This window comes from Ursus americanus, chromosome X (genome assembly GCF_024610735.1).
Source record: "Ursus americanus isolate L20-20 chromosome X, mUrsAme1.1.p, whole genome shotgun sequence".
NCBI classification, from domain to species: domain Eukaryota; kingdom Metazoa; phylum Chordata; class Mammalia; order Carnivora; family Ursidae; genus Ursus; species Ursus americanus.
In genome coordinates this window covers 43,107,913-43,251,073 of record NC_142164.1, presented here as the reverse complement: position 1 = coordinate 43,251,073, position 143,161 = coordinate 43,107,913, and the positions used below count along the sequence as shown (strand labels likewise).

General features: G+C 38.9%; 1 long non-coding RNA gene and 2 pseudogenes across 1 annotated transcript; all 3 read left to right on the top strand.

Moving 5' to 3' along the window:
• The first annotated feature begins 64,122 nt into the window (after positions 1–64,122).
• On the top strand, positions 64,123–114,129 carry LOC148106899 (uncharacterized). Its single transcript, XR_015723263.1, has 4 exons — positions 64,123–65,443; positions 105,777–105,940; positions 111,526–111,636; positions 112,490–114,129. It is a non-coding gene; the product is annotated as an uncharacterized LOC148106899 (long non-coding RNA).
• Positions 88,533–102,130, top strand: LOC123796747 (ER membrane protein complex subunit 3 pseudogene; annotated as a pseudogene).
• Positions 114,130–140,859: 26,730 nt separating the features above from the next.
• On the top strand, positions 140,860–141,292 carry LOC123796759 (ubiquitin-conjugating enzyme E2 D2 pseudogene; annotated as a pseudogene).
• Positions 141,293–143,161: the final 1,869 nt, after the last annotated feature.

Genomic DNA, 143,161 nt, shown 5'->3' with positions numbered 1-143,161 from the left:
CATATTTTAGGAAGCCATTAAAAGTAATATTCATATATTCATATATTTATACAAATAATGACTTGGTGACAAAATGTGACTTGTGACCTTGGTGAGAGCACATTCTGTTCTGGGGACAGAAGCTCTAGTGCAGTGAGATAAGAAGTCAGTGGAAAGTGAAGAATGATAACAGGGAATGCAGAAAATGCTTTCTGGAACTTTGATTTTGAGGGCCGGTGGGTGGGGAGGGAGGCAAAGAAGGGAGAGAAGGAGAGAAAGAAGGTGGGAGGCAGGGGAGAGAGATAGAGAGAGAGAAGGTCTATGACTGAATGGAGATGAGGCTAGTGGGACATCTCCAGTGGAACAGTATGGGTTTTGAGATCAATATATATTTAGCCATAGGTGAATGGAAGAGTGGATAATTGCATGTCAATGAAATGCTAGTAACTTGTGCATTGTTGCCTCTCTGAGAGGCAGGATGGCAGAAATCCCAATGTGTTGTGGCTGGATAATTCATGCTCCGAGGACTCGGAGGACCCCTGCACTGGTGACTGTGTGATGGGTCCAGAATTTTCCTATAAATGTATCAGGATATGGAGCGGTCCAGGAGCAGCAGTTAGGCAAACACTGCAGCGTGCTGCGCTGGTGCCATTGCCCACTGAGCTCACCAGGTGAGTCAGACAAGCCTGTCTTCCCAGCGTGGGGAACTGCTGCAGTAGGGTCTGTTCAGTGGCATGATGTTAAACAGCTCTTATGAGATTCTGAATCACTCAAGAAAATAGAGAACCTCTGTCTCCAAAAATTTGACTCAAGTCATGTCAGAGAGATATTTGTTTCCCTCCTCTACATGTCTGTAATCTCATTAAGAGAAACAACTTTTCACAGTGCCTGCCTTAGCCTTGAGCCTCAGACAGCACCTACTGTTCTAGCTCAACATTTAAAGGGCCCCTGAAGTCCCACTACATGCCATATAATCTAGACAACTTTTCTCATTTATACTTTGAAACAGTTCTGTACGAAGGTATGGTGAGTCCAGATGAGCTTCACAGATGACCAGGCTCAGACTGACAGAGCCTAAGTAATTGTTCCAGCTAAGTGGCAAGATGGGAATGAGGTTCTATCCCTTGTCCACCCTAGGGGACACAGAGCAGCCTCCCTTTTTGAAGATGGGCTTCCAGGGCTGCTGGAATGTTTGGATCACAACCCCCCTGCTATGTGGCCCCTCGGGCACTCAGCAACTCCTCTGGGTGATGACAGAGGAGATGAAATTCTACCCCTTGTGCAGAGAGACCTGGGTGTTGCACCACATCCATTGACTGATCCCTGAAGTGGGGAGCGGGGTTTGGGCAGAAGCTCGGGTGTTGACCCTGGGACAGGTGATCTTGAGGGAAGGGAAGTGATATGTATAGAACTCCTTTAGGAAATTGTACTTTATATTTCATCTCATCTAATCCTAATAGCTATTCAAGTTATTCAGCATTATTACTATTATATATACCAAGATACTGACTTTAGAGGAGTTTACATAAGTTGGGAAATGCTTTTTGTCATCTCCCTATCAACAGCTAATTTTGGAATAACTGAAATTTTTCTGTAATTTTTAAATACAAGGCTCTGAACATTCTAATCTCTCCATAAGATGTCATTACATGCTCCCAGTGTGTTGTTCAACTTAAAAAGATTATGCTCCATAAAGTTTTAAAGTCACGATATTATTGAAATTGAAAAGCAAATCTGAAAGTAAAAAATATAAAGAATTGTGTGAAGACACTGGGGAAGGTGTTTGCAAATATCTCAGATATGCGGTTAGGAAGCACCATTCTATTGACAACAGACCATTTGGGTCAGGGGGTAGGAGTAGGTCTAGTGAGAGATGCAGGACAATTTCACTTTATAAATATACTTTAATATATTATTTGGAATGTTATATTCAGGAGAAATGGTACTTTCATAGAATTTTGGAAACAAAAAAGACTTGTGAACAGATTGAGAAATGGGTACATATATTAGTTACTTTGTAAAGGTCTCCATTATATTCAATTTCATGGAGAAATGAAGATAGATAATGAAGTAGATTAAAGAATTGACTCTGTGTGTGTGTGTGTGTGTGTGTGTGTGTGTGTAATTCAGACTGGAGCAGGACTTTTAATCTCAGGTTTAGATATCCCAGAACATGTGCTTTTTTATATCCTAGAAAAATGATGAATGCAGAGGGATTGTCCCAGTTAAATAAAACTCCAAGAAACACTGGCCGATACCATGAAGTCAAGCTCCCAAACCTCCACCCTTCTCTCCCCCTTGCTCAGCCCCTTATCTGAAACTTCACAGCTACAGTCTTAGATCTGCTCAGCAGGTGGCATCACATCCATTTCCAGAAGTGTTTTTTAATGAAAAAGAGTACGTTTGGCAAAGAGTAAAAAATATAATGAAACAGTCTGTGGACTATATGAAACCAATTCTGTTTGGAAAATTCATAAGTATGTTAAAGCAGCTCCATCTGCTGTTGACACCAAATCTATATCACGTTCATTGATTTATCTCTTCCCTCATCACTGTCAGCTGATGTGCCCTGTAGGTTGTATACAGGGCTCTATCAGAGAGCACGATGTTCACATTACATTACCCCATCCCTGTACAGACAAATCTGACCTTCTTTTCCACCCCAGCCCATCTGTCATCACCTGTCCTTGACACGGGACACACCTGCTCAGACCCCGCTCTGACGCTCCATTCTCTCTGTCACCTCCCACCTGCCCTGAGCGGCCGGTGGCCCACCACCCACTGCCGAGGCGCGCCACTGCCGCCTGGTGTTGCATCGTCTGCAGACCCGGAGTGTGTGTTTTTACAGTCTTCTTTTGTATTATCAGGGTTTTTTTCCCCCAGGCAGAATTAGAATCATTCTGTACATAGCTTCATAGGCTGGATTTTAAGGAAGGGTATTGCTTTTTTTTTTTTTGCTCTTTAAATAAACGTCTTTTTAAAGAAATGAGAAAATGGAGGTACGTTGGTGCCACCTCGTGAAAGAAGCCTGTACTGCAGCTTGAACATAGCGGAGGGGGAAACTGGGAGGGAAGTGCCCAAACCTACCTGGCAGAACTTTCTGGAACTCTGGAAAGAAAAGGAGCATTCCTAGGATAAACTCTAGCTTTTACTGATCGTACTGCAATACAATCTTCTTCTATACCCAAGCAATTGAATTTTGTCATGGGGAAAAGGAAATCCTTTCCTCTTAGAAAATTACGTTTGCCTCCATTTGAACAATCATTTCAACATTCCTGATCTGTAAGTGTGACAAAGAGATGGTTGCTGGGGCGCCTGGGTGGCGCAGTCGTTAAGTGTCTGCCTTCGGCTCAGGGCGTGATCCCGGCCTTACGGGATTGAGCCCCACATCAGGCTCCTCCTTTTATGAGCCTGCTTCTTCCTCTCCCACTCCCCCCGCTTGTGTTCCCTCTCTCACTGGCTGTCTCTATCTCTGTCAAATAAATAAATAAATAAATAAATCTTAAAAAAAAAAAGAGAGATATGGTTGCTGAGTTGGCAAGTGTAATTTCTGTGGAATCATGGGGAAACACAGCCCAGTTAGATTAGAGATGAAGACTAAGTTTGAAGGCAGGTGCAGCAGGATGTGAATGAGTATTGAGAATTCATCTTAGAATTTTGCTAAGGGGAGAATATATGTAAAAAGGACAGTAACTAGAGATGTGGAGAGAAGCCCAGGGCATTAATGCATATTTTAAAATTATTAATGGTAAGAGAATTAAAATTATTAATGGTAAGAGAATTTAATTTTAAAAATTAATGGTAAGAATTGCACAGGTTGCAATCTTCATGGGAAGGAGCCATCTCTTCTTAGATTTAACATCTGAATTTACTACCCCACCCTTTCGACACTTTACTTCCTTTTCTTTTTCATTTTGGAGAAGCCTAATGCTTCACCAAAGGGATGGTATAGAGTTTGGTCCTAATGCCTGTTAACTGAATAGATGGATGAATGGATGGATGGATGCAGGAGGTGTTAAACATGTGCTGGGGAATGACGCATGAGAGACTATGGACTCTGAGAAACAAACTGAGGGCTTCAGAGGGGAGGGGGTGGGGGAATGGGATAGACTGGTGATGGGTAGTAAGGAGGGCACGTATTGCATGGTGCACTGGGTGTTATACGCAACTAATGAATCATCGAACTTTACATCAAAAACCAGGGATGTACTGTATGGTGACTAACATAATATAATAAAAAAATATTTTTATAAGAAAAAAAAGCATGTGCTGGGAAATCACTGATTTTTACTCTCAGGACAGAGTTCTTCATGCAGCTGATGAAACCATGGTGTTGGGTGGCTGTGAGGATGCTGCGTCTCAGGACTCAGCAATGGATGGCTACAAGATGGAAGGCATTTCCTATGTGAAGGACCAGCCTGAGTATCTTGGTTATCACAGATATGTGAAGTCATTGTGGCAACCGTGGTGACATTTTAATACAGACAGACCTGGCCTGGCAAGAAGAGCATATCCTGCCTTTTAGGTGTTTGGGACTCAGCTGAGCGATGGGTCCCCACAGTAGGGGCTGAACTGCCCTAGGGTGTGGGGAGACAAAGGGATCCCAGATCCAAGTCACTTTTTTCCCCGTTTGGGGACTGGGTGGCCCTGACTGTCTTGTAGGTAACGCCATTGGGTTATGGCCCAGCTCCAGTGAGTGTTGGTCCCCAGGGTGTCGTGGAACTGCTTTCCTCTAAAGGCAGGAGTGCAGGAGGGAAGACAGATAATGACTCTGAGCCCCATCTTCCCCCAGTTTGAAATGGGGATAAGAATGCTTAACTCAGGATCGCTGAGAACATTTAGTGATACGCATGAGGAAGCCCTTGGTCCTGTGGTTATTGTGGGATCATGAATGTCTGTATGAATTCAGGCCACTTCTTATTCCTTTCCAACTTTGTTGTTAGGGGCTAGATAAGGAAAGGAGAAGAAGAAGGCCAGGTGAGAAGTCCATTATAATATGTGGTTGTTATGACCATGACCCACTGTATCAGTATCAATGTCACTAACCTGCTACCCTAGCATGGTGCTGGGCACTTAGTTACATCACTAAAGCATATTGGTAGCTTGCTCTCTCTCTACCTGTGCAGCTTCTCATGCTTGTGGCCCAGCTCATATCAGGTGCCTGAAGGAGGCAGTTTCTGAGGATCTGTGTCCTGATGGCTGCTGATGCTTCTACTCTAGATTCAAGGCCAAAGTCCGCAGGACAGCTCAACACCTCACATACTTGGTGGTATATGATGCCTGGCTCAAGTGACTTCACAGATCTGAATAAAAGCATATTGCGGAATACTCCTGTGAGGTTCACAAACCAGCCTAAAAGTAGAGAAACTGCTTTGATCTCATCATGGAAGAAAAAGTTTAGCAGGTGGAAATTTATTCCATCGGTAGCTACATGTGTGTAGTAGCACTCATGGACAATCTTAGAGATGTCTTTTATTGCTGAAAAGCAATAAATTGTCCATTTGGAGAAGGAAGTGGGTTTTAATATGCATTTTTAGTAAATATACTTAAATTGTTCTTGCCACGTATATAATAACTTGCAATTTTCACATATCTCATAGATGGATGTGGAAATGTACAGTTGTTAGATCTTCCTAGCAAATTCACATCGTAACTTAGATTCTCCCGATACCCATGTTCTTTTTCCATTATATAATGAAATTTTAGAGCCAGAATTTTCGAAGAGTTTGTTAAAATGTCAGTTACTAGAATTTAGTATTTTTAAAAAATATTTATTACCCTAGACTTTGCCTTATTACAATGATAGCCACTTAACATAAAATTACCAGTTACTCTTAAGTATTAAAATTTTTACCTAGGGTATTATATTTTTGTATCTGTACTTCAGAAGGAAGTAGACATCAACTCTCCCTAAATATTTGGTTAAGTTTCATTGCAAATGATTACTTCTTTTTTGGTTATATGTAGTTTGGACCAATTTGATTAGATATAGTGTGGGTCTCTTAATACTGTAAGAACATAATTGTGGGAATCTTCCACCTGATTTCTTTAATTGCATCAGAGAAGTGTGAATATATAAATATATGTTAAATAGTTCATTGAAGTGTGGTTGATACTAATACATATTTAAAGTATATGCTCTAGTAAGTTTTGATATATGCATACATCTATGAATTCAACACTACAGTCAAGATAATGAACATATCCATCACTTCAAAAACCTTTGTGCTCCTTTGTAATGCCTCCATGTACCTCTCTCCAGGCTTGCTCTCCACATGACCAGATCCTATTTCCAGGCAAGCACTGATTATCTGTCAGTATGGATTAGTTTTCTTTTTCTATAATTTTATGTAAGTGGAATCATACAATGTGTTTTCTTTTTTGTCAGTTTGCTGTCCTTTAACCTAATTACTTCTAGATTTATTTGTTGCATATATGAATATTTCCTTTTTAATTATTGACTAATATTGCATTATGTGAATATGTGCAAGTTATTCTATCCATTCAACTGGTAATAGACATTTGTTTTTTTTCCAATCTGAGGCTCTTGTAAATGAAGATGCTATGAATATTTGTGTATAATCTTTGCTTGGACATACACTTCTTCGGTAACTACACTTAGAGTGCGAAAGCTGGATCATATGGTATATAGAATAGAATCATATGGAAACAGATGAACTGTTTTCCAAAAAGATGAACTGTTTTCATTGCCACCAGCAGTGTATGAGAGTTCTATCCTCCACAGCCCTGCCCCTGACATAGTATGATCAATGTTTTTATTTTATCCATTCTCAGAGGGGTGTAGTGGGATTACATTTCCCTAATGACTAATGATGTTCAGCATCTTTTCATGTGCTTATTTGACATTTGTGTATCTCTTTTGGTGACTTTCAAATATGTTGCCCAATTACTTGTTGTGGTGTCTGTTTCTTCTCTTTTTTAAAATTTTAATTCCAGTGGTTGACATACAATGTTATACTAGTTTCAGTTGTACGGTATAGTGATTCTACAATTCCCTATATTTCTTCGTGCTCATCAAGATAAGTATACTCTTAATCCCCTTCACCTATTTTACCCATGCTCCCACCCACCTCACCTCTGGTAACCATCAGTTTGTTCTCTATACCTAAGAGTCTCTTTCTTGGTTTGTCTCTTTTTTCTCCTTATTAATTTCGCTTCCTAAATTCCACATGAGTATAATCACATGGTATTTTTCTTTCTCTGACTAGCCTATTTTACTTAGCATTATACTTTCTAGATCAATCTATGTTGTTGCAAATAGCAAGACTTCGTTCTTTTTTATGGCTGAATTATAACCAGTTCCATTCTTTTGATTGTAGCTGTCAGCTGTCCAGTTTTTCCAACACCATTTGTTGAAGAGACTTTTTCCCATTGCATATTTTTGCCTCCTTTGTCAAAGATTAATTGACCATATAATTGGGGGTTTATTTCTGGGTTTTCTATTCTGTTTCATTTATCTATGTGTCTGTATTTGGCCAGTACCATACTGTTTTCATTACTACATATTTGAAGTCTGGAATTGTGATACTTCCAGTTTTTTTCTTTTTCAAGATTGCTTTGGCTATTTGGGGGTCTTTTTTGGTTCCATACAAATTTTAGGATTGTGAAAAATACTGTTGGTATTTTGATAGGGATTCCATTAAATGTGTAGATCATTTTGGGTAGTATAGACAACTCTGAGGGTTTTGTTTTTAGTGCATACGTTTGCCACATGGTGTGGATTCCATTTAATGTAACTTCTTTTTTGCTTAAGCATTTGCTTGTATGACTATCAGTGCTTTAAGGTCAATTTAAAAAATGCACAAGTTATAAATACAGAAGAAAGAGCAACCTACCATCCTCTGGTGTGAATAACGCCTCATTTTAGTCTCTCCATGGCTCTCTTGGTCCCTGCATAGGAGGATCTAATTTCCTTCCCCAACTGCTCAATGATGGCTAGCAACTCAACATATTTGCTTTGGGGTACCTGGCTGTTCCCAGTTCCCTGGGTGTAGCCTAGAGATGTTAGCCCATAGTCACTTAGCAGCTGGTGGTACTGTGAGGATGTTGCCATACTGGTGGATGGCAGGTGGACATTCCAGGCGGTGTTGATGGTGGCCACGGGCATGTCTCTATATAGATCATCTTATACATGCATCAATCTGTTTTAAGTTGATGGTCACTTCAGTTTGAACACATTCTTTACTCCTCTCCCCCAACGTTTTAGGTATATGGTATCATATTTAACATCTTTTTATGTTATGAATCCCTTGGCTGACTTTTACAGAATTACTAGTTTTTACTGCTTTTGTGCATCCTACTTTTCTTACTCTTACTTACAATCTTTCCTTTCCAACTCATGAAATTTGACACCTCTCACCTCCAAAGCCAAATGTTATAGGGATTTATCTAACCCATGTGGGCTTCCTGGTGTGATAATCTGTTTCTTTCCCCTTTACATGCCAGGGTCTCTCCCTCTGCAGAAGGTCCCAAGGCTCCCTTTAGCTCCTCACTGCTTTCTGTGCCTTTCCTACCCTCTCTGATGTGGCCTCTTTTCTGCCTTTAGTTGTGGAGTTTGCTCCACCCAAAGACTGGGTCATTTTCTGGGTTATTTCCATTGATGTGAGTGTTATCTAGTTGGATCCATAGGATGAGGTGAGCTTAGGGTTCCCCTAGTCCACCATCTTTTTTGTAATTCTCCTCTTCTAATTGACATTTATAAGGATTTTTCTTCTAGATACAAGTCTTTTATCAGACACATGATTTGCAAAATTTTCTCCCAGTCAGCAGGTTGTCTTCAAATTCTCTCAATAATGTCTTTGGAAGAACAAAGTTTTTAATTTTAAGGAAGTACTTTTTTTCAATTTATTTATTGTCTTGATTTTGCTTTTGGTGTCATATCTAGGGGATCTTTACCTAACTTAGGGTTAGAAGGATTTTCTACTGCATTTTCTTCCAGAAGTTTTTATATTTTAGCTTTTTTATTAAGTCTCTTGTTCATTTTGAGTTGACTTTTGCATATGGTGTGCTATATGTATCGCAGTTGATGTTTGTGCATATGGAGACCCACTTGTCCCAGTACCATATGTTGAAAAGTCTATACTTTCTGCACTGAATTGCCTTTTTTTATTATGTTATATTAGTCACCATACAGTACATCATTAGTTTTTGATGTAGTGTTCCATGATTCATTGTTTGCGTATAACACTCAGTGCTCCATACACTATGTGCCCTCCTTAATACCCATCATGGGGCTAACCCATCCCCAACCCGCTTCCTCTCTAAAACCCTCAGTTTGTTTCCCCAGAGTCCATATTCTGTCATAGTTCGTCTCCCCCCTCTGATTTTCCCCCTTCATTTTTCCCTTCCTTCTCCTAATGTCCTCCCTGCTATTCCTTATGTTCCACAAATAAGTGAAACCATATGGTAATTGTCTTTCTCTGCTTGACTCGTTTCATTTAGCATAATCTCCTCCAGTCCTGTCCATGTTGCTGCAAATGTTGGGTAATCATTCTTTCTGATGGCTGAGTAATATTCCATTGTATATATGAACCACATCTTCTTTATCCATTCGTCTGTTGAAGGGCATCTTGGCTCCTTCCACAATTTGGCTATTGTGGACATCGCTGCTATGAACACTGGGGTGCATATGGCCCTTCTTTTCACTGCATCTGTATCTTTGGGGTAAATACCCAGTAGTGCAATTGCTGGGTCATAGGGTAGCTCTATTTTTAACTTTTTGAGGAACCTCCACACTGTTTTCCAAAGTGACTGTACCAACTTGCATTCCCACCAATGGTGTAAGAGGGTTCCCCTTTCTCCACATCCTCTCCAACATTTTTTGTTTCTTGCCTTGTCAATTTTTGCCATTCTAACTGGTGTAAGGTGGTATCTCAATGTGGTTTTGATTTGAATTTCCCTGATGGTTAAGGATATTGAACGTTTTTTTCATGTGTCTGTTAGCCAGCTGTAAGGAAAGTGTCTGTTCATATCTTCTGCCTATTTTTTGACTTGATTATTTGTTTTTTGGGTGTTGTGTTTGAGAAATTCTTTATAGATCTTGGATACCAGCCCTTTATTTGTAGGGTCATTTGCAAATATCTTCTACCATTCCATGGGTTGTCCCTGTGTTTTGTTGACTGTCTTTGTAGCTTTGTCAAAAGTCAGTTATTCATTTATGAGTGGTTCTCTTTGTAGACTCTTCATGTTGTTCCTTTGGTATACAATTCTGTCTTTATCCCAATACCACTGTGTCTTGATTACTGTGGATTTATGAGTCTTGAAATAAGGCAGTGCTTATCTTCCCAATTTATTCCTTTTTTTCAAAGTTATTTTCATAGTCTTGTCTCTTTTTATTTCCACATGACTTTTAGTATAAGAAGTCAACTTATGCTTTAAAATGTATGCTAGGATTTTTATTGGGATTGTATTGATTCTGTAGGCCAGTGTGGGGAGGATAGATAATAAGACTAAGTCTCCTCCCTCAAGAAGATGATATATCCTTCCATTTATTTAGGCCTTTTTAAATTTCTCTCAGCTGATGTTGTGCAGGGGTCACAGTACAGGCCTTGCCCATGTGGGCATGCATATGCTACATACTTTTCTCTATGTAGTTCGTACTTTTCTCATGTAGTTCATACTTTTTGATACTATTGTTAATGGCAGTATTTTGTATTACACTTTTTAGTTACTGTGTTTGCACTGAACTCTCAGTAGGAAAATGTTGCTAGGTAATGTTTTTGGTTGAAAGCACAAGTTACTTAAGGATGGAAAAAATACTTGAAGTTTAACACCTATATTCATCAGGCTTTCCAGAGGAATAGAACCAATAGAGTGTTTATAGATAGATAGAGATATATTTTCAGGAATTGACTCATGAGATTTTGGAGACTTGGCAGAATCTAATGGGGGAAACTGTCAGGCTCAATGAAGACTGAGGAAAGAGTTACAGTTGGAATCTAAAGGCAGTCTGTTAGAGAACCACAAGGTACTGATGTTGTAGATGATGTCAAAGGCATTCTACTGGCAAAATTCCCGCTAGATCAGGGGAGATCAGCCTTCTGTTTTGTTCTTGCCCTTCACCTGATTAGATTAAGCCCACCCACATTATGGAGAGCTAATTGCTTTACTCAAAGACTATCCATTTCGGTGTAAGTCACGTTCAGAAACACTCTCACAGAAATATCCAGTATAATGTTTGATGAACTATCTGGGTACTGTGGCTCTGCCAAGTGGACACACAAAATTCATCATCACAATATTCATTTGCCTAGATTGCCTTATTGGCTTTTAAATGTGATGGCAATTTACTGATCCTAGGGAATCAAATGTCCCATGGGAAATTCTACAGGTCATCTTTAGAAAATTAGTTACTAACATGAAATAGTTTAGTGGCTTTTAACTTTATTTGTTTGGTTTGAATTGAATTGTGGAGTTTTCCTTCTTTATCCCCAAACAGATCCACCTCAATGAATTCCTTGGATCTTGGGTGGTAAGAAAGAGAGGGAGTGAGCACATGTGTGTGTGTGTGTGTGTGTGTGTGTGTGTGTGTGTAAGTGTGAATGGAGCTGTGAGGAATATATCTTGAGAGGAATATGTGAGGTGAGTTACCATGAGTTATGTTAGTCCTCCTTTGTAGCACATGTTAGGAGACAAGTCAGGATAGTTGCTGTTTGTTTTTTCCCAGCTTTCTTTGGACAGCATGGTTACTATGGTGACTCAGTGATTACTGGGATTTTTCATACAGAGTGAAAATGCTTTTGTGATTCTTGCCTGGATCACTTATTACCATGATAGCTTTTACATGTTGATCTTATAATTGTCATTCCTTCTAGATTTATAAATTGTCATTAAAATGTTGGGAAGAGTTTTTCCATTTTTATTATTTATTTATTTATTTATTTATTTATTTAGTATGACTCATGGTTTTTTATTTTGCTCAAAGGCTTACCATCTGACAGTATAATTTTGTAGTTTGATGTGCACATTGTTATCGAATTGGCCAGTGTTTACCCCAGTGTTTAGGTTCTGTGTCTATTTGTCACCTCCCCAAATACTTTCAGTATGTACTTTGTTCTGCAAAATGGAGTATTTCCCAAAATATTGAAGGCATGTAATGTTGCCTCTGACATTAATTTGATAACATGAGTACCAGAGAGAATACTTGGACATGGAACAGCAAGCAGGGATGAGCCCACATTTCCATGATGTGAGAGCTTCGGTGTCACTGCTGTGCACAGGAGGGGGCTGTGGGATGGAGCTGGGGAGGAGCACAGTGTCACTGCACAGGTTCCAGTGACCTGAGTGGGGACAGGCAAGCACATCCTCACCCTTTTCCCCTGCCTTTCGTGTGCTCTCCCTTCCTCTCCCTTCCTTCTCTATTCCACGTGCTCTCTGATCCCCTGCCTCTCCCTTCTAGTGGAACAGCAGAGAAGTGTGTGGACTCTGAGCCCCAGAAACAGGAAGCAATAGAGAAGAACCAGGTGTGATGCCCAGTGTGCTAGATAAGTTGCTGGAGCAAGAGTGACGAGATCAGGGTCCCATCACTGGGATACTTTAGGTAAGTCACTACTCTTCCTCCAGTGTCTTTTATATAACAGAATAACAATACCCAATTATCCCAACCACCCAGGAGTATTGTGGACTTTAAGTGAGATCCCATGTGAGAAAGGAATCTGTGGTTATAGATGCGATGGAAGGACCAGTGCCCTTTTGAGTAATTTATTAACAGAGACACCCCACATATCACAGAACTCTGCAAGGTAGGCATTAAATTAATGGTACAGAAATGTTAGATGTTTAGATCAGGAGTTTTCCAAGTATGGTCTATATACCCCCTCATCGTGTTGGCATGGAGTGCTTGTTAAAATAGCAGGTACGGGGGCCTACCCTAAGTCTGCTGTATCCAAAACAGGGAGGTGGAGTGAGAATGATTTCTCCTGTGTGTTATGGTATTTACCCAAGATTGAATAGCACTGCTGTGAATTTGCAGCAATGGTTTTTTAAAATTTTGAATTATTTAATGTCTTATTTTGATGTCAGTTTCTCTTGAAGCTCAGCTTTAAATATTTGTGTGTGCTCCCAATGGATCAGAAAGGAAACAATTCTTTCTTTTCAGTTGTACTATTCAGTGTTTATTTGGGAGGGACTGCCATAGCTTCTTAAAGCTCATGTAACCACAAACTGTGTGGCTTAAACCATAGAAATTTATTTATTTATTTATTTATTTATTTATTTATTTATTTATTTATTGTCTCACAGTTCTGGAAGCTAGCCCTGATCGAAGTATTCCTAAGGCCATACTTCCCCAAAATCCTTTTGGGGACTATCCATGCTCCTTCCTAGGTTCTGGTGGTTTGCTGGCAATCTCTGCACGTACTGGCTTGCAGATGTTTGGCTCCAGCCGCTGTCTTCATCATCACAGTATGTTGTCCCTATTTTGTCTTCACATGGCTGCCTTCTCATAAGGACACCGGTCACATTTGTTTGAGGACAGACCCTACTCCAGTATGATGGCATCTTAACTAATTACATCTGCATCAACCCTAACTTCAAATCAGGTTATGTTCTGAGGTACTGGTGGCTCAGACTTAGCATATCTTTTTGCGGGTGACGCAGTTCAAACTATAACAGCCGTTGAAGTAGCCAGTTGCCATGGATGCATCACACTGAACAAGACGAGGCAGCATCCCTGGCGCTTGGTTTCTGGCTCAGGAAAACGGCAGTAAGCAGGTAAGCAGAGTAATAGGCAGGAGAATTTCATATGGGAATGAGTTCTTTAAAGAAAATAAGTGTATCCATTGAGTAGGAAATGATGGGGACCCGGAGTATTATAGATGGTGTTGTCGTTGAAGCCCTTTCTCAGGCAGTGACATTTGACCTGAGTCCTGAGCAAGAGGAAGCGAGGTCTGGGCTGGTATTTTGGTCCGTGATGTGTGTGGCACTAGTTGTTCCAGGAGCAGATGATGGACTCAAGTGGCTAGCGCCTGGCAGATAAAGTGCAGATCGCAAGAGATGAGATTGAAGGGCAGACAGGAGCCACATATTTTGGGCTGTGTAAGGAGATTGGAGTCATTCTGAGTTTGGAGAGTTGCAGTATGGGAGCAACAAGATCAAATTCATATGTTCACAGGGTGACTCTGGCTGCTCTAAGTGTATTGTCTAATAGAGTTCAAATTCAGATATCTAAAAAAATTTTTAAAATATCAGGGAAAATGGTTTCTTTACTATGATACCCATCCTGCTAGGAAAATTCATAAGTGTATTAAAGCAGATTCATTTTCCACTAACCCCAGACTACATGGTGTTCATTGATTTATCTCTTCCCTCATTACTGCCAGCTAATGTACATTGTGGACTGTACAGAGTGTCCCTACCAGAGAACAGAGTGTTCACCTTCCATTATCCCATCTTTCTGGGCTGCCCAGACCAACTCACACTTCCTGTTTGTCATCCCCTGTCCATGACACAGACCACAGCTTCCCAGACCCCACCCCAAGCCCCCATCCTCTCTTAATTGTGTGTCTCCTTGGCTGCCCTGCACTGCCCTTTGCATACCTCCTACAGACTGCCAAAGCATGCCACTGCCACCAGGTGTTTTTTTTAAGTTTTTTTTTTTAAAGTAATTTCTATACCCAACATGGGGCTCAAACTCATGACCCTGAGGTCCAAGAGTCACATGCTTTTCTGACTGAGCCAGCCAGGCAGCCTTGCTACCAGGTGTTTTAATGTCTCCAGACCCCGTAGTATATCACAATCTTTTACACCTATCATTTTTTCAGGCGTAGAGTCATTCTGTATAGATTCACAGCCTTGGTTTTTAGGGTGGTGGTTATTATTATTATTATTATTATTATTATTATTATTATTATTTTACTTGCAAACATTCTATAGGCCTGAAGTTTGATGATGGTGGTACGTTGATGCCACATTGTGACAAAATCATGAACTGCAGTTTGAACATCGCTGAGCAGGATAATGAAAACAAGGGGCTCGTGACACACAGAACTTTCTGGAAGTCAGGATGGAAAGGAGAGGACTCCTTGGGTACAGTTATATGGATGGCCTATCTCTGGACATTTTATATAAATGGAATATTTCAATATGTGGTCTTTTGCATTTTGGCTTCCTTTACTGTCATAGTGTTTTCAAGGTTCATCCACGTTATCACTAGATGTTGGCATATATCACTATTTGATTCCTTTTTATTGCCAAATAATATACCACATTTTATTTACACATTCATTAATTGGTGGACAATTGGGTTATTTCCACTTTTGGCTTTTATAAATAATGATTCTATGTATGTGCATGTCCAAGTTTTTATATAGACATATGTTGTCATCTCTCCTGGCTGTGTACCTACAGTGGAATTGCTGGGTCATATGGTAACTCTCTGCTGAAGCATTTCAGGAATTGCCAGAGTGTTTTCATGACCTTGACAGTATTGAGGAGTATAGGCATAGCCTGTTATTTTTTCTCTCATTAGATTGCGGTTATGGGCTTTGGGAAAGAACACCAAAGAGTTGAAGTGCCCTCACATCATGTTACATTAGGGGGACCTGATACCAATATGATATCACTGAGATGTTGACCCTCAGTACAAGGTTAAGGTGATGTTTGTTTAGTTTCACTAGTGTGCAGTAACTATTTTCCATTCACCTACTATATTCTTTAGATGTGAATCACTAAGTCAGTCCTTACCTCAGGTTTGGGAAGTGGAATTAAGGTTCACCTCATGGAGACAGGGTATCTAGATATTTATTTCGAATTATTTGATGAAGATAGTTTGTCTCTTGTCACCCATTTTTGATTATTTCAAATGTTTATTTATATGAATCTTTATTCATTTTCTTATTTTGTAGATTGCTTTTTAATGGGTACATCCCAAAAAGAAGTCTACCATCATGATTTAAATAGTGTAGAAGAAAAATTTGACTGAACACTAAGGAAACTGCAAGAGTTTCCTATCTCCGCCATTATATATTGCCACCATTGTGGTGTCTAAATATGCTATATTAGACAATGATTTTATACTATATTTAATCATGACAGATTTTAGAAGCACATTATTATTTTATATGGCTTTATTGCATACTTGGGCTTTTTGAGGAAGAAATAAAGAATAGGTAAGACAGCTTACTGAAGTGACCATAAAAAGGTTTTGCTAACATGTACAAAATATATTTGCAAATTTTTTTTCAATGAAACTAAAGTACAAGATATGTGGGAAAAAATGTATGCTTCATTTGAAAGCCCATTATCTAAAGTAGTCTTTTAATTATCTACCTCTGACTCTATGGAAGGTATCTTACAACTGTAGCTTTCACATGACTGTATTGCAATACAATCCTTTTCTATACCCAAGCAATTGAATCTTTCCTGGGGAAGGAAATCCTTTTCTCTTGGAGAAATACTTGTTTGTTTCTATTTGAACAATCATTTCAGCATTCCTGATCTGTACATATGACAATGTGGTAGTCCTTGAGCTGGCAAGCGTAATTTCCATGGAAGGATGGGGGAATGCTGCCTCATAGATGAGGAATGAAGACTGAGTTGCAGGACAAGTTCAGGGACATGTGAATTGAGTATCAGGGATTCTTAGAATGCTGATGTAAAGAGGAGAGTGGCTAGAGATGTGGAGAGGGGCCCAGGGCATTAAAGCTTATTTTGAAATCTCAATCATAAGAGAACTGTGCAGGTTGCAATCTTAATGGGAAGGTGCCATCTCATACTAGATTTAATTTCTGAATTAACAACCCCATCCTTTGACACTTTACTTCTTTTTTTCCATTCTGGAGAAGCCTAAAACTTAACTAAAGTGATGGTGTAGCGTTTTTCTTAATTCCTGTTAACTGGATGCATGGATGGATAGACGCATGCACGCATGCATGCAGGAGGTGTCACACGTGTGCAGGGAATTCATGGATATTTACATTCCGGGCAGAGCTCTTCATGCAGCTGAGTGAAGCTGTGGTGTTGGTCACTGAGAGAATGTACCTTCTCAGAACTGTGCAGCTTATAGTTTTGGTAGTTTATATATGTTTCTAGGAATTCATCTGTTTCTTCCAGATTGCCTAATTTGTTGGCATATAATTGCTTATAATATTCTCTTATAATTATTTGTATTTCTTTGGTGTTGGTTGTGATCTCTTTTCTTTCATTCATGATTTTATTTATTTGGGTCTTTTTTCTTTTTGAAAAATCTGGCTAGGGTTTTATCAAACTTGTTAATTCTTTCAAAGTACCAGCTCCTAGTTTCAATGGTCTGTTCTCCTGTTTTGTTTTGTTTTGTTTTTAAATTTCTATATCATTGATTTCTGCTCTAATCTTTATTATTTCCCCTTTCCTGCTGGATTTAGGCTTTATTTGCATTCTTTTTCCAGCTCCTTTAGGTGTAAGGTTATTTATATATTTGAGATTTTTCTTCCTTCTTGAGGAAGGTCTTTTTTTTTTAAGATTTAATTTATTCTTATGACAGAGAGAAAGCGAGAGAGGGAACATAAGCAGGGGGAGCGGAAGATGGAGAAGTAGGCTCCCGGCTGAGCAGGGAGCCTGATGCGGGGCTCGATCCTAGGACCTTGGGACCATGACCCGAGCCAAAGGGAGACACCCAATGACTGAGCCACCCAGGCACTCCTTGAGGTCTATATTGCTATGTACTCCCCTGATAGGACCACATTTACTGCATCCCAAAGGTTTTAGACTGTCATGTTTTCATTTTCATTTGCTTCTGGGTATTTTTTAAAATTTCTTCTTTAATTTCCTGGTTAACCCATTCATTCGTTAGCTGGATGTTCTCTAACCTCTGTGTATTTGTGGTCTTCCAATTTTTTTCTTGTGGTTGACTTCAAGTTTCATAGCATTGTGGCTAAAAATATGCATGGTATGATCTCAATCTTTTTGTACTGGTTGAGGCCTGACTTGTGATCCAGTATGTGATCTCTTCTGGAGAATGTTGCATGTGCACTCGAAAAGAATGTGTATTCTGTTGCTTTAGGATGAAATGCTCTGAATATATCTGTGAAGTCCATCTGGTCCAGTGTGTCATTCAAAGCCATTGTTTCCTTGTTGATCTTCTGCTTAGATGATCTGTCCATTGCTGGGAGTAGGGTGTTAAAGTCCCCTACTATTATTGTATTATTATCAATGTGCTTTTTAAATTTTGTTATTAATTGGTTTATAATTGGCTGTTCCCAAGGTAGGGGCATAAATATTTACAATTGTTATAACTTCTTCGTGGATAGACCCTTTTATTATGATATAGTGTCCCTCTTCATTTCTTATTACAGTCTTTGGTTTAAAATCTAATTTGTCTGATATAAGGATGGCTACCCCAGCTTTCTTTTGATGTCCATTAGCATGATAAATTGTTCTCCACCCCCTTACTTTCAATCTGGGGTGTCTTTGGGTCTAAAATGAGTCTCAAAAAAATAAAGAAATAAAAATAAAAAATAAAAATAAAGACAGAAAATGAGTCTCATATAAGTAGCATATCAATCATTGGGTCTTGTATTTTTTTTATCCATTCTGATACCATATGTCTTTTGATTGGAGCATTTAGTCCATTTACATTCAGAGTAATTATTGAAATATATGAATTTAGTGCTATTGTATTACCTGTAAAGTCGTTGTTCCTGTAGATTGTCTCTGTTCCTTTCTATTCTTTGTTGCTTTTGGTCTCTCTTTCCCTTTAATATGTCTTCAGAGCTGGTTTAGTGGTCACAAGCTCCTTTAGTTTTTGTTTGTCTTGGAAACTCTATCTCCTTCTATTCTGAAGACAGTCTTGCTAGATAAAGTATTCTTGGCTGCATATTTTTCCCATTAGGACGTCAAATATATCATGCCAGTCCTTTCTGGCTTGCTAGGTCTCTGTGGACAGGTCTCCTGCCAGCTTTAAGTATCTACCTTTGTAGGTTAAGGACCTTTTCTCCTGAGCTACTTTCAAAATTCTTTGTCTTTGCATCTTGCAAGTTTCACTATATGTCGTTGTGTTGACCTGTTGATGTTGATTTTGAGGGAGTTCTCTGTGCCTCTTAGACTTGAATGTCTCTTTCCTTCCCCAGGTGGGAAGTTCTCAGCTATAATTTGTTCAAATAAACCTTCTGCCCCTTTTTCCCACTCTTCTTCTATGATACAGATATTATTTTGTTTTATGGAATTGCTGAATTCCCTAAGTCTACCTTCATGATCTACTCGTTTTCTTTCCCTCTTCTTTTCAGCTTCATTATTTTCCATAATTTTATCTTCTACTTAACTGATAAGCTCCTCTGCTTTGTCCACCCTCATGTTTATGGCTCCACTTGGGACTGCATCTGAGTTATAGCATTTTTAATTTTGGCCTGACTAGATTTTAGTATTTTTATCTCTGTAGTAAGGGATTCTGTAGTGTCTTCTGTGCCTTTTTCAAGTCTAGCCAGTATCCTTTTAATCATTGTTTTAAATTGTATCTCAGACATCTTACATATAACTGTATTGATTAAATCCCTGGCTGTGAGTACTATCTCCTGTTCTTTATTTTGGGGTGAATTTCTCCATCTTGTCATTTTGTTCAGAAAAGAAGAAACAAAAAGAAAAAATATAAAAAAGAAAAACAAGAACAACAACAACAAAATACAAAAAATCTAGATTCTGGGTGTGTTTTCGTCTGCTTGTTAAAAGAAACAAGATCCTAAAATAAGAAAGAAAGAAAAAATATGTCTAAAAATAAAATAAAATACAATGAAAGCAAACAAAAAATAAAAACATATAAATATATATAAAAATAAAAAAAATAAAAAATAATTGAAAAACTAAGAAAATAAATGAAAAAATAATAAAAAAATAAAGAATAAAAGTACAAAGAAGGGTAGATCCTATTTTCCTCTAGAGCTGAAGCTTTGCAGCCCTCTGTGATCAGTAAACTTGGTGCAAGCCAGTTGTTTGTGCTGGTCTTCTGGGAGATGGGCCTGTTGGCGCTGATTCTCAGGTGGACTTGCCCTAGTGGAAATGTCCCTCCAGGATGCAGGGAGGCAGGGCTTGGTGTAAGCGGCTCCAGACTCCACTAGGTGGCACTGTTTGGTCCCTGAAGCCTTTCAGCACTGATGGGCAGGATGAATATGGCAGCACCCCACTCTTTAGCCCAGAAGCTGAAAATTCGCACCCCCCCACTCTTCAGTGAGCCCTCACAGAAGAGCAATCAATCTCTCTTGTGTCCCTGGTTTCTGTCAGAACCCTGTGTTCATCCTGACTGTGTCGGAGCTTTTTTATCTCAAGGGCGCATGACTGAGTTTCAAAACTCCAAATTTTAGTGACTCCCATGGCACAGATCCACGCTGTTCCACCTGGGGAAGGTCTCACCCCACTTCTGCCATTTGCCAGACCTGAACCAGAAAGCAGTCATACTACCACTCAGCGGCTCACAGTTTATGGCAATACAAAGCAGAAAGCCGACACCCAGAGTCACTGTTCTCAGCCGGCTTCCACACTCCTGTGCCTGGGAACAATGCAGCACCTTAACACCACCCCTTCTTCTTGCAACTCAGGGGATCCTCAACCATGGTGTCACACCTGGGATTCTGCCCTGCTTTCCACCTGAGCAAGGGATGAGATAAATTTGGGGGCCCCCTACTCCTCCACCATCTTAACTGCTCCTCCTTGCAGAACTGATTTATCTTGTATCTGAAAATTTCTACATTTTGACTTCATCTACCCATTTTTTCTTCTTTATTGAGATATAAATGACATACAATATTATGTTGGTTTCAGCTGTAGACCATAATGATTCTACATTTATTTTGACCACTACAATATGTCTAGTTAACATCTGTCAACATATATAGGTACAAAATTTGTTTTGTGATGATAAATTTAAGATCTACTCTGGTAGTACCTTTCAATATGCAATACAAGATTATTAAATATAGTCACCATTCTCAACATTACATCCTCATCACTTATTTTATGAATGGAAATTTGTACTTTTTGCCCTCTTCAGTCATTTTGCCCACTGCCCACCCCTTGTATAGATATTAATGCCTCAAAATATTCTTTGACTGTTGTTTTAATTTTTATTTTTTTAAGATTTTATTTATTTGTCAGAGAGAGAGCACAAGCAGAGGGAGCAGCACTCAGAGGGAGAAGCAGGCTCCCCGCTGAGCAAGGAGCCAGATGTAGGACTCAATCCCAGGACCCTGGGATCATGACCTGAGCCGAAGGCAGACGCTTAACTGACTGAGCCACCCAGGCATCCCACTCTGATTGTTGTTTTAACTAGATTCTGATATATTGTGTTTTCATTATCATTATCTTCATTAAATTTGGCAATTTAATCTCTATTTCCATTTGGGCTCAAGATTTCTTTAACAGCCTCAGGTAGAATCAATTGTTGTGACTGTTCCATGTTCTTCTGAAAAATAAGTATCTTGTCTATTAACAATCACAGTTCAGAATGTCTTCTGGGGCGCCTGGGTGGCACAGCGGTTAGGCGTCTGCCTTCGGCTCAGGGCGTGATTCCGGCGTTGTGGGATCGAGCCCCGCATCGGGCTCCTCCCCTATGAGCCTGCTTCTTCCTCTCCCACTCCCCCTGCTTGTGTTCCCTCTCTCACTGGCTGTCTCTATCTCTGTCAAATAAATAAATAAAATCTTAAAAAAAAAGAATGTCTTCTTACAACATCACTTTTGGGATTATGTTGTTTTTTGTCTTCTCTGCAATGACTTCATATTTCTCTACTTGACCATTTTTGGATTAAGGGAAATATATTAGAATCATCTATTATTAGTGAGTTTCTTCTTTTATTCCCTTGAGCTGCTGTAGTTTTTGTTCTATGAGTACTTTTACTGTGTAATTGCGTGTATAAGTATTGATATCACACATCTTCCTTGTGAATTTTAGCCTTTATCATTAGACATGGTGCTTTTTTTTTTTTTTTAAAGATTTTATTTATTTATTCGACAGAGATAGAGACAGCCAGCGAGAGGGAACACAAGCAGGGGGAGTGGGAGAGGAAGAAGCAGGCTCATAGCAGAGGAGCCTGATGTGGGGCTCGATCCCATAACGCCGGGATCACGCCCTGAGCCGAAGGCAGACGCTTAACCGCTGTGCCACCCAGGCGCCCCAACATGGTGCTTTTTTTTGTCTTCGTAAATCAATTTTGATCTCAGTTCTACTCTCTCTAATAGTAGGGTCATAACCCCTTGTTTCTTGTTGTTGGCAATTTCCTGGTATATTTTTCCTTATTGTATAATTTTTAACCTATCTGAATACCCTTATGTTAGGTATATCTCTGGAAAAAGTATAGTTTTGGATTTTCCTACAATAGGCAATTTGGAAACACTTTTCTTTTACTAGGGAAGTTAAGCACATTTATACTTACTGATATGGTCAATATATTTTTTAAAGATTTTATTTTTTTATTAGAGAGAGAGAGAATGAGCAGGGCGAGGGGCAGAGGGAAAAGCAGACTCCCAGCTGAGCAGGGAGCCAGATGCGGGGCTCAATCGCAGGACCCTGGGATGGTGACCTGAGCCAAAGGCAGACGCTCCACTGACTGAGCCACCCAGGTGCCCCTGATCAATATTTTTGATCATTTGTGTTCAGTTCTCTCACATTGTTTACAAATTCATGAAATAATACTCTTACAATAGACAGTGTATTTCATTTCCTGTCTTTTTTAATGTAGCATTTAGAATTGTAGTGGTTGTGTTCCAGTAGTACTTTCATATGTCCTTTTTTTAAAAATAGTTTTTATTTTGTTATATTAGTCCAGTAGTACTTTTATACTAAATCCTTAAATACGCTACTTAATATTCTTGATATGTAATGAAGTCTTACTAATGAATAGAGAGACCATCAATGATATGAACAGATAATTCACATAACAAACAGTATACATACTAATTAAACTTTTAAAAATATGCCATGTACAATACATAAAGGAATGCCAATTAATATCCTGGGCTATCATATGAGTGAAAAAAGATGTTTCTTTTTGAAATTTCTTTAAATTTTCAAAAATTTCATATTATTTTCTTTTTTTTCCATCATGATAAGTATACTCTTTAATCCCCATCACCTATTTCATCCACCCCCCCCCACTTCTCTTCTGGTAACCATTAGCTTGTTTTCTATAGTTAAGAGTCTGTTTCTTGGATTGTCTCTCTCTCTCTCTTTTTTTGTTGCTTGTTTGTTCTGTTTCTTAAATTGCACATATGAATGAGATCATTTGGTATTTATCTTTCTCTGGCTGACTTATTTTGCTTAGCATTATATTCTCTAGCTCTATCTATATCATTGCAAATGGCAAGATTTCATTCTTTTTCATAGCTGAATAATATTCCTATATCTCATGGAATATTAAATATATATTAAATATATGTCACTCACATCTTCTTTATCCATTCATATATTGATGGACACATGGACTATTTCCATAGTTTAGGTATTGTAAATAATGCTGCTATAAACATAGGGGTGTAAGTATCCTTTTGAATTAGCACTTTTGTGTTTTTTTGGTAAATACCCAGTAGTGCAATTACTGCCTCATAGGGTAGTTCTATTTTTAATTTTTTGAGGAACCTCCATACTGTTTGCCAGAGTGGCTGCCCAGTTTGCATTCCCACCAACAGTTCACAAAAGTTTTTTCATCACATCCTCACCAGCACTTGTCATTTCTTGTGTTTATTATTTTAGCCATTCTGGCAGCTGTGAGGTGATATCTCATTGTATTTTTTTAAGATTTGTTTATTTATTTTTGGAGAGAAAGAGAGAGAGAGAGTGGGGGGAGGGGCAGAGGGAGAGGGGGGAGAGAATCTGGAGCAGACTCCCTGCTGGGTATGGAGCCTGATGCGGGGCTCAATCTCACAACCCTGAGATCATGACCTGAGCCGAAACCAAGAGTCAGATGCTCAACCAACTGAGCCACTCAGGCATCCCTCATTATAGTTTTGACTTGCATTTCCCTGATGATGAGTGATGTTGAGCATCTTTTTATATGTCTTTTGGCCATCTGGATGTCTTCTTTGGAGAAATGTCTGTTCATGTCTTCTGCCCATTTTTTAATTGGATTATTTGTTTTTGGGGTGTTGTGTTGTATCAGTTCTTTATATATTTTGGATACTAACCCTTTATCAGATATGTCATTTGCAAATATCTTCTCCCATTCCGTAGGCTGCCTTTTAATGTTGTTGATTATTTCCTTCACTGTGCAGAAACTTTATTTTGATATATCCAAATAGTTTATTTTTACTTTTATTTCCCTTGCCTCAGGAGATATAACTAGAAAAAAGTGGCATCAACCCATGTCAGAGAAATTACTGTCTGTGTTCTCTTCAAGGATTTTTATTGTTTCAGATCTCACATTTAGGTGTTTAATCCATTTTGAGTTTATATTTGTGTACAGTGTAAGAAAGTAGTTCAGTTTCATTCTTTTGCATGTGGCTGTCCAGTTTTCCCAGCACCATTTGTTGAAGAGATCATCTTTTTCCCATTGGATATTCATTTTTCCTTTGTTGAAGATTGACCATATTTGTGGGTTTATTTCTTGGTTTTCTATTTTTTTCTATTGATCTATGTGTCTATTTTTATTCTAGTACCATACAGTTTTAATTACTATGGCTTTGTAATATAATTGAAGTCTGGAATTGTGATACCTCCAGTTTTGTTTTTCTTCTTTCAAAATTGCTCTGGCTATTCAGGGTCTTGTGTGGTCTCATATAAATTTTAGGATTGTTTGTTGGTGTTCTGTGAAAAATGATATTGGTATTTTGATAGGGATTACACTAAGTGTGTAGATTGCTTTGGATAGTATAGACGTTTTAACAATATTTGTTCTTGCAATCCATGAGCATGGAATGCCTTTCCATTTGTTTTTGTTGTCTTCAATTTCTTTCATCAGTGTTTTATAGTTTATAGAGTACAGATCTTTCACCTCTTTGGTTAAGTTTATTCCAAGATATTTTGTTATTTTTGGTGCAGTTGTAAATGGGATTGTTTTCTTAATTTCAGTGCTGCTACATTATTAGTGTATAGGAATGCAATAAATTTCTGTACATTGATTTTGTATCCTGTGACTTCACTGAATTTGTTTATGAATTCTAGTAGTTTTTTGGTGGAATCTTTAGTGTTTTCGTTATAGAGTATCATGTCATCTGCAAATAGTGAGAGTTCTACTTCTTCCTTACCCATTTAGATACTTTTTATTTTTTTATGTTTTCTAATTGCTGTGGCCAGGACTTCTAGTACTATGTTAAATAAAAATGGTGAGACTGGACATCCTTGTCTTGTTTCTGATCTTAGGGGAAAAGTTCTCAGTTTTTTACCATTGAGTATGATGATCGCTGTGGGTTTTTCATATAAGGCCTTTATTATGTTGAGGTATGGTCCCCCTAGACCCACTTTGCAGAGGGTTTTTTTTTATATTATGTTAGTCACCATACAGTACATCATTAGTTTTTGATGTAGTGTTCCACGATTCATTGTTTGCATATAAGACCCACTGCTCCATGCAATATGTGCCCTCCTTAATACCCATCACTCTGCCTATACCAATCCCCCACCCCACTCCCTCTGAAGCCCTCAGTTTGTTTCCCAGAGTCCATAGTCTCTCATGGTTCATTCCCCCTTCTGTTTACCCCCCTTCATTCTTCCCTTCCTTCTGCTACCAATCTCCCTGCTATTTCTTATGTTCCATAAATGAGTGAAACCATATGATAATTGTCGTTCTTTGCTTGACTTATTTCACTTAGCATCATCTCCTCCAGTCCCGTCCATGTTGCTGCAAATGCTGGGTAATCGTTCTTTCTGATGGCTGAGTAATATTCCATTGTATATATGGACTACATCTTCTTTATCCATTAGTCTGTTGAAGGGCATCTCAGCTCCTTCCACAATTTAGCTATGATGGACAATGCTGCTATGAACATTGGGGTGCATATGGCCCTTCTCTTCACTACGTCTGTATCTTTGGGGTAAATACCCAGTAGTGCAATTGCTTGGTCATAGGGTAGCTCTTTTTTTAACTTTTTGAGGAACTTCCACACTGTTTTCCAAAGTGGCTGTACCAACTTGCATTCCCACCAACAGTGTAAGAGGGATCCCCTTTCTCTACAACCTGTCCAACGTTTGTTGTTTCTTGCCTTGTCAATTTTTGCCATCCTAACGTGTAAAGTGGTATCTCAATGTGGTTTTGATTTGAATTTCCCTGATGGCTAATGATTTTGAACCTTTTTTCATGTGTCTGTTAGCCATTTGTATGTCTTCGTTCAAAAAGTGTCTGTTCATATCTTCTGCCCATTTTTTGATTTGATTATTTGTTTCTTGGGTATTGAGCTTGAGAAGTTCTTTATAGATCTTGGATTCCAGCCTTTTATCTGTAGTGTCATTTGCAAATATCTTCTCCCATTCTGTGGGTTGCCTCTTTGTTTTGATGACTGTTTCCTTTGCTGTGCAGAAACCTTTTATCTTGATGAAGTCCCACAAGTTCATTTTTTCTTTTGTTTCTCTTGCCTTTGGAGATGTGTCATGAAAAAGGTTGCTTTGGCCAATGTTGTAGAGGTTGCTGCCTATGTTCTCCTCTAGGATTTTGATGGATTCCTGTCTCACATCGAGGTCTTTCATCCATTTGGAGTTTATCTTTGTGTATAGTGTGAGAGAGTGGTCAAGTTTCATTCCTTTGCATATAGCTGTCCAATTTTCCCAGCACCATTTATTGAAGAGACTGTCTTTTTTCCACTGGATGTTTTTTCCTGCTTTGTCAAAGATTAGTTGACCGTAGAGCTGAGGGTCCATTTCTGGAGTCTCTATTCTGTTCCATTGGTCTATGTGTCTGTTTTTGTGCCAGTATCATGCTGTCTTGGTGATCACAGCTTTGTAGTATAGCTTGAAATCCGGCAACGTGATGCCCCCAGCTTTGTTTTTCCTTTTCAACAATTCCTTGGCGATTCGGAGCCTTTTCTGGTTCCACACAAATTTAAGGGCTGTTTGTTCCAGCTCTTTGAAAAATGTCATTGCTATTTTGATCAGGATGGCGTTGGAAGTGTAGATTGCTCTGGGTAGCATAGACATTTTAACTATGTTAATTCTTCCAATCCATGAGCATGGAATATTTTTCCATCTTTTTGTGTCTTCTTCAATGTCTTTCAAGAGTGATCTGTCGTTTCTAGAATATAGATCCTTTACCTCTCTGGTTAAGTTAATTCCAAGATATTGTATGATTTTTGGTGCTATTGTAAATGAAATCGATTCCCTACTTTCTCGTTCTTCAGACTCATTGTTCGTGTATAGAAATGCAACTGATTGCTGAGCATTGATTTTGTATCCTGCCACGTTACTGAATTGTTGTATGAGTTCTAGTAATTTGGGGGTGGAGTCTTTTGGATTTTCCATATAGAGTATCATGTCATCTGCGAAGAAAGACAGTTTGACTTCTTCTTTGCTGATTTGCATACCTTTTATTCCTTTTTGTTGTCTGATTGCTGTTGCAAGGACTTCTAGTACTATGTTGAACAATACTGGCAAGAGTGGGCATCCTCGTCGTGTTCCTGATCTTAAGGGAAAGGCTTTCAGTTTTTCCCCGTTGAGAATGATGTTCGCTGTAGGCTTTTCATAGATGGTTTTTATGAAATTGAGGAATGTACCCTCTATCTCTACACTCTGAAGTGTTTTAATCAGGAAAGGATGCTGTATTTTGTCAAATGCTTTTTTTGCATCAATTGAAAGGATCGTATGGTTCTTGACTCTTTTCTTGTTGATGTGATCTATCACACTGATCGATCGAGAATCTTGAACCACCTTGCATACCAGGGATGAATCCCACTTGGTCGTGATGGGTAATCCTTTTAACGTGCTGTTGGATCCTAATAGGTAGGATCTTGTTGAGAAACTTGGTGTCCATATTCATCAGGGATACCAGTCTGCAATTCTCCTTTTTGATGGGGTCTTTGCCTGGTTTGGGGATCAAGGTAATACTGGCTTCATAGAATGAGTTTGGTAGTTTTCCTTCTGTTTCTATTTTTTGAAACAGCTTTAGGAGAATAGGTATTATTTCTTCTTTGAATGTTTGGTAGAATTCCCCGGGAAATCCTTCAGGCCCTGGACTCTTGTTTTTGGGGAGATTTTTGATTACTGCTTCAATCTCTTCATAATTAATCAGTCTGTTTAATCAATTTCTTCCGGTTTCAGTCTTGGTAGTTTATAGGTTTCCAGGAAGGCCTCCATTTCTTGCAGGTTGTTTAATTTATTGGCATATAGTTGTTGATAATAGTTTCTAATGGTTCTTCCTATTTCTTTGGTGTTGGTCGTGATCTCTCCCCTTTCATTCATAATTTTATTAATTTGGGTCCTTTCTCTATTCTTTTGAATAAGTCTGGCCAGTGGCTTATCAATCTTATTTATTCTATCAAAGAACCAGCTTTTAGTTTTGTTGATCTGCTCTACTGTGCTCCTGGTTTCTAATTCATTGATCTCTGCTCTAATCTTGATCAGCTGCCTTCTCGTGCGTGGGTTAGGCCTGTTCTTTCTGTTCCAGCTCTAGCTTCTTGAGGTGAGAATAAAAATCTGCATTTTTGATTTTTCTGTTCTTTTGAGTGAGACTTGGATGGCTATGTATTTTCCCCTTAGGACTGCCTTTGCAGTGTCCCATAGGTTTTGGACCGATGTGTTTTCGTTCTCATTGGTTTCTGTAAATTGCTTAAGCTCTTCATTAATTCCCTGGTTTACCCAGTCATTCTTAAGCAGGATGGTTCTTAGTTTCCAAGTGTTTGAGTTTCTTCCACATTTTTCCTTGTGATTGAGTTCCAGTTTCAAAACATTGTGGTCTGAGAATATGCAGGGAATAATCTCAGTCTTTTGGTATCAGTTGAGACCTGTTTTGTGACCCAGTATATGGTCTATTCTGGAGAAAGTTCCATGTGCATTCGAAAAGAATGAGTATTCTATTGTTCTGGGGCATAGTGTTCTGTATATATCCATGAGGTCCATCTGGTCCAATATGTCATTCAAAGCTGTTGTTTCTTTGTTGATTTTCTGCTTAGGTGATCTATTGCTGAGAGTGGAGTGTTGAGGTCCCCTACTATTAACGTATAATTATCTGTATGTCTCTTTATTCTGGTTAAGAGTTGGCTTGTGTATCTAGCTGCTCCCCTGTTGGGGGCATAGATATTTATAATTTTCATATCCACTTGTTGGATACATCCTTTGAGAATAATATAGTGTCCTTCTGTATCTTTAACTACAGTCTTTAGTTTAAAATCTAATCTGTCTGATATGAGAATTGCTACCCTAGCTTTCTTTTGAGGTCCGTTAGCATTAAGAAATGGTTCTCCATCCCTTCGCTTTCAGTCTGGATGTATCTTTAGGTTCAAAATGAGTCTCTTATAGGCGTGCCTGGCTGGCACAGTCATTAAGCATCTGCCTTTGGCTCAGGGCGTGATCCCAGTGCTCTGGGATTGAGCCCCACATCAGGCTCCTCCACTGGGAGCCTGCTTCTTCCTCTCCCACTCCCCCTGCTTGTGTTCCCTCTCTCGCTGGCTGTCTCTCTCTGTCAAATAAATAAATAAAATCTTTTTAAAAAATGAGTCTCTTATAGACAGCATATGGATGGGTCATGTCTTTTTATCCAGTCTGCAACCCTGTGGCATTTATGGGAGCATTTGGCCATTCACATTGAGAGTAGTTATTGAGAGATATGATTTTAATGATGTCATGTTACCTGTGAAGTCTTTGTTTCTATAGATTGTAAATTTCTGTTCTGTATCACTCTTGAGGTCTTTTTACTTTTATAGACCCCCCCCCTTAATGTTTCTTGTAGGGCTGGCTTGGTGGTCACATATTCTTTCAGTTTCTGCTGGTCTTGGAAGGTCCTTGTCTCTCCATCCATTCTGAATGACAGCCTTGCTGGATAAAGGGTCCTTGGCTGCATGTTCTTCTCACTTAGTGCTCTGAATATGTCTTGCCAGCTTTTTCTGGCTTCCCAGGTCTCTGTAGACAGGTCTGACATTATTCTTATGTTCCTCCCTCTGTAGTTGAGGATTCTTTTCCCCCTGGCTGCTTTCAAGATTGTATCCTTGGATCTAATAATTGCAAATTATACTATTATGTGACGTGGTGTTGGTCTGTTCTCATTGATCTTGGGAGGGGTCCTCTCTGTCTCTTGGACACGAATGCTTGTTTCCTTTGCCAGATTAGGGAACTTCTCAGCTACAATTTGTTCAAATATCTCTTCTAGACCTCTCTCTTTCTCCAACCCCTCAGGGATGCCGATGATTCTAACATTGGAAAGTTTCATTGAGTCAGTAATCTCCCATAATCTACATTCTTGAGATTGGATTTTTTTCAGCAAATTTCCCATTTTTTCCTTCTTTTCTATCATCCCATCTTCCAATTCACTAATTAATTCTTCTGCCTCATTTACCCTGGCCATCAGAGCATCCAGTTTAGACTGCATTTGATTCATAGCATCTTTAATTTCTGTCAGATTCGCTCTCATTTCAGCCCTTAGAGATTCTATATTCTTGTTAATATTTTCATTAATATTTTTTTCAAGCCTACACATCATCTTGACCATTGTTACTCTGAACTCCATTTCTGACAATTTGGTTATTTCCATATCCATCAGTTCTGTGGCAGAGGCCACAGTCTCTGTTTTTTTTATTTGTTGGGGATTCCTCCTCCTTGTCATTCTGATGAGGAGAGGTTGTGGGGATGTACAGAGCCCAAATTATTGACCAGGACCCAGGCAATGTGCACTTGTTTTATAGGGACCTTAGGGATGTGGGCTTCTTACATTTTCAGCCTGCCTTCTGGGGGAGGGGCCTGCGACGCTGATACTCAGGGAACCCTGTTTGGGTAGGGTTGCCCCATCCCCTGTGAGAGGAAGTGGGGATGGGCACAATGCAAATGGGTATTTCTGGGCTTTTGTTCTCTGGCGGCTTTCCCTGGCAGTTTCTTGTGACTCTTCTGAGAGTCAGAGCAGCAGTGGCCATACTCAAGCCTCTGTCTCAGAATAGAGAGATTGCAGTCCTCTCTCCACTGAGCTCTCCTGGCCACTTTAACTCTGTTTCCATCGGTGCTGCTAAAAACCCCACAGTGTCCCGGGTTGTGCGCCCCACAGCTGCTCTCCCAGCCCTCATTTCCAGGGCCAGCACGTCTCTGTCCTTTGTGCTTCTAACACCACCAGCCTCCCCCAGTTCCCACGCCCGCTCCCGAGCTCCCTGTTTCAGTGTGGTTTGAGTGCGTGCTCCGGAGCTCCGGTTTTCAGTCTGGTCACACGCGCGTTCCCGGGCGCATGGTCTTAGTCTGCTTTCTCAGCGGCTACCGGTCCGCGAGTCCGGCCCGCTCCCCAGTGCAGGTGGCTACTGCTTCCCAGCGTGGGAGCGTGGTGGCTCCCTCCCCCTTCCGTTTATCTTCTGATATCTGTGCGTGCATTCCCAGATCCCCACTTTGTACCTCAATAGTCAGCACCAGAGATGTTCATTTGTAGAGATTCAGATGTATCTTCCTACGTTTCGGGCTGATTTCGTGGGTGTTTAGGATGATCTGGTAGATATCCAGCTCAATTCAGGGGACCAGCTGAAGAAAGGTCCCCTACTCCTCCGCCATCTTTTTTTCTTCCCCTGCAGAGCGTTTTTAAAATCATGAATGGATGTTGCACTTTGTCAAATACTTTTTCTACATCTATTGAAATGACCATATGATTTTTATCTTTTCTCTTATTGATGAGATGTGTCATGTTGATTGATTTATGAATATTGAAGTGCTCTTGCAACCCAGGAATAAATCCTACTTGACCATGGTGGAGGATTTTTTTTAATGTATTGTTGGATTCAGTTGGTAATATTTTGTTGAGGATTTTTGCATCTATATACATGAGAGATATTATTCTATAATTCTTCTGTGTGTGTGTGTGTGTGTGTGTGTGTGTGTGTGTGTGTGTGTATCTTTTCTGGTTTTGGTACTGGGGTGATACTGCCCTCATAGAATGAATTTGGAAGTTTTCCTCCCTCTTCTGTTTTCTGGAATAGTTTGAGAAAAATAGGTATTAAGTTTTTTAAAAAATATTTGGTAGAATTCCCCAGTGAAACCATCTGGTCTTGGACTTTCATTTTTTGGGAATTTTTTTATTACTTATTCCATTTCATTGCTGGTCATTAGTCTGTTCAAATTTTCTATTTCCTGCTGCTTTAGTTTTGGTAGATTATAAGTTTCTAGGATTTTATCCATATCTTCTAAGTTGTACAATTTGTTGTTTTTTATAATATTCTGTTCCAATTGTTTTTATTTTTGTGGTGTTTGTTTTCAGTTTTCATGTTTTATTAGTGATGTTGTTAATTTCAGTTCTCTCTCTTTTGTTTTTTGATGAGTCTGGCTAGATGTTTATTGTTTTTGTTGATGTTTTCAAAGAACAGGCTCCTGGTTTTAGTGATCTGTTCTATTGTTTTTTAGTTTCTGTAACATTTGTTTCTGCTCCAATCTTTATTATTTCCTTTCTTCTACTGGCTTGGGGTTTTGTTTGTTCTTCTTTTTCTAGCTCCTTTAGGTGTAAAGTTAGGCTATTTGGGATTTTTCTTGCTTGTTGACGTAGGTCAGTATTGTTATAAACTACTTCCCTCTTAGAACCACTTTTGCTGCATCCCAAAGATTTTAGAAACTTGTGTTTTCATTTTCATTTATCTCCATATATTTTTTGATTCTCTCTTAGATTTCTTGGTTCACCCATTGATTGTTCAGTAACATGTCATGTAACTTCTGTGTATTTGTGCTCTTTTCAGATTTTTCTCTTGTGGTTGATTTCTAGTTTCATAGCATTGTGCTCAGAAAGGATGCATGTCATGTATGACTTCAATCTTCTTAAATTTGTTGAGGCTTGTTTTATGGCCTTATATGTTATCTGGAGAATGTTCTTTGTACACTTGAAAAGAATGTGTATTCTGCTGTTTTAGGATGGAATGTTCTGAATATATCTGTTAAGTCCATCTAGTACAGTGTGTCATTCAAGGCCACTGTTTCCTTGTTTTCTGTTTGGATGATCTGTCCATCAATGTTTATGGGGTGTTAAAGTCCCCTACTATTATTATATTACTATTAGTTTTTTCCCTTATGTTTATTATTAACTGTTTTATGTATTTGGGTGCTCCCATGTTGGGTGCATAAACATTTACAATTGTTATATTCTCTTGTTGGGTTGTCCCCTTTATTATTATGTAGTGTCATTCTTTGTCTTGTTACAGTCTCTGTTTTAAAGTCTATTTTGTCCAGTATAAGTATTGCTACTTTGGCTTTCTTTTGACATACATTTGCATGATAAATGCTTCTCCAACTCCTCACTTTCAATGTGCAAGTGTCTGTTGGTCTGAAATTAGTCTTTTGTAGGCAGCATATTGATTGGTGAAAAAGAGAAGTTTCTTAAAATATGTGTAATGTAATAATTTGGGGAAAGAATATATACAAATGAACATATTTTGTACAGTAACATTCCTTCCTCTGAAGATGTGTGTGACACTGGAGTAGTTAGTTATGCTTTGTGAACTTGAACTTCCTCATCTGTACAATGGGTATATTGATATTTACCTCAGAGAGCTGTTACAAGTAATGAGCAAACATTTAGAGAGCACCTGATACATAATATATCAGCAAACATATGTATGGTCTTCACTGTGTTATTTCCAAATGAATTTTCTAAAAAATGAACATCTTATAGTGGTCCTTCAGATTGGGCAGAAGGAAAAGAAATGAATGCATATTTATTTGATGGATAAACTTTGGTATTTCAGTATAGGATAAATTACCTGAAGATGGTGGAAATGAAGAAGCAAATCATCACCTCTTTTTATGTTTTCTGTTCTTTTCACCTTTAATTTTGACACTAGAATAGCCATCTTTTTTTGAACCACAGAAAGGAGACAGTAGTGAATAATAAGAGTATCAAAGTGGATCTGCTGTACTACAGACTGATATTAGGAGACCAGGGTCCCAAATACCAGATTGGTCCTTGACCATAGTACCGTTTAGTCCTTTCGCCTGTGTTGGCCTCAGCCCTAACACAGAACAATAAGTATAAACCCAATGGTTAAGTACAGGGACTTTGGACTCAAAGTTGCTTATCAACCTGGGAAAATTAGTAACTAATTTTATGATCTTTAACACATATTGATTCATATGTGAAACCACATGTAATGAATGTACATTGTAGGTGCATGCATAGAGTTTGTAATGGGAGGAAATGCACAAACATGGTACTCTTTTTTTGAACTAATAAATGGTAGGATTGCTGATTAATTTTATATTTCATTCTAGATTTCACTATTTTTCCCACAATTTCTAAATTAGCATGAATAGTTTTAAAAATCAATATTGATGATGATAAATAAACATTGCTTATAGAATATTTTAGAAATTCCTAAAATAATGTAACACTTCTATATCCTCTTAATAAATAACATCACATATTGTTATAAATCATTTGAAGTACTTTTCTAGCTCCAGTAGTCTTCTTCTTATCCAGAGGTAACCACTCACAGGAATTTGGATTTTTCATTCTCAACACATTTATTTATAGTTTTTTAACATATGTATATATCCTTATGTGAAATATGCTATTATTCTCTTGTATGTTTTATCTATAGTTGCCTGACTATAGTCTGTGTGTGGGTTTTGTGTGGATTTTGAACATTCTTTTAATTGTTGTTTGAAGGTATTTCAGGAGACATTTTCACAATGTATGATTTTCATGCTACTCCTGGAATTTTGAAATTTATTCTAATCCCCTTCCAAAGATGAAACTCCACTGCACTCATGCTTTTTAAGGCAATGAGAGGGTATTCATTGAAACTGCTCCCTGAGACACATGGAAACCCATTTCCTCAGAGAGTGGCTTGGTGATTGTGCAATTGGAACAAGGAATATTATTCATTTTGAGAAGTTTTCTCAAAAAAGGTGTCCTAAAGTACTTTCTTCTGTTACAAGGATAGCCTTGCAAGGAAGCCACTTTTCCTGAATACATGTATACAGGACTCTTTCATCAGACAACAGATAAATATTCATTGTAGTCCTTGACCTTTCTGACTGTCTCTGTGCAGCATTGCTGGGTGGAAAAGTCTGTCCAGTTCTTGGGTTTGTTAATAGGAAGACCACCTGCCTTGTAATGAATCTAAGCCACATTCTCCAACATCTCCTTTATGAGGAATAAAGCCGATGCATTTTCCTTCTTATTTTTTGTACTATATTTTAGTTGGCTTAGGGCCCAGATATGGAGAAGGGTATACTTTGGGGTATCTTAAAAGGCAAAGCTTTATGAAACAAGAACATAGGAATAGTTTAAGAGCCAGAAAGACATATAAAAAGAGAAGAGCTATGGACCCACCCCTGACAGCAGAGGAAAACATGTGTTCCATAAAGGCAGTTTGCTACAAGAAGTTTGAAGTAAGAGGCCTGGGATGTGCAACCCATTTGTCCTTCCAACCTCTCTAATCAGATAAATGATTCTCTAGGTAGAGGAAGGAGTGTATAGAGAGGTTAGATGTGTTTGGTCATGGATGTGCCTACCTGGAAGACCATATTGGGAATGGAGGACAAGAATTCCCCAGGATAAAACCAATGTATGATTCAACTGACTAAGTTTCTGCCTACTAATTGACTAGTCATTTACGCCTGTTTTCCTGAAATACTCTGAGACTTCTTACATGATATTTTCTGTGTATCTATCTAGATGTTTCAGTCACATGATTATGGACAGTCTTTGTTTTCTGTCACACATGGCTAACTGCTTATCATGGCCTTGATTTCACATGTTCATCCTCGAAGGTCTAACTCACCTCCCTGAACCCTATGATACCTCCCTGGGCCTCGGTGTACTTGTTTCCAAAACCCAAGTTCTGCTACCCATTGATGGAAAAGCCAATATTCAAGAGATGAGTTTTGATTGGAAAAGATATGAGCTTTATTCAGGAAGCCAGCTGCCTGGGGAGAAGGCGGACTCTTGTCCAAAGGCCACCTCTGAGATTTCTGCCTGGCCCAAGAATTTTTTAAAGTGGCTTAGGGCAGTTAATCAGTAAGGGAAGTACAGTGGTCCATAACATTTCTTGATTATGTGCAGACTCAGTGGTGCCAGCTACAGACGTTATCTCAGTGCTAGGAGGTTATGCTAGGGGGCCTGGTCCCTTAGTGCCTGGCGGTTGTGCAAGGGGGGTTGGTTCCTGTTTCCTAATGTGCAGGTGTGCTTTTTTCTTCCTAGGAAAGAATGCATGATCTATAGTTACATGAAGGAAGGTTAATCAATTCACATGTGCTGAAGGCAGTTGCTAAAGTTTAAAGACTACTAGGTTAGTTGGAAGCACCAAGGAAGCTTCATGTCGTTAATACTCCCCTTAATACTGTCTCTTTAAGGCAAAGAAAATTTCTGACCACAGGGACATTCTTTGTTCCATCAACAAGGGCAGAATTCTGCCAATTACCAGGTTTCAGTCTAGAGCCTCTAATTACTATGCTTTCTCATGTGGTGGCCTGAAGAGCGAAGGTGTTTTGCTTTTAGGGGAAAAGAAGGGGTAGGATGAGTATGCACAGGCATTTCAGGTGTTGGAGGAACACCCTAAGCATCCAGGTTGCCATAGAAACCATGGCAATTGGGGATTTTAACAACTTTTTGTAGAGACATAGGTGCATTGGTGAGGATTGCAGGGTCCTGCTTTCAGGTGTTGGGAATTCATTTGAGGGTGTGGTTCCCTGCAGTGGGGGCTGAAACGTTCTGGGGCATGAGAAGACACAGAGTCCAGAGCCAGGTCACCTCTTTTCTGCTTTGGGGTTCAGTGCCCCACCTGTTTTATAGGTAAAGCAATTGGGGTCCTGCCCAGCCCCGGTGAGTATGGGTCCCGCCCGAAGGGTGTCCTGTAGCTGCTTTTTTCTAGAGGCAACTGCTTAGGTGGTAAGACAGGCAATGACTCTGAGCCCCAGCTTCCCCCTCTGTACAATGAGGATGAGAATGTTTCACCCACAGGATCTCTGAGAACATTCAGTAATACACATGAGCAAGCCCATGAACCTGTGGTTACTGTGAGATCATGAACGTCTGTATGAATTCAGGCTACTTACTCCTTTTCCATGTTGCTGTTAGGGGATAAACAAGGAAAGGAGGAGAAAAAGCCCTGTGAGAAGTCCATTATAATATGTAGTTATAACCAGACCACAATTGTGTCAGTGTCATTGTTACTAACCTAGTGCTTAGCATGGTTCTGGGCACATATACACAAGGAAAGCATAGTGATTGGTGAATCTGTCTCTTGTAGATGAGCTCATATCACGTGTCTGAAGGAGGCAGTTTCTGAGGGTCTGTGTCCTGATGGCTGCTGAAGCTTCTACTCCAGATTCAAGGGCAGCAGTCGTCAATAGACCCCATCACTTCACATTCCTGGTGGGATATGAATCCTGGATCAAGTGGGTTCATTGATATGAAGAATATCATGTAGTATAATAGGTCCTGTAAGGGTCACAAACTAACTTAAAGAAGCTGCTTTGATCTCATCATGGGAGAAGGGGTTTAGCAGGTGGAATTCATTCCATCAGCAACTTCATTCTGTGTAGTATGCCTTGTGCCCCATCTTAGAGATACCTATTTTTTGTTGAAAACAATAAATTGTCTACATGGTGAGGGAAGTTGGTCTTAACATGCATTTGCAATAAATATACCTAAATTGTTCTCTCAGTGTAAATAATAATCAACAATTCCCTTGTATCTCATAGATGAGTGTGGATGTGTAATTGTTAGATCATCCTATCAATTTAACATTGTAACATAGATTCTTCCCCAATGCAAACAGTTTTTGCCATTACATAATACATTTTTTAAAGAGCCAGATAATTTCCCAAATGTTAGTTTGAAATGTCAGTGACTAGAATTTACTATATTTTTTAATCGAACTGTAGTTGACAAACAATGCTACCTTAGTTTCAAGTGTACGAATTAGAGTTTCCACAAATCTATAAGTTATGCTATGCTTACCAGAAGTATAGCTACCATCTGTCACCATACAACCCTATTATAATACCATCGACTATATTCCGTATGCGCTACCTTTCATCTTCATGACTTTACTTATTCCATCAGTAGAAGCCTGTACCTCCCACACCTTTTTAAAATTTAATAGTATTAAAAATATTTATTACCCTAGAGTTTGCCCTGTTATAATGATACTCATCCTCTTTCCAAAAATTAACCAGTTCTCTTAAATTTAATTATTATTTTCCTAACATGTATTATTTCAATAGTTCAGAAGGAAGTGGACATCAACTTTCTCTAAATATTGGGATAAATTTCATTGCTAATGATGTTTCTTTTTTGGTTATATGTAGTGTAGACCAGTTTGATTGAATATAGTGTGGCTCTGTTAATGCTATAAGAACATAATTGTGGGAAGTTTTCACACAATTCATTTAAATGCATCAGAGAATTATGAATATATAAATATATGTCAAATAATGAGGTATGCATGACATGCAATGCACTACACATATTTAATAAGTATATGCTTTAATCAGTTTATATAAATGTGTGTATATATACATATATATATATATTTATGAATTTAGTACTGCTGTCAAGATAATGAACATATCAATCACCTCAAAAAACTTCTTCAACCCCTTTCTAATGCCCGCATCTGCCTCTCCAGTGTCCCTGTCTATGTCACCCTACCTCCTTTCTAGGCAACCACTGATCTTTTGTCACTATGGATAAGTTTTCCTTTCTTATAATTTTATGTGAGTGGAATCGTACAATGTGTTCTTTTTTGTCAGTCTTCTTTTGTTCAACCTAATTATTTCTAGATTTATTTATTTGTTACATGTAAGAATATTTCCTTTTTAAAAAGATTTTATTTATTTATTTATTTATTTATTTATTTATTTATTTATTTAGAGAAAGCAAGCAGGGGGAGGGGAAGAGGGAGGAGAGAATCTCAAGCAGACTCCCCACTGAGTGCAGTGATCATGACCTGAGCCGAAATCAAGAGTCAGATGCTTAACTGATTCATCTACCCAGGTGACTCAATTTCCTTCTCTCTTTTTTTTTATCATTGATTAATATTCCATTATGTGGATATACCACAATTTGGTGTTTCCATTCACCTAGTCATGCATATTTAGGTTATTTCCAATTTGGGGCTCTTGTAAATAAAGTTGCTATGAACATTTAGGTATAAGTTTTTGCTTGGACATATGGCTTCTTTCTCTAATACTTAGGTGAATTTACTCAGAGGAGTTATAAAATTAACATTGTAAGAAAGTGCTCAACCTTTTTCTAGTGTGGTTGCACCATTTTTTGTTGCCAACAGTGAGTGTATGAGACTTCCATTCTCCATAACCCTGCCAGGTATGGTCAGTGTTTTATTTTAGCCATTCTCAGAGGAGTAGTGGGATTACACTTCTTAAATGACTAATGATATTCAGCATCTTCTTGTGTGATTATTTGACATATGTATATCTATTTTGGTGTATCTTTTCAAATATGTTGCCTACTTTTTTATTAGAATGTCTGTTTTCTTCTTATTTTGCTTTGTGAGATTTTTCATTCTGGGTACAATTCCTTTATCAGATATGTGATTTTCAAATATTTTCTCCTGGTCAGTGACTTGTCTTAATTCTCTCAACATTGTCTTTAAAGAACAAAAGTGTTTAGTTTGAGGAAGTTTAGTTTTTTAACTTGTTCATTCATGGTTTTGATTTTGCCTACGATGTCATATCTAGGAAATTTTTAGCCAACCTGGGATCACAGGATCGTTTCCTTTGTTGTCCTCCTCAAGATTTATACTTTTAGCTTTTAAAATTAGGTCTTTGATATATTTTGATTTGATTTTTGCATATGGTGCAATATAGCATTACAGTTGATGTTTGAGTATATATAGACCTACTTGTCCCAGCACCATTTGTTGAAAAGATTATTTTTTCTCCATTGAATTGCCTTTATAGCTTTGTCAAAATCTCTTGTCCGTATATGTGTGGGTCTATTTGTGGACTCTTCATGTTGTTCCTTTTATATACAGTTCCACCTTCATCCCAATGCCATACTGTCTAGATTACTGTGGATTTGTAATGAGTCTTGAAATAAGGTAATGCTTATCCTCCAACTTTCTTCTTTTTTAAACTTATTTTCATAGACTAGGTCTTTTGAATTTTCACATGACTTTTAAAATAAGACTGTCAGTTACTTTTAAAGAATTTATGCTAGGATTTTTACAGTGATTGCATTGAATCCACAGATCAATTTGGGGAGAATAGATGTCTTAACAATACTGAGTCTTCTGACCCCTGAATAGAGTATGTCTCTCTATTTAGGCCTTGTTTAATTTCTCACAGCAACGTTTTGCAGTGTTCAGAGCATAGGCCTTGCACACCTGTGGACTTACATGTGCAGCATGGATTATCTTTATATAGTTCATACTTTTTGATGCTGTTGTCAATGGCTGTATTTTTATTACAATTTTTACTGAACTGTCAGTAGCCAAATGTTATTGGGGATTCTTTCTTAGTGAAAGCACAAGTTACTTTAGGACAGAACAGATACCTAAAACTTAACACCTGTATTAGTCAGTGTTCTCCAGAGGAACAGAACCAATAGGATATTGATATGTGGATAGAGAATTATTTTAAGGAATGGACTCATGAGAGTGTAGAGCCTTGGCAAAATCTGATGGGGGAGGCCACTTGGTTGGAGACTCAGGAAACAGTTACAAGTGGAGTCTGAAGGTAGTCTGCTTGAGTACCACGAGATACTGATGTTGTAGTGAAATCAAAGGGAGTCTCCTGGAAGAATTCCTTCTCACTAAGGGGAAATGGCCCCTGTGGGCTTTTCATGCCTTCACCTGATTAGATGTGGCCCAACAAACCTAATAGGAGAGGGCTAATTGCTTTACTCAAAATCTACCTATTTTAACGTACATCTCATTCAAAAACACTCTCACAGAAGCATTCAGGATAATGTTTGATCAAATATCTGGGCACTGTGTCCTTGCCAAGTAGAAACATCACCACAATATTCATTTGCCTAGATTTCCATATTAGCTTTCCTATGTGATTGACAATATATTGATCCTAGGAAGTAAAATATCTCACAGAAAATTTTACAGGTTGTCTTCAGAAAACCAGTCACCAAAATTAAATAGTTTAGTAGCTTTCAAATTTTTTGTGTGTGGCTAGAATTTAATTGTGAAATTTTCTTTTATTCCCAAACAAATCCACCCACCCCATTGAATTCCTGGGTTCAGAGTAGTGCTTAACTTTGTAAGTTTCATGTGAGTTGGAGCCTCCCAGAATAAATAGGGGGATGTATGACCTGGCACGTGTGCAGCAAGGATCATTCTTGTTTGAATTGGGATCCCGTTTATGTTTGAATCTAGAGAAAATATGAGGACTGTGTGTAGGGTGACTTACCTGCAATAGCTATTATAAAAACTAATTTAAATTTTCCTTCTAGTGACTCTAGTAAGGGGGAGAGAAAGAGGAAAAACTGAAGCCAGTGGTAATGTACAAAACTTAGCAAAATTTCAGTTTGTGGAAAAATCATTGTCAATTATTGATAATTATATGCAGTCAACCTTACTTCTAACTACAGTAAACTCTTGTTTTCTTGAGATCCAAATTCCCTGTGTTTCACCTTTAATTTTTTGTTAGTGTTTTTATAACTTTTTTACCCAAATAATGCGTTTTCATTATTGAAAGTATAGCAACTATGGATGAGCAAAGTGAAGCTCCCTGTGTTTTTCATTTTGAACCTACAGAATGACATACAGAGCTAATATGTCAAAACCTTATTCAAATAAACTGTCTTCAGAGTGACTACCCAGAGTCAGCACAGACTTAGCAAAACTTCTATGTTGCTTAATACTGTCATGTGACAATCAGTGACCCTGAGACACTCCCAGGTTCTCAAGTGCCTTTGGGATCATGAAAGATAGGTTAAATAATGTGAAGTCTTGATCTGGTGTCCAGAATATATCAAAGTTATTGACAAATCAACAGTGCTGTACTGTATATAGATACTCAATTGAAGAAAAGACCTCTTTCCTGAAAAAGAGACAGTTTACATATCTATGTGACAAGGAAGAGAGGAAAACTGCTGGCAGACACATAGTTAAGGGTTGCCCAGGAATAATTCTGTCTGGATTTTGTGTCTCAAGGAACAAGCAGAGTGCCATTTGTGTGCCAAGATGTGAATGTAAATTTTCATGTTAAGTGCCGTAATCAAGAACAAAACACTCTGGATTCTACAAATTAAATCATCCTGCTTTCTTGTAAAAAGAAAAAAGATTGAGGTTTGTGTGCATGTGTGTGTGCATGTGTGCATGTGTGTATGTGTGTGTGTGTGTGTGTGTGTGTGTTTCTGTGTCCCCTCAAGCTTTAGCACCTGCAATACACGCTCGCAGTTGTAGCTTACTCTCAGTTCAGACCACAGCCGGATCCCCAGTCTCAAATTTAGATAGCCAGAACATGTTACTTTTTTATATCCTAGAAAATTGGTTGCAGAAGGATTGTTTCAGTTAAGGGAAAATCCAGAAAGCTGGCTGATCCCATGAAGTCAGGCTCCCACCCTACATTCTCTGTCCACCTTTCAGAACCCTTTGGTCTGAGACTCTCAGAGATGCCATCCTGGATCTAACCACCAGGTAACATCATATTTATCTCCATTTTTGTTGTTCTTTTTCAAGTAAAAAGGAGTACACTTTGCAAGAACTAGAAAAATATCGTGAAATGCTTTGTTTACTACAATAACAATTCTGCTTGGAAAAATCCTATGTATTAAAGAAGATCCATTATTTTTTTTAAAGATTTTATTTATTTATTTGACAGAGAGAGAGAGACAGCCAGCGAAGGAGAGAACACAAGCAGGGGGAGTGGGAGAGGAAGAAGCAGGCTCCCCGCAGAAGAGCCTGATGTGGGGCTCGATCCCAGAACGCTGGGATCACACCCTGAGCCAAAGGCAGATGCTTAATGACTGAGCCACCCAGGTGCCCCAGATCCATTATTTTTTTACTCCAAACTACACCGTGCTTGTTGATTTATCTCTCCCTAATAATCACTGTCAGCTGATGTACAATATGGACTATACAGAAGGTCCCTATCAGAGAACAAGGCATTCACCCTCCATTACCCCCACCCTTCTGTAGGCTGCATGGACCTTCTCTGACCCCGTCTGTCATCCTGTCAATGATACAGGACACAGCTGTCCAGATCTCGCTCAGACACCCCATCCTCTCTCAGTCATCTACCTCATGTCTGACCTGCATCACCCTTGGAGTACCTACCATTGACTGCCAAGGCTCATCACTGCCACCAGGTGTTTCATCTTCTGCAGGCCCTGGAGTATGTTTTCATCATCTTTTATACCTATAAGTTTTTTTCAGAGAGAATTAGAATCATTGTGTATAGGTTCAAAACCTGGGTTTTAAAGGAAGAGGTTGTTAATTTTTTCACTCTTTGCAGACACTTTTTAAGAGAGAAGTTTGATGATAGTAGTACATTGCTTCTATCTAGTGACGAAAGCCTGAACTGCAGCTTGAACATTGAGAATCAAGAAAGGGAGGGAGGGGCTATGACCCAGACACAGGGACAGAGCTCTGTGGAAGTCAGGACGGAAAGGGCAGAATTCCTTTGTACAGCATATTTATGACCTCACTTTGGACATTCCATATAAATGGAATCATACAGTATGTTGTATTTTACATATTCAGTTCTTTCTCTTGGCATCATATTTTCAAGGTCCATCCATATTGTAGCATGTATCAGTACTTCATATTTTTTTTACTGTCAAAGAATATACCAGATCTTAATTATGCATTCATTAATTGGTGGACATTTGGGTTTTTCCACATTTGGCCATTATGAATAATGATGCTACATGCATTCTTGTCCAAGTTTTTCTGTAGACATATGTTGTCATTTCTCTTGGCTGTGTATCTGAGTAGAATTACTGGGTCATATGGTTAACTGTCTGTTGAAGCATTTAAAGAACTGCCAGACTGTGTTCATGACCTTGACAGTCTTGAGGAATATATATATATATATATATATATATATATATATATATATATATATATTATGTCATTTTTCTCCTGATTAGAGTTTGCAGTTATGGCTTTTGAGAAAGCATACCACAGAGTTGATGTGCCCTGCTTGTCATGTATTATCTGTGAAGACACGATACCCATGTTGATCACTGGGTCACTACGGATATTGAGCATCTTCACAGAATTAAGGTCGTATTTGTGTAGTTACTCCAGTGTACAGTTTTTCCATCAATTACTCTACACTTTATAAGCGAATAACTCAGTTTATGTTACCCTCAGGGGTGGGAGGTAGAATTAAGATTCACTTCATGGAGGCAGGTTATCTATGTATATTATTTGGTAAAATTTGATAAAGATAGTGTGTCTCTTCTCACCCATTACATTTATACCAGTATTTATGCATTTATGGTTATTTTGTAGATTATTTTATAATGGACACATTTCAAAAGAAAGTCTAGATCATGATTTCTGTGGTGCAGAAAAAGAATTTTCACTAATACTCAAGATAGTCAAAAGAGTCCCCTATGTCCACCATTATAGACCACCAGCATTGTGTTATCTAAATATGGTATATTAAACAATGCTTGTAGACAATGTGGCAGAGTTTGGGAATATAGTATAATTTCATATGATTTTATTCCATACTTGCTTTCCTTGAGAAAGAAAGAAAATACAGGTCAGACAGGTTATTGAAATGACCACAGAAATTATTGCTAACATGCACAAAACATTTTAGCAAAATTCCTTTTTAGTGAAGCAGAAGTATGAGGTGTATTGGAGAAAATTTGTACTTCATTTGAAAGCCCATAGTATAAAGCACAATTTTCCAGTTATCTGACCCTGACTTAATGGAAGGTATTTTACAACCGTGGCTTTTATTTAACTGATCCACTGCAATACAATCCTTGTCTATACCCAAATGATTGATTTCTATCCTGGGAAAATAAAATACTTCCCTTTTGGGGAAATACTTATTTGTCTCCATTTGAACAATCATTTCAACATTTCTGATATGTACATGTGACAAAGAGGTGGTTGTTGAGTAGGCAAGTGTAATTTCAGTGGAAACATGGGGGGAAATGGCCTCCTTTAGATGAGGGATGAAGACTGAGTTGGAGGGAAGTTGCAGGGTGTTGTGAATTGAGTATCAAGAATTCTTAGAATTTTGATGCAAAGGCAAGAATATATGTAAAGAGGAGTCACTAAATATGTGGAGATGGGCCCGGGGTGTTAAAACATATTTCAAAATCATCACTTATAAGAGACTTGAGCAGGCTGAAATCTTAAGGAAAGGAGTCATCTCTTCTTTGATTTAACACCTGAATTTACCACACTACACTTTCTGCACTTTACTTCCTGTTTACATTCCAGAGAAGCCTAAAACTTAACTGAAGGGATGGTGTGGTAGTTTGATCTTACTGCCTGTTAACTGGATGAATGGATGGATGGATGGATGAATGGATGGATGGATGGATGCTGGAGGTGTCAAACATGTGCTGGGAAGTCACGGATTTTTATGTTTTCGGACAGAGCTCTTAATGCAGCTTACTGAACTCCTGGTGTCAGGTGGATGAGAGGATACAGCTTCTTAGGACTCTACAATTGATGGCTTCAAGATGGGAGGCATTTCCTGTGTGGAGGACCAGCCTGAGAATCCCAGTTGCTATAGAAACCTGAAGTCATTGACAGGACCATGACAACATTTTAATAGAGCACCTGAGTCCTGTGCCTGAGCACCGAGTCCTGTCTTTGGATGTTTGGGACTCAGCTGTGGTTGTGGGTCCATGCAATGGGATGTGATTAGCCCTGGGGTGTGGGAAGACAAAGGGATCCTAAATTCAAGTCACCTCTCTTCCCGTTTGGGGCTTGGTGCCTGGGGTGTCTCCTAGGAAAACCCATCAGGGAACCTCTTGGCCTCAGTGAGTGTGGGGTCCTGCTCCAGGGGAGTCCTGGAGCTGCTTTCCTCTAAAGGCAGGGGCACAGGACATAAGACAGGTAACGACTTTGAGCCCCAGCTTTCCCCTGTATAAAATGGAGATAAGCATGCTTTATCCACAGAATAGCTGACAACAGTCAGTGATGCACATGAGCAAGCCCATGGCCCTGTGATTGGTTACTGCAGGATCATGAATGCCTGTATTGAATTCATGCCAATTAATCCTTTTGAACTTTGTTGTTAGTGGATAGATCAGGAAAGGAGAAAAAAAGCCATGGTGAGAAATCCATTGTCACATGTGATTATCATGATTACAATCTAATTGTATTGCTCTCATTTTCACTAACCTAGTATCTGGCATGGTGGGAGAACATAGTTATACCAGTAAAGCATGGTGATTGCTGGATCTGCCTCTCCCTGTGTAGTTCTTCTTCCCTGGGTTGAGCTCGTATCAGGTGCCTGAAGGAGGCAGGTTCTGAGGATCTGAGTCCTGATGGCTGCTGAAGCATCTATTCCAGATTCAAGGGCAGCAGTCCTCAGGAGGCCCCAACACCTCACATTTTATATGGTTCCATTTTCTCTTCTTTCTTTGGATATCAATTATATTTCTTTTTTTTTTAGTGGCCAACCTAGAGTTGACAATATACATTTACTAATCTAAATCCACTTTCAAATAATACTATACGGCTTCACAGGGAGAGCAAATACCTTGTAATAACAAAATAATCCTATTTTCCCCTCCATCCCTTGTATCATTGCTGTTATTTCTCTCATTTCATCTTTTATAAGAATATATCAGCATACACATTTACATAAAAGCATATGGAATTGGATATATTGTTGCTGTTATAATTTTGAACAAACTGTTTCCTGTTAGATCAATTAAGAGTAGGAAAAATTTACTTTCACTTATTCCTTTTTTAAGGCTTTTCCTTTCTTTATGTGGATCACGTTTCTGATCTATATCACTTTCTATCTAAAGAACTTCTAATACTTGTAAGACAAGTTCACTGGCAACACATTTCCTAAATTTTTATTTTCCTGAGAATGTTTTTATTTCTCTTGTCTCTTATGAAGGAGAATTTGGCAGGTTCAGAATTCGAAGTTGGTGGGTTTTTTTCTCTCAACACTTTATTTCATTCTATTCTCTTCTTCCTTGCATGGTTTCTGAGAGGTCAGATATAATTCTCATCTTTGATTCTCTATAGGTAAGGGATTTTTTCCCCCTCTGTCTTCTTTCAGCACTTTATCTTTGATTTTCTGTAGTTTGAAAATGAGGTGCCAATGTAAAATTTTTGGCCATATATCCAGGTTGGTGTTCTCTGCTTTTCCTGTCTGTGGTTTGTTGTCTAACATTAAGTTGGGGAAATTCTTAGTTGTTGTGTCAAATATGTCTTCTGTTTCTTTCTTCCCTTTCTAGAATTGCCACGACATGGAAGTTATACCTTTTGTAGTTGTCCCATAGTGCTTAAAGATTTTGTTCTGGTTTTGTCAGTCTTTATTGTCCAATATAGTAGCCACTAGCTCTGTGGCTGTGAACACCTGATATGTGGTAAGGGTGACTGAAGAATGAATTTTTAATTTCATCTAAACTTAATTAACGTAAATAATAATTATCCATGTGTGGCTGGTGCCTACTGTATTGGACAGTAGCAGCTCTACACATTTTTCTACACCTTACTTTTTTCACTCAACAATATATCCTGGAGATCACTCCATAGCAATATAGGGAGGGAGTCCTCATTGCTTCCTGCAAGTGTGTAGTAATCTAGTACATAGATGTCCTTAGAATATTCAACATGTTCCTTATTGCTGGGCATCTGTCTTTTTTTATAATAATATTTTTTTATTATATTATGTTAGTCACCATACAGTACATCCCTGGTTTTTGATGTAAAGTTCCATGATTCATTAGTTGCGTGGGGGAATGGGATAGGCTGGTGATGGGTAGTAAGGAGGGCACGTATTGCATGGTGCACTGGGTGTTATACACAACTAATGAATCATCGAGCCTTACATCGGAAACCGGGGATGTACTGTATGGTGACTAACATAATATAATAAAAAATCATTAAAAAAAAAAAAAGAAAAAGAAAAAAGAAACACAACCAGGGGCGCCTGGGTGTCACAGCGGTTAAGCGTCTGCCTTCGGCTCAGGGCGTGATCCCGGCATTATGGGATCGAGCCCCACATCAGGCTCCTCCGCTATGAGCCTGCTTCTTCCTCTCCCACTCCCCCTGCTTGTGTTCCCTCTCTTGCTGGCTGTCTCTATCTCTGTCAAATAAATAAATAAAATCTTAAAAAAAAAAGAAACACAACCAGTTTCTGTGTATTAATTTTGTATCCTGCAACTTTACTGAATTCATTTATTTCTTCTACTAATTTTTGGTGGTGTCTTTAGGGATTTCTATTTATAGTATTGTGACATCTGCAAATAGTGACTTTTAAATTTCTGCCTTACCAATTTGGATGCCCTTTATTTCTTTTCCTTCTCTGATTGGTGTGGCTAGGACTTCCAGTACTACATTGAATAAAAGTGGTGGGAATGCACACCATTGTCTTGTTCCTCATGTCAGAAAAGAAGCTGTCATTTTTGCACCATCGAGCATGGTGTTAGCTGTCTGTTTTTCATATATGACCTTTATTATGTTGAAGTATGTTCCTTCTAAACCCACTGGGTGTTGATATTTTTGCCTCTGCACTTGGCTCAATGTTAAACATTTGTTAATATGAATATGGATTATATTTATGATTAAAAACTCTATCCCCTAAAAACTCTGCTACTTATGAAATGTTTCAGTTAAAAAATATTGTGAGCCATGAAATTAATTCAGGTAGGAAAATTTTTACACTTGTTTCCTTTTCTCCTTAGGATAATCAGTATCCAGAATGACATGATTTTCATTTCCATGCATTCCTTTCTTACTTTATTCCAAATGAGAGCATCCCTAAACAAAACATAGGGAATGAAACAAATCATGTTTTATATGATTTCATTACCTACAGATGCGCACACACATTTACACATAAACATAGTAGATGTTCTCAGCCTCCAACTTGCTAATTTAACAAAATGCATGCATACATATGTTCATATATATGTATTATAAATAATATGTGTGTATATTTTATTTATATATGTATATATATAGTGTACATATATATTATGTGTATATGTGTAGAGGGTATATATACACATACACAGAAAAACCAATCCATAAACTCAAGGGAGTGTTGGGAAGAGTTCAAGGGGAAACCTCCCTCCAGTTCCAGAGCACGATTGGGTGCATCACACACAATGCCAATTTTCACTTCCTTTCCATCCTAACTGCTCTGAGCTTTAATGGGGATTTTGTTTCTAAACTCTTTCATTTCTTCTTTACCTTTAACTATTCTTTCTTTCTCATTCTTATAGTTTAGGTTGTGATCCTTTATCATGCTTTTTACTATTAAGTTTTTAATTTTAATTCCAGTGTAGTTAGCATGCAGTGCATATTAGTTTCAGGTGTGCAACATAGCGATTCAACAATTCTGTATATTACTCAATGCTCATGATAAGTGTACTCTTAATCCCCTTCACCTATTTCATCCATTCCTCCACTCACCTCACCTCTGGTAACCATCAGTTTGTTCTCTGTAGTAGAGTCTGTTTTTTGGTTTGCCTCTTTTTTCCTTTGTTCATTTGTTTTGTTTCTTAAATTCCACATATGAGTGTAATCAGATGGTATTTGTCTTTCTCTACTGACTTATGTCACTTGGCATTATACCCTCTAGGTCCATCCATATTGTTGCAAATGGGAAGATCTCATTCCTTCTTATGGCAGAGTAGTATTCCATTGTGTGTGTAGGGGGTATATATGCAATATCTTCTATCCATTCATCTATCAGTGGACATTTGGATTACTTCCATATCTTGGCTGTTGCAAATAATGCTGCAATAAGGGTAGGGGTGCATATATCCCTTTGAATTAGTGCTCTTGTATTTTTAGGTAAATACCCAGTAGTGCGATTACTGGATCATAAGATAGTTCTATTTTTAACTTTTTGAAGAATCTCCATGTTGTTTTCCACAGTGGTTGCACCGGTTTGCATTCTCACCAACAGTTGACTAGGGTTCCTTTTTCTCCACATCCTTGCCAACACTTGTTTCTTGTGTTTTTTATTTTATTTTTATTTTATTCTTGTGTCTTCTTATAAAACACTTATCTCTTGTGTTAAATATCTTGTGTATTTTTATTTTATTTTTTATTTACACACCATTCTGACAGGTGTGAGGTGATATCTCTTGTAGTTTTGATTTGCATTTCCCTGATAATGGGAGATATTGAGCATCTAGTGTCTGTTCATCATCTGTATGTCTTCTTGTGAGAAATGTCTATTCATATCTTCTGCCTATTTGTTAATTGGATTATTTGTATTTTTTTATGTTAAGTTGTGTAAGTTTTTTAAATATGTTTTGAATACTAATGCTTATGTCATTTGGAAATATCTTCTCCCATTCTATCTGTTGTCTTTTAGTTTTGTTGATTGTTTCCTTTGCAGCGCAGAAGCTTTTCATTTTGGTGTAGCCCAAATAGTTTAATTTTACTTTTGTTTCCCTTCGCTCAGGAGACAGATCTAGAGAAATGTTGCTATGGCCAATGTCATAGAAATTATTGCCTGTGGTCTCTTCTAGGATTTTTATGGTTTCAAGTCTCACATTTATGTCTTTAACCCATTTTGAGTTTATTTTTGTGTATGGTGTAAGAAAGTGGTCCAGCTTTATTATTTTGCATGTTGCTGTACAGTTTTCCCAACACCATTTGTTGAATAGACTGTTTCCCATTGCGTATTCTTGCCTCCTTCATTGGAGAGTAATTGACCATATAATCATGGCTTTATTTCTGGGCTCTGTTCTCTCCAGTTAATCTGTGTTTTTGAGCTGGTACCATACTGTTTTGATTACTTCAGCTTTGTAGTGTATCTTGAAATCTAGTTTTGTTCTTCTTTTTCAAGATTGCTTTGTCTGTTCAGGGTCTTTTTTGATTCCATACAAATTTTAGGATTATTTGTTTTAGTTCTGTGAGAAATGCTGTTGGTAATTTGATAGGGATTGCATTAAATGTGTACATTGCTTTTGGTAGTATGGACATTTTCAGAATATTTGTTTTTCCAGTCGATGAGCATGGAATATCTTTCCATTTGTTTGTGTTGTCTTCAATTTCTTTCATCAGTGTTTTAGAGTTTTCAGAGTACAGGACTCTCCTTAGTTAAGTTTATTTTAGGTATTTTATTATTTTTGGTGCATTTGTAAATGGTATTATTTTCTTAATTTCTTTTTCTTCTACTTCATTATTAGTAGATATGAATGGCACAGATTTCTGTATATTGATTTTGTATCCTGTGACCTTACTGAATTAATTTATCAGTTCTCGTAGTTTTTGGTGAGTCTGTAGGGTTTTCTATATATAATATCATGTAATCTGCAAATAGTGAAAGTTTTACTTCTTTCTTACCAATTTGGATGTCTTTTATTTCCTTTTATTGTTTGATTGCTGTGGCTAAGACTTCCAGTACTATGCTGAGTGCAAGTGGTGAGAATGGATATTCTTGTGTTCTTCCTGATCTTAGAGGAAAAGCTCTCAGTATTCCCCCATTGAGTATGATGTTGGCTGTGGGTTTTTCACATATGATCTTTATTGTTTTGAGGTATGTTCCTTATAAACCTGCTTTGTTGAGGGTTTTTATCATGAATAAGTGTTGTCCTTTGTCAAATGCTTTTTCTGCAGCTCTTGAAATGATCATATGGTTTTTATCCTTTCTCTTACTGGTGTTATGTATCACATTGATTAATTTGTAAATATTGAACTACCTTGAATCCCAGGAATAAATCCGACCTGATCATGGTGAATGATCTTTTAAAATGTGTTATTGGATTCGTTTTTCTGATATTTTGTTGAGGAGTTTTGCATATACATTCATCGGAGATATTGGCCTGTAGTTCTCCTTTTTTTGTAGTATCTTCATCTGATTCTAGTATCAGGGCAATGATGGTCTCATGAATGAATTTGGAAGCTTTCTTTCCTCTTCTATTCTTTAGAATAGTTTGAGAAGAATATGTATTAACTCTTCTTTAAATATTTGGTAGAGTTCACCTGCGAAGCCATCTGGTACTGCTTTTGTTTGTTGTCTTTGAATTATTGATTAAATTTTACTGCTGGTACTTGGTCTTTCTTTTGGTATGGATCCATTTTTAAAAACCCTACAAAGTAAGTATATATGAATCTGTACTGATATAACAGTGAATTGATAATAGATGGGTTCCATGAGATGAATTATTTTAAACAATTTGAAATAATATACATAGATACCCTGCTTTCATGAGGTGAACCTTAGTTCTGCCTCCCACCCCTGAGTGCAGGGCAAATTTAATGATTCACATCTAAAGAATAAAGTAGGTGAATGGAAAGTAGTTACTGTACAATAAGGAAACTAGACATATATCCCCTTAACCCTGTGATAAGGGTCAATATCTCTAGTCACTCAGTAATGTCACATGGGTATCAACTCCCTCTAAATATGAGGTGAAGAAAGGACACTTCAGTTCTGGTTTTATTTCCTAAAACCCATAACCACAATCTAATCAGAAAACAAATAGCAAATCATGGCTGTATTCCTCATCATTGTTAGGGTTATGCAAATAGTCAGGCGGTTCCTGAAAAGGTTCAACACAGTTATATGACTCAGCAATACCACTAGTAGGTACAGAGCCAGGAGAAATGACAACATGTGTCTACACAAAACATAGTATACAAACGTACATCATTATTCATAATAGCCAAAAGTGGAAACAACCTAAATGCTCACCATTTAATGAGTGCATAATGAGTGTGGTGTATTATTTGGCAACAAAAAGGAGTGAAGTACTGATACATGCTACTATATGGATGACCTTTGAAAATGTTAAGCTAAGTGAGAGAAGTGTAATATGCAAAAGACCACATATTATGATTCCATTTATATGAAGTGTCCAGAGAGAGCTCATCAATGTGCTTTACCCAAGGAATTTCCCCTTTGTCCTCATGACTTCCAGAAACTCTTGTCGGTTTGGGTCACAGTCCCTCCCTCCCACTTTCCTGCCAAGGAATGTTCAAGCTGCAGTTTAGGTTTTTGTCACCTAGGTGACACTAACTTACCACTATCATCAAATTTCTGTACTAAGAAGTGTCTCCAAGGAGTAAAAAAAATAACAATGATCTCTGGAAAACCTGGGCTTTGACTCTATACAGATGATTCTAATTCCTTCTGAAAAACTGTTAGGTGTAAAAGAAGATTGGGAAAACATATACTACATGGCTTGCAGACAATAAAACACCAGGTGGCAGTGGCACACGTTGGCAGTCCATGGCCTGTGTGGAAAGGACAGTGCAGGTCATAACAGGAAGAATGTGCCTGAGAGAATAGGGCATCAGAGAGGGGTTTGGGTAGCTGTGTCCTGTGTCATGGACGGGGGATGGCTGACAGGGAGTGGGAGAAGGTCTCGACAGCTTGTACAATGTTGGTGTAATGGAAAATGAACTCCCTGTTGTCCAGTAGGGACCCTCTGTACAGTCCACACGCACTCACCTGACAGTGGCGAGGGACGAGACAAATCAATGAACTCGATGTAGTTTGGGGTCAATGGTAAATGGATCTGGTTTAATATATATGTGAATTGGGGCGCCTGGGTGGCACAGCGGTTAAAGCGTCTGCCTTCGGCTCAGGGCGTGATCCCGGTGTTCTGGGATCGAGCCCCACATCAGGCTCCTCCACTATGGGCCTGCTTCTTCCTCTCCCACTCCTCCTGCTTGTGTTCCCTCTCTCGCTGGCTGTCTCTATCTCTGTCAAATAAATAAATAAACTCTTTAAAAATATATATATATATATATGTGAATTTTCCAGGTAAAATTGATATCATAGTAAATCATTTCATGATATTTTTTACTCTCTGTAAAATGTACTGCTTTTGATGAGAAAAGAACAACAAAAATGGAGATAAGTGTGATGTCACCTGGTAGTGAGATCCAGGATCCAGTTCTGAGAGTCTCAGACAAGGGGTTCTGCAAGGGGGAGGAATGATAGAGGTTGGGAGCTTGACTTCATGGGATCAGCCAGATTTCTGGATTTTTCACTTAACTGGAACAATCCCTCTGTATCTATCACTTGCTTAGAATATAAAAAAAAAACAGGGTCACATACATTTATGCAGAAATATCTTTTTCATTTTCTACAGGTTTTTTCTTAATGAAAAGATGTAACTTTTGGATAAAGTAACATAAAGTTTTCTTCAAACCAGATTACAAAAGAATAACTGTTGTAATCGAATGCTCTTTGAAAAATTCACATGTGCATAAAAAGACTGGAAGAACATATATATAATTTTATATCCTACTGATGCCTATATCTACATCTCGTGTTTATTAAATGTGAATTAGATGTCTACTGTGTGCCAGAAATTGTCATTCCAATTCCATATCTGCATCCACATCTTCCCTGTCTTGATATCTAGACTGGGTAACTGGAAATGTTCACAGGTGGGAAGATGGATGTTACTGGCCACCCCATGGGGTGGTTAGGTTGTCCTAAAACAGACTCCATTCTAAGCACCTTTTGACTAAGCTTAACACTGAGTCCTGGAAACCCAGCATTTCAACAGGAAATAATTCAGTTGAGGGGGAAGGTTGTACCTTGAGAAATTGAAGCCACTTGTAACCCAGACCTCCATTGTCCTCAATAGCACTCAGAGGCTTCTACCTCCTCTTGAGGAGACCTCAATCCCAGAGAGAGAGTGAAGGACAAGCTAACACTTGTGTGGTTTCAGTCTTGATTCTTCCATGGGTGCAAACTAGAGGTTTTACTTTCTCTTTAGTCCATGGCCAGGTTGTGTGGTAGATTTCTTTCTTTTTTTTAAAGGTTTTATTTATTTATTTGAGAGAGAGAGATTGAGAGAATGAGTGGGAGCAGGGGCAGAGGGAGAACCAGACTCCCTGCAGAGAAGGCAGTCTGATCCCAGGACCCTTGATCATGACCTGAGCCAAAGGCAGATGCTTAAACAACTGAGCCACCCAGGTGCCCTGTGTGGTAGATTTCAAAAATGATTTTGTGGCTCTTATCCTAGGAAGTTCATCCCTACCATTTAGTCCTCTGAGGAGGTCTATGTGAGGTGACAGACCTTGTTTCCTGGTTGTGGGGGCCTAGACTCAGATCCACAGGAGAAAGAGGAGAGACAGTTCTCAAAGACAAGCCTGAGACCAGGACCCTGATCTCAACATCTAATTCTCCTGAGTTAAGTGACATGGTTTCTGTACATTTCTCATAAGATGGTCACCCCCAACTGTTCCTCTTATGCTTGACACCCCACTATGACCCAACTTTCTCTCTTGTGCACAGAAGTACAGCCAGTGAAATTCCTCTATAACCTGGTGGTAGAGAAAACTTTTCCAGCTATGACTAACAATCCGTAAGCAATTGGGGAGTGACATAACAAAAATTAAACTGAATAAATTGCCAAGATCTAATTGGCTTTATTAAATGATTCATGAATCTGGCAGCATCCCATCAAACAAATAGAGGGGTGCTCCTAGGAGATGTTAAAAAATGGAAGGTTTTTGTAGAAGGAAGGTGGGGCAGGAAAGTTATTAGCAAAAGAAAAGGATTGTTTCAGGCAAGTTAGATTTTCTATAGGGTGGAAAGCAAGGGGTCTTATACTGATTGCCTCAACTATTAGGGAAGAATGGAGAGGGCCCGAATGTTGGATTAATTAGCACTGATTGAAAATTCCTGATTGACTGGTTAAGACTACATTTCTGGGGGAGGTTGAAACTGCAATTAGATTATGTATTAAGTCCTGGTTTGGGAACACAAAGTAACACCATTTTGGTTCTGTGTTGTTGTTGTTGTTTAAGCAAGGGAAAGAGTGATGTATTAAATTTTATTTAAAAAGTTCCATGGCAAAAGCCAAAAAGATAAGGAAAATACAAAGGAAATGTACAGTTTGTAATATTTTAGACCTGCCTCCTTGAAATAACTCTGAGACTTCTTAAATTGTGTGTGTGTGTGTGTATGTGTGTGTGTGTAGATCGTTTAGTCACATGATTACAGACAATCCCTTAGTTTCCTGCCACAGATAGCTGGCTAACTGCTTACCAAAGCCTTGGTTTTACATATTCACCCAGCAAGGGCCAGCTCATCTTCAAGAACCCTAGAATACCTCCCTGGGGTGTGTGTACTGATAATATTCCCCTACTGTCTCTTCAAAGCAAACAAAACTCCGGATGAGAGGGACATTCTTTGTTCCATTAACCTGGGCAGAGTTCCGCCAATAGCACGGGTCCCAGTCTAGTGTATCTAATTACAATGCCTTCTCACTTGGTAGCCCGAAGAGTGAAGGTGTTTTGCTTTTGGCAAAAGGCCAGGGCGTGGATTGCTGAGGGGATGCATTTCTGGTATGGGGAGCCTGCCTGTGCTTCACGGTTGCCATAGAAACCTGACGTCATTGAGGCAACCATAATGACTTTTCAGTGGAGACAAAACATACCTTGGCATGAAGATCAGGTCCCACCTTACGTGTTTGGGACTCAGCTGAGGGCGTGGGTCACCACAGTGGGGCAGAACTGCCCTGGGGTGTGGGGAAACAAAGCGATCCAGATCCAAGTCTCCTATTTCCCACTTGGGGGCTCAGTGTCCCAGCCATAATACTTGGGTGTTATAAGCTGTGTCATAGATAAAGCAATTGGGGTCCTGCCCTGTCCAAGTGACTTCGGGTCCTGCTCCAGGATTGTTCTGGAGCTGCTTTCCTCTAAAGGCATGGGTGTCCTCCTTAAGGCACTGGGTGTTATATGCAACTAATGAATCATTGAACACTACAACAGAAACTTATGATGTACTATATGTTGGCTAACTGAACATAATGAAAAAAAGTTAAAAAAATAAAGGTGTGGGCATGGTAGGTAAAAGAGGTAAGGACTCTGAGCCCCAGCTTCCCCCTCCGTCAAATGGGGATGACAAATCTTCACCCACAGGATCACTGAGAACAGTCAGTGACACACATGAGCAAGCCCATAGCCCTATGGTTACTGGAGGATCATGAATGCCTATATGAATTCAGGCCACTTCTTACTCCTTTAAAACTTTGTAGGGGATAGAGGAGGAAAGGAGAAGAAAAGGCCCTGGTAAGAAGCCCATTATAATAACATGTAGTTGTTATGATCAGGACCCAATTGTATTAGTGTTATTGTCCTTACCGAGTGCCTAGCCTGGTTCTGGGCACGTAGTTATACCAGTAAAGCATAGTAATTGCTGGATTGGTCTCTGTGCCACTCTTCTGATCAGTGGCCCACCTAATATCAGGTGCCTGAAGGAGGCAAGCTCTGAAGATCTGTGTCCTGAAGGCTGCTAAAGCTTCCACTTCAGATTCAAGGGTCGCAGTCTTCAGAAGACCCCATCACTTCAAATGGGAAATGACATCTGGCACAAGAGTATTCAAAGATCTGAATAAAATCATATTGTGGAATAGCTCTTGTGAGGTTCACAAACTAGCCTAAAAGTAGAGAAGCTATTTTGATCTCATCATGGGAGAAGAGATTTAACAGGTGGAATTTTAGTCCATCAGCAGCTACATTGCTGTGTAGTAGCCCTTGGCCCCTATTAGGGATTCCTTTTTGCTGAAAAGCAATTAATTGTTCAGTTGTAGAAGGAAATTGGTCTTGAATATGCATTTGCAATGTATAACCTAAATTGTTCTTGCTGTATAAATAATAACTGGCAAATCATATGTATCTCCTAGATGGGTGTTGAAATACACAGTTTTTAGATCTTCCTAGCAGTTTGACATGGTAATGTAGATTCTTCCCCGGTGCTCATGGTTTTCCCCCAATTTATAAAGAGATTCTTTAAAGAGTCAGAACATTTCCATGTGTTAGTTTAAGATTCGTGACTAGATTTTAATATTTTATTTAATTTTTTAAAGATTTTATTTGTTTATTAGAGAGAGAGAAGGGGGGGAGAAAGAGAGAGAGCGCAAGTGGGCAGAGGGGCAGAGGGAGAGAGAGAAACAGACTCACTGCTGAGCAGGGAGCCCGACGCCAGGATCATGACCTGAGCTGAAGGCAGACACTTAGCTGACTGAGCCACCCAGGCGCCCCAATGTTTTGTTTTGTTTTGTTTTGTTGGTTAAAGATTTATTTATTTATTTTAGAGAGAGAGAGAGAGCGCTCGTGGAGGGACAGAGGGAGAGAATCTTCAAGCAGACTCCTCGCTGAGCACAAAGCCCAACTCAGGGCTCAATCTTACGACCCATGAGATCATGACCTGAGCTGAAACCAAAAGTTGGACTCTCAACTGACTGAGCCACCCAGGCGTCCCTAGATTTTAGTATTTTAAAAAATATGTATTACACTAGAGTTTGACCTATTCCTCTCTCAATTAATCTAAGCAGTTACTTATAAATATCACAATTAATCCTAATACATACTATTTTATTTCTGTACTTCAGAAGGAAATAGACATCAACTTTCTCTAAATACTTGGATAAATTTCATTGCTAATGATTGTTTCTATTTTGGTTATATGTAGTATGGACCAATTTGATAAGACATAGTATGAATCTGTTATTACTATAAGAATATGGGTCCCTGGGTGGCTCAGTCATTTAAGCGTTTGCCTTTGGCTCAGGTCATGATCCTAGGGTCCTGGGATAAAGCCCTGCATCGGGCTCCCTCTCCCTCTGCCACTCGCCCCGCCCCACTCATGCTCTTTCTTGCTGTCAAATAAGTACATTAAATCTTTTAAAAAAATACTATAAGAATATAATCATGGGAATTTTTCATCTAATTGAATTGTATCCAAAAATTATGAATCTGTAAGTGTATGTCAAATATTTCCTTGAGGTTTGATTGACATACAATACACTGTACATATTTGAAGTATAATCTCTAATAAGTTTTTATATCTATATGCACTTGTGAATCCAATACTACAGTCAAGATAAGGAACATATCCATCATGTCAAAAAGCTTCTTTGTACCCCTTTGTAATGCCCCATCTACCTCTCTAGCCTCCCTCTCTACGTCACCCTACCCCATTTTTAGGCAACCACCAATCTTCTGTTCCTACAGTTTTTCCCAATAATTTTATGTGAATGGACTCATACAACGTGTATTCTTTTTTTGTCATTCCTTTCACCATCACACTATTCCCACATTTGTCCGTGTGTTGCATATATGAATATTTCCTTCTTTTTTATTGTTGGCCAACATTCCATTATGTGGGTATACCACAATTTGATCTATCCACTCACCTGGTAATGGATATTATTTTCTTTTCTAATTTGCAGCTCTTGTAAAAGAAACAGGTGCAATAAACATTTGTGTATAATCTTTGCTTGAACGTATGCTTTCTTTCTCCTGGGTAGATACATTTGGAGTGCAGCAGCTGGATCATATATGGCAGGTGTAGGATCAACGCTGAAATAAACTGACAAAATGTTTTTCAAAGTTTTGGCACAATTTTTCATTGCCACCAGCAATGTATGCAAGATCCATCCTCCACAACCCTGTCAGAACTTGGTATGCTCAGTTTGTTTTAGCCATTCACAGAGGGGTGTAGTGAGATTACATTTTCCTAATGACTAACAATGTTCAGCATCATTTCATGTCCTTATCTGATATTTTTATATTTCTTTTGATGAAGTATTTTTTCAAATATGTTTTCTTCCATTTATTTACTGGAGTGTCTCTTTGATTCTTATTGACCTTTGTGAGATTTTTAAATTCTGGATTCAAGTCCCTTATCAGATATGTGATCTGCAAATATTTTCTCTGAGTCAGTGGCTTGTGTTTTAAGTCTCTCAACAATATCATTGGAAGAACAAGGGCGCCTGGGTGTCTCAGTTGGTTAAGTGTCTGCCTTCAGCTCAGGTCATGATTCTGGAGTCCTGGGATCGAGCCTTGCCTCAGGCTCCCTGCTTAGTGGGGAGCCTGCTTCTCCCTCTGCCCCCTGCTCTTGCTCTCTATCTCAAATACATAAATACAATCTTTAAAAAAATACCTTTGGAAGAACAAAAGTTTTCATTTTGAGGAAGTCTAGTTTTTCAATTTGTTCATTTCTGGTTTTGATTTTTCCTCTGATGTTGTATCTAGGAAATATTCAGCTAGCCTATGGCAACAATCATTTTCTCCTGTATTTTCCTCTTGAGGTTTCATACCTTTAGCTTTTATAATTAGGCCTATGATTCATTTTGAGTTGACTTGTATATGGTATAATAAGTGGATCACAGTTGATGTTTGTGCATATGGATACCCACATGTCCCAGCACCATTTGTTGAAAATACTATCCTTTCTCCACTGAATTTCCTTTGTAACTTTATCAAAGATCAATTGTCCGTACATATGTAGGTCTGTTTTTGGACTTGTCATGTTACTTTGATATGCAGTTCTACCTTTATCCCAAACCACACTATCTTTAATACTGTGGATTTATAATGAGTCTTCAAATAAAGTAGTGCTTATCCTCCAACTTTATTCCTCTTTTTAAAAGTTGTTTTCATAGTCTTGGACCTATGCATTTCCACATGACTTTTAGGATAAGCTTGTCAATGTCTTATACAAAACTGTCTGCTAGTATTTATTGGGATTACATTGAATCTACAGATCGATCTGGGGAGAATAGATGCCTTAACAATACTGAGTCTTCTGACCCAAGATGATATATCCCTCTGTTTATTTAAGCTTCATTAATTTCTCTCAGCTATGTGTTGCAGTGTTCAGAGTGCAGGCCTTGCACATATGGACATACATGTGCTGCATAGTTTTCTCTATATAGTTCATACTTTTAATGTATTGTCAATGGCAGTATTTTGTATTGCAGTTTCCAGTTATTATATTTTCACTGAACTGTCAGTAGGAAAATGTTCCTGGGAAATCTTTTTGGTTGAAATGACCAATTATTTTAGGAAGGAAAAGATACCTGATGTTTAACACGTATATTAGTCAGGGTTCTCCAGAGGAACAGAACCAATAGGATGATTATCTATAGATTTATTTTAAGGAATTTACTCAGGAGATTGTGGAGAATCTGATGGGGGAAGCCAGCAGACTGGAGACTCAGAAAAGAGTTACAATAGAGTCTGAATGCAGTCTGCTAATGAACCACAAGGTGTTGATGTCGAAGATGAAGTCAAAGGGAGTTTACTGGCAAAACTTTCTCTGGCTCAGGGCTGATCAGGCCTTTGTTCTATTCAGTCCTCCACCTGATTGGATGAGGCTCACCTACCCTATGGAAGGCTATTTCCTTTACTCAAAGACTACCCATTTATTTTATTTTTTAATTCATATTCAATTAGCCAACATATTGTACATTAGTTTCAGTTGTTTTGTTCAATAATTCTTCAGTTGTGTACATCACCTGCCCTCCTTAATGCCCATCACCCAATTATTCCATTCCCCCCACCCACCTCAGCAACCCTTTGTTTCCTACAGTTCAGAATCACTCAGGGTTTCTCTCCCTCTCTGATTACTTGCCATTCAGTTTTCCCTCCCTTCCCCTATAATACCCCATGCTGTTTCTTATATTCCTCATATGAGTGAAACCATATGATACTTGTCTTTCTCTGATTGACTTATTGCACTCAACATAATACCCTCCAGTTCCATCCACGTCAATTCTAGGTATTCATCCTTTCTGATGGCTGACTAATATTCCATTGTATATATATATGTACCAACTCTTCTTTATCCATTCATCTGTTGATGGACATCTCGGCTTTTTCCACAGTTTGGCTATTGTGGACATTGTTGCTATAAATATTGGGGTGCAGGTGCCCATTAGGATCACTACATGTGTCTTTGGGGTAAATACCTAGTAGTGCAATTTCTGGGTCATAGGGTAGCTCTATTTTTAACTTTTTGAGGAAACTCCATACTGTTTTCCAGACTGGCTATACCAACTTGCTTTCCCACCAACAGTGTAAGAGGGTTCCCCTTTCTCCACATCCTCACCCATATTTGTTGTTTCCTGTCTTCTTAATTTTAGCCATTGTGACTGGTGTGAGGTAGTATCTCATTGTGGTTTTGATTTGTATTTTCCTGATGCCAGGTGATGTGGAGCATTTTTTCATGTGTCTGTTGGCCATTTGTATGTCTTCTTCTTCTTTTTTTTTTCTTTTTTAAGATTTTATTTATTCAGGGGCACCTGGGTGGCTCAGTTGGTTAAGCGTTTGCCTGTGGCTCAGGTCATGATCCCAGGGTCCTGGGATTGAGCCCTGTATTGTGCTCCCTGCTCAGTGGGGAGCCTGCTTCTCCTCGCTCTCCCGCTAGCTCTCTCTGTGTCCAATAACTAAATAAGTAAAATCTTTTTTAAGGAAATATAAAAAGCAATTAGCCCTCCATGGGGTAGGTGAGCCTCATCCAATCAGGTGGAAGATTGAATGGAACAAGAAGAAAGCTCTCAAAATGTTTTATAATAAAGCAGGATGGTTGCTATTTGTGTTTTTCCAGCTTTCTTTGGCCAGCATGGTTACCATGGTGACTGAGTGACTGCTGTGGAACTTGATAGAGTCTGAAATCTTTTCAAAAAATATTTTATTTATTTATTTGACAGAGAGAGCGAGTGAGAGAGCTAGCACAAGCAGGGGGAGCTGGGGAGGGAGAAGCAGGCTCCCCACTGAGCAGGGAGCCCAATGCGGGGCTCAATGGGGTGCTCCATGCAGGGCTTGAGCTGTGCAGCTTTTTATTTTGATGAAGTCCCAATAGTTCATTTTCGCTTTTGTTTCCCTTGAAAGTCTACTCGATTAAATGTACATCCGATTCAAAAGAACTCTCACAGAAATATCCACAATAATATTTGATCAAATACCCGGACACTGTGGTCCTGCCAAATAGACGGATACAATTTACAATCACAACATCCATTCGCCTAGATGTCCTTATTAGTTTTATATATGATTGGCAATGTACTGAACCTGGAGAGTAAAATGTCGCCCAGAAAAATCTACAGGTTGTCTTCAGAAAATCATTCACTAAAATGAAATACTCTAATAGCTTTCAACTTTATTTGTGGTTCAAATTAAATTGTGGCCTTTTCTCTTTACCCCCAAACAAATCCATCTCGATGAATTCCTGGGTTTGTGGACAGCAAGAAAAAGAGGGGGAGAGCATGACTAACTGTGCATGTGTGTGTATGTGTAAGCATGTGTGTGTGTTGGTGAACCTGAGAGCAATATTTATTGTGAGGAATATGTGAGGTGAATTACTGTGAGTTACGTTGGTCCTCAGTTTCTGGCACATGTGAGGAGACAAGTCAGGATGGTTGCTGCTTGTGTTTTCCTAGGTTTCCTTGGCCAGCATGGTTACCCTGGTGACTCAGTGACCCCTGTGGAACTTGGTACAGTCTGAAAATGCATTTATAATTTTTGCCTGAATCACTTATTTTTTCTGAGAGCTGTTAAGTGTTGCTTTTATAATGCTATCATTCTTTCTAGATTAATAATTTAGCATTCAAATGTCAGGTAGAGCTTTTCCATTCTCCTTTGTCATTTACTTATTTATTCATGTATTTATTTTCTTAGTATGACCCGTGGATTTCTATTTTGCTCAAAGATTTACCCTCTGGCATTGTAATTATATATTTGGATGCTCACATTGTCACAGAATTGGGCAGTGTTAGCCCCTTAAAATTGGCTGCTGTGTCCATTTGTGGCCTCCCTTAAGTTCCCTGATCATGTACTTTGTTCTGTGAGCCTGAGTATTTCCCAATCTGTGGAAAGAGGATAGTGTTGCCAACCTCGGAGCAATGCTTTGAGCGTTTAAAGACTAAAAATTTAAAAATAACAACCTATACTATGTGGCAAGAAGAAAGCTCTCAAAATGTCAGTTGCCCAGTCCAGCTGTGTCTCCCTCATGTTGTCGACCTGCTGCCTCTGACATGACCATGATGGCATGACTACCAGAGAGAATACTTGGACATGGAGCACACAGCAGGGATGAAGCCACATTTCCTTGATGTGAGAGCTTTGGTGTCACTGCTGTGTGTGGGAGGGGGCTATGGGACGGAGCTGGGGAAGAGCACAACATCGCTTTGCAGCTTCCAGTGACCTGAGTGGGGACAGGCAAGCACATGCTCACCCTCCCCCCCACCCCGCGTTTCATGTGCTTTCCCTTCCTCTCACTTTCCCCTCTGGCGGGTGTGCAGCAAGAATCATTCCTGTCCGACCTGGGATCCCATTTATGTTTGAAACTAGAGGAAATATGGAACATGAGGAAGTGAGTTACCTGGAAATAGCTATTTTTGACGGCTAAATTTGTGTGTGTGTGTGTGTGTGTGTGACTGTAGTAGTGAAAATCAGAGAAAGAGGGGAAACTGAAGCTAGTGATAATATGCAGTTCTTAGCAAAATTTCAGTCTGTGTAAAAAGCATTGTCGATTATACCAAATTATGTGTACTTAGCCTGACTACTGACCACGCAGTAAGCTCTCGTTTTCTTGGAATCCAAACACCCTGAATTTTACCTTTAACTTTGTGTCACTGTTTCTATAGCTTTCTTTACACAAATAATGCATCTTTACTGTGGAAAATGTAGGAATTATGGATAAGCAAAGTGAGGCTCCCTGTTTGGTTCATTTGGATCCTATAGAATGACATACAGAGCAAACGTGTCAAGACCTTATTCAAATAAACTCTTTTCAGAGTGAATACCCAGAGCCAGCACAGACTTAGCAAACCTTCTATATTCCTTAATACTACCCAGCAAAAATCAGTGACCCTGAACATGCCAGATTTTCAAATGCCTTTGGGATCATCAAAGGCAGGTTAAATAATGCCGGGTCTTCCTCTGGAGTTCAGAATATATCAAAACCCTTGACAAATCAGTGGTGCTCAACTGTATATGGATACTCAATAGAAGAGATGACTTTATTTCCCAGTTATTCTGGATAAGAGACAGCTTACATATATAAGAAATGAGAGGGCACAATTGCTGGCAGATACAAGTTAAGGGTTGCTCAGGAATAATTTCATCTGGATCAACCTTCCCAAGGAAGAGGCAGGCTGCCATTTCTATACCGAGCGGTGAATGGAATTTGCCTGTTGAATGCTGTAATCAAGAGCAAACAATACTTCACTTTACAGATTAAACCATCCTGTTTTCTCTTTGAAACTTGAATTGACTGTGTGTTTCTTGTGTTTCTATGTCCCTTCTGGCTCTACTATCTCCTATACATACTCATGGTTATAGTTTAAGCTCAGTATAGACCAGCATCAATCTCCAATTCAGGATTAGATATCCCAGAAAATGTGTTTGTTGTTGTTGTTGTTGTTGTTGTTGTTTTCTAATTCTAGGCAAGTGATGGATACAGAGGGATTGTTCCAGTTTAGTGAAAATTCAGAAAGCTGGCTGATCCCATGAAGTCAAGCTCCCAGCCTCCATCCTCCCTCCCCTGTGTGGAGCTCCCTGGTCTGAGACTCAGAGCTGCCATCCTGGATCTCACCACCAGGTGACATCACATTTGTCTCCATTTTTGTTGTTCTTTTTTCATGAAAAGGAGTGCATTACAAAGAGTAAAAAATATCACAAAATACCTATGATACCAATTGTGCTTGGAAAATTCATACGTATATGAAAGCAGATCCATTTGCTTTTGACCCCAAGCTACATCGTGTGTATTGATTTATTCTTGCCTCATCACTGTCAGCTGATACACAGTGTGGACTGTGCAAAAGTTCCTTACCAGGGAATAGGGCATTCTCCCTCCATTCCCCCAAAATTGTATAGGCTGCCCGACCTTCTCCCGCCCCCTGTCATCCCTGGTTCATGACAAAGGACACAGCTTCCCAAATCCCGCTCAGCTTCCTTGTCCTCTCTCAGTCACCTACCCCTTGTTCTACCCTGACGCACCCTTGAAATACCCGCCACCATCTTCCAAGGGGCACCACTGCTACCAGGTATTTCATCTGCAGGCACCAAAGTGTATGTTTTCATGATATTCTTTTACACCTACCAGTTTTTTTTCAGATAGAATTAGAGTCGTTTTTCATAAGTTGAATGTCCAGGATTTTGGAAGATTATTATTTTTTTTACTCAGCAGAAGCTTCCCAGAAGTTTGGTATTAGAGGTACTTTGTTGCCCCCTTGTGACAAAAACTCTGAACTGCAGCTTGAACGTGTCTTGGAGGGAAAGTGGGAGGGAGGTGCTCTGACCCAAACTCAAAAGACACTGAACTGTCTGGAAGTCAAGATGAAGACGATAGAATTCTTTGGGTACAGCGTATTGATGGCTTTCTGTGGACATTTTATACAAATGGAATCATACAATATGTTGTCTTTTGCATACTGATCTTCCTTCCCTTGGCTTAATATTTTCAAGCTTCAAATATCGTATAGTGTATTAGTATTTCATTCCTTTCTTTGGCCAAATACACCACATTTTATTTACCCATTCATTGATAGGCGGACATTTGAGTTGTTTTCACTTTTGGCTATTATGAATAATGATGCTATGTACATTCCTTTACTAGTTTTTATGTAGACATATGTTTTCATTTGTCCTGGGTGTGTGCCTAGGAGTGAAATTGTTGAGTCACTTAGTAACTCTCCGTTGAGCTGTTTGAGGAACTGTCAGACTGTTTTCATGACCTTGACAGTGTTGAGGAGTGCAGGCACAGTCTGTCGTTTTTCTTCTGATTGGACTCTTGTTATGAGTTTTGAGAAAGAATACCGTAGAGTTGAAGTGCCCTTCTTGTCACTTCCTATTTAGGAGGAGGTGATATCCACTTGACATCAATTCGTCACTGGAGATGCTGACCTTCATCGCAGGGTTTAGGGTGGGGTTTGGCTAGTTTCTCCAGTGTACAGTAACTATTTTCCATTCACCTTTTCTATTCTCTGAAGTGAGTCACTAAGTCTGTCCTGCCCTCAGGGGTGGGAGTGAGATATGGTTCTCCTCATGGAGGCAGGGTATCCACATATATTATTTTGAGTTACTTAAAGATAGTTTATCTCATGGAATCCATTTTTTGTTAATTCAGACGTTTATATATATGTCCGTATGGATTCATGTATATGTATTTTCTCAGGTTTTTTTTTTTCAAATGGCTACATCCCAAAAGAAGGTCTAGCATCATGATTTCTCTGGTGTAGAAAATGGATTTTGACTGAACACTCAGGAAACTGCAAAAGAGTTCCTTAACTTCGCCATTATATATCACCACCTGTTATCTAGATATGGTATGTTAGACAATGTTTTTAGGTAATATATTTACCCGTGGCAGAGTTTGGAATGACATTACACTTTCATATGCTTTTATTCCATGATTGATTTCCTTGAAAAAGAAATAAAAACATATGACAGAGGTATTGAAATGATGATAGCAAATTATTGCTAACATGCAGAAAACATATTTGCAAAATCCATTCAATGCAGCAAAATGATAAGATATGTCAGAGAAAATGTGTGCTTCGTTTGAAAGCCCCTTGTGAAAAGCACAGCACTTCAGTTACCTGAGTCCGATTCTATGGAAGGTTATTTTACAACTCTAGCTTTTAATGTAGCTGATCCTATTGTACTATAATCCTTGTCTTACCCAAGCAATTTAATTCTGATCTGGGGATAGGAGATCCTTTCCTTTGGGGGAAATAGTTGTTTGCATCCATTGAACAGTCATTTCAACATTACAGCTATGGACGTGTGATAAGGAAGTGGCTGTTGAGTTGGTAAGTACAGTTTCCATGGAAGCATGAGGGAACATGGCCTCGTTATATAATGAATGAAGACTGAGTTGGAGAGGAGATGCAGGGAGATGTGAATTGAGTATGGAGAATTTTTCTTAGAATTTTGGTGCAAAGGTGAAAATATATGTAAAGAGGAGAGTCACAAGAGTAGTGGCGAGGGGCCCAGGGCATTAAAGCATGTTTGTAAATTACCAATTATAAGAGACTTGAGCAGGCTGAAATCTTAAAGGGAAGGAGCCATCTCTTCTTTGATTGAACATCTGAATTTGCCACTCCACCCTGTCCGCACTTTACTTACTTGTTTCCACTCTGGAGTGGTCTGATCCTTAACTAAAAGGAATGGTATAGAGTTTGATATTAATGCCTGTTAAGTAGATGAATGGATGAATGGATGCAGGAGATGTCTAATATGTCCTGCAAAATCACCGATTTTTGCATCTTAGGGCAGAGCTCTTCAGGCAGCTAATGAACCTGTGGTGTTGGGTGGCTGAGAGGATGCAGCTTCTCAGGATGCAGCAACTGATGGCTGCAAGATGGGAGGCATTTCAAGTGTGGAGGACCAGCCTGAGCACTGCAGTTGCTGTAGAAACCTGACATCATTGTGGGATAAAAGCGATTTCTCAATAGAGACAGATATGTCCCGGGAAGAGCATGTCTGCCTGCCTTCGGGTAGTTGGGACTCACCTGGGAGAGTGGGTGTCTGTGATGGCGGCTGAAATGCCTTGAGGTGTGGGGAGACAACAGGATTCAGATCCAAATCACCTCTTTCTGACTTTGGGACGTGGTGTCCTGGCTGTTACTTATTGGGGTCCCATCTGACCCCAGCGAGTGTGGGTCCTGCTCCAAGTGTGTCCTGGAGCTACTCTTCTTGCAAAGCAGTGGTATGGGAGGTAAGACGGGTAATGACTCTGAGCCCCTGATTCCCCCTTTGTACAATGGGGATGAGAATGCTTCACCCACAGGGCCACTGAGAACAGTCAGGGGTGCACAGGAGCAAGCCCGTGGCCCTGTGGCTACTGTGGGCTCAGGAATGCTTGTATGAATTCAGGACACTTCTTAGTCCTTTTTGACTTTATTATTAGGGGTAGACAAGGACAGGAGAGAAAAAGGGCCCTGGTGAAAAATCCATTAAAATGTGGTTGTTATGACCATGACCCATTGTATCAGTGTCATTGTCACTAAGCTAGTGTCTAGCATGGTGCTGGGTGCATCGTTACTCCAGGAAAACAGCATGAGTGCTGGATCTGTCTCTCCCTGTGCAGCTCTTCATGCTGGTGGTCAAGCTCACGTCGGGACCTGAAGGAGGTAGTTTCTGAGGATCTGTGTCCTGATGGTTTCTGAAGCTACTATTTCAGATTCAAGGACAGCGGTCATCAAGAAACCCCAGCACTTTACATCCCTTGTGGCATCTGTGGGATCTGGCATGCGTGACTTTATAGCTGAAACAGAGCATGTTGTATGTGAGCTCCTCTGACACTAGATGAGTTTTGATCTCCTATAGTATTACATGAAAGGAATTACACAGGTTGCATTTGATTTTCACGTGGCTTGTTACATTCAGCCATTGATTGATTGTTCTGAATTATCTTTTATTTTACATGCATATGTGGAACATTATTTATGAATACTTGGGAAATACTTTCTTGAATATTTGGTATATAATATCCACTAGAAGAAAGCTTGTATCTGGGAATCACGTAGATTTTCAGTTCTTTTTTAAATCATGAATTATCTATTTGATATGAACTGAAGTAGAAAAACACAGAATTATCTTCAGATTCAGGATTATAGTAAATATATGATAAGTGAATATAACAAGTTGGAGTTATTAAACTCTCCCAGGAAGTGACAATTGAAATAGTATTTTTTTCCTTTTGTAAAGCAAAATTTTGCACTTTGATGATATGAACCAAAACATAGAAATGAGTTGTGTTTGTTTCCCACATACGTATTTAAAGTAAGAATAGGAAAGTTTCCAGGAAAATAGCAATCACGTGAATATTTTTATTTTGGAAGTCTATGCTATAAGCATTTCATGGAACACATATCTTTAGGTATAATTTATTGCATGTATATGGGCTTATAAATATGCAAATTTTACCCGACATTATGAAGAATGTAGAAATTGGTTCTTTCATACCAGGGTAATGTTAATGGCCTATAGCAGAGAATTTTATTAGTTATGGTAGACTAGATTTTTTAGGATTTTTTCTAAGAGTTTGTTTTTGTGTACATTTGTTTTGTTTTTTAGATTCCATATATTAGTGAAATCTGTGATATTTTTCTTTCTCTGTCGGATTTACTTCACTTAGCATGATACCTTCTAGGTCCATCCATCTTGTTGCAAATGGCAAGATTTCATTCTTTTTTCTGGCTGAGAAATATTCATATATATATATATATATACCACATCATTATCCATCCATCTATCAATGAACAGTTAGGATGTTTCCATACCTTGACTATCATAAATAATGCTGTAATAAAATAGTGGTGCATATATCTTTTTGAATTAGTGTTTTCATAGTATTTGGGTAAATACCCAGTAGAGGAGTTACTGGATCATAACTATTTCCATTTTAAATTTTTTGAGGATCCTTCATACTTTTTTGCATACTGGTTGCGTCAATTTACATTCCCACCAACAGTGCACGAGGGTTCCTTTTTCTCTACATCCTCACCAACACTCATTATTTCTTGTGTGTGTGTGTGTTTTAAATTTGAACCATTCTGACAGGCGTAAGGTGTTATCTCATTTTAGATTTGATTTCCATTTCTCTGGAGATTGGTGACGTTGAGCAGCTTTTCATGTGTCGGTTCCAATCCATATGTCTTCTTTGGAAAAATGTCTATCAGGTCTGCTGCCCATTTTTTCATTGAATTGTTTGCTTTTTGGTGTTGAGTTGTCCAATAATACATTAAATACACCACAACTAAGTGGGATTTATTCCGGGAATGCAAAGGGTGGTTCAGTTTGCAAATCAATCAACCTAATATATCACATTAACAAGAAAAAAGATTAAAAACATACGATCACCTCAACAGATGCAGAAAGTGCATTTGACAAAGCATATTTCCATTCGTGATACAAATTCTCAACAAAGTAGGTTTAGAGGAGACATGCCTCGATGTATTAGAAGCCGCACAGGAAAAACCTACTTCTATTATCATATACAGGATTGAAAAACAGAGCTTTCCTTCTAAGACCAGGAACTAGATAGGATGTCCTCTCTCACCACTTTCGTTCAACATAATAATAGAGGTCCTAGCCACAGCAAACAGATAAGAAAAAGAAAAGCCACCCGAACTGGTAAAGAAGTAAAACTTTCACTATTTGCAGATGACGTGATACTATATATAAAAACCCCTACAGACTCCACCAAAAAATTACTGGAACTGATAAATGAATTCAGTAAAGTTTCAGAATACAAAATAAGTATATAGCTATCTGTTATGTTTCTATACCATTACTTTTTAATATATTTATGTATAAATATGTAATATATTTATAAACTAAAGGAGGGTTTAAGGATGAATGGAACAGAATATATATACTGGGTGGGAAGTAGTATTTATTGGTTTCAGCTATAACCATATCTATGTTTGCACCAGGCCAAGATGTAAAAGACATTTTTGTAAATTCTGGTCTAAAAAAAGCCTGAAAAGGGGCGCCTGGGTGGCACAGCGGTTAAGCGTCTGCCTTCGGCTCAGGGCGTGATCCCGGCGTTCCGGGATCAAGCCCCACATCAGGCTCCTCTGCTATGAGCCTGCTTCTTTCTCTCCCACTCCCCCTGCTTGTGTTCCCTCTCTCGCTGGCTGTCTCTGTCTCTGTCAAATAAATAAATAAAATCTTAAAAAAAAAATCTTAGATTAAAAAAAAAAACCTGAAAAAAATAATCTGAAATTCAGCTAGTACAAGTCTCTGCTACCATTATTATTAACATTATATAGGTATAAAACAAACTATTTTTAAAATTATTCATTGTGTGGGATAAAGATATATCTATTTATTACTCCATATACATACAAGAAATTATATCTAAAGTTCTGCTACATAAAATACCTATAATATAAATTTCTGAAATTCAAAATATTCTTGTGATCATTACTTTCCTACCAGCCTTCAGATAAATATATATGTAAGAAAGAAAGACATTTCTTTTTTTTTATTATAATATTTTTTATTATATTATGTTAGTCAAGAAAGAGAGACATTTCTGTGCTTTGGTTTTCATCGTCATCAAAGGACAAAATTTTGTTTAACAAAAAAAAATACTACTATTTTTATTGTTCCCTTTTGGGATAGTTTTTTGACTCCCAACTTAATATATTTGTTTATTAAATATTTACTATACTCCTAATCTGAAGATAATTCTGTATATTTCTGTACTTTAGTGTATATGAAATGGAGAATGTGATTCACAAGGAATCAGTAATCTACATGATTTCCAAACATAAGTCTTCATCAAGCAGATATTAAGTATTAAATACACAAGAAAGTGTTTCCCAAGTGTTCATAAATAATGTTTCATATATTCATGTCAAATAAAAGAATTTATTTTTTTCAGTATCAACCTCTATTTATTTATTTATTTATTTATTTATTTTTTAATAATATTTATTTTGTTATATTAGTCACCATACAGTACATCCCCAGTTCTTGATGCAATGTTCCATGATTCATTACTTGCATATAAATAAAAGACAATTTAGATCAGCCAATCACTGGCTGAGTATAAGAAGCCAGATAAAAATAAAATGCAACCTGTGTGATTCCACTGATGTAAAAATATAGGAAATCAAAACTCATCAGTTGACAAAGATCAGTGACTGCTTGGAGACAGGGCATGGTGATGGAATGGGCAGCTGGAGACCTAAAATATGATGTGCTGGGAATATAATCATAATGGTAATTAATGATCAAGTAATAGACATGTTTAACACTTGGAAATTTCAGGCTCTTACACAATTTTCATTATAGCATGGATAAAATCATGGTTACCAGGAAAGAATCCATGTTATGATTTCAAATTGCTAGAGACCTGTCTAACTATAATTTCACATCCTCCTGAGAGAACTTGAGATTCATTAATTATTATTTGTATAGTCAGAAAAATATATATATATTTATTTCCAGTGCATGTTAAAGATCAAGTCCTTGTTAGGCTGAATCATTCCTTGCTTTCAGACAAGACAGGACTTCTCTAAGATGGCCTCAAGGGATGGTACAAAACACGTAACTGCTGAAGCAATGACATTCCAAGTGCTAAACCTCTTCTCCCATGATAAGATCAAAGCAACTTCCCTACTCTTAGGCTAGTTTCTGTACCTTGTAGGAGCTATTCCACAGCAAGAAGCTTTTGTTCAGATCTACAAAGTCTCTTGAGCCAGGCATCATATCCCAGTAAGGATGTGCGAAGTGTGGGGTGCACTTGAGAACTGCTGCCCTTGAATCTGGAGAAGAAGCTTCAGCAGCCATCAGGTCACAGACATTCAGAACCTGCCTCCTTCAGGCACCTGATTTGAGCTCGACCACTGGCATGAAAAGCTGCACAGGGAGAGCCAGATCCAGCATTCACCCTGTTTTCCTGGAGTAACTATGTGCCCAGCACCATGCTAGACACTAGCTTAGTGACAATGACACTGATATAATTGCGTCATGGTCATAAAAGCCACATGTTATAATGAGCTTCTCACCAAGGCCTTTTTCTTCTCATTTCATTATCTATACCCTAACAACAAAGTTGAAAAAAAGTAGGAAATGGCCTGAATCCTCTAGGCATTCATGATCCTGCAGTAACTTCAAGGCCATGGGCTTGTTCCTGTGCATCACTGGCTGTTCTCAGTGATCTTGTGAGTGAAGCATTCTTATCTCCGTTGTACACAGGGGGAAGCTGGGGCTCCGAGTCATTACCTGTCTTTTCTCCCTTGCCCCTGCCTTTAGAGGAAAGCTCCAGGACACCCCTGCAGAGCCCGTACTCACAGGCGTCTGGCGGAACCACAATGGCTTTACCTACAAGACAACCAGAGTACTGATCACCAAGTGGGAAAGAGGAGACTTAGTTCATGTTCCATTTGTCTCCACACACCCCGGGGAGGTTTAGCTCCTACCGTAGGCACCCACACCCTCAGCTGAGTCCCAAACATCTGAAGGCGGGACCCTGGTCTCCTCGCCCTAAAAAAATCAGTTTACAAAGCTCTAAGTAGGATATTTTCTCCTTTCTGTCTTCCAATATAATTACATTTGCGTAGTAAAATTTCAGAAAAAAATATTGCAATGGAAACCATGTTTATTTATGAGTAATAGACTTTTAAGTGTTCTAATGATTTTTTTCTCCCCCTGACTTTCCCATTTTTATTGATAGCAAAAGCACTCAGGTTTCCTGGCAAAATACGTGGAAAAAATCCTCAATTGTGGCCATAAGAAAATGAATCAGAGTCAGATATAGAATCTTCCTAAATCAAGGGAATTAGGTGACAAGGTGGTTACAGCATGATGTTCTGAATCTAACGCATGACTTTCCCAATTGGCAGCATCGGGACATCACAGATGTCTAAGGAAGGGCAAGCATGTCTCTAAAATAAACCTTACCTGAGTTGTCTCTACTCCCCAATATTTAGTGAAGATAAGAAAAGTACTTTCAGAACATGCTTCTTTCTCTTCTCTCCAAATTAAAGCCCCATGAACTGAAAAAGGACTGTGGGTTTAACCTCCCAGTTAGCCCAACAGAGAGCCACAGGGGAGGAAAAGGGGAAGGGTGCATAAGATCCTGCAGCACTCAGCCCACAGCTTCCAGAGGGGAGATGCTTCAACAGCAGGATTCAGGGGGAAGTTTAGTCGCAGGCTCCTTTAGCTCAGGGCCCAGCCCAACCAACAGGTGTGGATTAAAACACCTCTGACGTATGTTTTCTGTGCAACTAAAAGAGCAATAGTCATAGGCCTTGGGCTGAAGAAAGCATTTTAGAAACCGGCAAGTCTCAGGGTCACTAGTTATTCCCAGACAGTACTAAGAGATATAGAAGGTTTGGTAAGTCTGTCCTGGCTCGGAGTATTCACTCTGAGAAGACTTTGTTTGAATAATGTCTTGATATACTTGCTCTGTATGTCATTCTGCAGGCACAGAATGGGATCATCAAAGACAGGTTAAATAATGCAAGATCTTGATCTGGACTTTAGAATATACCAAATCCATTGGCAAAACATTGTGCTGTACTGTCTATGGATACTCAGTTGAATTATATGACCAATTTCCCAGTTATTCTGGATAAGTGACAGTTTACATATGTCTGTAAGAAGGGATAGAAGGCAATACCTGGCAGACACACAGTTCAGGGTTTTCCAGGAATAATTGTATCTGGATCACATGTCCCAAGAAAGTGGCAGGGTGCCATTTATGTCCCAAGACGTGACTACAATTTGTCTGTCAAATGCTGTGGACAAGAACAAGTAACAGTTGACTGTAATGTAAACCATCCTATGTTCTCTAAAACATTTGAATTGATAAGTAAAAATCCAGAAAGCTGGCTGATCCCATGAAGTCAAGCTCTCAACCTCCATCCTCCCTCCCCCTTATGACGCCCTGGTCTGAGACTCTCAGAGCTGGCATCCTGTATCCAACCACCAAGTGACATCATATTTATCTCCATTTGTGTTGGCTTTTTTATGAGTAAAAGAGTACATTTTGCAGAGTGAAAAAAATCATGAAATGATTTATTTACTTTTACCAAGTCTGCTTGGAAAATTCATATGTATATTAAAGCAGATCCATTTCCGTTTGACCCAAAACTACATTGTGTTCACTGATTTATCTCTTCCCTCATCACTGTCAGTGCTGTACACTGTGGCCTGAACAGAGGGTCCCTACCAGAGAACAGGGTGTTCACTGTTCATTACCCCAACCTTGTATAGGCTGCCTAGACTTTCTCACACCCTGTCTGCCATCCCCTGTCTATGACACATGTACAGTGGCCTCGACCCTGCTCTGTGTCCCATCTTCTTTCAGTTCCCTACCCCTTGTTCTGCCCCGCACTGCCCTTGGCACACCAGCCATTGACTGCCAAGGAGCCCCACTGCCACCAGGTGTTTTTCATCTGCAGACCCTGGACTATGTGAATTCACAATCTTCTTTTACACCTATCAGTTTTTTTCAGAGAGAATTCGAATCATTCTGTAGAGGCTGAGATCATTGGTTTCGGAAGATTATTGTGATTTTATTTTTTACTCTTTGCAGACACGTCTTAGAAGTTTGATGATGGTAGTACATTGGTGCCACCTTTTAACAAAAGCCTGAACAGCCCCTTGAATACTCACTCACAGGAAGGAAAGAGAGGGGGAGGGGCTGTGACCCAAACCCACCACTCAGTTTTCTGGAAGTCAGGATGGAAAGGGGGAATTCCATGGGTACAGCATATTGACGGGCTTTCTCTGACACTTCATATACATGGATTTATACGTGGTCTTTTGCATATTTGATTTTTTTCACTTGACTTAATGTTTTCGAGTTTCATTCACTTTGTAACATGTATCAATACTTCATTCCTTTTTATTGCTAAATAATGTACCACATTTTTATTCCATTCATTAGTTGGTGATCATTTGAGTTGTTTCCACTTTTGGCTATTACAAATAATGATGCTACATGCATCGTGTCCAAGGTGTTATGTAAACATATGTTTTCATTTGTCCTGGCTGTGTACCTAGGAGCGCAGTTGCTGGGTCCTATGATAACTCTCTGTTGAAGCAGTTGAGGAATTTCCAAACTATTTTCATGACATGACAATGTTGAGAAGTGCAGGTGTACTCTGTTATTTTTCTCCCGATTCAGCTGTGATTATGGGTTTTGAGAAAGAATACCACAGGGTTGAAGTCCCCTTCTCATCACCTCCTAACTGGCAGGACATCAGGACATGATGCCGACATGACATCCCTGCATCCCTAGAGATGTCGACCCTCGTCACAGGGCCGAGATGGTGTTCATTTACGTTCTCCAGTGTACAGTAAGTATTTTGCATTCACCTGCTCTGTGCTTTACAGTTGAGTCACTAGGTGTGCACAATGTGAATGTCAGTGATGATGGCATGGCTGGGTGTCGATATTAAACATCTGCACCTGGCTCAATGTTCAACATTGGCTAAAATGAGTATGTATTGTATTTATGGTAAAAATGGTGTCCCCTTAAATCTCTGCTACTTATGAAATATTTCAGTTAAAAAGCATTGTGAGCTACAATATTAATTTGAGTTGAGAGAAATGTTTACCCTTCCTTCTTCTCTCCTAGAGATAATCACTATCCAGAATGATTATTGTTCTCATGCATTCCTTTATCATTTTGCTCCAAATCAAAGTTTCCCTGAACAAAATATGGTATTGTTTTGTATGTTTGGCTACATAGAGATGCACACACACAGATATACGCCCATGAACACAGTGGTGTGCTCATCCTCCAACTTGATAATTGAACACTTTGCTTACCTACATATATTATATACATCTATATTATGTGTGTATGTAGCATGTGTATATGTATATGGCATACATATATAAAACGTGTATATGTGTAGTATGTATTTGCGCACACACACACACACACACACAGAGGAAAATCTGATCCTTACCCTCAAGGGAGTGTTTTGAGAAGTTCGAAGGGCAACCTCCTTCTGGATCCCAGCACAGCATTTGCTGCATCACCCACAATACCAAGTTTTGCTGCCTTTCCATCCAGAATGCTCTGTGCTTTGTCAGACATGCTTTTTTTAAAGCCGTTCAATTCTTCTATTACCTTTGACTATTCTTTTCCATTTCATTCTTATAGTTTAGCTTTTGAGTCTTTATCATACTTTTTTAATGGAATGTTTAATTCATTTATTTTAATTTATATTGGTACTGGTTTTTGTTTTAATTTTTCTCTGGTTTTATTGAGATATGATTGATATATAACATTGTCTAAGTTTAAGGAGTACAACATAATGATTTGAGATATGTATACATTGGCAAAAACGATTACCACGATAAGTTAATATCCACCACCACACACACTTACCATTTCTATTAATTGTGGAAATAACTTTTAAGATCTACTCTTTTAGCAACTTTCAAATATACATTACATTATTGTTAACTTTAGTCACCATGCCGTACATTACATCTCCAGAACTGATGAATCTGTTAACTGGAAGTTTGTACATTTTGACCACTTCTACCCATTTCTTTTTTCTTTATTGAGGTAATAATTGACATGTAACTTTGTATTAGGTTCAGGTGTATACCATGATGATTCTATGCTTGTATATTTTGCAAAATGATCACCACAATAAGTCTAGTTAATATCTGTCACCATACAGGGGTACAAAATTTATTTTGTGATGAGAATTTTAAGATCCACCATATAGTAACTTTCAAATATGCAGTACGGGATTATTAATTATAGTCATCATGCTGAAAATTACATCCCTGTGACTAATTTATGTTATAACTGGAATTTTTTTATTACTATGTTCAATTAGCCAGCATCTAGTACATCATTAGTATAACTGGAATTTTTTACCTTTTGACCCTCTTCAGCCATTTTGCCCACTCCCCACCCTCATGTAGGTATTTAATGCTTCAAAATACACTCTGACAGTAGCTTTAGCTAGATTCGGATATGCTATGTTTTCATGATCATTATCCTCATCAAATTCGGCAGTTTTAATCTGCATTTCCATATGGGCTCAAGATTTCTTTAACAGCCTCAGATAGAATCACTTTTCATTACTGTTTCAAGTTCTTCTAAAATGTTAGTGTCTTGTCTAAAAGGGATCACAATTCAGTATTTGTAAGACCTGCCCTTGAGATTCTGTTGTTTAGGTCTTTTCTGCAATGACTGAATGTTTTTCCACTTGACCATTTTTTGATTAAAGGAAGTATGTTAGAATCATCCATTATTAGTGTGCTTCTTCATTTTTCCACGCGTACTTACTATAGTTTTTTTTCTATGAATACTTCTGCTGTGTAATTGCATATATAAGTATTAATATCACACAGCTTCCTTGTGATTTTAGTCTTTATCATTAAAACCTGGTTTTTTGTCATTGGAAACCATTGTGGTCACAATTTTACTTTCTCTAATAGCAATATTATAACCTCTCATATCGTGTTATTGGCAATTGCCTGATGTATATTTCCTTGTTTAAAAAATTTAACCTCTGTGCTGTTTCCTGTATTCCACATATGAATGAAACCATATGATAATTGTCTTTCCCTGATTGACTTATTTCACTCAGCATGATACCCTCCAGTTCCCTCCATGTCAATGCAAATGCTAGGTATTCATCCTTTCTGGTGGCTGAGTAATATTCTGTTGTATATATGGACCATATCTTTTTTATCCATTTATCTATTGGTGGATATCTCGGTTCTTTCCACAGTTTGGCTATTGTGGACTTTGTTGCTAAAAACATTGGTGTTCAGGTGCCCCTTAGGAACACACCATTTTTGTCTTTGGGGTAAATACCTAGTTGTGCGGTTGCTGGGTCATAGGGTAACTCTATTTTTAACTTTTTGAGGAACCTCCATACTATTTCCAGAGTGTCTGTACCAGCTTCTGGAGATTATAGGAGAAGGGAGGGAAAACTGGTTAGGAAATCATCACACAGGGAGAAAAGCCATGAGAAGCTCTTAACTATAGGAATCAAACTGAGGAAACAAATTTTTTGTGGGAGGTGGGTTGGGGAATGGGGGAACTGGGTGATGGATATTAAGTAGGGCACATGATGTGATGAGCACTGGGTGTTATGTGCAAGTGATAAATTTTTGAAGAGTACATCTGAGACTAATGATGTACTATATATTGGCTAATTGAATTTAAATTAAGTAATTGAAAAAATTAACCTATGTGAATTCCTTTAAGTTTACCAGTGAAAAAAATACACTTTTGGATTTTTCTACAATAGACAATTTGAAAATGCTTTTATTATATGAGGGGAGTTTTGTGCATTTACATTCACCAATATGATCATTGTCTTTGATCATTTGTGCTCAGTTCTGTCACATTGTTTATAAACTCATGAAATGATACTCTTACATGAGACAATGTTTTTCACTTCCTATCTCTTTTTATTTAGGATTTAGAATGGCTGTTTTGTTCTAGTGGTACTTTTATACTAAGCCCTTACGTACCCTACTTAATATCCTTGATGTGGAATGAAGTCTTACAAATGAACAGGATAATGTCAATGATATGAATAGATAATTCACGTAACTAGCACTATACTCATTAAACTTTAAAAAATATGCCAAAGTATAATATAAAAAGCAATGCAAATTAATGTCCAGGGCTGTCCTGCTGAGTGAGAAAGACAAGTTACTTAAAAATATGTACATACTAATTTGTGGAAAGAATATATGTAAATGAATATATTTTGTAGAACTGCATTCCTGCAGTCCTGGAGTTGTGAATTACCCTTTTTTTAGTTTCTTTTTTTTTAATGTTTTTTATTATATTATGTTAGTCACCATACAGTACATCCCTGGTTTCTGATGTAAAGTTTGATGATTCATTAGTTGCGTATAACACCCACTGCACCATGCAATACGTGCCTTCCTTACTACCCATCACCGGTCTATCCCATTCCCCCACCCCCCTCCCCTCTGAAGTCCTCAGTTTGTTTCTAAGAGTCCATAGTCTCTCATGTTTCATTCCCCCTTCTGATTACCCCCCCCCTTTCTTTATCCCTTTCTTCCCCTACTGATCATCCTAGTTCTTATGTTCCATAGATGAGAGAAATCATATGATAATTGTCTTTCTCTGCTTGACTTATTAGCATTATCTCCTCCAGTGCCGTCCATGTTGCAGCAAATGTTGAGAACTCGTTCTTTCTGATAGCTGAGTAATATTCCATTGTATATATGGACCACAACTTCTTAATCAAGTCATCTGTTGAAGGACATCTCGGTTCCTTCCACGATTTGGCTATTGTGGACAATGCTGCTATGAACATTGGGGTGCATATGGCCCTTCTCTTCACTACATCTGTATCTTTGGGGTAAATACCCAGTTGTACAATGGCTGGGTCATAGGGTAGCTCAATTTTTAACTTTTTAAGGGACTTCCACACTGTTTTCCAGAGTGGCTATACCAACTTGCCTTCCCACCAACAATGTAGGAGGGATCCCCTTTCTCCACATCCTCTCCAGCAATTGTTGTTTCTTGCCTTGTCAATTTTGGCCATTCTAACTGGCGTAAGGTGGTATCTCAGTGTGGTTTTGATTTGAATTTCCCTGATGGCTAATGATCTTGAACATTTTTTCATGTGTCTGTTAGCCATTTGTATGTCATCATTAGAAAAGTGTCTATTCATATCTTCTGCCCATTTTATGATTTGTTTATTTGTTTCTCACGTATTGAGTTTGAGAAGTTCTTTGTAGATCTTGGATACCAGTCTTTTATCTGTAGCATCATTTGCAAATATATTCTCCCATTCCATGGACTGCCTCTTAGTTTTTTTGGCTGTTTCCTTGGCTGTGCAGAGGCTTTTTATCTTGATGAAGTCCCACAAGTTCATTTTATCTTTTGTTTCTCTTGCCTTTGGAGATGTGTCATGAAAAAGGTTGCTTTGGCCAATGTTGTAGAGGTTGCTGCCTATGTTCTCCTCTAGGATTTTGATGGATTCCTGTCTCACATCGAGGTCTTTCATCCATTTGGAGTTTATTTTTGTGTATAGTGTGAGAGAGTGGTCAAGTTTCATTCTTTTGCATGTAGCTGTCCAATTTTCCCAGCACCATTTATTGAAGAGGCTGTCTTTTTCCCACCGGATGTTTTTTCCTGCTTTATCAACGATTAGTTGCCAAAAGAGCCGAGGGTCCATTTCTGGAGTCTCTATTCTGTTCCATTGGTCTATGTGTCTGTTTTTGTGCCAGTACCATGCTGTCTTTGTGATCACAGCTTTGTAGTACAGCTCGAAATCCGGCATTGTGATGCCCCCAGCTTTGTTTTTCCTTTTCAACAGTTCCTTGGCGATTCGGGGCCTTTTCTGGTTCCATACAAATTTAAGGACTATTTGTTCCAGTTCTTTAAAAAATGTCCTCGGTATTTTGATCGGGATAGCATTGAAAGTGTAGATTGCTCTGGGTAGCATGGACATTTTAACTATGTTAATTCTTCCGATCCATGAGCATGGAATATTTTTCCATCTTTTTGTGTCTTCCTCAATGTCTTTCAAGAGTGATTTATAGTTTCTAGAACATAGATCCTTTACGTCTCTTGTTAAGTTAATTCCAAGGTAACGTATGGTTTTTGGTGCTATTGTAAATGGGATGGGTTCCCTAATTTCTCTTTCTTCAGTGTCATTATTCGTGTATAGAAATGCAACTGATTTCTGAGCATTGATTTTGTATCCTGCCACATTACTGAATTGCTCTATAACTTCTAATAGTTTGGGCATGGATTCTTTTCGGTTTTCCATATAGAGTATCACGTCATCTGCGAAGAGAGACATTTTGATTTCTTCTTTGCCGATTTAGATACCTTTTAGCCCTTTTTGTTGTCTGATTGCTGTTGCAAGGACTTCTAGTACTATGTTGAATAATAGTGGCGAGAGTGGGCATCCTTGTCATGTTCCTGATCTTAAGGGAAAGGCTTCCAGCTTTTCCCCATTGAGAATGATATTTGCTGCAGGTTTCTCATAGATGGTTTTTATGAGATTGAGGAATGTACCCTCTATCCCTACACTCTGAAGGGTTTTAATCAGGAAAGGATGCTGTATTTTGTCAAATACTTTTTCTGCATCTATTGAGAGAATCATATGATTTTTGAATTTTTCTTTCTGGATAAAATCTAAGACACTGATAGATTTGCGAATGTTGAACCACACTTGCATCCCAGGGATGAATCCCACTGGGTCATGATGGATAATCCTTTTTATGTACTGTTGGATTCTATTAGTCAAGATCTTGTTGAGGATTTTGGCCTCCATATTCATTAGGGAAATCAGTCTGTAATTCTCCTTTTTGATGGGGTCTTTGCCTGGTTTGGGGATCAAGGTAATATTGGCCTCATAGAATGAGTTTGGTAGCTTTCCTTCTGTTTCCGTTTGTTGAAGTAGCTTTAGAAGAATAGGTATTATTTCTTCTTTGAATGTTTGGTAGAATTCCCTGGGAAAACCATCCGGGCCTGGAGTTTTGTTTTTTGGAGGGTTGTTTATCACTGACTCAATCTCTTCATAATTAATTGGCCTGTTTAAAGAATCAATTTCTTCCTGTTTCAGTCTTGGTAGTTTATAGGTTTCCAGGAAGGCCTCCATCTCTTCCAGATTGCTTAATTTATTGGCATAAAGCTGTTGATAAAAGTTTCTAATAATCCTTCCAATTTCATTGGTGTTGGTCGTGACCTCTCCTTTTTCATTCATAATTTTATTAATTTGGGTCCTTTCTCTATTCTCTTGGATAAGTCTTGCCAGTGGTCTGTCAATTTTATTAATTCTCTCAAAGAACCAGCTTCTAGTTCTGTTGATCTGCTCTACTGTACTCCTGGTTTCTAAGTCATTGATTTCTACTCTAATCTTGGTCAACTGCTTCCTCGTGCGTGGATTAGGCCTGTCCCTCTGTTGCTGTTCCAGCTTCTTGAGGTGAGAATATAAAAACTGCATTTTAGATTTTTCTATTCTTTTGAGTGAGGCTTGGATGGCTATGTATTTCCCCCTTAGGACTCCCTTTGCAGTATCCCATAGGTTTTGGACTGTTGTGTTTTCATTCTTGTTGATCTCCATAAATTGTTTAATTTGATTTTTGATTTCCTGGTTTATCGAGTCATTCCTGAGCAGGATGGTTCTTAGTCTCCAAGTGTGTGAGTTTCTTCCAAATTTTTCCTTGTGGTTGAGTTCCAATTTCAGAGCATCGTGGTCTGAGAATATGCAGGGAATAATTTCAGTCTTTGTATCAGTTGAGACCTGTTTTGTGACCCAGAACATGGTCTATTCTTGAGAATGTTCCATGGGCATTAGAATAGAATGAGTAATCTTCGGTTCTGGGGTGTAGTGTTCTATATATATCTATGAAGTCAAACTCGTCGAGTATGGCATTCAAAGCTCTTGTTTCTTTGCTGATTTCTTGCTTAGGTGATCTGTCTATTGCTGATAGTGGAGTGTTGAAGTCCCCTAGTATTAGTGTATTTTTATCTATATGTCTCTTTATTGTGTTTAAGAGTTGGCTTGAGTATCTTGCTGCTCCCCTGTTGGGGGCATATATATTTATAATTGTCATATCCACTTGTTGGATACATTCTTTAAGAATAATATAGTGCCCTTCTGTGTCTCTAACTATAGTCTTTAGTTTAAAATCCAATCTGTCTAGGGGCGTCTGGGTGGCACAGTGGTTAAGCATCTGCCTTTGGCTCAGGGCGTGATCCTGGCGTTATGGGATCGAGCCCCACATCAGGCTCCTCTGCTATGAGCCTGCTTCTTCCTCTCCCACTCCCCCTGCTTGTGTTCCCTCTCTCGCTGGCTGTCTCTATCTCTGTCGAATAAATAAATAAAATCTTTAAAAAAAAATCCAATCTGTCTGATATGAGAATTGCTACCCCAGCTTTCTTTTGAGGTTCATTGACATGAAAGATGGTATTCCATCCCTTTACTTTCAGTCTGAATGTATCTTAAGGTTCAACATGAGTCTCTTGTAGATGGCAAATGGATGGGTCATGTCTTTTTATCCTATCTGCAACCCTGTGGCACTTTATGGGAGCATTTAGGCCATTTACATTGAGACTGAATTTTGAGAGATATGATTTTAATGATGCCATGTTGCCAGTACAGTCTTTGTTTCTATCGATTGTGACTTTCTGTTCTGTATCACTCTTGGGGCCTTTTTACCTTTATAGAACCCCCCTTAGTATCTCCTGTAGGGCTTGTTTTGTGGTTACGAAATTGCTCAATGAGTGGCGATTCTGGAAGGTCTTTATTTCTCCATCAATTCTGAATGACAGCCTTGCTGGATAAAGGATCCTTGGCTGCATGTTTTTCTCTGAAAGAGCTTTAAAAATGCCCCCCCAACCCTCTCTCTCATTCCAGGTCTGTGTAGACAGGTCTGATGTAATTCTGATACCTTTGCCTTGGTACGTGAGAGATTTCTTTGCCCTGGCCGCTTTCAATACTGTATCCCTGGATCTAATATTTGCGAATTGCACTATGACGTGACGTGGTGTAGGTTTGTCGTGGTTGAGCTTGGGAGGGGTCCTCTCTGCCTCTTTAACATGAATGTTTATTTCCCTTGCTAGATTAGGGAAGTTTTCAGGTACAATTTGTTCAAATATCTCTTCTAGACCTCTGTTTTTCTCCACCCCCTCGGGGATGCTGATGATTCTGACATTGGAACGTTTCATTGCGTCAGTAATCTCCCGTAACCTACATTCCTGAGCGTGGATTTTTTTGAGTCCAGATTCTATTTTAGTTTTCTCTTCTACTAACCCATCCTCCAATTTGCTGATACGTTCTTCTGCCTCATTCACCCTGGCCATCAGAACCTCTAGTTTTGACTGAATTTGGCTCATAGAATTTTTAATTTCTGCCAGATTCGCTCTCATCTGCCCTTAGAGATTCTATATTCTCATTAACATTTTCGTTAATACTTTTTTCAAGTCTACACATCATCTTGAGCATTGTTACTCTGAATTCCATTTCTAATAATTTGGTTATATCCATATCCATTAGTTCTGTGGCAGAGGCCACAGACTCATTGTCTTTTCTTTGCTGGGGGGGATTTCTCCTTCTCGTCATTCTGATGAGGAGAGGTTGCAGTGTTGTCCAGAGCCCAAATTCTTGACCAGGACCCAGGCCATGCACCCCTGTTTTATAGGGATCTTAGAGATGTGGGCTTCTTGATTTTTCAGCCTGCCTTCTGGGGGAGGGGCCTTCTGCGCCAATACTCAGGCAACTCTGTTTGGGTAGAGTCTCCGTGTCCCCTGTGAGGGGGGATGGTGATGGGCACGCTGTGAGCCAGTATTTCCAGGCTTTCGTTCTCTGGTGGCTTTCCCTGGCGGTTTGCTGTGCCTCTTCTGAGAGTCAGAGCAGCAGTGGCCGAATCTCAGCCTCAGTCTCAGAACAGAGGGATCGTGGACCGCTCTCCACTGATGTTCTGGCCACTTTAACTCTTTCTGTTGGTGCTGCTCAACCGTGCAGCGTCCCAGGATGTGCGCCCCACACCCCGTGTCCCAGCCCTCACTTCTAGGGCCGGCGGGTCTCTGTCCTTTGTGTTTCCAACACCGCCAGCCGCCAGCCACCAGCCACCCCTGCACGCTCCCAGAGCTCCCGGTCTCAGTCTGGTTCCAGTGAGCACACTGGAGCTCCGTTTCAGTCTGGTGGCATGCGTTCCCCGGCTCACGTTCTCAGTCTGCTCTCTCGCGGTGCGGTCCACGAGTCCGCCCGCTCCCCCGTGCAGGTGGCTACCGCTTCCCAGTGCCCGAACGCAGCGGCTCCCTCCCCCTTCCGTTTATCTTCCGATATCTGTGCGTGGTTTCACGGTTCCCTGCTTCATACCTCAATACTCAGCGCTGGAGATGTTCATTTGTAGAGATCCAGGTGTATCTTCCTGCATCTCAGGCTGATTCCGTGGATGTTCAGTCTGGTGTGGTACCTATCCAACTCGACTCAGGGGACCGGCTGAAAAAGGGGTCCCCTACTCCTCTGCCATCTTAACTCCCTCCCCTATTTTTCCTGAATTACCCTTTGTGAGCTTGAACTTGCTCATCTTTAAAATGGGCATAATGATATTAAGCTCAGAGAGCTGTTATGAGAAATGAGCAAACATTTAGAAGGCATCTGATACATAATATTTCAGCAAATGTATGTGTGGTCTTTGCCATATTCTTCAAACTCACAAAAGAGATGTCTTGAAAATGAACATCTCACAGAGATCCTTCAGATTGAGCAAAGGGAAAGGAAATGTATGCATATTTATATGGCAGATAAGCTTTGGTGATATTTCTTTATAGGATAAATTGCCTGAAGATAGTGGAAATGAAGAAGCAAGTTGCCATCACTTTGTTTCTTTCTGATCTTTTTAACCTCCCATTTTGACAGTGGAATAGCAACTTTCCTTTCAGTGGCAGAAAGGAGGCAGTATAGAAACATAGAGTTTCAAGATGGGTGTGCTATACAACAGAGTAAAATCAGGAGACTTGGGTCCCAAATACCAGATCATTCCTTACCCATTGTACTATGGGTAGTCACTTCCCATGTGTCGGCCTCAGCCCTAACACAAAAAAAGGTTGTTTTTCTCAATGATTAGATATGGGGACTTTGAAATCTTGATGGAGTTGCTTGTCAACTTGGAAAAATTTACTAACTGGTTTCATGATCTTTAGCAAATGTTTAATCATATGTGAAACCTACCTTACTCAGACTGTTTTCAGAATCAATACCCAAAGCCAGCACAAACTTAGCAAACCTTCTATATCGCTTAATACTATATGGCAAAAATCAATTATTCTGAATCACTTCTGGATTCTCAAATGCCTTTGGGATCAGGAGAGACAGGTTTAAATAATGTGAGTTTTTTATTGGGATTTCAAAATATGTCAAATCCATATAGAAAACTATAGTGCTGTATTGTATATGGCTGTTCTGTTAAAAGAAAAGACCTCATTTCCTGGTTATTCAGGATGACAGGGAATTTATGGTTCTATGTGTAAAGGAAGAGAGGGCAATTGCTGGTAGATATATAGTTAAACATTGCCCAGGAATATTTCCATCTGCTTTAACTTTCCTACAAAAATGTCAAGGTGCCATTTCTGTACCAAATGATGAATGTAATTTGCATTTTGAATGCTGTAATCAAGAACAAACAACTCTGCACTCTACAAATTAAACCATCTTGTTTTCTCTTAAAGGAATAGAATTGACTCCATAAGGGTAGTTGGTTACAGTTTTGAAGGGAACGGACTGGGCTATGCAACCCGTTTGTCCTTCCAATCTCACTAATCAGATAAGTGATTCTCTAGGTAGAGGAAGGATTGTATAGAGAGGTTAGATGTGTTTGGTCATGGATGTGCCTACCTGGAAGAACATATTGGGAATGGAGGACAAGAATTCCCCAGGATAAAACCAATGTATGGTTCAACTGACTAAGTTTCTGCCTACTAACTAATTGACTGTAGTAGTTTAGGCCTGCTTCCCTGAAATAACTCTGAGACTTCTTAAATGACATTTTCTGTGTATGTGTGTATCTAGATGTTTCAGGCACATGATTATATACAGTCTCTTAGTTTTCCTCCACAGATGGCTAACTGCTTAGCATCACCTTGATTTTACATGTTTACCTTCTGAGGGCAGCTCATCTCCAGGAACCCTAAGATATTTCCCTGGGGCTCTTTGTACTGATAATCTCCCCTACTGTGTCTTTAAAGGAAACAAAATTTCTGACTACAGGGACATTCTTTGTTCCATTAACATGGGCAGAGTTTTGTCAATTGCCAGGGTCCTAGTCTAGAGCCTCTATTACTATGTTTTCTCATCTAGTGACCTGTAGAGTTTAGCTGTTTTGCTTTCAGTAAGAGGACAGGGATGGATGAGTGTGGGGAGGCATTTCCCGTGTGAAGTACCAGCCTAAGCATCTCATTGCCATTGATACCTGACATAGAAATTATCAATTTGTTAATTGTGACGACTTTTTATAGAGACACTCATGCCTTATCTGGGATGGCAAGGTCCTGCGTTCAGATGTTTGGGTTGCAGCTGAGGGTGTGGGTCCTTATGGTGGAGGCTGAGCCATCCAGGCATGTGAGGAGACAAAGGGATCCAGATCCAAGTGGCTTCTTTCTTGATTTGGGGCTTGGTGTGCCAGTTATCTCCTAGGTAAATCCACTGGGGTCCTGCACAGCCCCAGTGAGCATGGTTCCTACTCCAGGGGTGTCCTGGAGCTTCTCCTCTAAAGGAAGGGATGTGGGATGGAAGACAGGTAAGGACTCTGAGTCCCAGATTTCCCCTCTGTAAAATGGGGATGATAGTGCTTCACCCATGGGATCACTGAGGAGAGTCAGTGATACGCATGAGTAAGCCATGGCCCTGTGGTTACTGTGGAATCATGAATGTCTGTATGAATTCAGGCCACTTCTTTCTTTTCTACTTTGTTGTTAGGGGATAGACAAGGAAAGGAAAAAAAGGCTCTGTAAGAAGTCCATTATAACATGTGGTTGTTATGATCATAACCCAACTGTATCAGTATCATTGTCACTAACTTAGTGCTTAGCATGGTGCTGGGCACATAGTTACACCAGTAAAACACAGCGATAGCTGATCTGTCTCTCCCTGTGCAGCTCTTCATGCCAGTGGTCAAGCTCAAATCAGGTGCCTGAAGGGGGCAGGTTCTGAGTGTCTGTGTCCTGATGGCTGCTGAAGCTTCTACTCCAGATTCAAGGGCATCCGTCCTCAGGAGACCCCAAAACTTCACATACTGGATGGGATATGAATCCTGACTCAAGTGAGTTCATTGGTGTGAACAAAAGCATGTTGCGGAGTAGCTCCTTTGAGGTTAACGAACTAACCTAATATTCAACGGTATGCTTTGATCTCATCATGAGAGAAGAGGTATAGCAGGTGGAATGCCATTTCATCAGTTATCTGCTTTCTGTGTAGTAGTCCTTGAGGTCCATCTTAGGGATTTTTTTTAAAGCAAGAAATTATCCAGTAGGAGATGGAAGTTGGTCTTTAATATGCATGTGTAATAAAGTAACCTAAATCGTTCTTACCATATAAATAGTAATTGAATTTCCCATGTATCTCATAGTTGGGTGTGGATGTGCAGTTGTTAGATCATTCTAGCAATTGAACATTGTAATGTAGATGCCCAGATGCTCACAGTTTTTTCCATTACATAATAAATTTTTTAAAGAGCCAGAGATTTTCCAAACGTTATTTTGAAATGTCAGGTACTAGAATGTAACATTTTTTAATTGAAGTATAGTTGACAAACAATGTTTCATTAGTTTCAGATTTATAGCATAGTGATTCAACATGTCTATAAGATATGTTATGCTCATTACAAGTATAGCAACCATCTGTCACCATACAATGCAATTACAATACCATTGATTATATTCTCTGTATTTTCTGGAGATTTTCTCTGTTCCTTTCTTTTGTCACTTTTGTTCTTTCTCTTCCAATCAAAGAGTCCCCATTAATATTTCTTGCAAGGCTGGTTTAGTGGTCATGAACTCTTTTAGTTTTTGTTTGCCTGGGAAACTCATTATTTCTCCTATTCTGAATGACAGCCTCACTGGATAGAATGTTCTTGGTGGCATATTTTTCCCATTCAGCATGTTGAATATATCATGCCACTCTCTTCTGGCCTGCCAAGTTTATGTGGACAGATCTACCGTGAACCTGATCTGTCTTCTCTTGTAGGTTAAGGACTTTATTTCCCCCTTGCTGCTTTCAGGATTCTTTCTTTCTCTGTGTATTTTGTGAATTTGACTATGATATGGCTGGCGTTTGTTGAATTTAATGGGAGTTCTCTGTGCTTCTTGGATTTCAATGTCTGTTTCTTTCCCCAGTTTAGAAAAGTTTTCAGTTATAATTTGCTAAATTAAACCTTCTCCCTTTTCTCTCTTTTCTTCTTCTGGGACTCCTATGATACAAATGTTATTATGCTCTAAGGAGTAGTTGAGTTCCCTAAGTCTATATTCGTGACTCAATACCTCTGTTTCCCTTTTCTTTTCAGCTTCATTATTTTCCATAATTTTATCATCTGTATCACTGATTCAATCATCTGCTTTGTCCATCCTCATGGCATCTAGTCGGGTTTGTATATCAGTTATAGCATTTTAAATTTCTGCCTGACTAGTTTTTTTTTTTTTTTATCTCTGCAGTAAGGGATTATCTAGTGTCTTCTATGCTTTTTTCAAGTCCAGCTAGTATCCTTATAATTGTTTTAAATTCTAGTTCAGACATCATACTTATATCTGTGCTGATTAAATCCTTGGCTGTGGGGTGCCTGGGTGGCACAGCAGTTAAGCATCTGCCTTCGGCTCAGGGTGTGATCCCGGCATTATGGGATCGAGCCCCACATCAGGCTCTTCCGCTATGAGCCTGCTTCTTCCTCTCCTACTCCCCCTGCTTGTGTCCCCTCTCTCGCTGGCTGTCTCTATCTCTGTCAAATAAATAAATAAAATCTTAAAAGAAAATCCTTGGCTGTTACTTCCTGTTCTTTCTTTTGGGGTGAATTTCTCTGTCTTGTCATTTTGTCCAGGTCACTGTTTTTGTGTGTGTGTGATTGTTAGGAAAGCCTGTTATATTCCTGCTCCTGAGAGTAATGGCTAAATTAAGAAGAGGTCCAAAAAAACAGAGGGGGTCCTATATGCACTCTGCTGATGTGTTTTGTCTGCTCCTACCCTCCGGTCAGTCTTCTGCAGCGTTTCTCCTTGCCTGCAGTGGGGAGGGGTGTTTAGACCTTGTCCACTATGTGGCAAGTTTTAATTAGGTGTGTTTTGATCTGCTTATTAAAAAGACCTAGATCAAAAGAAGAAGAAGAAGAAGGAGGAGGAGGAGGAGGAGGAGAACCAGAAGCAGCTAGATCCCATTTCTCCTAGAGCTAAAGCTTTTCAGCACTCTATGATAAGTAGAATTGGTGTGGGCAAGGGGTTTGTGCTGGTCTTCTGGAGGAGGGGCCTACTGCACCAATTCTCAGATGGACTTGCCCTAGTGAAAGTGCACCTGCAGAGCATAAGTGGGTGGGGCTTGGTGTAGCAGCTCGGGTATCCATGGTGGGGAGGGGAGTGCTGTGTTGGTCACTGAAGTTGGTCAGTGTTGATGGTCAGGGGGGTGGGGTGGTGGTGGTGGTAGAAATGGCATCACCCCATTCTCTCATCCCCAGAACAGGGAGTTTGTGCCCACCGCTCTTCAGGAAGCCCTTACAGAAGAGCAAACAATCACTCCTCTTGTGTCCCTGGCTTCTGTCAGATCCTCAGCTCCCCGCTTTCACAGTGTTTGTGTCCAAGCTCTCTGCCTGCCAGGCTGCACAGTACTCCTGTGTTTTATCTCAGGCATGCAGCTGAGTTTCAAACTTCAAATTTCAGGGACCCATGTATCTGGTCCTGTGCTGATCCTCTGGGTGGGGGTCTCACTGCGTTTTTGCTGTTTGCTGGCTTGTCCCAGAAAAGTGGTCCTACGGCACACAGTAGTTCAGAATTTATGGTAAAGTGCAGCAAAAAGCTGGCATCAAGGTTTGCTGCCCTCAGCTGGTGTCTTTGTTCCTATGCTAGGGAACAGGGCAGCATGTTGGTGCCGCCAGTTCTTTTGTCCCAGGAGAGGCCATGCCACCAACCCCAGATGCACTCCAAAAAGGGGAACTGTTTCTCCCTGTGGGACCCAGAGGATTTTCAGACTATGCTGCCCAATCCTGGGTCTCTGCCCTCCTTCCCCACAGGAGCACCGCTAAGCCCATCAGGCATGACCCCATGATGGTGTGGACACCTAAAACGTCAGCCTTTGCAATCCATTGCTTATAATAACGTCTCTCCTTTCCCCAGTCAGTGGTTTTGGGGAAGTTTTTCTTGTCCAATCCCCTGCCTTCTCTCTCTCTGTCTGTCTCTCTCTCTCTTTCTCCTCTCTCTGTGATCAAGGCTACCTTCCCTTTGCAGCACCTGCAGTTCTTTTCTCCTCTTAATCAACCCTGCATAGCTCCTACCTTCCACAAGGTGGTCATTTTTCTACCTACAGATGTGAATTTTTGTCCTCTCAGTCCTCAGCTCCATTTCTTGGGTGTTCAGAATGATTTGATATTCATCTAGCTGTGTTCAAGGTGTGAGACAAGCTTAAGGTCCTCCTACTACTCTGCCATCTTAACTCCTTCCCCCAGAACAACTTTTTTAATTTTGAGGAAACCTAGTTTTTCAATTTGTTCATTTATGATTTTGATTTTCCCTCTGATATCATATCTAGGAAATTTTCAGCTAACCTAGGATCACAAGATTTTTTTTTCTGTTTTTCATCTAGATGTTTTATACATTTAGCATTTATAATTAAGTCTGTGATTCATTTTGAGTTGACTTTTGTATATGGTGTAAAACATGGATCACAGTTGATGTTTGTATGGAGGCCCATTTGTCCCGGCACCATTTGCTGAAAAGACTTTTTTCTCCATTGAATTGCCTTCATGGTTTTGTCAAAAGTCAGTTGTCCATATATGTGTGAGTCTATTTTTGGACTCTTCATGTTGTTCCTTTGATAGACATTTCTACCTTCATCCCAATACTACACTGTCTTGTTTACTGTGGATTTATAACGAGTCTTGAAATAGGGTACTGCTTAGCTTCCAACTTTATTCTTCTTTTTCAAGTTATTTTAATAGTGTAGGCTCTTTGCATTTTCACATGACTTACAATAAGACTTAGAAGTAGCCATGTAAGGGCGCCTGGGTGGCTCAGTCATTAAGCGTCTGCCTTTGGCTCAGGGCATGATCCCGGCGTTCTGGGATTGAGCCCCACATCAGACTCCTCCACTGGGAGCCTGCTTCTTCCTCTCCCACTCCCCCTGCTTGTGTTCCCTGTCTCGCTGGCTGTCTCTCTCTCTCTCTGTCAAGTAAATAAATAAAATCTTAAAAAAAAAAAAAGAAGTAGCCATGTAGAAGCAACACAACTTGGTAAACTGGCAATAAGCAGGTAAGCAAATCAATAGGACAATTTCATATGGGAATAGGTGCTTTACAGAAAATAAATGAAACCGTTGAGTAGGAAACGATGGGAACAGGGATTATTATAGATGGGGTTGTCAGTCAAGCTCTTTCTCAGAAAGTGACATTTGAGCTGAGTTTTGAACAAGAGGAAACCAGGCCTGGGCTAACCCTTTGGTTTGCAATGTGCATGCCACAAGTTGTTCCCGGAACAGATGACAAGCTCAAGTGACTGGAGCCTGGCACATAGCATGCAGATCATAAAAGATAAGGTAGAAGGGCAGACAGGAGCCACATCATTTGCACTGTCTAAGGGATTGGAGTCATTCTAGGGGTGGAGAGTTACAGTATGGGAGTGACATGACCTGATTCATTTACTCTTAAGGTGACTCTCCTACTGTGAGGAGAATGGACTGGACAGGGACAAGATGGCTGTGGGAATAACTTGTAGGTGAGTCTTGCAGACGTCCAGAGGAGGGACGACAGTGGATTGTTCCAGTGCTGCAGCAGTGTGCAGTGGGAGGAGCTGGCTCTGGATAGGGTGTGTTGTAGGTAGGAGAGGCAGGACCTAAAGTGGCTGTGGTGGGGGTATGTGAGGATAAGGCAGGATCCTAGATGAGCTCTTGGCTTTTTCTTTGACTACATGCAGAAATGGTGGTGCTGTTTCCTGAGATTTGTTGTTCCACGTACTTTGAGTCATCTTCATAATTAGTTAGGTATCCAACAATGATTATAGTGCAGGTTACTGATTTAAAACATGCATCAGTTGAAGAACAGGATTCAGTTGTAAGAATATTAACTTTATTTATTTATTTTAAGATTTTATTTATTAATTTATTTGAGAGAGTGAGCGAGCAGGGGGAGGGGCAGAGGGAGAGAGAGAATCCTGAAGCAGACTCCCCGATGAGTGTGGAGGCCAAAATGGGGCTCATCCCCGCACCCTGAGCTCATGACCTGAGCCGAAATCAAGAGTTGACCACTTAACTGACTGAGCCACTCAGGTGCACTAAGAATATTAACTTTTATTAAAGACACATGAAAACCTTTTGTAAAACTATCAACAGTGTAAGAATCTGAACTTGCATATATTTTTAAAAACTTCTAACATTTATTGAGCTGTTACTGTGTTCCTTGCACTATTCTAAGCATGTTCACATGTTAACTCAGTCAGTTCTCAAAACAACAACCCATGAGGGAGGGTTGATTTTTTCCCCCATTTTATAGAAGAGAAAACTGACGCACAGAGAAGTGCTTTCACTCTTCCAGCGTTCAGAGACAGCCAGCTGTTCCAGTGCCTCTGCAGTAGAATTTTAAAATGATGTGATTCCTGATCATTTATCCTTGTAAAAACCAAAACATAGAAAAGTGAAGTCACTGACGCTAAGCCAAGTCAGCAAACAGGTCCTTAACACGAACTTAATTACATTTTCAGCCTCCCCAAGAAATGTAGTCTTAACTAGACAGTCAGAAATTTTCTGATCACTGCCAGTAAGGTAATTTGTCCCTGGGGAACTAGACACATTTATTGCTACTGGTTTGGTCATTGTTTCTTATCCTTTTCTGTGCATGGAGCCTGTAAGTATATATCACATTTTTATGAGCATATACATCATCTTTTTCCATCCTGGGCTTATCCTCTGTCATCTTTTTTTTAATAGATTTTATTTATTTTTTTGAGAGAGAGAGAGAATGAGCAAGGGCCTGGGTGGGAGGGGCAGAGGGGGAGGGAGAAGCAGACTCCCCATTGAGCGCAAAGCCCAGATGTAGGGCTTGATCCCAGGATCCTGAGATCATGACCTGAGTAGAAGTCAGATGCTTAACTGACTGAGCCACCCAAGTGCCCCTTATCCTCTGTCATCTGATAGATGATCACTGGCAGGGTTTTTTTTAACTTCCCAGCTTTAAAAAATATAACCAGTTGTAATATGTGTATTAGTTTTCTTCCCTGTTCATAGGTAAAAGGTAACATACATTACACCAGTGTTGTGCAAGACATTGCAGCAGAAATGAAATTGTCCTGTTTCTGTGATGTCCAACATTGTAGCCACTAACTACCTGTGGGTGTTGAGGACCTAAAATATGGCTATGGCCACTGAGGAACTAATTTTTTAATTCATTTAAATTTAAGTAGCCCTGTGTGGCTATGGCTACCATATTAGCAACAACTCTACACATTTTTTTAATTTATTTATTGGACAGAGATAGAGACAGCGAGTGAGAGAGGGAACACAAGCAGGGGGAGTGGGAGAGAAAGAAGCAGGCTCATAGCAGAAGAGCCTGATATGGGGCTCGATCCTATAACGCCGGGATCACGCCCTGAGCCGAAGGCAGACGCTTAACCGCTGTGCCACCCAGGTGCCCCATCTCTACACATTTTTATGCACCTTTCATTTTTCACTTAAAGTATCCTGGAGATACTCCATAGCAGTACAGAGAAGGAGTCCTCATTGCATTTCTAGCTGCATAGTACATTGGGGTGTACATGTGCCATAGCTTCTTTATCCAGCCCCCTATTGGTGGACATCTGAGTTGTTTACAGTCTTCTGCTGTTACAATTTTTTCTGTAAGGGATGACCTTGTACTTATGCATTTTTATCTTTTGCATTGTTTCGTTAAGACAGATTATTAGAAAAAGACTACTGGTTCCAAGAGGAAATACATATATAATTTTACTAGATAGCGTTAAAGCCCATCCCGAGGGTTTGTACCATTTTATATTTCATTCAGTGATGCATGGGAATACCTATTCCTCACAGATTATCTAATTGGTGAGAGAAGGTAGTGAACTTTTTTTCTTCGTATGCCTGATTATGAGTTAGGTTAAACAATTTTTACATATTTAAGCACCTTTTATTTTGGTGAAATTCCTGTTTGTATCTATTGCCCCTTTTTCTTTCTGGTTGTGTTTTTGGTAGTGTTTTTGCCTTCACTTTTTCATGACTATATATTAAGGATATAACCTTTGTTTGTAATGCTGGTTGTAAATATTTTTTCTAATTTTTGATAGTTCATTTTACCTTGCTGTGGCTTTTGTTTTTGGTGTATAATTTTTTAAATGTTTAATTAAAACTTTTTGAGTATAGTTGACACACAATGTTACATTAGTTTCAGGTCTACAGCATAATAATTTGACAAGTGTATACTTTATGCTATGCTTACCACATGTGTAGGTACCATCAGTCACCATACAGCACTATTATAATGCCATTCACTGTATTTCCTATGCTGTAACTTTCATCTCTGTGACTTATTCATTTCATAACTGGGAGCCTGTATCTCTCACTCCCCTTCACCCATTTTGCCCACCCTCCCACCCTCCTTGACTCTGGCAACCATCAGTTTGTTTTCTGTATTCATAGGTCTAATTCTGTTTTTTGTTTATTTATTGTTTTATATTTAGATTACACGTATGAGTGAAGTCATACGGTATTTATCTTTCTCAGTCTGACTTGTCTCACTTAGCATAATACCCTCTAGTTCCATCCATTTTTTCATAAATGACAGATCTCATCCTTTGTTATGGCTAAGTATTATTCGTATATATATATGTGTGTGTGTGTGCATTCATATATATATATGCTATATATATATGTATCACATCTTTTATCCATTTGTGTATTGATGGACACTTAAGTTACTTCCATATCTTGGCTATTGTAAATAATGCTGCAGTAAGGACAGAGGTACATGTATCTTTTTGAATTAGTGTTTTGTTTTCTTTGGGTAAATACCCAATAGTTGAATTATTGGATCATATAATAGTACTGTTTTAATTTTTTGAGGAACTTCCATACTGTTTTCTACAATGGCTATAACAATTTACATTACCAACAACAGTGCATGAGAGTTCCTTTTATTCCACATCCTCCCCAACACTTGTTATTTCTTGTCTTTTTGATTTTAGTCATTCTGACAGATGTGAAATGCTGTCTCATTGTAGTTTTTATTTGCATTTACCTGATAATTAGTGACGTTCAGCATCTTTTTATGTATCTTTTGGCCATGTTTATCTTTGAGAAAAAAATGTCTACTCTGCTTTTCTTCACATTTCTTTCTTAATTAGATTCTTTGGTGTTTTTGGTGTTGAGTTGCATAAGTTCTTTGTTTATTTTGGATAGTAAACCCTTATTGGAAATAATCATTTGAAAATATCTTCTCCCATTCAGTAGGTTGCCTTATTGTTTTGTTGATGGTTTCTTCACTGTGCAAATGCTTATTATTTTGATGTAGTCCCAATAGTTAATTATCGCTTTTGTTTCCCTTGACTTAGGAGACGTGTCCAGAAAAATGTTACTATGGCTGATGTCAGAGAAATTATTGCTTATGTTCTCTTCTGGAAAATTTATGGTTTCAGGTCTCACATCTGAATTCGTTTCAGTTCTCACATCTAATCCTTAATCCATTTTGAGTTTATTTTTGTGTATGTTGTTACAAAGTGGTTCAGTTTCATTCTTTTGCATGTAGCTGTCCAGTTCTTCTAGCATGATGTATTGAAGAGACTGTCTTTTTTCCGCGTTGTATTGTCTTGACTCCTTTGTCATCTGTTAATTGACCGTGTAAGCATGGGTTTATTTCTGGGTTTTCTATTCTGTTCCATTAATCTATGTGTCTGTTTTTGTGCCAGTACTGTACTCTTTTGATTACTACAGTTTTGTAATATATACTGAAATCTGGGATTGTAATACCTCCAGCTATGTTCTTGTTTCTCAAAATTGCTTTGGATATTTGAGGACTTCTCTGGGTCCATGCAAATTTTAGGATTATTTGTTCTAGTTCTGTAAAACATGCTGTTGGTATTTCAATAGGGATTGCCTTGAATCTGTAGATTGCTTTAGGTAGTATGGACATTTTGACAGTATTAATTCTTCCAATACATGTGCATGGAATATCTTTCCATTTGATTTGTCTTCAACTTCTTTCACCAATGTTTTGTAGTTTTCAGAGTATAGGTCTTTTATTTCCTTGGTTAAGTTTATTCTTACATGTTTTATTCTTTTTGGTGCAATTATAAATGGAATTGTTTTCTTCACTTCTCTTTCTGCTACTTCATTATTAGTGTATAGAAATGCTACTGATTTCTGGGTATTAACTGTGTATCCTGTAGCTTTACTGAATTTATTACTTCTAGAGGATTTTTGGTGGAGTCTTTGGGGTTTTCTGTGTATAGTATTATGTCTTTTGCAAATAGTGACAGTTTAACTTCTTCCTTACCAATGTAGAGAACTCATTTTTTTTTGTCTGATTGCTGTGGCTAGGACTTACAGTATTATGTTGAATAAAAGTGGCAAGAGTGGACATTCTCGTCTTGTTCCTGATTTTAGGCAAAAAGCTCTGTTTATTATACCATTGAGTATAATATTACCTGTCTGTTTTTCATATGGCCTATATTGTGTTGAGGTGTATTCACTCTAACCCCACTTTGTTGAGAGTTTTTATCATGAATGAATGTTGAATTTTGTCAATCCCTTTTTCTTCGTCTATTGAGATGATCATATGATTTTATCTTTTGTTTGCCGTCTGTATGTCTTCTTTGGAAAAATGTCTATTCAGGTCCTCTGCCCATTTTTAAATAATATTTTTTGAAGTGAATCGTATGAGTTGTTTATCTATTTTGGATATTAACCCCTTACCAGTTATCATTACTTTTTTGTTTGATGTGACTTCTGATCTTTTTTACCTTCCTGTTTGACATTGGAATAGTACCCTCCCACTGATCCCCAGTAAGGAGACAGCAGAGAATAACAGATTTTAAAGATGGGTCTACTGTAGAACATACTGAAAACAAACTGAAAATATATTGTGAAGGCCATTCGATACAATACAATATGAATGCACATAATAATAAAAATGACAGTTGAACTTTTAATGATCTGTTCTGATATATTAATATAACAATGATTATTATTTATTATTTCCTTCCTTTTGCCTAATACTAACATAAGTGCTAAACCTATACTTACTCATTATTCTTCACCACAATTTATGAGGAGCAGCTGTTGTTGACCAACTTTCAACATCAGGGAACTGAGGCACAGGGTGGTCAGGGATAGCAGTTTCAAGGCTTAGATTTGAACACAGACTGTATGGCTCCTGAGTAAATATATGTAACTAGTATATACTACTTCAGCTCACAACATAACATACAGCACATTGTTAATCACAGCAAAGCAACAAATCCAAGAAAGAAAGAAACAAAATGAATGTACTTGATTTGTTTCATGGGCTGTTATAATAAATACCACAAACCAATGGCTTAAAACAACAGAAATTGAGTTTCTCACAGTTCTGGATGGTACAAGTCTAAAACCAAGGTGTAGTACCATGCACATTTAGATACTAGGGAGAATCCTCCTTGCCTTTTCCTGGCCTTTGGTGGTGACCATCAATTTCTGATATTTCTTGCTTGCAGCAACATCACTCTCCAAGTTTCTGCCTCTGTCATCACATGGTCTCCATGACTGTCCCAGTCTTCAAAGGCATTTTCAACTTCGTATAATGCCACGTGTCATATGGATCAAAACCTGCCTTAATGACCTCATCTTAACCTGATTACATCTGCAAAGACCTTATTTCCAAATAAGGTCCCATTCATAGGTAACTAGACTTAGAAACTCAACATAGTTTTCTGGGATAATAGAACTGAAAACAGGTACCTTGATTTTTCCCAGTTGACTAGAAAGAAAATATTACTTCAAAAGCAAAGAGAATGGATTAAAGAAAACTAAAAGGAGGGTAGTGCCTACTTCTCCTCTGAGTCATCCCACTATACCCACAGACACAATGAAAGGCAATGCAGCAAATGTCCTGCCAATGATTGTTATTGGTGAATGGATCAATATGACATTTTCAGGTTTGTTACAAACAAGGTCCCATTTCCATTGACCCTACCTTTTAAGCCTATGTTACAACAAGAAATTGAACTGTTCACATTAGATGTATCCTGTGTGAATTCTGCATCCTCAAACTTCTTCAATGTCTTTGTGCTTCAGAACATTTAATCTGATTCTGGGCCAAGATAAAGCTCTGACTAATCATGAATGATGCAAGAGCAGATAACTGGAGGCTTCATGGCCATGCCCACAGACATAAGAACACCTTCAAGACAGAATGGGAACCTTTGGAGTTGACAGATCACCAATGGGCACCAGATGATGTTGAAGAGTAGCTCATGGTGAAAGATTTCTACTTTGAAAACATGTTAAAAAAATATTACATGCCTCTATTTTTTGAAGACCAAGGAGAGATGTTGGAAACTCAGAGTCATGCTTAACTTTGTACATTTTCTGTGAGCTGAAGCCTCTCAGAATAAAAAGGAGGATGCATGAGCTGGCAGGTGTGCAGGAAGGATCATTCTACTTTGAGCCGGGATCCTGCTGATGTTTGAAAACTAAAGGAAACATGAGAACTGGTGCTGGGTGACTCACCTGGAGATAGCTATTTTTGAAATGTTTTAAATTTTCCTTCTGGTGAATCTAGTAATGAAAATCAGAGAAAAGGGAAAAAGTGAAGCTAGTGATAATACACCAAGTTTAGCAAAACTTCAGTCTGTAGAAAAACATTGTCAATTATACCTAATTATTATGTGCTGCCAGTTTCACTTCTAACCACCATACACTCTTGATTTCCTGAAATCCAAACACCCTGCATTTTGCCCTTAATTTTTTGTTAGTGTTTGTATACTTTTTTTACACAAATAATGCATTTTCATTACTGTAAATGTAGCAACTGTGGATGAGCAAAGTGAAGCTTCTTGTGTTGATCATTTGGAGCCTACAGAGAAAATATGTCAAAACTTTATTCAAATAAACTTTTCAGAGAGAATGCCTAGAGTCAACAAACCCTTAGCCTTAACAAACCCTCTATATTGCTTAATAATGTTCAGCTAAAATCAGTGATGCTGAGATATGCCAGATTTTCAAGTGCCTTTGGAATCATGAAATACAGGTTAAATAATGCGAGCTCTTGGGTCACCTGGGTGGCTCAGTCAGTTAAGCGTCTGCCCTTGGCTCAGGTCACAATCCCAGGCTCTTGGGATCCAGACCCGCATTGGGCTTCTTGCTCAGCAGGGATACTGCTTCTACCTCTCCGCTTACTGCTCCCCCTGCTTGTGCTCTCTCTTTCTCTAATAAATAAATAAAATCTTTTAAAAAAATAAATAATGTGAGGTCTTAATCTGGAGTTCAGAATATATCAAATTCATTGACAAATCAGTGTTGCTGTACTGTATATGGTTACTCAGTTGAAGATATGACCCGCTTTCTAAGTTACTCTGTATAAGAGATGGTTAACATATCTACGTGGGAAAGGGAAGAAGGCAATTGCTGGCAAACACACAATTAGCAGTTTGTCAAGGATAATTCTATCTGGATCAACTGTCCCAAGGAAGAGGCAAGCTGCCATTTCTGTACCAAAATGTGAATGAAATTTGCATGTTGGATGCTGTAATCAAGAAGAAGCAGCTCTTGACTTAACAAATTAAACCACCCAGTTATTTCTTTAAACATTTTTGATTGATTATGTGTGTGTATTTCTATGTCTCTTCCAGCTCTACCACCTCTAGTACATGCTTACAGTCACAGCTTACTCTCAGTTCAGACCAGAGCTGGACTTCCAATCTCCAGTTTAGATATCCCGGAAAATTTTTTAAAAATATATATTAGAAAAATGATAGATACAGATGGGATGTTCCATGCTATTGAAAATGCAGAAAGCAGGCTGATCCCATGAAGTCATACTCCCTACCTCCAACTTCCCTCCCTTTAGTGGAGGCCCCTGGTCTGAGACTCTCAGAGCTGCCATCCAGGATCTCACCACCAGGTAACATCACATTTATCTCCATTTTTGTAGTTCCTTTTAAATGGAAAGGAGTACATTTTGCAAAGAGTATAAAAATATCATGAAATGGTTTGTTTACTATTTTACAAATTTGGCTTGGAAAAATTATATTAAAGCAGAACCATTTGCTGTTGACCACAAACTGCATTGCACTCATTGATTTCTCTCTTCACTGTCCTTCAGTGTCCCCTCACTGTCAGCTGTTGTGCAGTATGGACACAAGATCCCCATCAGAGAACAGGGCATTCACCCTTCATTACCTCACCCCTGTACAAGCTGCACACGTCTTCACCCACCCGATGTCTTTTCATCCCCTGTCCATGACACAGGACACACCATTCTTTGATGTCCCAGCCTCTTTTAGTCACCTACCCCTATTCTGCCCCGCATCACTGTTGAAATACTTGCCACAGTTGGCCAAGGGTTACCACCACACCAGGTGTTTTGGTGTATCTAGGCCCTGGAGTATATGCTTTCATAATTTTCTTATACCTACTAGTTTTTCATACAGAATTAGAATAATTATCTATAGGTTCAACCACAGGGTTTGGGAGAGATTATTGTTATTTTTTGTTTGTACTCTTTGCAGACCCGTCTTAGGAAAAGAACTTTGAAAATGGTGGTCCTTTGGTGCCACCTTGTGACAAAAGCCTGAACTGCAGCTTGAACATCTCCAGGAAAGTGGAAGGGAAGAGATGTGATGGCTTATTGATGGGCGCTCTCCGTATGCTTTATATAAATGGAATTATAGAATATGTCATTTGCACATTTGGCTTCTTTCACTTGGGCTAACGTTTTCAAAGTTCATCCATATTGTATCATGTATTAGTATTCTATTCCTTTTTGTTTTCAAATAATACACTGCATTTTATTTATTCATGCGTTAATAGGTAAACATTTGGGTTGTTTCCATTTTGGCATTATGAATAATGATGCTATGTACATTATTATACTAATATTTATGTAGACATATGTTTTCACTTTTCCTGGCTTTGTACCTAGGAGTGGAATTGCTGAGTCATATAGTAACTCTCTGTTGAACTGTTCGAGGAACTGCCAAACTCTTTTCATGACCCTGACAGTGTTGAGAAGTGTAGGCATAGGCTGTTATTTTTCTCCCGATTAGTATGTGGTTATGGGTTTTGAGAAAGCAAGCCACAGAGTTGAAGTGCCCTTCTCATCACCTCATATTTAGAGGAGGTGATACACACGTGACATCACTGGGTCACTGAAGATGCTGGCCCTCATCACAGGGTTAGGGTGGCGTTTGTCTAGTTTCTCCAGTGTACAGTGACTATTTTCCATTCACTCACTCTGTTCTTTAGAAGTGAGTCACTAGGTCTGCCCTGTCCTCAGCTATGAGAATCAGAAGGAAAGTTCACCTCATGGAAGCAAGGTATTTACATGTATTATTTTGAATTTTTAAAAGACAGTTTATATCTTGTGACCAATTTTTTTATTAATTGAAACATTATATATATATTAATATGTATTCATGTATACTTATTTTGTAGGTTTTTAAAAATATATATACATCACAAAATGAAGTCTAACATTATTCTATGGTGCAGAAAATGAATTTTGACTGAACACTCAGGAAACTGCAAAAGAGTTCTCTAACTCCACCATTATAGATCACCACCATTGTATTGTCTAAATATGGTGTAGTAGACAGTGCTTTCAGACAATATATTTAACCACGGCAAAGTTTGAAAAATATTATAATTTTACATGATTTTATTGCATATGTGGTTTCTTGAGGAAGAAATAAGAAACAGGTTTTTGAAGAAGAAATAAAAAACAGAGGTTCAGACAGAGGTTATTGAAATAATGATAACAAATTATTGCTAACACACAAGAAACATAACTGAAAAATCCTTTTCAATAATAGAAAATGTGTCCTTCTTTTGAAAGTCCATTGTCTAAAGCATAGCCTTCCAGTTATCTGACCCTGGCCCTATGGAAGGTATTTTACAACTCTTAAGTTTTAGGTAACTGATCTCACTGCAATACATTTCTAGTCTTAGCCAAGCAATTGCATTGGATTTCCTTTCCCCTTGGAATAATATTTGTTTGTCTCCATTTGAACAATCACTTCAACATTCCTGATCTGTACATGTGACAAAGGGGTGGTGTTGAATTGTCAAGTGTAATTTCTGCAGAAGCATGGGGGACCACCAACCTGTTAGCTAATGTGTGAAGACTGAGTTGGAGGGAAGTTCCCGGAAGGTGTGAATTGAGTATGGAGAATTGTTCTTAGAATTTTGATGCAAAGGCAAAAAACATATGTAAAGAAAAAAGTCACTAGAGATGTGAAGGGCCCATGACGTTAAAGCATACTTTAAAATAATCAATTATGGGGCGCCTGGGTAGCGCAGTCGTTAAAGCGTCTGCCTTCGGCTCAGGGCGTGATCCTGGCATTCTGGGATCGAGTCCCACATCGGGCTCCTCTGCTGGGAGCCTGCTTCTTCCTCTCCCACTCCCCCTGCTGTGTTCCCTCTCTCGCTGGCTGTCTCTCTGTCACATAAATAAATAAAATCTTTAAAAAAAATAAAATAAAATAAAATAAAATAATCAATTATAAGACATTGGAGCAGGTAAATCTTAATGGGAAGGAGCCATCTCTTCTTAGATTTAACATCTGAATTTACCATACCACCCTATCCACACTTTATGCGCTTCTTTCCTTTCTGGAGAAGGCTAAATCTTAACCAATGAACTGGTTTGGTCTTAATAGCTGTTAACTGGATAAATGGATGAATTGATGGACAGATGAATGCAGGAAGTGCGAAACGTGCCGGAAATTCACAGATTTTTATGCCTTAGGGCAAAGCTCTATTTTTGGTGACTATGATGACTCTTTAATAGAGACAGATGTGTCCTAGCGATGTCCAGAGCATGTCCCACCTTCGGATGCCTGGAACTGGGTTGGGAGAGTACATCCTTGCAGTGGGGGCAGATCTGTCCTGGGTTGTGGGAAGACAACAGAATCCAGATCCAAGTAGCCTCTTTCCCAAGAGGCTTTGGGGCTCAGTGCCCTGGGCTGTCTCTTATGTAAAGCCATTGAGGTCCCGGCGGTGGGGGCTGAACTGCACTGGGGTGTGGGGAGACAAAGGAATCCAGATCCAAGTTGTCTGTTTCCTGCTTTGGGGCTTGGTGCCCCCTGTTGCCTCCTAAGTAAAGCCTGACCACAATGAGTGTGAGTCCTGCTCCAGGGGTGTCCTGGAGCTGCTTTCCTTTAAAGGCAGAGGTGTAGGAGGGAAGACAGGTAAGGACTCTGAGCCCCAGCTTCCCCATCTGTACAATGGGGATGAGAATGCCTCACCCACAGGATTGCTGAGAAAAGTCAGTGATCCACAGGAGCAAGCCCCTGGCTCTGTGGTTACTGCAGGGTTATGAATGCCTGTATGAATTCAGGCTACTTCTTATTCCTTTTCAATTTTGTTGTTAGGGGATAGACTAGGAAAGGAGAAGAAAAAGTCCCTGGTGAGAAGTCCATTGAAACATGTTGTTATGACCACGACCCAGTTGTATCAGTGTCATTGTCAGTAACCTAGTGCCTAGCATGGTACGGGGCACATGGTTACACCAGTAAAGCATAATGATTTCTGGATCTGTCTCTTCCTGTGCAGCTCTTCATACCAGTGGCCCAGCTCATACCAGGTGCCTGAAGGAAGCAGGTTGTGAAGATCTGTGTCCTGATGGCTGCTGAAGCTTCTACTTCAGATTCAAGGACAACAGTCCTCAGGAGACCCCACCCCCTCACATCCCTGGTGGCGTATGATACCTGGCACATGTGAGTTCACAGACCTGAACAAAAGTATGTTGTGCAATAGCTTTTGTGAGGTTCAAAGGTTATCCTAAAAGTAGAGAAGCTACTTTGACCACATCATGGGAGAAGAGGTTTAGCAGGTGAAATTTCCATTAGCAGCTACATGCTGTGTAGTGGCCCTTGAGGCCCATCTAAGAGAAGTTCTCTTTTGTCTGAAAGCAATGAATGAACCAGTTTGACAAACACTTGATTTTTAACATGTACTTGTGATAAATATACATTTATTTTTCTGACCATATAAGTAATAATAAATGAGTTCTATGTTCCCTAAGAAGAATGTGAAAATATGCCATTAGTTAGAAGGGTTCTTAGCAATTTAAGATTGTAACATGGATTCTTTCCTGGGAACCATGGTTTAACGATTTTACAATGAAATTTTTTTAAGCACCTAAAATTTTTGACTGTTAGTTTGTAATGGTGCCAACACTTTGGAAAACAGTTTGTCAGTTTCTTACATTAATCCTACACCCACCATATGATACTGCTGTTGCACTCCAAATGTATTTATCCAAGAAAATGAAAATATATATCCAACAAAGATTATACACAAATGTTTATAGCACCTTTATCTACAAAAGCCCCAAATTGAAAAAAAGCAACAATATCCGTGACCAGTTGAATGGATAGAACTAATTGTGGTATATCCACATTAGTGGATTAGTGGAACATTAGTGGAACATTAGTCAACAATTAAAAGGAAGGAAATACTGATCAATATCAATCTAGAAATAATGAGGTAGAAGGAAAGAAGAAAAAAAATACATTGTATGATTCCAGTCACATAAAATTGTAGGAAAATAAAACTAATCCATAGTGACAGAAGATCAGTGGTTGCTTGGGAATGGAGATGGGTGATGTGGAGAGAGGCTGAAGAGAGGTAGATAGGGGCATTACAAAGGTCTACAAAGAAGCTTTTTGAGGTTGATAGATATGTTCTTTATCTTGACTGTAGGATTGGATTCACAGGTGTATATGTATATAAAAACTGATTGGAGCATATGATTTAGCTATTTACAGTGTATTATATGCCAAACATGCTTCATTGAAGTATCTGATATATATTTATATATTTATAATTCTCTGATGCAATTAAATGAATTTGGTGAAATATTCCACAATTATGTTCTCACAGCATTAACAGACCCACAATATATCTTATAAAATTGGCCCCACTACATATAACCAAGTAGAAACCATCATTTGCAAAGAAATTTATCCAAGTACTTATAGAAAGTTGATGTTCATTTCTATTTGAAGTACAAAAATAAAAATATTATATATTAGGACAATAATTATAATAATATTTAAGAGTAACTGGTTATTTTATGGAAAGATGCTGAGTATCATTATTGTTTTTATTTGAGCTGGGATCCCCTTTTATGTTTGGAACTAGAGGAAATATGAGGATTGTGCTGAGTGACTTACCCAGAAATACTTATTTTTGAAATGTTTTAAATTTTCCTTCTGGTGATTCCAGTAATGAAAATCAGAGAAAGAAGGAAAACTGAAGCCTCTGATAATATACAAAGCTTAGCAAAAAATCAGTCTGTGCAAGAGGCATTGTCAATTATTCCTCAATATTATGTGTAGTCAGCCTGACTTCTAATTACAGTAAACATTTATTTTTTTGAGATCCAACCACCTCGCATTTTACCTTTAACCTTTTGTTATTGTTTTTAAACTCCCTTTACACAAATAATGCATTTTCATTACCAAAAATGTAGCAGCTATGTATGAGCAAAGTGAAATTCCCTGTGTTGCTTATTTTGAGCCTACAAAATGATATTGAGCAAATGTGTCAAAGCTTTATTCAGATTAACTCTTTTTAGAGTGAATATCCAGAGCCAGGACAGACTTAGCATCCTTCCTTATTTCCTAATACTGTCCAATGGAAATCAGTGACCCTGAGACACAGCCGGGTTCTCAAGTGCCCTTGGAATCATCAAAAACAGGTTTAATGTGAGGCTTTGATCTGGAGTTCAGAATATATCAAAACCATTAACAAATCAGTGGTGCTTTAATGTATCTGGCTATTCAGTTGAAGAAAGACCTAATTTCCTAGTTATTCTGGATCAGAGAGAATTTACATATCTATGGAAGAAGGGAGAGAGGGCAATTGTTGGCAGACACATAGTTAAGGGTTACCCAGGAATATTTCCATGTGGATTAACTTCCCAAGGGAGTGGCAGGGTGTCATTTCTGTACCAAGATGTGAATGTAATTTCCCTGTTGAATGCTGTAATCAAGAACAGCTCCTGACTGTACAAATTAAACCATCCCTTTTTCTTATAAAAATATTGAAATATGGGTGTGTTTATGTGCTTCTAGGTTCTCTCCAGCTCTATCACCTACAGTACACCCTCATAGTTGTAGCTCACTCCCAATTCAGACCAGAGCTGACTTCCAGTCTCAAGTGTAGATAGCCAGATCATGTGGCTTTTTTATATCCTAGAAAATTGATGGTTGTAGAGGGATTGTTTGAGTTATGTGAAAATTCAGAAAGCTGACTGATCCCATGAAGTCAAGCTCTGAACCTTTATCCTCCCACCCCCTTTCAGAGCCCCCTGGTGGAGACTATAGAACTGCCAACCTGGATCTAACCACCAGCTGACATCACATTTATCTCAATTGTTGTGGTTCTGGTTAAATGAAAAAGAGTACCTTTTGCAAAGAGAAAAAAAAAATAATCACGAAATGGTTTGTTTACTATGACCAAATCTGCTTGGAAAATTTCTGTGTATATTAAATGTAATCCATTTTATCTCTTTCCTCATCACTGTCAATTGATGTGCAGTGTGTACTGTATAGAAGGTCCCTACTAGAGAACAAGGTGTTCATTTTCCATTACCCCAACCTTGTACATGCTGCTCAGACTTTCTCCCACTCTTTGTCTGTCATTCCCTGTCCATGGCACAGGGCACAACTGCCCAGATCCCACTCTGACACCCCATCCTCTCAGTCACCTACCCTCTTCTTGCCCTGCACTGCACTTCGCGTACCTGACACTGACTGCCAAGTCAGGCCACTGCCACCAAGGTGTTTCATCTTCCGCAGGCCCCGAAGTGTTTTTATCTTCTTCCTTTACACCTATCAGTTTTTTTCATACTGAATTAGAATCATTGTGTATACATTAAATACCTGTTTTGTTTGGGTTTTTTTTTTTGAGATTATTGTTATTCTTTTAAATCTTTGCACACTTGGAAGTTTCAGGATGGTGGTATGTTGGTGCCACCTTGTGACAAAAGCCTGAACTGTAGCGTAAATACTATTGAGCAGGAAAGAGGGCTGTGACTCTCAATAACCATACAGAGTTTTCTGAAAGTCAGAATGGAAAAGGAAACTCCTTGGATATAGCATATTGATGGGCTCTCTCTGGACACTTTATACAAATGGAATCAGACAATATGTGTTCTTTTGCATGTTTGGCTTCTTTTGCTTAGCTTAACGTTTCCAAGGTTCATTCAGGTTGTAGTATGTATCAGCACTCCTATCTTTTTTTTTTTTTTAAAAAAAAGGTTTTTAAAGTTTAATTCCAGTATAGTTAGCATACAGTGTTATAATAGTTTCAGGTGTACAATATAGTGATTCAACAATTCTATACATTACGCAGTGCTTATCATAAGTGTGCTTATCACCTATTACACCATTTCCCCCATCCACCTCCCCTCCCAACCATCTGTTTGTTCTCTATAGTCAAGTCTATTTATCAGTACTTCATATATTTTTATTGCCAAAATATATATCGGATTTTAATTATGCATTCATTAATTGGTGGACATTTGGGGTTTTCCACTTTGGGCTATAATGAATGATGCTGCATACACCCTTGTCCAAGTTTTACTGTAAACATATGTTGTCATTTCTCCTGACTGTGTACCTAGGAGTGGAATTACTGGGTCCTATGGTAACCCTCTGTTGAAGCATTTCAAGTACTGCAAGACTGAGAACAAACGAATGGTTACCAGAAGGGAGGGGGAAATTGGTGAAATAGGTCATGGTGATTAAGGAGAGCACTTGTTGTGATGAGCACAGTGTGATGTATGGAATTGTTGAATCACTATATTGTACACCTGAAACTAATATCACACTGTATGTTAACGAACAGGAATAAAAATAAAAACTTTAAAAAAAAGAACTGCCAGAATGTTTTCATGACCCTGACATTCTTGAGGAGTGCAGACGTAGTTTGTCATTTTTCTCCTGATTAGACTGTGGTTATGAGTTTTGAGAAAGAACATCACAGACTTAATGTGCTCTTCTTGTCACATCATGTCTGTGAAGACATGATCCCCACATAAATCACTGGGTCACTAAGGATGGTGACCATCATCATAGGGTTATGGTGGAGTTTGCCTAGTTTCTCCAGTGTATAGTAACTATCTTCCATCACCTACCCTACACTTTATAAGTTCAATCACTAAGTCTACATTGCCCTCATAGGTGAGAGGTGGAATTAAAGTCACCTCATGGAGGCAGGTTATCTACATGTATTATTTGGTATAATTTGATAAAAACAGTTTGTCTCTTCTCACCTATTTTTATTAATCCAAGCATAATTTATGTCAGTATTTACTCATGTATACTGATTTTGTAGGTTATTTTTAATACACATATTTCAAAAGAAGTTTAACATGATGATTTTGATGGCACAGAAAAATAATCTAATACTTGAAACACTACTAAAGAGTTCCCTACATCCACCATTTTATATCACCAGCATTGTATTGTCTAAGTGTGGTATATTAGACAATGCGTGTACACAATATATTTAACCATGGCAGAATTTGGAACCACATTTTAATTTCATATGATTTTATTACATATTTGGTTTTCTTGAGAAAGAAATAAAAAAACAGCTCAGAGGTTATTGGAATGATTATATCAAATTATTGGTAAATGCAGAAAACATATTTGAAAAATCCTTTTCAATGAAGAAAAAGTATAAGGTATGTCATAGAAATTGTGTCTTTTGTTTGAAAGTCATTGTCTGAAGGACAGCCTTCCAGTTTTCTGACCCTGACTATATGGAAGTTATGTTACAATTCTTTTAAGTAACTGATGGCACCAAAATACAATCCTTGTCTTACCCAAGCAATTGAATTCTTTCCTAGGAAAAGAAAATCCTTTCCTTTTGGGGAAATACTTGTTTGCCTCCATTTGGACAATCACTTCAACATTTGTGATGTGTGCATATGACACGGAAATTGTTGTTGAGTTGGCAAGTGTAATTTCAAGTGGAAACATGAAGGAAAACGGCCTCATTAGATGAGGGATGAAGACTGAGTTGGAGGGGAGGTGCAGGGGGTTGTGAACTGAATATCAAGAAATCTTACAATATTGATGCAAAGACAAGCATATATGTAAAGGGGAGAGTCACTAAAGATGTGGAGAGGGGCCCAGGGCATTAAAGCATATTTTTAAATAATCAATTATAAAAGACTTGGGCAGACTGAAATCTTAATGGGAAGAAGACATCTCTTCTTAGATTTAACAAGTGAATTTACCACACTAACCTTTCGGCGCTTTACTTCCTTGTTTGCATTCTGAAGAAGCCTAAAACTTATCCAAAGGGATAACATAACAACTTTGGTCTTAATGCCTACTAATTGGATGGATGGACGGATGGATGGATGGATGCAGAAGGTGTCAAACATGTGCTGGTAAGTCACGGATTTTTATGTTTCAGGACAGAGTTTTTAGTGCAGCCGATGAACCTGCAGTGCAGGTGGCTAAGAGGATGCAGCTTCTCAGAACTCTGCAACTGATGTTTGCAAGATGAGAGGCATTTCCTGTGTGGAGGACCCACCTGAACATCTCAGTTGCTATAGAAACCTGACATAATTGATAGGAATGTGACATTAATAGAGACATAGTAGCCTGGCATGAACAGCAGGTCCCACCTTCAGGTGTTTGGGACTGAGCTGTGGTTCTGGGTCCATGCAGTGGGAGGGGAGGTGATCCGTCCTGGGGTGTGAGAGAAAGGGAACCCAGATTCAAGTCATCTCTTTCCCTCTTTGAGACTTGGTGCTTAAGCTGTCTCCTAGATAAGGCCATTAGGGTTTTTCCAGGCCACAGTGTGTGTGGGTCCTGTTCCAGGGGTGTCCTGGAGTTGCTTTCCTTTAAAGGCTGGGGCGTGGGAGGGAAGACAGGTAAAGACTGAGCCCCAGCTTCCCCCTCTGTACAATGGGGTTGAGAATGCTTCACCCACAGGACCACTGAACAATCAGTGATACACATGAGCAAACCCATGGCCCTGTGGTTGGTTACTGTGTGATCATGGATGCCTATATGAATTCAAGCCATGTCTTATTCCTTTTCAACTTCATTGTTAAGGGAGAAACAAGTCAAAGAAGTAGGGAAAAGCTGTGAGAAGTCCACTATAACATGTGCTTCTTATGACCGTGGCCTAAATATATTAACGTCATTGTCAGTAACCTAGTGCCTGGCATGGTGGTTGCACATAGTTACACCAGTAAAGCATAATGATTTCTGGATTTGTCTCTTCCTGTGCAGCTGTTCATACCAGTGGCCCAGCTCATACCAGGTGCCTGAAGGAGGCAGGTTCTGAGGATCTGAGTCCTGATGGCTGCTGAAGCTTCTACTTCAGATTCAAGGGCAGCAGTCCTCAGGAGACCCCAACACCTCACAATTTATGTGTTTCATTTTCTCTTCTTTCTTAGGATATCAATTCTACTTTTTATTTTTCTTTTTAGTGGCTGCCCTTGGGTTTGCAATATACATTTACTAACCCAAGTCCACTTTCAGATAATACTATACTGCTTCACAGGGAGAGCAAGTACCCTACAATAACAAAGTTAGCCTAATTCTTTCCTCCATCCCTTATTTCATTGATGTTATTCATTTCACTTCACGTATACATAAGAATATATCAGCATATATATTTATATATAAGCATATGGAATTGAATATATTGTTGCTGTTTTAACTTTGAACAAACTATTATCTGTTAGATCAATTAAAAACAAGAAAAAGAATGTTTTATTTTACCTTCATTTATAACTTCCTTAAGGATTTTCCTTTCTTCATGTAGATCAGAGTATCTGACCTACGTAATTTTTTTCTCTCAAAGAACTTCTATTATTTCTTGCAAGGCAGGTTAACTGGCAACACAGTTCCTCAATTTTTGTTTTTCTGAGAAAGTTTCTCTGTCTCTTGTGAAGGATCATTTGCAGATACAGATTTTGATGTTGAGGCAATTTTTTGCTCTCAATACTAAATATTTCACTCTTGCTTGCATGGTTTCTGAAAAGTCAGATATAATTCTTATCTTTGCTCCTCTATAGGAAGGGTGTTTTTTGCCTCTGGCTTCTTCCAAGATTTTTTCCTCTGCACTTGGCTCAATGTTAAACATTTACTAAAATGAATATGGATTATTTTTATGATTAAAAACTCTATCTCCTAAAACCTCTGCTACTTATGAAATCTTTCAGTTAAAAGGCATTGTAAGCTATAAAATTAATCAAGGCTTAGGGAAATGTTTATACTTTCTTCTTTCTCCCCTTAGGATAATCACTATCCGGAATTACATGCGTATCATTCCCCTGTATTTCTTTCTCACTTTACTCCAAGTGAGAGATTTTCTAAACAAAATATAGTGTTCTTTTTTATGATTTCATTACGTAAAGATGCACACACACATACATATAAACAAAGTAGGTGCCCCCATTCTCTGGCTTGCTAATTAAACACTGTGTGTACATACATACATTTTATATATATATATATATATACATATATATATATGTGTGTGTGTGTCTTATAGATAATATATGCATATAATTTATTTATGTATATAGTGTGCATATGTGCTTATATGTATAGTGTGTATTTATGCACACACACAGAAAACATGATCCTTACTCTCAAGAAAATGTTGTGAGACGTTCAAAGGGACATGTCTGTCAAGCTCCTGACACACTATTGGATGCATCACCCACAATGTTAGTTTTTGCTTCCTTTCCATCCCAATTGCTCTGAGCTTTAACAAGGATGTGTTTCTTAACCCATTTATTTCTGCTTTTACCTTTAACTATCTTTTATTCTCATTTTATAATTTAGGTTGTTATTCTTTATCGTGCTTTTTGAATTGAGTGTTTAATTCATTTATTTTTATTGATAAAGGTATTTATTGTTTCATTTTTTTCAAACTTCATTAAGGTATAATTGAAATATAACACTGGTTTTAAGGAGTACAACATAATGATTGGTTATATGTATATATTGCAAAATAATTGTTATAATAAATTTAGTTAATATCCACCAACTCACATAGTTACAATTTTTATTTCTTGTGATAAGAACTTTTAAGTTCTACTCTTTAAGCAGCTTTTCAAGATACACTACAGTATGGTTAACTATAGTTACTATACTGTACTTTGCATCTCCAGAACTGACTTATTTTATAACTGGAAGTTGTACATTTTGACCACCTCCATCTTTTCTTTATTGAGGTATAATTGACACATCATTCTACATAAATTTCAGATGTACACCATGATGATTCAATATTTGTATTTTGCAAAATGATCACCACAATAAATCTAGTTAACAGCCATCAGCATACATAGGTAAAAATTATTTTTTTGTGTGATGAGAACTTTTATGATCCACTCTCTTAGTAACTTTTAAATATTCAGTACAGGATTATTAATTATAGTCACCATACTGAACATCATATTCCCGTGACTCATTTATTTTATAACTGGAGGTTTGGACCCCCTTTACCCATTTTGCCCACTCCCCACCCCTCATATAGGTATTTAATGCTTCAAAATATCCTCTGACGATTGTTTTAGCTAGATACTGATATGTTATTTTTTCATTACCATTATCCTGATCAAATTCAGCAATTTTAATCTATATTTTCATTGGGGCCTAAGGTTTGTTTAACACTCTAAAATAGAATCAATTTTCATGAATGTTCTATGCTTTCCCAGAAAGTAAGTATTGTCTAAAAGGCTTCATAATTCAGTGTCTCTATGTATAGATCTGCCTTTGGGATTATGTTCTTTATATCTTCTCTACAATGACTAAATATTTTTCCAGTTGATCATTTTGGATTAAAGGAAATTTGTTAGAATCAACTATTATTACGGTGTTTCTTCTGTTACCACTTGCACCTATTGTAGTTTTTTCTCTGTGAATATTTTGATGTATTATTTGGTATATATGTATTAAAATCTCACATCTGGGATGCCTGGGTGGCTCAGTTGGTTAAGCATCTGCCTTTGGCTCAGGTCATGATCCCAAGGTCCTGGCATCGAGTCCCACATCAGGCTCCTTGCTCAGCGGGGAGCCTGCTTCTCCCTCTCCCTCTGCCTGCTGCTCCCCCTGCTTGTGCTTGCTCTCTCTCTCTCTCTGACAAATAAATAAATAAATAAATAAATAAATAAATAAATAAATAAAATCTTTTTAAAAAATAAAATAAAATCTCACATCTTTGAGAATTTTAGCTGTTAGCATTAGAAACTGCTTTTCTGTCTTTTACCCATTTTGATCTCAACTCTACTCCCCAATATCAAGATTATAACCCCTTTCCTGTTATTGACAATTGTCTGATATATATTTCCTTATTTTAAAAATTTTAACCTCTGAATTCCTTTTGTGTTAGATATTGTTCTGGATAAAGCATAGTTTTGGATTTTTCTTCAATATGCAATTTGAAAACACTTTTCTTTGGGGAGTTAAGCACATTTACATTTACTGATATAATCAATATCTTTGGTCGTTTATGTTCTGTTGTGTCACATTGTTCATAAACTCATAGAAATGATATATTCTTACACCAGACTGAGTGCTTGATTTGTTTTCTTTTTTTTATTTAGTATTTAGAATGGTTGCTGTTTTGTTCTGGTGGTACTCTTATACTAAATCATTAACAACCCTACTTAATATCATTGATAGGGAATAAAGTCTTAAATGGTCAATAATGTGAACAGATTATTCACATAGTAAGCAATATACATACTCATTAACCTTAAAAAAAGTGCCCAATTACAATACATAAAGGAATGCAAATTAATTTGTTGAGCTATGAGGCTGAGTGAAAAAGATGTTTCTTTTTTTTTTTTTAAGATTTTATTTATTTATTTGACAGAGGTAGAGACAGCCAGCGACAGAGGGAACACAAGCAGGGGGAGTGGGAGAGGAAGAAGCAGGCTCATAGCGGAAGAGCCTGATGTGGGGTTCGATCCCATAATGCCGGGATCACGCCCTGAGCCGAAGGCAGACGCCCAACCGCTGTACCACCCAGGTGCCCCGAAAAAGATGTTTCTTAAGAGTATGTATAATGTAATAATTTGGGCAAAGAATATATGTAAATGAAAATATTTTGTTGGGGAGCCTGGGTGGCACAGCGGTTAAGTGTCTGCCTTCGGCTCAGGGCGTGATCCTGCCGTTATGGGATCGAGCCCCACATCAGGCTCCTCCGCTATGAGCCTGCTTCTTCCTCTCCCACTCCCCTTGCTTGTGTTCCCTCTCTCTCTGGCTGTCTCTCTCTCTCTGTCAAATAAATAAATAAAATCTTTAAAAGAAAAAAAAATAAAATATTTTGTTATATATTTATATATAAAATTTGTAGAACTGCATTCCAGCTTTTAAAGATGTGTGTTACACTGGAGTAGTGAGTTACCCTTTGTGAGCTTGAACTTGCTTATCTGTAAAATGGGCATATTGATATTTACTTCAGAGAGCTGTTATGAGAAATGAGCAAATCTTTAGAAAGAATCCGTTACATAATATTTCAGCAAATATGTGAATGGTCGTGGTTGTGTTCCTCCACTCACAAAAGAGGTGTCTTGAAAATGAACATCTCAGAGATCATTTAGATTGAACAGAGGGAAAAGAAATATATACATATTTATATGAGGGATAAGCTTTGGTGATATTTATTTGTAAGATGAATTACCTGAGGATGGTGGAAATGAAAAGGAAATCATCATCTCTATTTTTTCAGTGTTCCTTCTGATCTTTTTACCTTCCATTTGACAGTGGAATAGCACGTTCCTTTCAGTGGCAGAAAGGAGGCAGTACAGAGTAACAGAGTACTAAGATGTGTCTGCTGTACAATAGACTGAAATCAGGAGAAAAATTCCAAATGCAGTACATTCTTTGTTCCATCAATCTGCATACAGTTCTACCTATTGCCCAGGTTCAAGTCTAGATCTTCTAATTAATATGCTTTCTCATGTCGTGGTCTTAAGACTAAGATATTTAGTTTTCAGTGAAAGGCCCCTGAGTGGGTGAGTGTAGGAGGCATTTCCACTTGGAGGATTAACAGGCTCCTAGATGTTGCCATAGAAACCGGACTTCGACTTGGTGGGCCTGACCAATTTTATAGAGCCAGAGGTACCCTGGTGAGGAGAGCAGGTCCAGCCTTCAGGTGTTTGTAACTCAGCTGAGGGTGTGGTTCCATGTAGTGGAAGTGGAGCCTCCTTTCGGTATGGGGAGACAAGAAGGATCCCAGATCCAAGTCCCCTCTTTCTGGGTTTGGAGCTCTGTGCCTTGGCTATCTCAGTAAAGACACTGGGGTCCCAACTGGTCCCAGTGAGTGTGACTCCAGGACATCTCCGAGCTGCTGTCCTCTAAAGGCATGGGCCACAGGTGGTATGACAGGTAAGACTCCGAGCCCCTGCTTGCCCCTCTGCAAAATAAGAATGGGAATGCTTCACCCACAGGATCACTGAGAATAGTGACTGATACACAAGAGCAAGCCCATGGCCCTATAGTTTCTGCGGTATCATGAATGCCTGTATAAATTCCACTTCTTATTCTTTTTCAGCTTTGTTGTTAGGAGATAGACAAGGAAATGGGGAGAAAAAGTCTCTGGTGAGAAGCCCATTATAACGCATAGTTGTTATGATCACTACCCGGTTGTAATAGTGTCACCTAGCATGGTGCAGGGCTCATAGTTACTCCAGTAAAGTATAGTGATAGTTGTATCTGTCTCTCCCTGTGCTGCTCTTCATGCTGGTGGTCGAGTTGATATCGGGTACCTTAAGGAGGCGGGTTCTGAGGATCTGTGTCCTGATGGCTGCTGAAACTTCTACTCCAGATTCAAGGGCAGCAGTCTTCAGGAGACCCCATCACTTCCCATCCCTGCTGGTGTATGACTCGTGGCTCAGGTGAGTTCATGAACCTAAATAAACAAAAGCACATTGTGGAATAGCTCCTGTGAGCTTCACAAACTAACCTTAAAGTAGAGAAGCTGCTTGATCTCATCATGGGAGAAGAGGTTTAACAAGTGGAATGTCATTCCATCAACAACTACGTAGTAGCTCTTGAGCACCATCTTAGAGATGCGTTTTTTTTTCTCAACAGAAATAAATTGTCCAGTTGGAGAAAGAAGTTGGACTTTAATATGCATTTGCAATAAATAAACTTAAATTGCTCTCACCATATAAATAATAATTAACAATTACCATGTATCTCATAGATGCATATGGAAATGTGCAGTTGTTAGATAGGCCTCGCAATTGGACATTGTAATGTAGATTCTTCCCTGAGTTTTTTCCGTTACATAATGAAATTTTCTAAAGAGCTAGAAATTTTCCAACTGTTAGCTTCAACTGCCAATGACTAGAATTTAATATATTAAAAGTATTTATTACCTGAGAGTTTGCCCTAATATAGTGATACTTAGCCTCTTTCCACAAAAAAACCAGTTACTATTGAAAATCATTATGATTATTTTCCTAATTTACAATATTTTTATTTCTATACTTCAGAAGTAAATGAACATCAACCTTCTGTAAATATTTGGGTAAATTTCATTGCAAATGATGATTTCTATTTTGATTATATGTGGTGTGGACCAGTTTGTTAAGATATAGTATGAGTTCGTTAATAGTATAAGAACATAATCATGGGAATCTTCCACCTGATTTATTTAAACGTATCAGAGAATTAAGAATATATTAATATATGTGAAATACTTCACTGAGGTATGGTTGATATAAAATACACTGTACATATTTCAGGTATATGCTGTAACAAGTTTTGATATATGTGAATCCAACATTATAGTTAAGATAATGAACATATCTATCACCTCAAAATGCTTTTTTGTGTCCAGTTGTAACAGTCCCATCTACCCCCCTCCAGTTTTCCTCTTCATGTCACTTGACCCTGTTCCCAGGCAACTACTGATCTTCTGTCATTATGGATAAGTTTATTTTTCTATAATTTAATGTTCACGGAATGCTACAATGTGTTTTCTTTTATATCAGTCTTCTTCCCTTCAACCTAATTATTTCTAGATTTATCTGTTTGTTGCATAAAGGAATATTTCCTTCTTTTTTATTGTTGAATACTATTCCACTATATGGCTATATCATAATTTGTTCTAGCCATTCACCTGGTTATAGATATTTGTTTCTGTTTTTTTTTTCCATTTCAAGGCTCTTATAGATAATGTAGTTATGAACATAACTTTGCTTGGACATAGGTCTTTTTTTTTTGGTAAGTACATTTGGAGTGCAACAGCAAGATCATATGGTAGGTGTAGGATTAACATTACAAGAAACTGGCAATCTGATCCAAAAAACAAATAATCCAATTAAAAATGTGCAGAAGACATGAGCATGTGCAGAAGACTTGAACAGACATTTCTCCTAAGAAGACATCCAGATGGCCAATAGACACATGAAAAGATGTTCAACATCACTTATCATGCACGTCAAACTGCAATGAGATATCACATCTCACCTGTCAGAATGGCTAAAATCAAAAACAAGAAACAACAAGTGTTGGTGAGGTTGTGGAGAAAAAGGAACCCTTTTGCACTGCTGGTGGGAACGCAAACTGGTGCAGCCACTTTGGAAAATGGTATGGAGGTTCCTCAAAACATAAAAATAGAACTACCATACGATCCAGTAATCACACTACTGGATATTTACCCCGAAAATACAAAAACACTAATTAAAAGGGATACATGCACCTCTCTGTTTATAGCAGCATTATTTACAATAGCCAAATTATGGAAGCAGCCCAAGCGTTCATTGATAGTTGAATGGATGAAGATGTGGTATATATACAATGCAATATTATTCAGCCAAAGAAAAAAATAATGAAATCTTGCCGTTTTCAGCAACATGGATGGAGCTAGAGAGTATAATGCTAAGTGAAATAAGTCAAAGAAAGACAAATTCCATGATTACATTCATATGTGGAATTTAAGAAACAAAACAAATGAGCAACGGGAAAAAAAAGAGAGAGACAAACCAAGAAATAGACTCTTTTTTTTTTTTAATTATGTTATGTTAGTCACCATACCGTACTAGACTCTTAACTATAGAGGACAAACTGCTGGCTACCAGAAGGGAGGTGGGTGTAGGGGAAGGGTGATTAAAGAGTACACTTGTTGTGATGAGCACTGGGTGATGTATAAAATTGTTGAATGACTATATTGTATACCTGAAACTAATATAATACTGTATGTTAATTATTTTGGAATTAAAAGGAAAAAAGGGAAAAAAGAAACTGTTACTCTCTTTTCCAAATGTTGGCATCATTTTTCATTGCCACCAGCATCCTGCCAGGACTTGGTATGGTCAGTCTGTTTATTTTATCCATTCTCAGAGGGATATAGTGAGTTTACATTTCCCTAATGACTAGTGATGTTCAGCTTCTTTCTACGTCATAATGTGACACTTGTGTGTCTTTTTTGGTGAAGTATATTTTCAAATATGTTACCTACTTATTTATTGGAGCATCTGTATCTTCTCATTTACCTTAGTGATATTTTTTATTCTGGATACAAGTCCTGTATCATATGCATATGATTTGCATACATTTTCTTTTTTCCTGAAAATTTTATTTTATTTAAATTCAATTAATTAACATATACTGTATATTAGTTTCAGAAGTAGAGTTCAGTGATTCATCATTTGCATATATCACCCAGTGCCCATTATGTCACATGCCCTCCTTAATGCCCATCATCCAGTTACCCCATGCCCCTACCCACCTCCCCTTTAGCAACCCTGTTTGTTTCCTATAGTTAAGAGTCTTATGGTTTGTCTCACTCTCTGATTTCATCTTATTTTATTTTAGCTTCCCTTCCCCTATGATACTCTGTTTTCTTTCTTAAATTCCACATATGATTGAAATCATTTGCTAATTGTCCTTCTCTGACTTATTTCACTGAGTGTGATACCCTCTAGTTCCATCCATGTCATTGTAAATGGTAAGATTTCAATTTTTTGATGGGTGAGCAATATTACATTGTATGTATATACCACATCTTCTTTATCCATTCATCTGTTGATGGACACCCAGGCTCTTTCTATATTTTGGCTATTGTGGACATTGCTGCTATAAACATTGGGGTGGCATAGATTTTCTTCCAGGCAGTGGCTTGTCTTTTAACTCTCTCAACATTAAATGTGGAAGAACCTGTCTTTAAGCTTAAGGAATTCTAGTTTTTCAGTTTATTCATTTATGATTTTGATTTTGGTGTTGATGTCATATCTAAGAAATATTCATCTGACATAGGGCCAGAGGATTTTATCCTCTATTTTCTTCAAATGGTTTTATAATTTTAGCTTTTATATTTATGTCTGTGATAAATTTTTAGTTGACTTTTGTTTATGGTGCAATACATAGATCATAGTTGATGTTTGTGCATATGGAGACCCACTTATCTCAGAACCATTTGTTGAAATTATTATCCTTTCTGAGAAGGGAGGCAAGATGGCAGAAGAGTAGGGGACCTCGTTTCATCTGGTCCCTTGAATTTAGCTCGATAACTATCAAATCATTTTGAACACCCATGAATTCAACCTGAGATGTAAGAAAAGAATTGTCAGGACTCTACAAGTAGAAAAGCAACCACTTTTTTGCAAGGTAGGAGGTGTGGAGAAGTGAATGTGAGGGGATATATCAGAAGATAAATGGCAGGGTGGAGGGAGCCTCTGTAAGCCAGCCACCAGAAAGTGATATAGCCCCGGAGCTCAAAATCAGAACCCTTAGAAATCTGCTTCAGTGAGAGACATCCCTGTCTGAAAGGAGCTCAGGTGGTGAAATGGGGCAGAATTCTATGTGGGACAGTGTGGTCTCAGGATCCCTGGAGTCCCAGAAAGAACAGGGGTGCCCGAGCCCATGGAGTTCCCACGCATTGGAATGGTGAAACTGGTTATGGTCTGTGAGCCCGGGAGTGACTGGCTCTCAGCTTGGTTCACCATAAACCACCAGCCATGGCCTGATGGGGTTGCCACTTTCAGTGCAGGGGCCCTGTAAAGGAAAGGAACCGGGCTACTCTCCAACTTCTCCCGGGAGGGGCAGAGTGGGTGCACACACAAACAGGCCACCGCTCACTGTGCTGGAGCCCTGCAAAGTGCAGAAAGTCCAGACCCTCCACCTTCCCCCAGAAAGATCAGTGTGGGTGTGCACTGAAGGAGCCTGCAGAGTTTGGTACACACGAAAGTGCAGACCACTTATTGCTGAGGGTTTACTGAAGAGAGGGGACCGCGATCTTATGGTTCTGCGGCTGGAGATTGGGTGCAGCCATTTTTATTTTGTCCTCTAAAGAGGCTCAGAAAGCCTTCAGGGAACAAAAGCCACACAGAGCAACCAGAAAGAGTTTGCACTGAGCCCTGGCCCCCTGGCAAGGGGCCATGCAACTCCACCCAGGCAAAGACACCAGAGAATCAGTGCAGCAGGCCCCTCCCCCAGAAGAACAGCTGGAAGAACAGGTGAACAGCAAGTTTACATATGTCACAGGACTGCAAAACACCAGCGCTAGGGGAAAATAGTATATAGAATTCGAGGTTTTTTTCCTCATGATTCGTTTATCTTTCAGTTCAAAATTTCCATTTTTTCCCTTTTCAACTAGTTTATTTTATCAACTCTTTCTTTTTAAGACTTCTTTAACTTTCATTTTTTTGCATTTATATTTTATAGATATATTCTTCATTTTTGGCTTCCTTTCACTCTATTCAATCTTATTTTTGTATATATATGTAAGTTTTGCTTTCTTTACAATTTTGGGATTTAGTGTCTTCTAACACACAGACCAAAATACACTCAGGACCAAGTGGATCACCCTGTTTTGTCCAACCTGTGAGATTATATTATCCCCCTCCTTTTTTTTTCTTTTTTGGTTTTTGACTTCTTTGGGTTTGTCTAGTGTGTATTTTGCTTGCGTATTTTGTTCACTCGTTCATCTATTCTCCTCTGGGCAAAATGACTAGAAGGATGAATTCACAACAAAAGAAAGAACCAGAGGTAATACTCTCTGCCACAGATCTAATCCATATGGTTATAAGTAAAATGTCAGAGCTGGAATTCAGAACAACATTATAAAGTTACTGGTTGGACTTGAAAAAAACATAAAAGACACTAGAGAATCTCTCAGTGCAGAAATGAGATCTACTCAGGCTGAAATTAAAATGATTTAACTGAGATGCAGTCTAAATTGGATGCTCTAACAGCTAGGGTAAATGAGATAGAAGAAGAGTAAGTGACACAGAAGACAAGTTGATGAAAAGGAAGGAAACTGAAGAAAAGAGAGAAAAACTACTAATGGACCGTGAGGGGAGGCTCTGAGAAATCGGTAATACCATAAAATGAAACAATATTAGAATTAGTGGGATGCCCGAGGAAGAAGAAAGAGAGAGAGGGACAGAAGGTATATTTGAGCAAATCATAGCTGAGAACTTCCCTAACCTGGGGAAGAAATAGGCATTCAAGTCCAAGAGGTAGAGAGGACCCCTCCCCAAATCAATAACAATAGATCAACACCCCAACAAAAAATAGTGAAGCTTGCAAATTTCAGAGACAAAGAGAAAATCCTGAAAGCAGCTCAGGTTGAGAGATTGTAACCTGCATGGGTAGGAACATTAGACTCTCAGCAGACCTATCCACAGAGACCCAGCAGGCTAGAAAGGGCTGCCATGATATATTCAGGGTAGTAAATGAGAAAAACATGCAGCCAAGAATATCCAGCAAGGCTGTAATTCAGAATGGAAGGAGAGATAAAGAGTTTCCAGGACAGACACTGAAAGAATATGTGACCACTAAGCCAGTCCCTCAAGAAATATTAAGGGGGATCCTGTAAGTGAAGGGAGAGCCCAAGAGTAACATAGATCAGAAAGGAACAGAGACAATCTACAGGAACAGTGACTTTACAGGTAATACAATGGCACTAAATTCATATCTTTCAACAGTTACTCTGAATGTAAATGGGCTAAATGCTCCAATCAAAAGACATAGGGTATCAGATTGAATAAAAAAAGAAAGACCCATCCATATGCTGTCTACAAGAGACTCATTTTAGACCTAAAGACACCTCCAGACTGAAAGTGTGGGGCTGGAGAACCATTTATCATGCCAATGGATATCAAAAGAAAGCTGGGGTAGCAATCCTCATATCAGACAAATTGAATTTTAAACCAAACACTGTAGCAAGGGATGAAGAGGGACAGTATATCATACTTAAAGTGTCTACCCACCAATCAGATCTAACAATTATAAATATTTATGCTCCTAGTTAGTTTGGGAGCAGCCAGTTATAACAAGCAATTAATAACCAAATTAAAGAAACACCTTTTTAATAATACAATAATAGTAGGGAACTTCAACACCCCACTCACAACAATGGGCAGGTAATCTAAGCAGAAGATCAACAAAGAAACAAGGGCTTTGAATGACACATTGGACCAGATGGACTTTGCAGATCTATACAGAACATTCCATCCTAAAACAACAGAATACCATTCTTCTCAAGTGCTCATGGAACTTTCTCTAGAGTAGATCACATTTAAGCCCACAAAACAAGCCTTAACAAATTTAAAAAGGTCAAAGTCATACCATGCATCTTTTTTGACCATAGTGCTATGAAACTAGAAGTCAACCACAAGAAAAAAATCTGGAAAGACCGCAAATACATGAAAGTTAAAGAATATGCTACTAAACAAAGAATGGGTCAACCAGGAAATAAAAGAGGAAGTAAAAATATACATAGAAATGAATGAAAATGAAAACACAACAGTCTAAAACCTTTGGGATGCAGCACAAGTGGTTCTAAGAGGGAAGTTTACAGCAATACAGGCCTACCTCAAGAAGCAAGAAATATCTCAAATAAACAACCAGACCTTATCACTAAGGAAGCTAGAAAAAGAACAACAAACAAAAACTAAAACCAGCAGAAGGAAGGAAATAATAAAGACAAGAGCAGAAATAAATGATACAGAAACTAAAAAAACAATAGAGCAATGAAACCAGAAACTGGTTCTTTGAAAAGATTGAAAAAATTGATAAACATCTAGCCAGACTTATCAAAAAGAGAGAGAGAGAGAGAGAAAGGGGGTGACTGAGTAGCTCAGTCAGTTTAGCATCCAACTCTTGATTTTGGCTTAGGTTATGATTTCAGTGTTATGAGATTGAGCCCTACATTGGGCTCTTTGCTGAGCAGGGAGCCTGCTTAAGATTCTCCCTCCCTTTGCCCCGCCCCCACCCTGTTTCACTCTCTCTAAAAAGAAAAGGAGAGAAAGAAAAGAAAAAAGAGAAGAGACTTAAATAAAATCACATATGAGAGAGGAGAAATAACCACCAACACCACAGAAATACAGTTCTAAGAGAATATTATGAAAAAGTATATGCCAAAAATTGGAGAACCTGGAAGAAATGGATAAATTCCTAGAAACATATAAGCTTCATATAAACTACCACAGCCATGTTTGACACCTCCTGCATCCATCCCCCCATCTGTTCATCCACTCATCCGGTTAACGTGCATTAAAACCGAACTCTACAGCATCCCTTTGGTTAAGTTTTACACTTCTCCAGGATGAAAACAAGGAAGTAAAGTGCAGAAAGGGTGGGATAAGTAAATTCAGGAGTTAAATCTAAGAAGAGATGGCTCCTACCCATTAAGATTTCAACCTGATCAAGTCTCTTACAAGTGATGATTGAAGAATATGCTCTAATACCCTGGACCCCTGTCTGCATCTCTAATTACTGCTCTCTTTGCATATATTCTCACCTTTGCACCAAAATTCTAAGAATTTTTGATAAGCAATTGGAATCTCCCGATTCTCCCCTCCAACTCAATCTGCGTCCATTATCTAACAGGGATGCGTTCGCCCATGCTCCTACAGAGATTACACTTGACAATTCCACACCACCTCTTTGTCACATGCACAGATCAGGAATGTTGAAATGATTGTTCCAATGGAAACACAAAAGTATTTCCCCACGAGAAAGGGATGTCCTTTTCCAATAATAGAACCCAATTTCTTGTGTATAGACAAGGATTCTATTGCAGTGCAATTTGTTACGCAAATGCTAGAGATTTATTTATTTATTTATTGTTTTTTTTGTTTTTTTTTTAAGATTTTATTTATTTATGTGACAGAGAGACAGCCAGCGAGAGAGGGAACACAGCAGGGGGAGTGGGAGAGGAAGAAGCAGGCTCCCAGCGGAGGAGCCTGATGCGGGACTCGATCCCGGAACGCCAGGATCACGCCCTGAGCCGAAGGCAGACGCTTTAACGACTGCGCTACCCAGGCGCCCCTATTTTTTTTTTTAATATTTATTTTTTTATAATAATATATTTTTATTATATTATGTTAGTCACCATACAGTACATCCCTGGTTTTTGATGTAAAGTTCGATGATTCATTAGTTGCGTATAACACCCAGCGTAGAGATTTAAATATTTGCTACAGAGTCAGGGTAAAGTAACCAGAGGGTTGCGCTTTAGACAATGAGTTTTCAAATGAAGCCCACGTATTCTCCAGCATAGCTCTTATTTTGCTTCATTGAAAAGGATTATGCAGGGGCGCCTGGGTGGCTCAGTTGGTTAAGCGTCTGTCTGCCTCGGGCTCAGGTCATGACCCCAGGGTCCTGGGATGGAGCCCCACATCAGGCTTCCTGCTCAGCGGGGAGCCTGCTTCTCCCACTCTCTCCTGTTCTCTCACTCAAATAAAATCTTAAAAAAAGAAAAGGATTACACAAATGTTTGTCCATGTTAGCAATAACATTATGCTCATTTCAGTAACCTCTGTGTTATCAGTGTTTTATTTCTTTTTTTATGAAACCAAGTATGGAATAGAATTGTCTCAATACATAATGTTGTTCCAAATTCCACACAGTTAAATACGTTGTCTAAATGCATTCTCTAATATACCATATTTAGACCATAGATGGTGGTGATACATAATGGCAGAGATAGAGAACTCTTTCATAGTTTCCTGCCTGTTGAGTCAAAATTAATTTTGTCTTCACCATAGAAATGATGATGCTAAAGCTTCTTGGATGGATTCATTTTTTTTAAAATGAGAAAATAAGTAAATATGAATCCATATTGCTATAAATAAATGTCTTAATTAATAAAAATGGGTCACGAGTGGCAAACGGTCTTTATCAAATTAATTTAAAATAATATATATAAATACTCTGCCTCCATGAGGTGAACTTTAATCTGCCTCCCACCTCTGAAGGAAGAATTAGCGGCTTCCATCTAAAGCACAGAGTAGGTGAATGGAAAATCGTTATGTACACTGGAGATAGTAGACAAACACCACCCTAACCCTGTGACGAGGGTCAGCATCCTTATTGACCCAATGATACCAGATGGGTCTTATGTCCTCCTTAATATGAGGTGATGAGAAGGAGACTTCAACTGTGGTATTCTTTCTCAAAGCCCATAACCAGAGTCTAGTCAGGAGAAGAATAACTCCTGAAGACTGTCAGGGTCATGAAAACCGTCTGGCAGTTCCTCGAACAGTTCATCAGAGAGTTTCTATATGACTCAGCAACTCCACTCCCGGGCTTCATGGACAAATGACAGCCAGGACAAATGACAACACACGTCTACACAAAAACTAGTATACAAATGCACAAAGATAGAATCATTATTCATGATAGCCCAAAGTGGAAACAACCCAGATGTCAACCATTTAATGAATGGATAAAAAGTGAGGCATATGATTTGGTCATAAAAAAAATGAAGTACTGATACACGCTACAACATGGATGAACCTTGAAAACATTACGCCGGTGACAGAAGTCAAACACGCAAGAGACCATATATTGTGTAATTCTATTTATATGAACTATCCAGAAAGAGGCCATCAATATAGCTGTGTCCAAGGAATTCCCTCCTTTCTATCCTGACTTCCAGAAAGATCTTCTAGTGGGGTCGGGTCACGGCCCCGCTTTCCACTTTTCAGGCTCCACAACGGTTCATGCTGTAGTTCAGACTTTTGTCACAAGGTGGCACCAACGTACCGCCGTCGTGAAACTTTCCTAGATGTCCACAAGGAGTAAAAGAATAAACATAACCTTTAAAACCCAGGTTTCGAAGCTATATAGAAGGTTCTAATTCTGTCTGAAGAAACTGATAGGGGCAAAAGAAGACTGTAGAAAAATACACTCCTGGGCCTGCAGAGGATGAAAGCTTCGGTGGCAGCGGCATGCCTGGGCAGTGTGTGGCAGGTGTGTGAAGGGCTGTGCAGATCAGAACAGGGGGTAGGTGCCTGAGAGAGGAGGGAGCCGCAGAGCGGGGTCTGCACAGCTGTGTCCTGTGTCATGGACGGGGGCTGACAGACAAGGGGTGGGAGGAGGTCTGGGCAGCCTGCACAAGGGTGCGAGAAAGGATGATGAATGCCCTGTTCTCTGATAGGGTCCCTTTGGAGAGGCCACACTGAACATCAGCTGACAGTGATGAGGAAAGAGGTAAATCGATGAACGTGATGTAGCTTAGGTTCAACAGCATATGGAATTACTTTAATGGAGTATATGGAATTACTTTAATGGAGTATATGGAATTACTTCAATGGAGTATATGGAATTTCTTTAACGTAGATATGAATTTTCCAAGCAGAATCGGTGTCGTGGTAAACAAACCACTTCGTGGTATTTTTTACCCTTTGTAAAATGTACTTGTCACGAGCACGCTATGAAGACACACACACGAGTTGTGCCTTTCCACAATGTCAGCTTTATGCAATCTTATAAAGCAAAGTTAAATCACAATTCTAAAGCAGCGGGTTCCAGATTCCAAACTCAGTGACATTTCACCGTGTGATTAAACTTGGCTTCTTACATAGCACACAGAGCAGAACATAAGACAAACCACACAACAAACAAGGTAACACAAGGGTGCAGGAAGTTAGCGAACCAAACGCGAAGTCAGTCTGTGGGCGTGCAGTTGAGATGAGGTCTTGGTCCAGTCCAGGCACAAACTGCTTCTGATGTTCAAGCAGCGAAGGATCTCGGTTCTGTTCAGAGATCAGTCAGGCAGAGCCTTCGGCGGCAGTTGCCTTTTTTAAGCGGTCAGACAGAGGGATCGGGTCTGAAGAGTCTGAGAGTTTGCTGCAAAAACCCTCCCCTTTTTAAAGGGATTGAATCAGTTTTGGGTCTCTGCAGACCTCCTCTGCTTCTGCTGGTTATCAGTTCCGGGGCGTCACGTAAATGTGTGTATATTTCCTTCCCCTTCTGCTCAGTCTGAAGGATCTCTATGAGATGCTCATGTTCAAGCTGTTTGTTTTGTGAGTGGAGGAACACGATGAAACCATGCATATGTGGCGGAATCAGACACAAAGCATCAGAGACATGGATCATATCAGTAAAATAAACATGCTCGAATCACCCAGTAAAAGCAAGCATTTTCAAACTGCCAATTGTAGGAAAATCCAAAGCTATACAATTTTCCAGAGGTAAACATTAAACAAAGGAATTCAGGGGTGCCTGGGTGTCTCGCTCAGTTAAGCGTTCGAGTCTTGATCTTGGTTCAGGTCGCGATCTCAAGGTTGTGAGATCCAGCCCAGTGTCAGCCTCCATGCTGGGCCTGCAGCCTGATTAAGATTCTCTCTCTCCCTCTCTCTCTGCCCCCCCTATTTTCAAAACAAACAAACAAAATAAAGGAATTCAGATAGGTTAAACATTTTTAAGTAAGAAATAAATATATCAGGCAATTGCCAATAACAAGGAAAAGGGAGTTATATCTAATTATTAGAGAGAGTACAATTGAGATAAAAATGGATTTTAAAAAAGGCAGTTTCTAATGCTAAATTTCACCAGGAAGATGTGCCATATGAATACTTACATAACCAATCGCACGGCTAAAGTATTCACAGCACAAAAACTACAGTAGTCACCGGGGGGGGGAGGGGAGAAGAAACACACTAATAATAGATGATTCTAACACACTTTCCTTAATCCAAAAATGGTCAAGTGGAGAAATAGTCATTGGAGAGAAGACCTAAACAACGTAATCCGAATGGCAGATCTTAGAGATACTGAGCTGTGGTCCCTATCAGACAAATCACTTCATTTTCAGAGAACATGGGACATTAATGAATACCAGTTCTATCCAAGGCTATTAAACAAATCTTGGATCCAAGTGGAAATATGATTAAAATTGCCAAATTTGATAAGGATAATGATAATGAAAACACAACATAACCGAATCTAGCTAAAGCAGCGGCCAGAAGACATTTTGAAGCATTAAATATCTATATGAGGAGTGGGGGGTGGGCAAAATGGCTGAAGGGGGTCAGAAATCACAAACATCTGGTTATAAAATAAATAAGTCATGGGAGGTGATGTTTAGCATGGGGAACACATTTTATAATACTGTATTGCGTATTTGAAAATTACTCAGAGAGTGAATCTTAAAATTCTCATCACAAAATAAATTTTGTACCTAAGTATGGCGACAGATGTTAACCAGACTTATTACACTGATCATTTGGCAAAATATACAAATACAAAATCATTATGGTGCACTGGAAACTAATATAGGGTTATTTGTCAATTATACCTCAGTAAAGAAAAAGGAAATGGTAGGTGTGGTCAAATTGTACAAACCTCCATTAAAAAAAATCAGTTATGCAGTTGTCATGTATAGCATGGTGATTATAGTTAACAATAGTGTATTATACATTTGAAAGTTGCTAAGAGAGTCGATCTTAAAAGTTCTTATCACGGGGAGGCCTGGGTGGCTCAGTTGGCTCAGCATCTGACTTTTGATTTTGGCTCAGGTCATGATCTCAGGGTTGTGGGAGGGAGCCCTGTGTGGGGCTCCATGCTCAGTGGGGAGTCCGCTGGTCCCCCCTCACATCTCCTCTCCCCACTTGCACACTCTCTCTTTCTCTAAAATAAATAAATAAATAAAATCTTTTTAAAAAAGTTCTTACCACAAGAAACAAAAATAATCCCTATGCAAGGTGATGGTATCAACTAAAGTTATGGTAGTAATCATTTTGCGATATATACATATATCAAATCATTATGTTGTAGTTTTTAAATTTACACAATGTTATATGTCAATTTTATCTTAATAAAATGAGAGAGGAGAAAATAAAGTGAAGAAACCTATATAAATAGAAATGAAAACCAATGAATTAACATTCAATTAAAAAGCATGATAAAGAATCACAACCTAAACTGTAAGAATGAGATGGAAAGAATAGTTAAAGGGAAAGCAGAAGTGAATGAATCAAGAAACAACACCCCTGTTGAGGCTCAGAGCAGTTGGGATGGAAAGGCAGCAAAACTTGGCATTGTGGCTGATGCACCCAACACTGTGCTGGGGTCTCGAGCGAGGTTTCCCCTTGAACTCCTCACAACACTCCCTTGAGGATAAGAATCACATTTTTATCTCTGTGTGTGTGTGTGTGTGTGCATTATAATACACATATATTGCACATACATGAATATATGTATGCACACACAATGTGAAATTAGAAAGGAGAAGGATGAGCACGCTGTGTGTGTGTGTGTGGGTGTGTGTGTGTGTGTGTGTAGGGAAAACATACACAGCGATACCATATTTCCTGTGAGGAGGCTCTCATTTGGAGCAACAGGATGAAAGAATGCAGGCGAATGATAATCATCTCATTTGGGTAATGATAATCTCTAGGCAGATAGAAAGAAGGAAGGGTAGAAATTTTTCTTAATTTGGATTAATTTTATAGCTCACAATGCTTTTTAACCGAAATATTTCATAAGTAGCAGAGCTTTTAAGGGATATGCATCTGGAAATAGGTTGAAAGAAAAAAGACTAGCAACAAAGAATACACATGAGTGTACGAGTGCGTTCACATAAAATTATAGAATAAGAAAACATATCCATAGTGGCAGAAGATCGGTGGTTGCCTAGCAATGGGATAAGGTGACATGGAGAGGGGGGCTGGAGAGAGGTAGATGGGCCGTTACAAAGGGGCATGACGACGCTTTTTGACGTGATGGATGTGTTCCTTATCTTGACCATAGCACTGGATTCACAAGTGTATACAGATATAAAAACATACTACAGCTTATACTTTAAATATGTACAGGGTATTGTATGTCAACCATACCTCAATGAAGTATTTGATTTATATTTACATATTCATAATTCTCTGATGCAATTTAATCAGGTGAAAAATTTCCATGATTATATTCTTATAGTGTTAACGGACTCACACTATGTCTTAACAAATTTGTCCATACTACATATAATCAAAATAGAAACAAACATTTGCAATGGAAGTTACCTAAATATTTAGAAAAGGTTAATGTCCATTTCCTTCTGAAGTGCAGAAATACAAATATTATTTATTAGAATCTAATTATAATGAGATTTAAAAGTAGCTCTTATATAGTATGTAAACTCCAGTGCAATAAGTATTATTTAAAATATTAAATTCTAGTCCCTGAAATCTTAAACTACCTCATGGGAATTTTCTGGCTCTTTAAAGAATTTCTTTATATAATGGGGGGAACCATGGGCACCAGGGAAGAATCTACCTTACAAAGTGAAATTGCGAGGAAGATGTCACAACCTCACATTCCCACACCCATCTAGGAGATACATGGGAATTGCTGAGTTTTATTTATACAGTGAGAACAATATACGTTATTTCTAATGCATATTAAAGACCATATAGACATATCTGTGGTCTGTTGCATTTTTTACTCCTTTCACTAAACTTAATATTCTCAAGATTCATCCATTTTATTTATATATTTATTTACTTATTTTTTTAATTTTACACGTTACAGGCAGTACTTGAGAGTGGAGTTTGATGATGGTGGTACTGTGGAGCCTCCTTGTGGCAAAAGTTTGAACTGCTATTTGAACACTAAGGAACAGGAAAATGGGAGGGTGTTCTGTGACACAAACCCAGCAGACAGAATTTTCTGGAGGTCAGAACGGAAAGTGGGGAATTCCTTGACTAAACCATATCGGTGGGCCCTCTCTGGATTCTACATATAAATGGAATCATTTTTATACACAAATACAGGCACATCTGTGTTCTTTTGCATTTTTGACTCTTTTCCCTTAGCGTAATATTTTCAGGGTGCATCCATTTAATTAATTAATTAGTTGATTGATTTTTTAACTTGTTTACTTATTTATTTAGTTACTTATTTATTTTACACCTTGCAGACAATACTTGAGAGTGGAGTTTGATGATGGTGGTACTGTGGAACCGCCTTGTGGCAAAAGCCTGAACTGCTGCTTGAACGCTAAAGGACAGGAAAATGGGAGGGATGGTCTGTGACACAAAACCACCAGACAGAACTTTCTGGAGGTCAGCATGGAAAGTGGGGAATTCCTTGACTAACCATATCGGTGGGCTCTCTCTGGACACTGCATATAAATGGAATCATTTCTATAGACAAATACAGACATATTTGTGTTCTTTTCCAATTTTGACTCCTTTCACTTAGCTTAATATTTTCAAGTCTCATCCATTTTATTTATTTATTTATTTATTTATTTATTTACTTATTTTTATTAATTTTACACCTCGCAAGTAATACTTGAGAGTGGAATTTGATGATGGTGGCACTGTGGAGTCCCCTTGTGGCAAAAACCTGAATTGCTGCTTGAACACTAAGGAACAGGAAAACGGGAATGATGGTCTGTGAGACAAACCCACCAGACAGAACTTTCTGGGGGTCAGAAATGGAAAGTGGGGAATTTCTTGACTAAACCATATCGGTGGACGCTCTCTGGACTCTACATATAAAGAATCATACAATATGTGGTCTTTTGCATTTTTGACTCATTTCAGTTAGCTTAATATTTTGAAGGTTAATCCATTTTATTTATTTATTTATTTATTTATTTATTTATTTATTTATTTATTTATTTATTTATACATACTTATTTAGTTACTTAGTTAACTATTTATTTTACACCTTGCAAACAGTACTTGAGTGGAGTTTGATGATGGTGGTACTGTGGAGCCGCCTTGTGGCAAAAGACTGAACTGCTGCTTGAACACTAAGACACAGGAAAACGGGAGGGATGGTCTGTGACACAAACCCAGCAGACAGAACTTTCTGGAGGTCAGCATGGAAAGTGGGGAATTCCTTGACTAAACCATATCGGTGGGCTCTCTCTGGACACTGCATATAACCGGAAGCATGCAATATGTGGTCCTTTTTCATTTTTGACTCCCTTCACTTAGCTTAATGTTTTCAAAGTTTATCCATGTTGTGGCAGATATCAGTTCCTCATTCCTTTTTATTGCCAAATAATAGACCACATTTCATTTTTCCATTTATTAGTTGGTGGACATCTGGGCTGTTTCCACTTTTGGCTATTATGAATAATGATGCTATGTACAATTGTGTACATGTTTCTTTGTAGACGTATGTTGTCATTTCTCCTGGCTGTGTACGTAGGCGTAGACTTGCTGGGTCACGTGCTCTCTGTTGAAGCGTTTGAGGAGCTACCAGCCTGCGTTCATTACCCTGACAGTGCTGAGGAATTCAGGCATTGCCTGTTTTTTTTTCTCTTGATTAGACTGTGGTTATGGGTTTTGAGAAAAAAGTAAACCCACAGAGTTGAGGTGCTCTTCTCACCTGGTATCTGGGAGGTCAAGGTACCCATGTGACATTCCTGGCTCGGTCAGTGGAGATATTGACCTTCGTCACGGGGTTAAAGTGGTTGCCTAGATTCGCCAGTGTCCAGTAACTCTTTCCCATTCACCCAGTCTGTTTTTTTTGAAGTGAATCACCAAGTCTTCCCTGTGCTTAGATGTGTGGGCGGCGGAATTAAGGGTGATCTCATAGAGGAGTCATGGTACGTAGATATATTATTTGGAGTTACTTGATAAGGACATTTTGATCTCTTACCCATTTTATTAATTTAAACATCTATTTTTACATTTATATTTGTGTATTTGGAATCATTTGCTGTTCTGTAGATTTTTTTTTTCATGGAAACTGCCACAAGACGATCTAGCATCATGGTTTTTGTGGTGCAGAAAAAGAATTTTAACTGAACACCCAGAAAAGAGTTTTCTATCCCCACCATTATATATCACCATCATTGTATTGTCAAACTATGGTGTGTTAGAAAATGCCTGTAGATAATCTATTTAATCATGTAAGAGTTTGGAACAATGTTATCATTTTACATGATCTTATTCCATACTTGGTAGTCTTTTGAGAACGAAGAAAAAAAATAGGTAACACAAGTGTTATTGAAGTAACCATAAAAAATTATTGCTAACATGAACAAAACATATTTATAAAATCCTTTTCACTGAAGCAAAAATATGAAATATGTTGGAGAATGTGTGTGCTTCATTTCAAAGCCCATCGTCTAAAGCACAGCCTTCCAGTTGGGAGACTCTGACTCTGTGGAAGGTATTTTACAACTCTAGCTTTTTGTGTAAGTCATCTCCCTGAAATACAATCCTTATCTATTCTCAAGCATTGAATCCTCTTCTGGGGGAAGGGAATTCTGTGTGTGTGTGTGTCTGTGTGCGTGTGTGTAAATACTTGTCTTCATTTGAATCATCATTTCAATATTTCTGATCTGTAGTGACAAAAAAATTGGTCGTTGAGCTGGCAAGTGTAATTTCCACTGAAGCAGGGGAACGTGGTCTCCTTTGGTGAAGGGGGAACACTGAGTGGGAGGGAAGGCGCAGGGAGATGTGAATTGAATATCCAGAATTCTTCTTAGTGTTTTTGTGCAGAAGTGAGAATGTTTGTAAAGAGGACAATCACTAAAGATGTAGAGAGAAACCCGGGGCTTTGCACCATATTTTTAAATTACCAATTATAAGAAACTTGAGCAGATGGAAATCTTCACGGGCAAGAGCCATCTCTGCTTAGATTTAACATCCGAATTTACCACATCACCCTATCCACACGTTATGTCTTTCTTTCTATTTTGGAGAAGCCCAAAACTTAACCAAAGCTATGGTGTAGAGTTTGGTTGTAATGCCTGTTAACTGGATGGATGGATGGATGGATGGATGGATGGATGGATGGATGGATCGATGCAGGAGGTTTCAAACATGCCCCAGAAAGTCTTGGATTTGTATGTTCCAGGGCAGAGCTGTCCATGCATCTGTCTAAAGCCGTGGTGTTTTATAGATGAGCAAGTTCACGCTCAGAAAGGGTAACTCCATATTCCAGTGTCACACACATCTTTGGAGGCAAGAACACAGTTCTACAAAATACATTCGTTTACATATATTCTTTCCCAAAATTATTACATTATACGTATTTTAACTTGTCTTCACTCTGCATGGTCGCCCAGAATACTAACATGCATTTCTTTCTGTATTGTAACTTGGCATGTGTTTTAAAGTTTAATGCGTATGTATGTAGCTCATTCTGTGACTTATCTGTTCATAACAATTGACCATTTCTCTCTTAATAAGTTAGACTTCATTCTGTATCAAGGATATTAAGTAGGGTACTTAAGGATTTCGTGTAAAAGTACCACTAGAACAAAACAGCAACCATTCTAAATACTAAATGGAAAGAGACAGGAAATGAAACACACTGTCTAATGTAAAACAGCTCATGAATGTATAAACAATGCGACCTAACTGAACTCTAATGATCAAAGACAATGATCTGTGCTGGTCTTTCCTATTGTAGGAAAATCCAAAACTTTGCTTTTTCCAGAGATATACTTAACATAAAGGAATTCAATTAGGTTAGAAAATTTAAAATAAGATAATATCTATCAGGCAATTGCCAATAAAAATGAGGGGTTATAATCTTGCTAGTAGAGTAGAAGTGAAATCAAAATGGATTTAAATAAACAAAAAAGCATAGTTTCTAATGTTAACAGCTAAAATTCACAAGGAAGATGTGAGATATGAATACTTACATAGCTAATCACACAGCAAAAGGATTCATAGACCAAAAACCTACATTAGATGCAAAAGGAAAAAGGAAGAAACACACTAATAATAGATGATTTTAACACATTTCCCTTAATCCAAAGTGGAGAAATAATGATTGTAAAGAAGACCTGAACAACATAATCCCCATCACAGATCTTAGAGATAGAGATACCGAATGGTGATCCCTATTAGACAAGACACTTATCTTTCACCAGGGCATGGAATCTTCACATAAATTGATTCCATCAGAGGCTGTTAAACAAATCTTGAGCCCAAATGGAAATACAGATGAAAATTGCTGAATTTCATGGGGATAATGATAATGAAAACACAACATATCAGAATCTAGCTAGAGTGGATGTCAAAGGATATACTGAACCATGAAACACCCACACGAGGGGAGGGAAATGGACACAGTGAATGAAGGGGGACAAAAGGTATAAACTTGCAGCTATAAAATAAGTCACGGGGATGGAACGTTGGGCATGGTTACTATAAGTAATCATAGTGCTGCATATTTGGGTTTTTTTTAGGTTTTATCTATTTCCTTATTTGGCCTTGTGGCATTACAGATTTCTTTTTATTAAGGTTTTGTTTTAATTCCAGTATAGTTAACATGCAGTATTACGTTAGTTTCAGGTGTACGACGCCGTGATTCAGCAATTCTGGACATCACTGTGTGCTTAAATACTGCTGCATATTTGGAAGTTAGGAAGAGTGAAACTTAAAATTTTCATCACAAAAAATAATTTCGTAGCTATATATGGACAGACGTTAACTAGACTTATTGCAGTAATTATTTTGCAAAATATACAGATGTAGAATTATTATGCTGTACCCTTGAAACTAATATAATGTCAATTATACCTCAATAAAGTAAAGAGAAATGAGTAGAGGTGGTTGAAAGCTACAGACTTCCAGTTATGGTGATTATAGTTAACAATGGCATGTTGTGTATTCGAAAGTTGCTAAGAGAGTAGATCTTAAAAGGTTTTCTCACAAGAAACAAAAATCATTAACTATGTGAGGCGAGGGATATTAACTAAAGTTATTATAGTAAGCTTTTGGCAATATATACATATATCAAATCATTACGTTGTACTCCTTAAACTTATACAATGTTATATGTCAATTATGTCTTATTAAAACCAGAGAACAACTAAAGCACAAAATGTATAGAAATAGAAATAAAAATAAATGAGTACAAGAAATCATGATAAAGAATCACGACCTCAAGCAGAGCGAGATGGAAAGAAGAAAGGTAAAAGCAGAAATGAATGGGTTGAGAAATAATATCGCTGTTAAGGCTCAGAGCAGTTGGGACGGAAAGGCAGCAAAACTTGACGTTGCGGCTGATGCAGCAAATACTGTGCTGGGATCTGGAGGAATTCCGGTTTCCCCTTGAACTCACAACACTGCCCTGAGGGTAAAAATCAGGTTTTCCTGTGTATGTGTGTGTTTGTGTGTGTGCACATGTGCACTGCAATATACCGTATGTGTGTATATATATATGAAGGAATATGAATGAGGATACTATACACACACACACTCTATACACATATGCGTTACTCACACACATACGCATACGTGTATGCACACGCAATGTTAAATCAGCAAGTTGGAGGATGACTACACTGCTGTGTTTGTCTGTAGGTCTGTACATGTGTGTCTTTGTGTAGCGAAAAAATGCAAAACAATACTATATTTTGTTTAGGGAAGCTCTCATTTGGATAGAAGGATAAAGGAATATGTGGGAATGATAATCATGTCATTCTGGACAGTGATTATTTGTAGAGGAAAAAGAAAAAAGTGTAAAGATTTTCATTAACCTGGATTAATTTCATAGCTCACCATGCTTTTTAACTAAAAATATTTCGTAAGTAGTCGATTTTTTAAGGGATAGTTTTTATCATAAATACTACCCATACCCATTTTAACAGATGTTTAACATCAAGCCAAGTGTAGATGTTTAATATCAACATCCGGCCATCCCATTCTCACTGACATTCACATGGTGTACGCTTAGTGGCTCGTTTCTAAAGTATAAGGGAAGTGAATGCAGAACAGTTACTGTACTGGAAAGACTAGAAAAAACATCACCTTCCCTCTGTGATGAGGGTCAGCAGCTCCAGGGATCCCGTGATGTCACATGGGTATCACATCCTCATAAATGTGATGTGACAAGGGCAATTCAACTCTGTGTTGTTGTTTTTTTCTCAAAACCCAGAAGCATGGTCTAATCAGGAGAAAATTAACAGCCTATGCCTGCACTCCTCAACACTGTCAGGGTCATAAGAATGGTCTGGCAGCTCGTCAAACACTTCAACAAAGAGTTACCATGTGACGAGAAAACCCACTGCTAGGTACACAGCCAGGAGAAATGGCTACATAAAACCTAGTACACAAACACGCGTTGTATGGTTGTTCGTGACAGCCAACAGTGAAAACACCCTCAGTGTTTACCATTCAATGAATGGGAAAAATCCGGAATATTATTTGGCCATAAAAAGGAATGAAGTACTGATACACGCTACCTACAACATGCATAAACCTTGAAAATGTTAAGTGAAAGAAGCAGAATATGCAAAAAGCCACACGTGCATGATTCTACTTATATGCAATGTCCAGAGATGGCCCATCCATATGCTGTAGCTAGGAATTCTCTGCCTTCCACTGTGACTTTCAGGAAGCTCTGTCTGATGGGTTAGGGTCACAGCCCATCCCATTTTCCTTCCCTGGTAAGTTCAAGCAGCAGTTCAGGGTTTTGTCAAAAAAAAAAAAAAAAAAAAACTGGCACCAAAGTACCACCGCCATTCAACTCTCCTAAGAAGGGTCCGCAGGGAGTAAAAACAGCATTCTACCAAAAACTCAGGATTTAAATCTCTATAGAATGATTCCAATTGCGTCTGGAAACCTGGTAGGTGTCAATAAAGACTGTGAAACCACATACCCTGGGGGCCTACAAAAAAAAAAAAAAACAAACACCTGCTGCCCCTGGTGCAAAAGACAGTGAAGGGCGGAGGGGGGGGTAGGTGACCCAATGTCACATCTAGGTCCGGGCGGCTGCGTCCTGTGTCATGGACAGGGGATGACAGGCAGGGGGTGAGAAGGTTTGGGCAACCTTCACAAGGTTAAGGTAATGGATGGGGAACACCCTGTTCTCTGGCAGGGACCCTCTGTACAGTCCACACTGGACAGCAGCTGAAATCACTGAACACCATTTCGTTTCTGGTCAACAGCACATGGATTTGCTTTAATATACATAAGAGTGTTCTAAGCAGAATTGTTAAAATAGTCAACAAACCATATCATATTTTTTATGTATTTTGCAACATGTACCCCTTTTCATTAAAAAACATCCGAGAAGCGTCCTTCTGGCTGTCGGACCTCGCGGCGCCGCCCGAGCCCGACGCCTGGGCTCTCGCTCCCCGGCCGAGGGACCCGGGCTCTCGCTTCCCGGCGGAGGGACCCTTGGCAGCGGAGGAGGCGGCGCTGAGATTCCGTGCAAGAGGTGGCGGCGGCGGCAGCGGCGGCAGCGGCGGCGGCATATGAAGGGACCGCCGCCGGGTGCTGCCGTGGCCGCTGCGGCAGGCTCAGGAGCCAAGTAGGCGCCGGCCGTCAGTCCGTCCTGCCGGACCTGCGCTCCCGAACTCCCCATCTTCTTCCGCGGACCCGCGATCACCGAGGCGGCCTCCCGCCCTCTCGTCCCTTCCCCGACCCTCCCCTGACCCGTCCCCGCCCCGGGGGTCCCGCCACCCGCCTGCCTTGATGGCTCTGAAGAGAATCCACAAGGAATTGGATGACCTGGCACGGGACCCCCCAGCAAAGTGTTCAGCAGGCACTGTTGGAGATACATTCCGTTGGCAAGCTGCAATAATGGGGTCAAATGACAGTCCCTATCAGGATGCAGTATTTTTCTTGACAATTCATTTCCCAACAGATTAGCCCTTCAAGCCACCTCAGGTTGCATTTACAACAAGAATTTATCATCCAAATATTAACAGTAATGGCAGCATTTGTCTTGATATTCGCTGGTCACAATGGTCTTCAGCACTATTTCCAAAGTACTTTTGTCCATCTGTTCTCTGTCGTGAGATCCCAATCCCGATGATGCTTTAGTGCCTGAGATTGCTCCGATCTACAAAATAGAGAAAAGTACAACAGACTAGCCCGGGAATGGACTCAGAAGTATGCGATGTAATTAAAGAAACTTACCTCCACAGATAAAGATAGGGGAACTGTGAGAGAGAAAGTCCTTTTGATTTTCATTTGCCTGCTTTCTACGAGCCCACGCCTCATCTTCTCCTGTGCACATGTTTACCTGCTACAGCAGTGCTGCGTGTTGTACAAACTTGGAACGACAAACTAGAAATACTGTACTTCTGTACCAACATTGCCTCCTAGCATAGAAGTGTGTGTGCGTGACAAGCCAGTTCTCTCCAGGCGTAGCCTAGGTGTGAGACTGAAAGTTTTCTTTATTGACTTACATTTGGATAATGGCAAGGTGAGGGGTGGTGGGTATGTTGTGTGCTCTGGTGGGGAAGAAAAGCACCACTGACCTGTAGGACATTGTTTTTAAGTGGGATCCTTTGAAACTCAGAACTGTTATGAAAGGCAAGGCGAAGACACGAAGTTGTTTCTGTATTCATTTTATTCCGAAGGACCTACCTCTTAGGCGAAAGTTATGACCAACCAGATTAAACTCTACCCACATCCTGTATTTTAAGGTCTAAATTTAACTGGTCAACATTTAAATGGATTGGAGCTATTAGTACATAAAGTGTGATGGCCTTTGGTCTCACACCTTTTGCATCTCCCCACCTTTCAACCTTTGTCCTTTCAGCTCCTTTCTCTCTTCCACGTTCTTTGGCTTGTATGTGGTTTCTCAGTTCATACATAGCTAATCGCTCTTATTTTTCTTGTGTTTTTAACTGCTTAGGTCTATCTGGATGTAAGGGTGAAAATGCATTTGATGGAAATGCTTGTGTATACTTAAAGACCCAATTGCTCCTCTGGAGCTTGTACGTTCAAGAATGATGAATCTGTGTAATAAACTGATTACTATAGTCATTACATATTTTTTAAAAAATCCAAAAAAAAGGAACATCAAAAATGACGATAAATGGGATGCCGCCTAGTGGTCATATCCAGGATGGCAGCTCTGAGCGTCCCAGACCAGGGGAGGGAGGATGCAGGTTGAGAGCTTGACTTCAGAGCATCAGCTAGCTTTCTGGAATCACTTACCCAGAAATATCCCTCTGGAGCCATCACTTTTCCAGGATACAACAAATCATTTTCTTGGATATCTAAACCTTGAGACTGGAGGTGCCGGTCCTGTCTGAACGGAGAGAGTTAATCTGCAACTGTGAGCATGTGTCCAAACGGTAGAGCTAGAGGGAACATAGAAACACACGCACACACCAGAGTCAACTTGATTTTTTTTATTTTTTTAAAGATTTATTTATTTGAGAGAGAGAGAATGAGCACTGGGGGAGGGGCAGAAGGAGAGAATCTTCAAGCAGACTCCCCACTGCGTGTTGAGCCTGATGCAGGGCTTGATCTCAAGACCCATGAGATCATGACCTGAGCTGAATCCAAGAGCCGGAAGCTTAGCCGGTTGCTTAACCAACTGAGCCACCGAGGCACATCTCAAATTTTTTAAAAGAGAAAACAGGATGGTCTAATTTGTAGAGTCGAGTGTTGTTTGCTCTTGATTACAGCATTCAATAGGCAAATTACATTCACATCTTGAAACAGAAATGGCAGCCTGCCACTTACTTGGGACAGTTGATCCACATGGAATTATTTCTGGAAACCCTTTACCTAAGTGTCTGCCAGCAACTGCCCCCTCTACCCTCTTACGTAGATACGGAAACTATCTCTTACCTAGAACACCTGGGAACTGAGGTGTTTTCTTCAACTGAGTATCTATATATAGTGCAACATCATTGATTTGTCAATGAACTTTGATATATTCTCAGATCAAGACCTTGCATCATTTAACCTGTCTTTCACGATCCCAAAGGCATGGTAAGCCAAAAGGATGGTTGACTAAGTCTGTCCTGGCTCT